This window comes from Melospiza melodia, chromosome W (genome assembly GCF_035770615.1).
Source record: "Melospiza melodia melodia isolate bMelMel2 chromosome W, bMelMel2.pri, whole genome shotgun sequence".
NCBI lineage: Eukaryota > Metazoa > Chordata > Aves > Passeriformes > Passerellidae > Melospiza > Melospiza melodia.
This window is the reverse complement of record NC_086225.1, coordinates 11,005,327-11,149,505: the sequence shown is the minus strand read 5'-3', so window position 1 is coordinate 11,149,505 and position 144,179 is coordinate 11,005,327. Positions and strand designations below refer to the sequence as shown.

General features: G+C 42.2%; 2 pseudogenes; both read left to right on the top strand.

The window, feature by feature from the left end:
- Positions 1–23,122: 23,122 nt before the first annotated feature.
- LOC134431433 (centromere-associated protein E-like) lies at positions 23,123–105,971 on the top strand (annotated as a pseudogene).
- Positions 105,972–110,125: 4,154 nt separating this feature from the next.
- LOC134431492 (dehydrogenase/reductase SDR family member 6-like) lies at positions 110,126–130,958 on the top strand (annotated as a pseudogene).
- The last annotated feature ends 13,221 nt before the right edge of the window (positions 130,959–144,179 follow it).

The window sequence follows — 144,179 nt, the reverse complement described above, 5'->3', positions numbered from 1 at the left end:
TGGGGGCCATTTTGGGCATCACTGCTCTCTGAAAAGCTGACACGTGCTCTGGGTTTCAGAGGAGGGGACACAGGGTTTTGGGAAAGGTTCCACGCAGCCTGGCCAAGGCCTTGTGGACAAGGGAAATCAGGCATTTTAACGTGCTCAGGGAGTCGACTTCCCAGAGTGTGTGCTCTCTTTAAAATACCAAGTTATGGGGTAAGAGGTTTAGAGGTTTTAGAGCTAGGAGAGGGAGAAACAGGGAGAGCAGAGGTACATGGCTTGACATTTGGTGTCGCTGATGGACACGAAAGAACACAAGCACACCACCTCTCTCAAGGTGAAGGAAAAAAGGGAAGTTTTCTTCTCTGACTCCAATATTTATAGTTTTACAAAAGTGACAGTGGATTGGAAGGTGACAGTAACACCTCTGCAATGGCACAGGTCAAACCAACAGTCCATCAACTCTCTCCTCCTCCATAAAGGAATGAAAAACAATGAGTTATTTACAGAAAGTGTGTGAGAAAGTTCACTACAAGAATGTCAACATCAGAAGGCTTAGAAAATCTCAAAAAACCAGGGCGACATCTCACCCTTTTCCGTTTAAAAAAGAAAAAGGAAAATGAACAATGTGAAGAGGAAAATAGGAACAACACTCAGTGTCCACTTGCAGAGGAATCATCGGAGTGATCACTCTCAACGTCTGCATCCGAATCATCACTCAATGATTCCCCTGCTTGATGCCTTTCAGGTTGGTCACGGTTTCCATCCTGCTCATCAGCTGGATTCTGTCTCTGGGGTCGCAGATCAGGGCGAACACATTTGGAAGGTACCCAGCGTACCCCAGTATCTGTGGATAGACAAGCATACCTGCGCCCCGAAGCGATAAGGTCATAGGGGCCTTCCCACTGTTTGGTGACTAAATTCCGCACCCGAACCTTCGCTTGAGGCTGATGTGCCTCGTCCGCAGCCTGCAACCAGAGATGGTGATTCAAAATGACAGGGTTATTTGAGTTCTGCGGCACAGTGAGATGATTGATTGTACACAAAGCTTTTGCCAATCGACTGTGCGGGGTTTCACCCTGCATTCCCCTTTTTTGTTTTTGAAGAACCTGCTTCAGAGTACCATGAGCACGTTCTACAATAGCTTGACCAGTCGGAGAATGAGGGATACCAAACTTGTGCGAGACACCCCACAACTGCAGGAACTGCCGCACCTTTTGTGATGCGTAAGCAGGACCATTGTCGGTTTTCACAGCAGAAGGTATGCCCAGAACGGCAAAGGCCTGCCTCCAGTGGGCAAGGACATCACGGGCCTTCTCCCCAGTGTGAGCCGAAGCCCACATCGCAGAAGAGAACGTGTCCACAGTGACATGCACATACTTGAACCGGCCAAACTCGGCAACCTGGGTGACATCGGTCTGCCAAAGCTCCAAGGCCCTAAGGCCTCTGGGATTTACCCCTGCTGGCAGAGGCGGAGCAAGTGCATGGCAGTTATCACATGACTCGACAATGTCACGAGACTCAGTTGGCGTCAGCTGAAACTGCTTCTGCAAGGTATGTGCGTTCTGGTGGAAAAACCCACGCGATGCCTTGGCCTGTGCGAGTGTATCAGGCTGAGGCGCTACCCATGCTGGGTTGGCCAACTTGTCAGCCCTCGCATTACCTTCCACTATAAAACCAGGCAAATCGGTGTGACTCCTCACATGCAGAACATAAAATGGATGAACTCGGGCCTGAATGGCACACCACAAGGTCTTCAGTAAATGAAACAAGGCAGGATTACTGACCTCCTTCAAAACCGAATGACCCAACCGCTGTGCGATATCAGCCACATAGGCGGAATCCGTGACCAAGTTGAAAGGTTCCTGGGAAAATTTCTCAAATGCCATGACAGCAGCCCTCAGTTCAACCAATTGAGCTGACCCATTCTCATGGCCTTCCAGAACCTGCCACTCAGACCCATCCCTCCAGGTAACAATGGCCTTTCCTGTCCTTCCTGAACCGTCAGTGAAGACGGTGGGTCCTTGCACGGGTTCCTGACTATTCTTGGGCCGCAAAGAAATTTGTGTGGATTTCGTCATATGCAACAGCCTATGGCTGGGCAGATGATAAGTGATCTGCCCTGAAAAATTTTCCAGAGCACTCTACAGAGACACACTGTTTGCAAAGCTCCAGTCAAAATCCTCCCGTTGCACCGGGAGTATGATCTTTGCAGGATCCGCACCCATCAATTGCAAACACCGTTGTCGGCATTTGATTATCAAGCGAGCAATCAGCTCAAGCAATGTAGTTGCCGTCTTCTGCGGCTGATGGGGCAGGAAAACCCATTCCAGAACGTGCAAGGAATCAGACCATTTGTCACTCCATTGGCCAATGATACCTGTGGGATGCGAATCTGGAGTGGTAATGAACACAGTGACATCAACGGAGGGATCAATGCGATAAACCTGACAAGCCGAAACAGCTTGCTGAACCACCTCCAACGCCTTACGCGCCTCAGGGGTTAGTGTGCGAGGCGACTTTAGATCAGAGTCTCCTTTCAACAAATCATACAGAGGAGACAGCTGTGCGTTGGTTAGTCCCAAATAAGGACGTAACCAAGTGATGACACCTATCAATTTCTGAGCATCATTCAGTGTCTTCACAGAATGCACAAATCGCACCTCCTGGTGACAGATTGTCCGTTCCAAAATTTTGACCCCCAAGTACTTCCAGGGTGGTTTTTGTTGAACCTTTTCTGGAGCCACCTGCAGTCCATGAGCATGCAAAGCATCGAGCAACTGAGGCTGAATCCTCAGCAGCTCATCCTGGGTGGACACGGCCACCAAAATGTCGTCCATATAATGATACAGACGCGCATCAGGAAACTGCTTGCGAACTCCAGACAAGGCACGGGCCACATACCACTGGCATATGGCAGGGGAATTGGGCATACCCTGAGGCAATGTCCTCCATTGATATCTCTGTGCGGGCTCAGCCTCGTTAATCGCTGGCACCGAGAAGGCAAACTTCGGTCTGTCATCGGGATGCAAAGGAATCGAAAAGAAACAATCCTTCAGATCCACAATGAGGACCGGCCAGCCTGCAGGAAGCATGGTAGGCGATGGCATGCCCGCCTGCAATGGTCCCATGCTTTCCATCACGGCATTGACCTTCCGGAGGTCTTGCAACAACCTCTATTTCCCAGATTTCTTCTTGATACAGAAGACAGGAGTGTTCCAAGGACTGTTAGAAGGCTCCAGATGACCCTGGTCCAACTGCTCCTGCACCAAATTCCAAAGGGCGACTAATTTATCATCAGGGAGGGACCACTGCTTCTCCCAAACGGGTTTGTCCACCAGCCACCGTATAGGAGGCGTAGGACACTCTGCGCCCTTCACTGCAGTGGCCCCCATTAAAAATGCGTCCTGATACGCACCCCCCAGGCAGACAGAACATCCCTCCCTCAAAGGTTGGCAGGAGTAGAAGTAACATGAGGCCTAACCCAGGCCATCTGTCCCTCCGGGTTGGTGACCAGCACGGGCTGCTGGGCCACGTAGCATTGTGCCGTCCCTCCCAGGCCCGCGACAGATGTCCCCACCGGATCCAGGGGCCACTCCGAGGGCCAGGCGGCAAGGGAGAGAACAGTGATGTCAGCACCGCTGTCGAGAAGCCCACAGAGGTGGATTTCCGACAGTGTCGCACCAGGAACAGACAGGGTACACAGCATCTCGGGCCGGTCCTTGGTCAGGACAGCAGTCCAGTGAACCTGAGGCGGCCCAGTGGATCCAAAGCCACCAGCTCCACGTGACTGGTCAGCTGTCCTGCGAACAGAAGACTTAAAAGGCACAAGTTGAGCAAGCCGTGTCCCTTTTGGGATTGTGACAGGGGGAGTGAGTGCGGAGACCATGGCACAAATCTGCCCTGTAAAATCTGCATCAATGAGCCCCAGGTGCACAATGATGCCCTGAAGGGTGGCACTAGACCTCCCCATAAGGAGAGCACTCATGCCCCCACCCAAGGGACCAAAGGCATCCAGGGGAACCTTGCGTATCTCAGACGAATCTAAGACAACTGTTGCTGCGGTGCAGACGTCCACGCCTGCTGATCCGCGGGTGCTGGCTGCAAGCCGGCAAAGGAGACCTCCATCGGCACCTGGGTCTGGAGGGAAGCTTGTGTCTGAGCGCGCCCCTCCTGCTGCACGCTCCGCCTCACGTTTCCCGAACCTGGCAACGCCTGGCCATTAGCATGAACAGTCGCCTTACAAACGTTAGCCATGTGATTCGGCCTACCACACCGACCGCACAAGAACATGGGGAATTTGACCTTCTGATCCTTCTTCCCCCGCTTCCTGCTAGTCTGTGCATTCGCCTGCTGCGGCCGCCCGCCCTGCAGTGCTGCCCAGACGGGCTGCACAGCGGCAGCCACAGCGGCCAACTTCCGACGTGAGGGAATGACGTTCGCACAGGCTTCTGCCATCTCCCAGATACTAGGATCACCAGGCATAGCCGCTATAACCTTATTACAAGCGTCATTACAATTGCACTTGACAAGGTTTGCAATTGTAACGTCCCTCGCCAGAGGATCAGGCACCTGCCTCTCCACGGATGCAATCAACCTCGCCGCAAATACCATAAAAGGCTCATCATCCCCCTGGACAACAGTTGAAAACGGCTGCTTCGGAGCAGCCATTTCCAGGGTCTGCACAATCGCTCCCATGGCCAGAGTGTTGCATTGCTGAAGCACAAGGGGATCATATCCAACCTGCCCCTGAACATTCTCATAACGCCCTGTCCCCAACAGCATATCAACAACAACTCCACGCCTGGGGTCTTCCGGCGCCAGCGCAGCATTCCGCCTCACCGCTTGGGCTGCCAGACAAGCCCACTTGGTCTCAAAAACACCAAATTGCACAGGGTCAAAAAGAGAATGTGCCACACAACGGACATCGTGAGGTGCCAGCACATCCTGATCAAGCCTCCGAAGAATGTGCATAACCTCAGCAGACCCCAAACCATGCTGAGCAACCGCTTCACGGAGTTCCTTCTCCAGCTTATACACAAGGGGTTCATAAGTGTTATGAGTGACGCCCCTGAGCACAGGGAAAGCCTGGGGACCCCCTGGCAAAGCCACCGCACCTGCCGTGCCCTGATCCTTGGGCCCCCCAGAGACAGGAGGGATTGATTGACTGGGAGCCGGGGCAACACCACTCATCCCTGCGCCCCCTGCAGCACCGGCAGAGCCAAAGGAAACCACCCCCCGACCCTGCAGATGCCGTGAGGAGAGATGTTCATTCATCTCGTCAGTCTTGGTTTTTGCCTCTGGCCAAAAACATTCAGGGTGCCTCGGACGCACAGTCACCTGGCACGCAGGAAGCGTCCAAAGACCTGACGAGAAAGGGCCATGGCCCCGGGCACCCGCCGGCCTCCCGCCGGTCGCGTCAGCAGTTGCACTAAAGGTAAACACCCCAGTCCCCTGCTGCGCTGCAGCTCTGGCTGGAGCCGCCTCGGCGGCCGCAGCTGCCGGCACGGCCTGCACATCTGGCACAGCGCCAGACGCAGCCGGCGCGGGGCCCCCATCCCCCGATACGGGGGCGGGGTGGAATGCCGAGGGAGGCTGTCGTGGGTTGACAGCCTTTATCCCAATATCGTGTGTTGTGTCTGGCAGCTGTGCCTTTTCTCTCTTCCCCCCCCCCGGCCGTCTTGCTGTGGCGGGGCGGGGAAGAGAGGGGGGGAGTGTTTGACCAGGCCTTTTTAGCTTTGGGCTTTTTGCTGCTTGGCTTGGCTAGCCGCTTTGCTTGCTTGCTTTCTGCTTTTTGCGCTGTTTTTTTTTCCTTTTCTTTTGTTCCCTCTTTCTTACCCTCCCCTGAAGATACTGGACCGGTTCCGGACCTGACCTGAGACGTCCAGGACACCTGGAGCTTGCAAGAGAAGCTTGAAGCCCTCACCATACACAGTCTGTTTTCTTTCCTTTTCTTGTGTTGGGGAGTGTTCTTTTGTTACTTGTAAATAAATAGGTTTTGTTTTCCACTTTGCTCCTCCGAGAAATTCCTTCCCGAACCCGGTGTTGGGGGAGGGGTGGTTGGAGGTTTGTTTTGTTTTGGGGGGCTCCCTTTTGGAGATTTCCCCTAATTTGTCCTAAACCAGGACAATATACTTTTGGTGCGTTGGCCGGGAAACGGAGGCCAAAAAAAAAACAGTGGAAAAAAAACCTATAACAATAATATTTTGGTTTTGGCTATTTTGGTGGGCATATTGGTGATTCATAATGTCATTTGGAGTGGAAGCTTGCCGGTATTTCTGGTCCCTAGGGGTTTTTGAAGTTTTAATACTTTTGTGGTCCCTGGGGTTATTTCCTTACCCAAAAATAGCTCTGATGTTGTCCCTAATAAGTAGCTTTTGTAAGCGGGGGGCACTAACCAGAATAGTCATTGTGCTGGTCTTATGTGTGATGATGTGTCGGATAAAAATGCTGGACTTTATTTCAGGAATGTATGGGTTGCTGTTATGGTTGTTTACTCAGTTTGTTTGGGGAGAAGAAGGGGAAGGGGCTTTTCAGCCTTTGTCCTCCTTCTTGTCGTCCAAATTGTTGACATCTCTATTAGAAAATACTGAATTTCCCCTGAGTTTGAAAGAAACCATCTTTCTGGCATTTAATTTATTAAGCCTTTTCTATACTGTCTGGAGTGTGTATAAAATGAAGACTGAGATTTCTAGAGGGGTTAGAGACACTCCTGACTTAGGAGTAAAACAAAGCAGGAAAAATCTTGACTGGAGTGGGAAATGGGAGGACATGGGCCAGACTTTAAAGGAATTTTCCGATCCTATAGACTGGGACTTTCCATCTGATCAAATTCAGGATCCAGTCGAGGTGGCAAAGTATTTGAGGGAGAAGTGCCATGGTAATACTAAGGAGGAAAGGGTTACTGCAGTGAGCTGGGCCTTGGCGTTTGTTTACCGTACTCTGCTAGATACTGTGGAGCAGCAGATAGCAGAAAGGGAACAGGGAGATAAGCTAGTTACTATCCCAGTGACCCAGGCTGCAGCTAACATCCCAGGCTCCAGGCTAGCAGCTGAATCAGACAATAGGCCCCAACCCATGGCTGTTGCAGCTAATACAAGAGGTGGAAAGTGTAAAGGCAAGACCGATCGAAAGGTGGAGGATGATGATGATGATGCAGGAGAAGGACCCTCACCAAAATCAGAGGCCACATCAAGGGGCACAGAATCTGGAGCTAATATTGACTCCTTTTCTCTGAAGGACCTCAGAGGCCTAAGAAAGGATTACAGACGACAACCTGACGAATCTATAATTAGTTGGTTAGTCCGCCTTTGGGATGCTGCAGGGGAGGTTACAATTTTGGATGGTACTGAAGCGAGGCATTTGGGATCCCTGTCACATGATCCTGTCATTGATCAAGGTATGATGAGGGGGGCTAACCCTCACAGCCTCTGGGAACGGGTCCTAAGAAGCGTAGCAGAACGATACCTGTGTACGGATGATCTCTATATGCAGCAGACACGGTGGAAGACCATAGAACAGGCGATCCAACGCCTGAGAGAGATGGCGGTGGCAGAGCTCGTTTTCTCAGATGATACAACAACTAGGAATCCAGACCTGGTACCATGCACACCTATAATGTGGAGGAAACTTGTGCGACTTGGGCCACCTGAATACGCTTCTGCCCTAGCAATAATGAAGCGGGATGATACATATGAGACTGTGCTCGATATGGCAAAGAAGCTTCGAGCGTATGCAGATGCTGTGCATGGCCCAACTCATGCCAGAATTGCAGCAGTGGAAACCCGACTGCAGAAACTAGAGGACAAAATAGAGGAGAATCATAAGAAACTCCGGGAAGAGATTAAGGAGGACCTTATTCAAATCTCAGCTGTACAAATTAGAGGCCCTGGTGTCCAACGCTGGCGCTCCTTTGATGGGGAGAGAAGGTACATCCCACGGGCTGAGTTATGGGCTTTTCTGCGTGAGTCTGGAGAAGACATGAGGAGATGGGACAGAAAACCCACCGCTGCTTTGGCACAACGGGTGCATGATTTGAAGAAAAGAGAAAGTATCACCAAAAGGATAGCAGCTCCGGTCGCTCGTAGCCGAGATGTTAAGTATGCTGATGACGATGACATGTCCGATCCCCTTGAAGGAACTTCTAAGGCATATGCCCAAGGAAAGAAGGACAATCTGGCTTAGAGGGGCCCTGCCTCCAGCCAGGAAGAGGCACGGGAGAACCGGGTTTTCTGGAAGGTGTGGATCAGATGGCCTGGCACATCAGAGCCACAAGACTATGAAGCATTGGTTGACACTGGATCACAGTGTACCTTAATGCCATCGGAACACGTGGGGACAGAACCTGTTTCCATTGCTGGAGTGACAGGGGGATCACAACAGTTGACTTTGTTGGAAGCTGAGGTGAGCTTGACTGGGAAGGAGTGGCAGGAACATCCGATTGTGACTGGTCCAGAGGCTCCGTGTATTTTGGGCATAGACTTCCTCCGGAATGGCTATTACAAAGATCCTAAGGGATTCAGGTGGGCTTTTGGAATAGCTGCAGTGGAGATAGAGGGTATTAAACAATTGAATACCTTGTCTGGACTATCAGAGAACCCATCTGCAGTAGGACTCTTGAAGGTAGAGGAACAACGAGTGCCAATTGCCACCTCAACAGTGCACCGCAGGCAGTACCGGACGAATCGAGATGCCGTGATCCCCATCCACAAAATGATCCGAGAGCTGGAGAGCCAAGGGGTGGTCAGTAAAACCCACTCACCCTTCAACAGCCCTATCTGGCCCGTGCGAAAATCTGACGGAGAATGGAGATTGACTGTGGACTATCGTGCCTTGAATGAAGTGACTCCACCACTGAGTGCGGCTGTACCGGACATACTGGAACTGCAGTACGAGCTGGAGTCCAAGGCAGCAAAGTGGTATGCGACCATCGATATTGCTAACGCGTTTTTCTCCATCCCTCTGGCAGCAGAATGCAGGCCCCAGTTTGCTTTTACATGGAGGGGAGTGCAGTATACCTGGAACCGACTGCCCCAGGGGTGGAAACACAGTCCTACCATCTGTCATGGACTGATCCAGGCTGCACTAGAAGAGGGTGAGGCTCCAGAACATTTACAATATATTGATGATATCATTGTTTGGGGGAACACGGCAATAGAAGTGTTCGAGAAAGGAGAGAAGATAATTCATATTCTCTTGGAAGCCGGATTTGCCATTAAGAAGAGCAAAGTCAAGGGACCTGCCCGAGAAATTCAGTTTTTGGGAGTGAAGTGGCAAGATGGACGGCGTCAGATTCCTGCAGATGTTATTAACAAAATCACTGCTATGTCCCCACCAACTGATAAGAAGGAAACACAAGCTTTCTTAGGTGCTATAGGTTTCTGGAGGATGCACATCCCTGAGTATAGTCAGATTGTGAGACCCCTTTATCTGGTTACCCGCAAGAAGAACAACTTCCATTGGGGCCCTGAGCAGCAGCAAGCTTTCATCCAGATCAAGCAGGAGATCGCTCATGCTGTAGCCCTTGGTCCAGTCAGGACGGGACCAGATGTGAAGAACGTGCTCTACTCTGCAGCCGGGAGCCATGGTCTGTCCTGGAGCCTTTGGCAGAAGGTGCCTGGCGAGACCCGAGGCCGACCATTGGGATTTTGGAGTCGGAGCTACAGGGGGTCTGAAGATAACTATACTCCAACAGAAAAGGAAATCTTGGCCGCCTATGAAGGAGTCCAAGCCGCCTCAGAGGTGATTGGTACAGAGGCACAACTCCTTCTGGCACCCCGACTACCAGTGCTGGGATGGATGTTCAGAGGAAAGGTTCCCTCTACCCACCATGCCACCAATGCTACTTGGAGTAAGTGGATTGCCCTCATTACGCAGCGCGCTCGAATTGGGAAGTTAAATCGCCCTGGGATCCTGGAAATAATTACAAATTGGCCCGAAGGTGAAAGCTTTAGTGTCGCGGATGAGGAACAAGAGCCAGTGACCCGGGTTGAGGAAGCTCCGCCATACAATCAGTTACCAGCAGAAGAAACGCGTTACGCTCTATTCACCGATGCTTCTTGTCGCGTCATAGGGATGAAACGGAGGTGGAAAGCAGCTGTATGGAGTCCCACTCGACGGGTTGCAGAGGCTACTGAAGGAGAAGGCGAATCCAGTCAATTTGCTGAAATCAAAGCTATTCAACTGGCCCTAGGTATTGCAGAGAGAGAGAAGTGGCCAAGGCTCTATTTGTATACCGATTCTTGGATGGTAGCCAACGCTCTATGGGGATGGCTGAAGAGATGGAAAGAGGCGAACTGGCAGCGCAGAGGAAAACCAATTTGGGCTGCGGAAGAGTGGAAAGATATCGCTACTCGGTTAGAGAAGTTACCTGTGAAGGTTCGCCATGTAGATGCCCATGTCCCCAGAAGTAGAGCTAATGAAGAGCAGCAAAACAACCAGCAAGTACATCAGGCTGCAAAGATAGGGGAGTTGAAGATAGATCTCGACTGGGAGCATAAGGGAGAGTTATTCTTAGCACGATGGGCCCATGATGCCTCAGGCCACCAGGGTAGAGATGCCACCTATAAGTGGGCACGAGACCGAGGGGTGGATCTAACCATGGACAGTATCTCTCAGGTTATTCGTGACTGTGAGACGTGTGCTGCCATTAAGCAGGCCAAGCGGGTGAAGCCCCTCTGGTATGGGGGGCGGTGGTCTAAGTACAAATACGGGGAGGCCTGGCAGATTGATTACATCACACTGCCTCAAACCCGCCAGGGCAAGCGCTATGTACTGACCATGGTAGAAGCCACCACGGGATGGTTGGAAACCTACCCTGTGTCTCATGCCACAGCCCGTAACACTATCTTGGGCCTTGAAAAGCAGGTCCTTTGGAGGCACGGTACTCCCGAGAGAATTGAGTCGGATAATGGGACTCATTTTAAAAACAATCTTATTAATACTTGGGCTAGGGAACATGGCATCGAGTGGATATACCATATCCCCTATCATGCACCAGCTGCAGGGAAGGTGGAAAGGTATAATGGATTGTTAAAAACCACCTTAAAAGCATTGGGTGGGGGGTCTTTTAAAAACTGGGAGCAGCATTTAGCAAAGGCTACCTGGTTAGTTAACACTCGAGGTTCCACCAACCGAGCAGGTCCTGCTCAGTCTGAGCTCCTTAATATAGTAGATGGGGATAAAGCCCCAGTGGCCCATGTCAGAGGTTTGTTGGGAAAGACAGTATGGATCAACCCTGCCTCGAGTACAGACAAACCTATCCGTGGGATTGTCTTTGCTCAAGGACCAGGTTATACATGGTGGATAATGCAGAAAGATGGAACAACACGGTGTGTACCTCAGGGAGACCTGATTGTGGGATGAGACTCATATATGAATGTCATTGTTTGTTGAATGTGAGACAGAAGGAAACTGTAAGTGTCAAAGGTCTGAGCAAGTAAGATGAGAGGAATGCGTAAGTGTCAAAGGTGTGAGTACGTGAAATGAAAGTTTTATTGTATATTCACGATATGGGATAAGGGGTGGAGTGTCGTGGGTTGACAGCCTTTATCCCAATATCGTGTGTTGTGTCTGGCAGCTGTGCCTTTTCTCTCTTCCCCCCCCCCGGCCGTCTTGCTGTGGCGGGGCGGGGAAGAGAGGGGGGGAGTGTTTGACCAGGCCTTTTTAGCTTTGGGCTTTTTGCTGCTTGGCTTGGCTAGCCGCTTTGCTTGCTTGCTTTCTGCTTTTTGCGCTGTTTTTTTTTCCTTTTCTTTTGTTCCCTCTTTCTTACCCTCCCCTGAAGATACTGGACCGGTTCCGGACCTGACCTGAGACGTCCAGGACACCTGGAGCTTGCAAGAGAAGCTTGAAGCCCTCACCATACACAGTCTGTTTTCTTTCCTTTTCTTGTGTTGGGGAGTGTTCTTTTGTTACTTGTAAATAAATAGGTTTTGTTTTCCACTTTGCTCCTCCGAGAAATTCCTTCCCGAACCCGGTGTTGGGGGAGGGGTGGTTGGAGGTTTGTTTTGTTTTGGGGGGCTCCCTTTTGGAGATTTCCCCTAATTTGTCCTAAACCAGGACAGAGGCGCAGCCCGCGGAGCCGCGTTACTGCAGGGCGGCACAAGGGAGCCGGGCAGGCCCCCTATGAGAGCCCGCCCCAATCTGCAAGATCCCGTAGCGGGCACGGCCCCCACCGAACGGAGAGGGACGGGCTGCCCGCCCACCGGAGCGGGGCCGGGTGGAGCACCAACCGACGCCCCACCCCCGGCTGCCTTCACCGGCTGCGCAGACACAGAGGCGGGCAACGCCCCGCCCCCAGATACCTTCACCGGCTGCGCAGACCCAGAGGCAGGCAACGTCCCGCCCCCGACTGCCTCCACCGGCTGCGCATGCCCAGCAGGCTGCACAGACGCGGAGGAGGGTGAAATCGCTCCCCCCGCTGAGGAACCCGATTCGGAGGTGGGAGAACCCATCCCCACCTCGCTCAGGGGAAACGATGTGGACACACCGCAGTTCGGACAACAGGTAGTCACTGCAGCAGCCTCAAATCGGGGCGGAGGCTGACCCTTAAAGGCCGGGAAGGCACACAGAGAGGGCAACCCGTCCCCCGCCCCGCCACCCGCATAGGACGAGGCGGGGCGAGGACGGCCCGCCGAATCCAAAGAGCCCCCCGGACTCGGGACCAGCTGGCTGTGAGCCCAATCCACCCCAGGTGGATAATGGCCACTCCCCAGCACACCGTCATGAGGCGGGGAGGGGGGGTCCACATCATACAGGAGCTCAATCTCCTCCTCATCCACATCTGAAATAGAAGGGCTTCCCTGGGAGCTCCGAGGGGTACAAGAACCGGACCCCCGCCAAAGCTCCTCACATTGCCTCCACTGCAGCAGCAGCGGTCCCACATCTACAGAGCAATCATCAAAGAGGGCCTCCATAAGGTGGTCCCCCAAGCGAGACCACTCCTGCCTATCGAACGCCTTCGCAATGTCCGAAAAAAAACCTCGCTCTCGGGCCCACAGAATCAATCTCTCCAAACCATCCCAGGAAACAGACACCTGTTTCCACTCCAGAACCACCCTCCAGAGATCCAAAATGAGGGAATCGTCCCGGAAAGCCACAGAGGTTTCCATTGCCCGAGAACAGCAGGCAAAGCACCAAAAGGAGGAAGGGAAAACCTCACCGCAATCCGCTGTCCGTGTTTCAGCCTAGGCTGCAATACACTTTGGCGGTCACCAGATGTCGCTGACGGACACGAAAGAACACAAGCACACCACCTCTCTCAAGGTGAAGGAAAAAAGGGAAGTTTTCTTCTCTGACTCCAATATTTATAGTTTTACAAAAGTGACAGTGGATTGGAAGGTGACAGTAACACCTCTGCAATGGCACAGGTCAAACCAACAGTCCATCAACTCTCTCCTCCTCCATAAAGGAATGAAAAACAATGAGTTATTTACAGAAAGTGTGTGAGAAAGTTCACTACAAGAATGTCAACATCAGAAGGCTTAGAAAATCTCAAAAAACCAGGGCGACAATTTGGCTTTTTCTCCAATTCATTTGTTTAAGCAAGGTTGTTCAAATTTGTAAACTCCAGAACACAAATTTAGCTGAAGATGTGTTCCCAGACTGTCCTAAGGTTATCAATTCATTCCCTACTTTATCCCAAAATTGAATATTGTGGATTTCTTCAGGAGAAATTCGTGAGAAGTGTAGAAAAAGCCATCTTATAAACTGTTTCAATTTTCCTTTAGAGAACTTGATATTACCACTGACTAAAATCCCAGCAATATGATAATACACTCCTTTTTTTGCTGTGCTTACCTTCGAGCCCATCTTAGATGTAAAAGGCACAGTACAAAGCCCTGCCCGACCGAAAACAAAGCCAAAGTCAGCTACAGATTTCTAAAAAAAAAACTCATGGTTAAAAAGCGATAAGGATCAGACGAAAGCCTTTACAATGCAGCTGATTCTACTGCTTTTAAAACTGCCTCAGCAGCAGCAGGGAGTCGGGACCTGCCCTGCCATGTGGAGAGAAAGACTAAGCCTCCCCCGCCCGAGAATGCAGCCCCCTCGTGCCACGTGGCAAGCCGAAACCAGGGCTGCCCCGTGCCACGTGGAGAGCCCCCCCTCCCCCGCACAGAGAGAGAACAGCGTCCCCTGCACCGAGAGAGCTCCCCCCCCGCAGAGAGAGTCGAGCATGCCGACAGAGCTGAGCTAGGGGGAGGGGCAGACAGAGCCCTCCCGCTCCTCCAAGACGGCGCGCGAATTACAAAAGTAGCAAAAACACGCCGCAGAAAGCTAAAGCCTAGAACACAATCATTTCCGCTCCGTGGGGCTGCGCAGCCTAAAAGCAAAAGCAAAAAAGAAGAGAACTCAAGGAAGAGTCTGTTTTTTGAGCTTCTACTCCCCCTAGGAGCAGAGATACTCACCGAAATCCAAGCTGTTGCTGGCCAGGTCAGGCAGGCTGGTCTCCCTCACCGGAATAGGACCCCACGGGCAGGAGAGGCTGCCCTATTCTTCCTCTGGAAAATTTTGCTCACCAGAAAGGAGCTGTACTTTCCAGAGGCGACGAGCGTTCCACAAAACATCTTGTGGAATATTCCCAAAGTCTCTGTTGAGAGCAATGCAGCCAAAGCTCTTCCGCTGGATGCTCAGCTGCCTAAAGTCTTTTCCAAGGTTTTGAGGTTCCTTCTTGGGGCTGCAGAGTCGCTCAGCCCCACGTTGGGCACCAAAATATTGGAATAAGATCCCAATATTACCAGGTGGAACGTGCCTGGGCTCGTCTGACCCTTGCTGCTGGGCCAAAGGCGGCAGCTGTGGTGTTTCACCTCAGAGACACCTTTGGCTGGCTGGATGTTGCAGCTCGGTACTGGAACAAGTCCAGGCTTGCAGAAACTCAGTTTACCTCTGGTGGAAAGGCTTCAGGGGACAGTGAAGACAAAAAGGAGATGATGCTGATGGAGGGTTATATCCAGAGTTTTATTCCACGGTCACAGAGATCTGAATCTTGGTAACAGCTCCAACAGAATACCAACCGCATGGTCCTGTCTCCTTTTAAGCCCAGAGACAGGGGGAGGGGAAGGGACAAGTAAGCACCAACCAGGTGGGAGGAGGAGGGTCTCAGGGGACAAATGACACTTGGCTACGCCAATGACACTTGGCCTGAGGGGCATCTTTCGAACTTGACCAACCACACAACGGCCTTGCTGGAATGTTAAGATTGACTGACAGAACCTAGCAAGGGGGCGAGGGGGAGGGGGAAGGGAGAGGTCGGCATACTTGAGGGAGGAACTGGGAAAGGATATTGCTTCACACCGCAACAAAACTGCACATAATCATTTCATGCAACTCAAAAGCAGTGAGGTTATCTATTCTCCCTATTCTGCAGGAAAAAATGAAATACAATGTATAGTGTGTAGTGGTTAACAAGTAAAATTTCCCTACAGCATTTCTATCTCAACACAAGAAACAACAATCAAAGATTGGCCGTGGCCCCTGGTGACATAGGAAATATGTTACCATAGGCTTTATTTGGATAGGTAGACTAGCAACCAAGTATTGATTACATTTTTACTTCATCTGTCCTTTTGAAGAATATACAGTTTCAGCAAAATGCCGGTTTATTTCCAAAAGGGAAAGAAGGAGTAAAAGCTACACAAACAAAATTAGGCAGTCACTGGGGAATGACCTTATTAGGTCTTGTGTTCTTTATGACCACACTAGAGAAACACTGAAAACCTATATTCATGGTGCCACAATATCTGTTCATTGCAGCACACTGCTTCAGTGGAATTATTTGCTTACATTTGAGTGAGGGGATGCCTGACTGATCTCTTCCAAGCTGACATTCTACTCTGTCTGTGCTCTCTGGACAGTTCTGCTCACATTCAGCCACAATTGTGCTATGTGTAGCTGTGTGGGTGCAGCTTTCAACTATAGCCTGTGTACTGAATGAGGGTTGTTAGCTCAGGCTCAGAGCCACCCTCATGGAAGGAGATTGTTTTGGACAGCTTGAAGGGCACATGGGGTGAGTTGTTTTGGACAGCTTGAAGGGCACATGGGGTCAGACTATCTCCAGGCAAATAACACCATGGACAGAGTATTATGTTAGATTAAGACCAGAGATCTGGCAGATCTAAACTCTAGTTTTCATATATCTTGCCCCACAGGCAAAACTGCACAAACATCTAGAGTTTATAGATGCAAAGCCTTCCTTAATCTTGGAAAATTACCTGTCACTCTTAGGACAAAACTCATGATGGTCTTAACTTTCTTGCTGGAAATACTAATCAATCCTATGGCTATAACTTATATATTTTTAAATTGCTACCTATCAGTTATTGCTTAGTGCTGCTCTGTGGTATCAGAATTGCAGCCCTACCCTATGAAGAAGATTGTCGGAACCCAGGAAATTCCTCTGGCTGCCCTGGAGGACTCGAGCCCCTGCCCAGGGGGCTCAGGGACCCTGGCACAGAGCCCATGTCCCCTGTGCCTTTGATTTAGCCCTTGGAAAAAACAATTACCAACCTTATATGAAGAATTACAAGCCACGAAAGCTTAAGTAGAATGATAGCGAATTTATCATGGGTGAAAAATTGATTTTTTGGGGTTTTTAGAATGGGGGTTCAGGGGACAAGATGGAGGAATCTGGGCGTGTTCAGCCTTTCTCCTTCTTGGCCTCCATCTTCTGCTGTGATGTTGGCACTTACAGATTGGTTTAGAGTAGAAGCTCACTGTCTAACATAGGTGATAGGTATTGGGAAGTAACTGTAAACACTGTACATGTAGTTTATAGTATAAAAAGATAACACCACCCCGGGGGCAGGCAGAGTGCCTCTGGTTGTCTTGCTGAGCGGACCTCAGCTGGAGAGAAGAAAATATTTTATAGATAAGGAACAATAAACAACATTGAGACCAAGAACTGAAGAGCTCTGACTCCTTCTTCGAGCGCCGGGCTGGGAAAAGAGACTTTCTAACTTTTCTTGGGGTCACTCTGACCAGCGAGAGGCCCCGAGAGAGATACACAACCATATGTATCTCATATTCAAAGAGAGCAGCCAGAAGGACGATAAGCTTATGAGTCCCTGTTTGACTAAACAATCACCATGAGCCACCACCACTAAAAGACTCCTTATGTAGTTTAGGGCAAATTTGAACTTGGAAGGATCTATTACATCAATTTCTCTGAATTATGGAGACAATGCACACAAGCAAAAATTTTGGCATTGGAAAAAAAAACCACAGAGGTTTAATTTAGCAAAAATTTCTAAATCATACAACAATCAAGATAATTAAGGACCTAAAAGACTGCATTAGTGAAGCTCAGGAAAATTTAAGAATTGTTTTCTTTCAGCTGGTATTCTAAGAAATTCCGTGTGTTAGTAAAGAAAGTCAGAATCCATACTATAAAAATAACATATGTAAAAAAAAAAGGCTCAGAACTAGAGTGTGCACAGAAAACTTAAGCTATAGGTGTAAAAAATCACAGCAGTCACCCGATGCTGCTAGTGCCATTTCTCAGTGTGACATTCAGATTAATGTCCCACACATGCAGAGAACTAAGCAAGGCAGTTCAAAATTTTTGTACAAAGCCCAGGCAGTAACTGTGCTTTTTCCTGCCACTGAAGTCCCCCGTGAAGTCTCACAGGGAAAAGTATGAAAGGAAAAAGAAGGTACGTTGAATAGATTTTTTTAATTATAGGGAGAGAGTGCTTTCTTCCATATTGATCTTCTGTCAGTGTTCTTTTATTCTACACCAATTTAGATTCAGAATCAGTTCTTAGCCCTGCCAGAGCTGACTATAAGGGAGACACATTAAATTCATTGCTGAGATTCATAGGCACAGATGGGGCCTGACATTTTAAAAGCAAAACAGAAGTTTAGTGTGTTCAAGTGCAAAGGTTTCAGGACAAGCTTAGACTTCAGCTTACACCCCAAACATCCATGAAAGATACAGCAAAAGCCTCCTCTCCTCTCTTCCCCAGCAGAATTAGGGCTCTAAATTATGCTGGGAGACTATAACCAACACAGCTAAGGACAGAAAATAATCACATAATTCAAACTCAAACCAATTGAAAATATTAGAAGGCAGATAATCTCTAACCAGAGGACAGCTGTGGACCAAAGAAAGGAAGACTAGGAAGGAATCATCAAATGAATTCTCACATCATAATGGTACAAATAAATAACATCTGGTCACCCACATCTGATTTTGGTGGAAGAAAAACATTTTCCTTCCAAATGCTTTCCCCAGAAAGAATAGTGTTCATATCTCTTTTAATGCTTCTGTTATGTTCTGTACAGCATTCAATATTTGTACAGACAAACCAAGGATTCTCAATATTGGATTAAGGGATTATGTGCAGCAGGTTTTGCAACCATTTTCATTTTCTCACTCCTATCATACCAGAATTTGCCAAGCTGATGTGGGCTGGAGGCAAGTTCAATTTTCATCTCTGCTCAGGGGAGTGATTAAATTTAGCTGATGCTGAGAAAAGGAAATTCAGTGTGATGAACATAGCAAGACTTGATTAGCAAGCCTGTGAGACAGGATTAGTACCACAAGCAAAGCAGAGCTACTAAAACACCAGCAGAAAATACAGGGAGTTACACTTAAAAATGGCAGGGCAAAGTAGGAAGGAAATTAATCTAAAAAAAAAAAAAAAAAACAAACAAAAAACAAACAAACAAACAAAAAAAACAAAACAAACAAAAAACCCAAAAAAACCAAAAGAGTAAACCCCAAACACTATCAGCTCAGGACTTAAGCACATTAAACTGAATTCTGGATTTCAATACCAAAGAGCATTCTAGTAAAATTTTAGTTTTGTGAGAATCCCCTTTAATTTTGAGACAGTTTGGAATATAATTTGAGGTTTGGATTGTGCGGCTAATATGCATCTTTTAACAGAACTGAAATGGAAACCTAAGTGAGTTCCACTAGTGTTTGGAGTCGATTCAAATTTTACAGGATTTATTTATTCCTGGCAATAGGACATTAAATAGCTGCCTCTGTTAGGACGAACTATTCAAACATTTGCTTGTAGAAAACTGGAATAACCTTTCCTATAAACTGAAAATTTCCTACCAAATGAAACAGCAGGCATCTCTTCCCTCAGGGAGATCAATGAATGCTTCAAAATTAACCATGGCATGAAAAGGACAATTTCTACTCATAGAGCCAATTGTACACCTTATTTTGGAGTTAGATATTAGTCCAATTTCTTTTTTTTTTTTGTAACTTAGTGTCAACTGAGAGCACCACCTTGTCGAGACTGACCAAAAAATGTATTGACACAGCACAACTATGTTCAAAAACTTTCACTATTTTTACTATTTAGAAAGAATATGGTGTCATCTTAAGAACATAAAGTTATCCCTCTTGTCAGAATGAAGGATTAGAATGTATTTTCCAAGAGTGAAGCAAACTTATGGAAAGAAAGGATTTTTTTTTTAACCCTGCTTTTCCTCAAGAAGGAAAACACAAAGGTGTTTTGGGATTCTCTTAGCTTTCTTCTTTTTTATGAAAACAAGCAGATCTTCTAGAGCCATAGCCTGTTAACTTGAGTAAAAGCTAAGGAATAAAACAGGTCCAAAATTATTTAATTCAGTTTTCACTAACTGTTGATTTTGAATCAGTTCAAAACTTTTAAGTTTTGAATTAGGAAAAGATATAATAGTAATATAAAAATTATTTTACAATATATAATTATATTTTAATTAAGATGAACTACTTATAACAACTATGTCAGATACCAGCATATTAATATCAACAATATAACCCTGTTCATCGCAAACTGCACAGGACCATTTCTATTTAAAAGCAGCTCAATTTGATAAATTACCATCCACAATATGTGTGTGGATTTGTGCGTGCTTTAAAGAAGGATCATATCCACAACTAATTTACTAGTTTACTGGCTTAATAATTTTAATAGTAAAACTGTATTACTGCAAGGCCCACCTGCCCTAAGCAGTTACATTTTGTCTTTTCATTTATTCATTTTAGCAAATTGACTTGGTATGGGAAAAAAAATTATCAGAAAAAAGAGTTCAGTTCAGCTGTAGCTTCTAGATGGTTAATGTTAATATCAGCATATTGATACTATCTGCTCTTCATTTAAGACTCAAGAATTAGGCTTGAAGATGCTCGAAACATTGACCATCAGTCAACCGTAAATCAATTCTTGCTGCCATTCTGAGAACCTTGCACTCAAGATTAAAGCCATTTCACCTGAAACTAACAGACAAGTAACAGAAATTATATATATCAAATATAAAATATCTTCTACAACAAGGGCTGAGTATATTAGAGTCTCTGTACACTAAGTCATATAAAGAGTATTCCTGCCATAATTACACAATCTCAATGCAAGAAAATGCCCCATGCTAACACAGGTGCCAGTTGGCCCAGCCTGTGGCAAAAATGAATTCCTACCTTCTACAGGCAAGATGTGGGCTGGTGTTCCCATCTGCATGCACATTGCCACCAAAAAATAAAGCAAATACACCTGTAATCACAAGACAAAACTACTTAATGACAGAAGTATAAGAGCTCCTTGATTTTGCACGCAGAGCCATCTGAGAAATAATGTTCTTGCAGCTCCCCAAAAGCTACAGAGTTTTCCTTACGGCCCTCTATATGAAGTTCAGAAGTACATCTCTAAAGAAATGTCTCTAATTTATGCAATTCATCTTGTTGGAAAAGAATAAAATATTTCAATAATGAATTCTTTAGTTACAAACAGCACCATCAGTCAGATCTTTCACTCCTTATTTTGTCTCACCAGGGTCTCATCAGACGTCATCTAGATTATATGCCATAAATATATAAATCCTGAGTAATATAAGGAAATCTCCTTCCACTTTTCCCAGGAGGTTGAGTGAACTGTCCACTGGTGAGGTTTTTACAGAATAAACATTTGTGACATCAAAGTAGACAGTGAGAAAATGCTGCCCTGCTGTGCGATAGTAACAAAAAGGTAAAGGACAGAAAACATTCATTTAGTTTCAGATTTGCTTTCAAGTTCCAAAACTCATTCAGTCACAGTAGAATCAGCCCACAATTTTAAATCTAGAACTAAAGCTAATCATCTACAAGGCTTCACTCTCTTTGGGGATTCAAATCTCTCACATAAATAAGGCATACAATTTGCTAGCCCAGCCACTCCTTCACATTAAGCAAATGGGCAGTGTTCAATTTCAGAGAAACACAAAACAGTGATTACAATGAAGTCAAGGGAGGGAACTCTAAGGGTAAACATTCTAATTGGCTGAAAATCTAGACTAAATAAAAAACTAAAATAAAGGCTGACATAAAATGCATCACAAGTAAACATTTTCACACATAGCTATTCCCTGTTATATTTACTCCTGGGTATATTAAACGAAGATTTAATACTTCCAAACAGTTGATTTGTGGGGTTTGAGTTTTGGGAATCAAAAAATTTATTTACTATTCATTTTTTAAAATATTTTCCACTCTTTCCCTAAAGGTATTAGCAAAACAATCTTTCAAGATTTTCCTTTCAAAGGCCCTTCTTCATAGAAGAGATGTAAAAGCTCCATTAGGACAAGTATTTGATACACAGAAACTATTGAGCTATTATTTAACTTAATCTTAAGTGTCAGAAGCCTAAATCAAAAAGGCTTAATAAAGATGATGCGTGCCCCAAGTCTTCTCCCAGGAAGCAGGTGAATCACAGCAGATTCCCTTCACTGCCAGATACATGCACAGAATTATCTGAACACATCTGTTATCAATATATGAATGGCATGACATCTTCTAATGTTAATTCAGACTGATTACTTGTTAAACACATTTAAATTGAGGCATAAGGGAGCTTAACTGATGTTTGCATAAATATATTTAAAATAATGCAGAAAAAGTAATTGTGGCATTTAAAGAGAGATTGGAGGACTGTTTGAACATCAGATCTTGCACGTGTTCAGATGCAACACATGAAATAACCATAAGAAAACCAATGTTTCCTTTTTCTCTTTTACGGTTGTGTACCTACTGATTTAACAGATTTCAAGGTTTGAATAATATAAACTAGACATGGTAGACCCTTTATTGTTTCTGACAAGAAATAAATTATATTCCTTCATCAAGCAATGACTGCTTCTAAACCCTATTACTTCACTCTACAGGCTGCTTACAGAAACAGACGCATTACTAGACAAAACTTATGCTCCTGAAAATACATTACACCTAACCAGAGAAATGTTTTCTATAACTTTTGCATCCTGTGTTCATCATCCTTCCATTGAATCTCAGAACCAGAAGGGATCTAGTCAGCTGAAACTGAAAGACTGCAAACATTCAGTGACAGTCAAACCAGGTGGTCTTTTTCAATTTTTGTAAACTCACCACGATTTTGCCTTGATCCCTTTGGGAAACCTACCAGAAAAGTCTCAGCTTCCTCTCTGGTAACTGTTGTTTATGTAGAAAGCTCTGATTCTGGAAATCCATTTTAGGAACACAGCTATTGGCACTGCAACCCCAACCTCTTTCAGCAATGTCACCTCTACAAGAAAAAAAAACTCTTGCATTTATCTGCTGACTTTTATGCATAGTGTTTCAATGTCTTCTGGAATATTATTAGTCAAATCTGTTTGCCTTTCCTAAGACTTAATCAACTTGTTGATTAGTAAAAACATCCATCGCTTTTGAGGCAAAGTAGAAATTTTCCAAGGTAGAAATCCATTTTGATTTAGGGAAAATGTACATTCTTGAGTTGAGCCTGTGCTTGGAAACCACAGCTATTTAGCCTGACTGCAGAACCTAGGCTCAGTGAAGTTGCTTCAGTGAAGGACAGAGGGTGATAGACAGAGACTGGTGTGAGAGCAAGTCAACCTGACCTAGGAATTCTTTCTGCTAAAGAACCAGCAGAAAATGTCATGTGAAATTCGTAAAAATTAATATGTATGAACCTATTGTGAAATTGTATGCATATGTATCTGAGAGGGGGATAAAAAGGGACCTGAAGTTCCCAGAGGTACGCATGCGTTTTAAGGAGAGGAATCTCCACATGCGTCCGGTGCTGTAATAATAAACATACCGGCTTTACAACTCTCACGAAGTTGTAAAGTTTTTGGCTATCTCCGCAAAACATTTTGGCACCCCAGGTGGGTCATCTCTGTCCCCAGAGGGGCAGAGGGGATGGACGGACCTCCAAGGTGCACCCCTAGGATTTTCCCAGAGGAGCTCCGCTCATCTTGGCTTGCCTCCTGCGAGGACAGACAAGGACCTGTTGGCGTGCGGAGGATACGGTATGTATTGAGGTACCCCCGGGGGAAAAGAGGGATAAGATGGCTGAGTGAGTCACTCAGAGACGTCTGAGTGAGACGTTCTGTACCTGCAGGCAGACCAGTTGATAGAGAGACTGCGAGACGGGGGTTCACTGTTTGATAGAGCGGACCGCTAGCGACCCTGTGGGTGGATTGAGTGAACCTGTGTGTGTGTGTGGTGTCCGGACACTGTATCATTGTATGGATAATGCATTGTGTGGTTAATGTTAATATGTTTGTAATCGTGCAAGTGTGTGGCGTATGAAAGAGAGAGCGAACAAGTGAGTTCACCCATGGCGCGGGGCGGGGAGTTCTACCCTTCTACCCCTGTTTGTAGCGTCTGGGTGAGGCTTGGGGTGCCAGCTGAGGCAGACTGTGGGGGCAGGGAGTGCCCTGTGGAGAAGTGGAACAAGTGGAGAAACGTCAGTGAGGGTATTTATTGTGTTTAAATGTGATTTGTGTAGATTTGGCACATTTTAAATGTGAGTACGAGCTCAGAGAGTTCCTTTGCCCAGATAGTTTGGACTTCATATCTGGAATTTTACTGTGTACTGTTATTTTGATTGTGCCTAGAGAAAGCTGATGTGGCTAAATGCTGAATTATTGTATGCTGTGTTCTGTTGAGAAAAGTGGGCACTTTAAGAGATATGCCCTTTCCCAGTGATTTTTTGTGGTGATTTTCTTCCACTGCATTGTGGTAATTTGATTCTTGGATTGTATAGTGGTGTTCTTCGTGGAGATTTTAGGATTTTGTTTGCAACAAGTGTAGCATTTTACACAGAAGAACTATGGTATGGTGATTTATGTTTAACTGTGGTAAAGCAAATTAAAGGAATTCCAAGAACTCCCCCCCCCCCCCGCCCCCCCACAGCAATTCAAGCCCTGGCTCATGTGAATTTGAGATAAGGGGTGTGTGTCTGTGTGTCTGTGTTTGTGGGCATATCAGAGTTTTAACTGTAACAAGCACAGCCTTTTGCAAGGCAGTAAAGTGAGTGTCAGTAGAAACAATGCTTTAATTAGATTGTGCAAGAAGAGAACTAGAAAAGACTGACATTTTGTAAAACAGAGTTTAGATAGAAGAGATGAATGAGTTTATGGGACTTCAGTAGGTATTATAGTAAGCTTAGACTGAGAACAACCTGCCATAGAGGTTAAGTGATAAACGCCGAAGTGATACACGGGGTAGCCAGCAGGCAATTCCTGGGAGTTTTTTGTGCATTGAGAGGCTGGCACCTTATATGCAATGCAGAGTTTGTGAGAGGCGCTGGTATTGCTGTTCTGTGTCTTAAGTGTAAATTAAAGGTTCCTGATCAAGCCAATTCAGAACCTGAGATCTTAAAGCTTGTGTGGGGAGAATCACATCCGATACCTGCCATCTGGAGATCTGTGTGTGAGGAAAAACTGAGAAAAGACACTGTGAGGCTTGGGGAGAAACAAGATAGCATAAGGGGAAGGAGATAATGAGAACTGACCAGAGCAAAGAAGTTCTTGAACTAGCCCCTTTTGGGAGGGGCTCACTGGGACAAGGCTGCCAGTAGGGGCAGCAGAGAAAATAAAAAGATTTATAATACCTCATTGCAGTTAATGCTGTTTTTAAGACGGGAAGGTAAATGGGATGAGTTTTATTATGATGATATTTTTTTGTTTTAAGAAATCACCAAGAATGGCAAAGGGACCGTGGGATCAGACTGCCCTCGTATCCACTGGTCTTGGCCCTTGAAAAGGAAAACAAGGGAAAGAGAAGGCAAATCAAATGTGTTGTTCTGCAAGCATAATAAGATAACAATATATGAAGTCAGACAAAGATTATCATGCTGAAATGCAAAGCAATTACAGCTGGCAAAATGAGTACATATGATTTCTTAAAGGCTCCTCCTAAGCTAAGGGAGCAAGGATAAAGATGACCTCCCCAAAAGGGAAGAGGACTCAGGCTCCAAAGGTATACCCATTTGAACCCATCCCCCTCCTGGCAGTCCAATTTCATACAGAAATAAGATGTAACAGACACCTCTGCGAGAGGCAGTGAGACCAGAAGAAAGAAAAGAGTAAAATTTTAGTTGATACAGGGGCCATATATTCAGTTTTAAATAAAGCTTTAGTACCTGTAGAGAATGTTTATGTTGTAGTGTGGGGAACAACTGGCCAGTCTGAGAAGACATACTTTTGCAAACCTTTAAAGTAACATGGGTACTTAGAAGCTTTTGTATATGCTCAATTTGCTAAACATTCTCAAATGAAGAGGTTACTCTGGAGGCAAATGATATAAAGATGATAGGCTTAACACTAACAGCCATTGAAATTAGGAAGGACATTAGTAAAGAGTTATTAGAATAAGTAAATCAGTATTTTCAGAAGTATGGGCCTCTGCTGTACCAGGGAGGGTGAAAAATGCCCCCCCATAGTAATCAAGCTTGAAGAAAGAACACAACCAGTGAGAATTGAGCAGTACCCCCTCAAAAAGAAGATAAGGAAGAAATCAGCCCAATAATTGATAGTACTGGATTGAGGGCTGTCGATAAGATAACAAAGAATTTATACCATATGGTAGCAAATCCATATAATTTACTAACTTGTTTAACACCCGAGCTAACCTGGTTTACTGTTTTAGACCTGAGAGATGCCTTCTTTTGCCTCCCTATCCATGAAGCCAGCCAGAAAATTTTTGCATTCAAATGAGAAAGCCCTAGAAGCAGTGCAAAACACAGCTCACATGGTCCACGTGCCTGAAGGCTTCAAAATTCCCCCACTCCGATTGGAGAATAACTTGCAAAGATCCAGAGTCCTGGGAAGCTCCACAAGAAGAAGGGAGGCTGCTGCAGTACGTGGATGATCTTCCAGTAGCCACTCAGACGAAAGAAGCATGTGTGGCCTGGACGGTAAGCCTTTTAAATTTCCTAGGCCTCCAAGGACACAGAGTATCAAAGAAAAAGGCACAGGTAGTGAAACAGAAAGTTATCTACCTGGAGTACAAAGTGAGTGCTGGGCAACGGACTTTAGGGCAGGCTCGCAAAGAAGCCATATGCCAAACCTTGAAACCCCAGAAAATAAAGGAACTCCGAACCTTCTTAGGCATGGCAGGGTGGTGCCAGCTGTAAGTTTATAATTATGGACTGCTCGTCAGACCCCCTCTATGCTCTTACTGCTGATGGAAACAGAGATCTCCAGTAGACAAAGGAAGCCACACGGGCCTTTCACCAGCTAAATAGTGCCCTCATGTCAGCTCCAGCTTTGAGACTTCCAGATGTAAGTAAACCATTCTTTCTATTTTCCCATTAAAGATAAGGAGTTGCCCTAGGAATACTGGCTCAAGACTTGGGTCCATACAAGAGGGCAGCTGCTTACTTCTCCAAGCAACTAGATGCAACAGCCAAAGGATGGCCAGGTTGCCTCAGAGGTGTAGCAGCAGTCGTGCTGAATATTCAAGAAGCACGCAAGTTTACCCTGGGACAAAAATGACTGTGCTAGTGTCCCACAGTGGCTGCAGTACTGGCAGTAAAGGGCAGCCACTGGGTCTCACCACAGAAGTTCCTGAAATACCAGGCCATCATGGTAAAGCAAGATGATATAGAGATAGTAGTGACTAATATTGTCAATCCAGCTTCTTTTCTCAGTGGAATCAGGGAGAAGAAGTACACCACAATTGCCTGGAGGCCATTGAAGCTACCTACTCCAGATGCCCAGACTTGAAAGACACTCCTCTGGACGATGCAGAGACCTGGTTCACTGACAGGAGCAGCTACATTGCCAGTGGAAAGCAACATGCTAAGTACACAGTTATTACCTGCAGAGAGGTAATAGAGTCTAGACCCTTACCAACAAGTACCTCTGCACAGAAGGCCGAGATAAATGCATTGACCCATGCCTTAGAAACAGCAAAAGGAAAAGAAAATAAACATCTATACAGACTCAAATTATGCATTCAGAGGCGTGCATGCACATGGAGCCATCTGGAAGGAGAAGAGAATGCTGACCTCACAAGGGGAGAAGAGACAATCCAGCTGCTAGAAGCAGTTCAGCTGCCTGAAAAAGCATATTAAGGCACACCAGAGAGTGAGCTCAGAATTATAGGAAAGAAATAAGGTGGCAGATGGAGAACCAAAGAAAGCAGCAAAAGGTGAGGTAATTAAGGACAGATTTTCCTCGAAGGTAAGCCAGAATATAATAATACTAATCAAAAGAGACATGCAACCCCAAGAGGTGGGCTACCATTGAAGGAGAGCTAGTAATCCCTTCCCATTTTCATGGTCACTAGTGAAGGAAGAGCACTACAAAACACACTAGGGCCTAACTACTTAAAAGCTTTTATAAAGTGTAGCTCCTTTCCCAAAATGACCAAGGCTGCCTGTGATACAGAGTGCATTGAAATGAAGTGTTGACTTTGAAGTAGTAGTTTCCACAAGATTTCTAGAACACACATCTGATTGAAACAATCGTTGTCAGGAATTTATATGCCACTATTATTCAGGTAAACCGACAGTGTGATCCTTGCCTCCAGACTAACCCCAAAAATACCCCCAGGCCAAAACTCGGTCAGACTGGGAGAGGCCATGGGCCTGGACAGCAGTGGCAAATTGACTTTTCAGAACTCCCAAGGAAAGGGGGGTATCGGTATTGACTGGTATTGACACATACATTTTCAGGGTGGCCAGAAGCATTCTCCACCAGAACTGTAAAAGCTCGAGAGGTAACCAGGATATTATTACAAGAAATAATACCACGCTTCAGAGTTCCAGCCACAATATCCTCAGATAGAGGATCACATTTCATTTCCAAAGTAGTGCAACAGATTAGTAGCTACCTGGGCACAGATTGAGAACTTCACACTCCATACCACCCCAAATCAAGCAGCCAGGTAGAGAAAATCAATCATTTGATTAAGCAGTAGATTGTAAGACTGGGGCAGGAAGTTAATCTACCCTGGCCCCAAGCTTTCCACTGACACTATTGCAAATTCAAACTAAACCTTGGGCTAAAGGAAAGCTGAGTCCTTTTGAAATGCTTTATGGAAGACCATATGGAATACAAAAGAGAATGTCCACCCACATTGGGGAGGTAACTCTGGCCACCTACATGGTGGCTTTAAGCAAACAGCTCAGAGAAATTGAGAAACACGTGGCTGGAACTTGGAGCAGGAAGCTAGATAGACCAGTACATAACATAGAGCCTGGAGATTATATATACACGTTAAGCCTCTTCCAGAAAAGACTTTGGAACCACAGTAAGAGGGACCACTATAAGTACTTCTCATCACCTTCACTGCAATCAACATCAAGGAGCAGAATGCCTGGATCCATCACTCTCGAGTGAAGAAGACTCCAGGAGCCCCTTGGAGAGTGACACCAGGAGACAATGAACTGAAATTAAAACTTACTCGGACAAAATGAGTATATTGCCGTTGGGGGTAGTTCATACTTTGATTTACAGAACTGTTTTGTATGTAATTATAACTGAAGTTTTAGAACTAGAGAGTACCTCTATCCAAAGCAATGCTGAATGGCCTTGGTCCCAGGCTTTTAATCAGTATACTGGATCCATGGGAGAACTTTCTGAGATAAGAGATGTAAACCTATCCACTGTAGTAATCCACGGGAATCAGGTATATGAAGAGCAGGAATGGCAGGAACAGGAACTGTGGACACTTCAAGACATCAGAGGAGAAAAACATCAAAGTAAAGTGCTGGGTCATCAATAGGACGGCTTATGAGACACCAGATGGAATTAGTGTCTCAACCTCTCCTGGTGTATACAAACACCAGGAAGTTTGTGATAGCCTACGTGAATCAGACTGCTGGTGTAATTTCACCTTGATACGACCTGTGGAAGTGACCTGCCTTTGGGCTCGAGATGCTATCAGGTTCTCATTTAAATTTAAAATAGACACTGCACTTTTTACAACAGCAAGACCTTATACAACCCACACTGAGACTCAAATAGTTCAGACCCAACCCAAACTTGAACCTGAAGTGTACGAAATAGGCCCCTACTAGTGAAAAATGTGGGTGAACAACTGTGGAGAGCTTTGTTCAAACATGGCTCATAGAAAGAGGCCATGAAAATATACAGCTGATGGAAAAGTAAAAAGGCTGCTCAAAGCAGCAATTCTCAAGCCTGTTTCTGTAAACAACAGAGTTCTCAGGCACATTTCTGTAAACAGCAGAGTTCTCAGGCTGTTTATTCATAACAGGTAAACATTCTGTCCTTGGCTGGTATGGGAAAGAAAAAGTTGACAAACATGGAGGCCTTGAGAACGTTCATAACAGGGTGAGAAAATAAATCTTGGTTTCAATAACAAACCACAGGTATTGAAATCAAAAGGAGGAGTTAATGTGTAATCTGTAGCCTATGATGAGCTCGGGTTCTGCAATATGTATGAACTTAATTAACAGTTATAAAATGTGCCTGGTGGATCAATAAATCGGAGTTCGATGCTCATCAATCAGATGGTCGTCTCCCTTCACTTCATCAAACAACAACTGTTGTTCAATCCGAAACGGTGTCTCAAACGTGTTGAGTTGCTAATGCAAATTAACATCTCAAAAATCCAACCAGCCTGCTCCTCTTTCCTAAGAACGTCCTTTGAGAGCTAGACAATGTAATTACAAAGATAAGTATACCTCAGACGCAGAATAAAAAAGGATCTAACTGAGATATTAGGGACAAGATCAGGAGTTTTAAATGGAATTGATTCAGAAATACTGATGAATAAGCTGGCCACTGCAGCAGGTGGCCTAACAAAATTGAAGCAGCCTTTACAATCATCTCTATGGGCATTAAGAACTAGCCACTGGCAGATTTCAGAAGTACTGCCAAAGTGGGAAAAGGCCGGGGACCAAGACCACAAGTTAGTAGTAGAAGCATGTCGGTTTCTCAGCTGTTTAGGTGACCTGGAAAGGCCTGGGGTGGCCTAGGACAGCCCGCGCTTCAAAGGACGAGAAGAGACTTCAGATCTTTTCTCGGTCTCGGTGTTTATTAATTGTTTATCTAAAAGATTTTCTCTTGGCCCGACAGAGGTCTGCACAGCAGCCAGCCATGAGCACACTGAGAGCCCCCGGGGTGGTCACCCATCTTTATACTCGAAATTACGTATACAATATTTATCCTTTTTCCCCAATACCTTTTACCCTTATTAACCCGTACACTTCTAGTAATAACCAATCCCAAAGTGCCAACATCACCACAGAAGATGGAGGCCAAGAAGAAGAAGAAGAACAGGACACGCCCCAATTCCTCCATCTTACTTCTTTAGACCCCCCTGTACAGAAATCCTAAACCCTGTGTCTTACACTCTAATTAACTTATCCCTTCACCATTCACCCAGTGAAATCCTCCTATCCTCATACAGGTGTCGTCTCCTGTGTAGGATCAAGGTCCAGCCACCAGACACTTCTGGCAACATTCCAGGACTCCCGAGCCCCCCAAGGGTGGTCTCGGTCACTCTGCACCTCAGTCCTGAGGCGCTGAGATCCCACAGAAGCACTTAGTACAGTTTAAGATAACGTGTCTTTAACTTTCAGTTGTATACAAGCACAGTTATAGATGCAAGCAACAGCAGCTCTGATCATACCGGAAGGGAGTGAAGGTAATTTTCCAACTGAAATTCGGAAAATTGTCTGAGATAATGTTATTGAATTTGAAAGGAAGTTTCAATCCTAGTAGACTATGGTAAATTTCACCTATGGTCCTGCTTCTAATGTGGCCGCCGCCTATGTGCTTACCATATGTAATGCCACTGTTTACGTTATCCACCCCATCATTGCCCTAAGATTAAACCATGAAAAAACAGTGCTCTACCCTTCAGAACATAGAGCGTAGGGATGAAAGGTGAATGAAAAGTGGCAAACAGCAAACTTTGAATCCTGCATTACTAGAGAACAGCTGGGATTCATTTGTGAAAGCAATACTATTAATGCTCAAGATGTGTGTCTAGACACTGAACAGAGTATTTGCCACTTTGAAATTAATCCAGTCACTGACCAGAAAACTCTGCTCGTATATACTGAAAAAAAGATGTGTGCCTGAGAACTGCCTGTGCTGCTTTAAAGATTGATAACAACAATGTTCTTTTGTCTAGCAGAAATCATTCTAATTTTTGTATTTGTAATTTGTTAAGATTATTGGGTGTGTTTTTTCGTACTTGGCCCGAGTGACTTCCCACCAGTTGATTAAAACCAATTACACAATGTATCACAGACTATCATCTACTCCTATTGGAATGGACCTTACATTGGTAAAGCAATTAATTAAGCACCAAGACCTACTAGAGATCTTGTAGAAAAACCCAAAAAAGCAGAGAGAACTGTCCAACATGATACAAAAGGAAATAACTAGATTTCTGCAAAGAATAAAACAAAATGCAGATCATCACTGGTGGGATGTGGTCTTTGGGTGGTCACCAACTGCAAATGGAATCTTTAATAAGTTGTGTCATCCCATTGTAGTTTTGTTAACATTAGTTAGAATAAGTTTAAGATTGTCCATTATCAAACGTACATGGTATAGCACTAAAGTACACTTATCATAGGAATTTGTATGAATTTAAAGAATTTACTTCCTCCTTTTAGGAAAAGGGGGAATGAGGCAAAGTAGAAATTTTCCAAGGTAGAAATCCATTTTGATTTAGGTGAAATGTACCTTCTTGAGTTGAGTCTGTGGTTAGAAACCACAGCTATTTAGCCTGACTGCAGAACCTAGGCTCAGTGAAGTTGCTTCAGTGAAGGACAGAGATAAAGGGGGGGAGACAGAGGGTGATAGAGACAGACAGAGACTGCTGTGAGAGCAAGTCAATCTGACCTAGGAATTCTTTCTGATAAAGAAGAAATAGCGGCAAATGTCACGCGAAAATCGTAAAAATGAATATGTATGAACCTATTGTGAAATTGTATGCATATGTATCTGAGAGGGGGATTAAAAGGGACCTGAAGTTCCCAGAGGTACGCATGTCTTTTAAGGAGAGGAATCTCCGCATGCGTCCGGCGCTGTAATAATAAACATACCGGCTTTACAACTTTCACAAAGTTGTGGAGTTTTTGGCTATCTCCGCAAAACACTTTGCCATTTTAATCTTATCTGCTCATCTCAAAACACTCTTGATCCTTCACTTTAGAATTAAAATAGGTCAAGAAATTTGGAAAGGAAAAAGATAGCAAGACAGTATTAGGAATACCACAGATATCACAAGAGAGATTTTCATCTACCAAAGAGATGCAGTTTTATGGATTGCAATAGAGCTGTTCTGATTCAAAACTGTTGAAAATAGCCTTCTAAGTACAATTGTATCCATTCAGAACTTATTACGACTATTTCTCTTCCTCTCCCTTTGTCCAAAATAAAATGTATAAATTAAATTCAGTTACAAATGGGACTTATTTAAATACAGTATCTTCAAATAATGACACATTTAGTGTTTTTTTTGCTAAGAAGTGCTCTTCTCTTTTCCCCATAATTCAGGCATTAACTTCTCTATAATTAAACTAGAATGAAAATAGGCAAGCTTTCTGAATGATTTTTCTTTTAACACTGGACCAAAAATCTCAAATCGGGACAAAAGGTAATTTTTGACCTTACTGCAGGAAGAGATGAGAGAGGACAAACTCCACAACAGAGTAACTGAGTTCCCCCTAGCAGGAAATTAATAATCAAACTTCCATTCCTCTCCCCACACACCCCAGGTGAATAGAGCTCACAGATCCTGAGTTATGAGCACTCAGACTCACTCAAAGGCAAGTCCCACAGTCAGGCAGAGGAGATGGAATGGAAGATAGTTGTTGGTAAATTAATTTATAGCACATGCTTAGAGGAAATGAACAGCCTATCAGCTGCAGATGGAAGATACACCTGGGTCAAGAGAGGCAGCTTTCAAGAAATGCCTTAGGCCCACAGTGGAAAAGGGGAGCAGGTAAGGCTTGGGGAAGAAATACAACTTCTGGAAGAGGTCCAGGATTTCAGAAACTACAGTTTCCCAAAAATAAGATACATGGCAATTTTGCCATTACTGTGTCCCGATTCCTATTATATTTGGATTTCTGTGTTTCTCATAATGCAGCCAGAAACCTGTAATGATGTTAGGATTGAGAGAGGTAAAATTCAAAGTACTAATACTTGTATTTAGAAGCCTTTTTCTCCCCATTTTTGTTGTACTTCAGTATTAAGCAAATGAAGAGAAAGGCAACATGAACTATACCATTTAAAACTGGACCTGATTTTTTTTTTAGCACAATGTCAAAATAATCCAGTTTCATTATTAATAATAATCCAGTTTGCTTTGTTATCAAAGGTTAACTTTCTGATCACAAAATTATTTAACACAAAGAGTGAAAGGCTGATTAAGAATAAATGGCAAGAGTTGCCCAATTAATAATCACACAAATCAATACAAAATCTATACCTCATTCAAATAAATTCCAAACTCTGGATTACATATTAAAAGAAGCTTTGAGTCTCCAAGACCTCAGGCTGAAGAAGGGCCTTTTAGAAACAGCTTGAGCATTCACAAACCTGGTAATGAAACCACCTAGACACTATTTTCATCCCCACAGAAAGAAGAATACTAATACAATGTGTCTTCAAGTGCTGGATAAGCTAATTCAGTGTCATATGGCGCATAATTAAACCTGTTAACTCAGAATTCCAGAGCCATTATATTCTTTTGAATACAAATAACAAAGTGTGTAAACCTATTCACAAAGGTTTTGATGCTTGTCTCAAAGCAGCGGGTAAAGCATCACCTCACAACACTCAGTAGTATTTTATTAATAATTATCTCAACCCAAAGCACCAATTACCATGAGCTGTCAACAAGAGTGGAAATGCAAGGTAGCAGGCACCTTAAGACTGCCTAAAGGTTTCCTGTTATGATTTATTTTCATCTGTAAATACACCACATTGTAAGTAAGAGGCTTGGTTTTCTTTTTTTAAACTCAAAGCATCATTCTTATTGCTTCACACTTATTTATATCTGTACAAAAAGTTAGGGTTTTTCTTTTAATGCATGAGCTTAATATGTCCTTCTGTGAAATATCATAAATGAAAAAAATGTAATGCAGATTCCTTTCAGACAAGATTTTTGAGCCATAACTGTCTCTCTGAGATAACTAAGGAACTCTACAAGGTAGTTTGGCCCTCTGAATGAAATCATGGTCACTTCAGGAAGAAAACCACTGCAGGACTAACAGACACTGCTTGGATCTAAATTCCTTACAGAGAAGTATAAGCTCTATTGTGAATTATTTTACTGCCTGGACTTTTTGCTCCCCATGTTTTTGCCTCACATGGAAAAACTACTGTTGGCTGTCAAGTATAGCACTCATTGTTTTCATTTTTTCACTGATGGTACTGGAATCTCCTAAGAAACCACTCACACCTGTAGTCCAAGGTCATGGTTTCACTTCATCAAAGATGAAAAGAACAACTTGGAATATTAAGCCAGGAAAAGGATAGCAGACTTTTGGAGTGTACCCAAGTCCCCTCCAACAGATCCAGTTCCCTTATTTAGATGAGAGGAATATGGTCTGAATCTTAGCCTGAAGGGAGCTGAATTCAGGTCTCTCCCCTAGTGAGCTCTACCCAGGCAAACATAAAGGGTTTGTGTCCCAGCACCTGCTCTTCAGAAAACAAGCCCTACTCATTTCTTCGGACAAGAAAGGAAAAAGGCAGAAAGTTGCCTTCTCCTTCAGTAGAACATCAATAAATTTGGAGTCTGAAACAGATAATAGTGACCCCTTTCTGTTATAAGAAAGGTGACTAAAGCCTGAAGAGATGCATAATTTATAGCATACGATGATAATTTCCCAATCATTCACTTAAGCAATCCTTGCTCAATGCATGGATTGTAATGTCTTTTTAAATTCCAAACATTTTACCCCATGCATGTTAACTCCAAGGATCAAAGAGTTCTCAGTCTCACTCCAGACAGCTGTAAGTGAAATGTCAGAGCCCCAAGTTTTACATACTTAATGACACATTTTCCGATGCTCCTACATTTTCTTACCTGGAAAGATGTTTTTTCATATTTTGACAAAGGAATGCAAAAAAAAAAAAAATTATGGTTTAACATGAATGCTTTGAACACTTATCACTGGCAGCTAAAGAAGCTGTTTTCATCAACAAAGCATAGATGGAAACAAGTTTCAAATGCAGGCGAGCAAGATACTGTTTAGAATGGTTCTATAAACATCTTGCATGAAAAACAGACTCTGCAGTACTATCTAAATTCACACTGTACTTTATATGCAAAATGTATTTGTATGTAAAACATGATGGAAAGAAAAGACATTGCAAAGTTGTTAATATAAAGTAAGGAGAAACATCTCTGAGACACTTCATAGGTACTCCTGTTTACTTCCCCTAAATATAGTACTTCGAATGCTGATGCAAATTTTTGTTTTATCTTGTGCTTTTCATTGAGGAGAAAAAAGACATGGTGACTAAACAACTAACTGAAAATAAAAGCTGTATCCAACATAATAAAAAGGAAAACAAAGAAGAAAACAAAAGCAGTTTTCAAGTGAGCATGTTTGTTACTAGGAGAAGATTGTTTACAGGAAGTTCTACAAGTCTGGAAAAAAGGAAAATGGGACAAAATTGTCTGCAACAACGGATACAGATCACAGACATCAAATTTACAAAGAATGAATGTTTGAATTTGTAGAAATTATTTCCAGATAAAATGACTGATCTAATGGCATTTCATGAAAGCTCAAGGATAAAGATGGATTTCTCTTTAATGGAAATCAAAGTCAACTTTATAGGCTTACTTCCCCATTACACTTTGGGTATTATTTCCAATTAAGAATGCAATTGCATTATTAACTCAGTGAATACAATTTAAACACTATTTTGAGTATAGTGCTATCTTCAACCATGTCCATTATTACACATCACACAGTTGAAACACCATAATATAGGACAACTTGATTGGGTGTTGTTGAAAAGTAACATAGCCTGAAAAGTTGAATTGTTTTAAAGTCATATTCAGTAACATGAATTTTGTGACAGGACTGCAATATGAAAATGGATTTTTGAGTAGAATTTCATTCTTTGAGTCTAACATGGCAAGCTCCTACTGCAAAGAATTAGGGTGAGCTTGCATATATGACTAATGCTAGAGAAATACTTAAACCTCTTCTATATATCCCTAACTTCCACAAAACCCCATAGCCATTTGTTTCTAATGGAAACAATTCCATCTACACTTCTGAAGGATTTTAGTTTTAGAATATTTATTTTATAATTATTTGATAAACAGCAATGAATATGCTTCTCTCCTCCTCCTAACGATTTGAAAGGGGAACGTGTCAGGACTGGTTCTCTATTTCTGCATGATTTAGATAGTTTTAGTAAAATACTGCTGAATCATTATACCCTGTTCTACACCAGTGCTGCAGACTAGAGGGCTTACCATAGTAGGGGGGGAAATGAAAGAATCCATTCTCTCTACAATGAAAGTGCTGTGACACACAGTTAGGGAAAACCAAAATAAGGAATTAAGTTTTTAATCATCTTGAAGTACTTGTACTTGCTCAGCTTCATGTAAGAATAAAACCTTTATACATAATCATTGTAAATTGAACACAGTATATAATAAATATAAAAGATGACTCTCAGAAATACAGCAGAAGTTCCAGATCTGCAAAGCAAAAAGTGAACCTCCCTTCCAGTAACTACAATTAATTGACTCTTCACTGAAACAAAATTGCCAAGTATTTCTACAATGAACAAAAGCTCCCCTCCCCTTTGCCCCCAAGAAGGAGAAATTCACATGCACAGCAAGGAGAAAACAAGCCTTCAAGCAGAGGAGGTTATTCGAAGCCAATTCCACCACACTACTGCTGCAGCAAAGGTCCTAAACTCCCATAGTCCGGTTTTGCACTGTTGCAACACAGTGATCTTTAGGATCTATACTGAGGAGCAAACTGGGTGTTCTCAACGTGAACCACAGGTTCAGTTGAGGAGAACAGTGCTACAACACACAATTATGCACAGTCAGAACTTTCTGAGGGAAGACCCCACCCCACCAAGACATTCAGAATTCTCTGCACACCAGTTGACAAAAACATGTAGCAGAAGCTGAGCTGGCCCTATGTGGATCCAAAACAGGCCCATTTGAACCCTGTATCACATCTGTAACATGCTAGCAAGAATCACTCTGCCTTTCTGCCCACCCAGAAAATGTCACACGACTCCAAAATGTGCAGTTGTGATCTAAGAGACTTATAGGAAATGGACAGCTCTGAGCACCAGTACAAAGCACCTCGGCTATCAGCAGTTAAATTCAGCATTTACTTAAACGTTTGATGCACAACTTCCAGACCCTCTTTGCCAGAAAGTTCAACTTTCTCTCTTAAGTATCAAGACTCACCATGCTGATAGTACCAGCAGGTAAGAAATGATACATCAACATCAGTGAAAATTATTATAAATTAGAGATACAGCACCCATGGAGCACAAATCATGCTGTCCCATGCAATTTTTAGCCAGTTACACAGTGACCAAAGCCAGAAAAATACCATCACCTTCAGTAATAGACATCACATACCCAAAGACATGACATTCCAGAGTCTAAAAAACTATCAGCTTCAACTTCCTGCACTTCTCCTAACAAAAATCCTCACCATGTCACTGTAATAACATAGTTTGAACAAAAGCTTACTTCACAACAAAGCTTTAGAACTCAGATTACCAAGTGAAAAAAAAAAAAATTCCCCCTTGAAACTTCACTGGTCCATGCCAATGCTGCCACCACTGCACCACCACCTGTAACTTGTGGTGGTTTTCTGAACTCAGGGAATGTAAAATACAGAATTCACACATCAGGATGCAAAGTCACACTCAACATTAACCACAGGAACTCTCCACCCTAAGTTAGAATTAAACCCAGTTTGTCTCCCAGCATATATCCTCACCTATGTTGAAACATGAAAATGAAATGACAAAGGACCTAATCTCACTTTCACAGAAGTCAGCAGCAAAGCTCCTGCTGACTTCAATAAGAGCAAAAGCCAGCACTAGATATCCAAAAATCATTATTATTTCCTTCAGAGCACCAAATGCATTTCCTATCAGTCCCGTGCAGAAGGATGATGGTCTCTCAGCTTTCCAATAATATTGGAAAGCATCTCAAACTGCCAGTGCTAATCTAATGTCTATGACCACCTGAGGAATACAGTTTGGCTTTAGCATACAGCCCAAAGAAAACAAAAGAATCAATCTCCCTATGAGAGAAGAAAGATGCATACCTGCGGTAATGACTCTGTGAAAACTTTGGAACCAACAGAAAAAAGTCTGCCATATTTTAAGGAGAACTTGTATGAGTATCTCTTCCTCTCTGCACCATAAACATTTAAGATTCAGGGAATAATATTTACTTTTATATATACAAGAACTTCCTTAGATATTTAGCAGGAAATTACTATTAGAAGTGACATACAAAGGAGAACTTTGACTTGATGGAAAACTATGAAAACGAGATTAAAATGTAGTTATGTAGTTAGTAGACTTTTAACAAGAACTAACAAAGGCAGCAAGACAAAATCTGTATTTTTCAAGTACCTTTCCTCTTGAAGTCATTTGGAAGCAGTCAGAAAAAGCAAAAGAATTTAATCCATAAACACAGTGAAAAGGAAAAGCCAAAGATAATCTTCAGACCCTCAGGAACCGGAGTCTTGACCACAACACGCAGTTTGAAACCTATGCCATAGCAAATCCAACAAGACCCTACCAATTCTGCCCTCCTCTTAAGAGAGCTGCCAGCACACCTGCAACTACTTGATGGAACAAGCTCTGAGCAGAAAGCAACAGCAGCTGCTTCCTATTATATAGGCTGGAATTAAGTTAAATTTGTCTTGCCAGCTACACAGGAGAGACCAGCTTCACCTCATTAGTTCTAGGTGCTACTTACTGGTCTGGAGATGAAGGCATTCTTCTAAGAAGGCATACATGGGATCTGAATCTGGGCTTTCCAATTCAATACTTGTTTGCAAAGAAATCAATCAAGCAGAGAAGGATTATCAGATGAAAAGGGAAGCTTTCTTCACTATGCCTGTTATTCCCTTCCCAGTGCAAAATTCACATGTTCAAAATTCACAAATGAACCTGTATAGAAATGTAACAGCTGTCCAGTTCTATGTGCAACATTTTTTTTGATCTCCATTTCAAAGCCAATAACAGGTAGGAGTTCAGTTCAAAAAAAAAAAAAAGAAAAAAAAAGCTACTGAAAAGCAGAATTGATTCCACTGGACAAGAAACAATGGCTACCTGGCCACAGCAGAGACAATACAAACCTCCTTTGGAAAGGGAAAACATTAATACTTTAGTTGCTGTTCTGCTAATTAACCCATGCTACTGACAATGATCAGAGTATGATTATGCTGCAGTATTGCACATATCCATTTCCTACTTTTGTATTCCAACAAAAGACCATCGTAGCACCTTGGTGAAACATCCTTCTGCGCTGATGAGTTACTTGTCCTGAGCCCTTGCACATTTCACATGTCTTAACTTAAACAACTGCAATATAGGTGGCCCCAGTTTTCTTTCTTTGCTGAATAAAATTGAAATGACCAAGCACTTGCCCTTTCTTGAGCAGTTACTTCACTCAACACACAAGCAGAAAGGTAACTTAGTTTATACAGCTTTAACAGAATTGAAATACTAAACAAATTTTCCCTCCAAATGTGAGATACGGAATTTAAATAAAAAGGAATTCACAAGTAATTTGCAAGTACTGTATCGCCCTCTGCAGTCAATGGGCAAGTTCTGCAAAGTGAGCCTGGGCACATTCCTTGCAAAGATCAATTAAAAAGCCTCTACGAGTAGAAACCCAGCAGAACTAACTTTTTTTATCATGTCTTACCTGTTGGAATCATAGGAACACAATGCAGAAACTTTTTAGTTCTTGATATAAATGCTCCACCCGTTAAGGATGTGGAAAAATGTGTTCTGCTACTCCTTCACAATGGGTCAGATTCCTCAATGATACTTCTAGCATTTACTCTCTTGGAACGTGACAGAAGTTTGCCATAGCTATTTCATTTTTTTTTTCTGGTTGCTTGTAATAAATAATATTAGAAATAATATTATTTAAATCCAAAATAAACTAGACTTTTTAAAAGTTACATTAGCTGATCCATCAATGACAGAGAAGTGTATTTTACAGTTCAGGTATTGCACTACTTTATTTGACACAACTTATTCATAGGGCATTCAGCTGAGATTTTTACAGCACTGTATTGGCTTCACCCTTGCTGGATGCCAGGTGACCCCCAAAGTTGATTTTCTATCACTCCCTCTTTTGAACTGGAGAGGGGAGAAGAAACACGACAGGTCAAGATAAAAGCAGGAAGATCATTCATCTATTACTGTCACTGGAAAAACAGACTTGCCTTGGAGAAACAGGCAATCCTTTGCCAACGAAATCATAGTAGGATAATGGGAAATAACACCAATTCTTTAAACAACGTAGTATTTGAATACTGTTGCAAATGAAAGTTAACTCACTTTATGGCCACCTGTTGCCTTAATTCTTCATTTTCTTGACCTGTGACAGGACAAGAGGAAACAGCATGAAGCTGAGTCAGGGGAGGTTTAGGCCAAATACCAAGAAAAGGTTTTCCACCCAGAGGGTGGTTGGACACTGGAACAAGCTCCCTGGGGAAGTGGTAACAGCACTGAATTTGTCTGAGATCACAAAACATTTGGACAATGCTCTGGGACACATGGTGTGACTCTCAGGGTGTCCTGTGCAGGGCCAGGAGTTGAATTAAGTGATCCTCATGGGCCATTTCCAACTCAGCAGATTCTATAATTCTCTTATTAACACTGATTATGCTTTCTATCCAAGCACCTTCATTCCAACTTAACTTATAACTTCGTGGGTTTTTTCCCCTTGGATCCAATAATAGATTTTTTTTTCTCTTAAAATAAAAACCTTTGTACTTTATGAACAGCATATCACCACTAAAGCACACATAAAAACAATGAAGGGAAATTAACAACCTTTCAAAACAAGATTAAACTTTTGAAGAACCACACTTTTGCTCTCAGCAGACAGCTGAAAGACTCATATCACAAACGTTCAAGGGAAAGTATTAACTGCATTTCATGGCTTAACAGAACAGGACTGGTTTGAGTTGGAAGGGACATTAGCCATCACCTACTTCTCACCTGATGCCATAAGCAGGGATGCCATTCACTAGACCAGGTTGGTCAGAACCGCGTACAGACCAGGCCCAAGCACCTTCCTTTCGCCATCACCTCGTAGGTCTCTCTGAAAGTAATGAAGGGCTCAAAAGCCCTCTGGCAAGGGGCGCGGCAGCTGGGGCGGGTCACTGGGCTGCCTTCCCTGCCCGCGGCCGCGTTCCCCCGGTGACGCCCCGCCCGCCGCTGTTGCCGCTGCTGAGGGGCCGCGCGGAGTCCCCGGGCCGGGCCGGGCCGCACCCCGGGCTCCCAGCGAGCCCCCGCCCAGGCCGGCCCGCGGGAAGGGCCGCAGCGAACCCGCCTGTGCTCTGGACACAGCTCCCACACTGCTCACCCGGCTCAGCGCGGCCCCGGGCTGCCGCCCTCCTGAGCCCCTGACGTGGGAACCGGGACCAGCTCCCTGGGAATAGTGGGAGGTAAGGCGAGGGCTGAGGAGAAGCATCTCTCAGCCGCACCAGGACCCGCACCGAGCACAGGAGTGCAGGGGACGTGCCGGCCGGCCCGGGCAGCAGGACAAGCACGGTGTCGGCCCCCGAGCCCCCCCCAGGGCCAGCAGCGCAAGGCGCTGAGCAGCTGCAGGTGCCACCGCCAGCCATGAGCCAGACTCCAGGGCAGCGGAGGCACGGCACAGCATGGATCCGTCGCCAGGATAGACCCTTCACACGAACCACATAGTGCCTACCCAGAAGATGCCTATGAAGGTGGACATGGCCCTTACCAGCCACACGAACCGGGTTATGGTCTTGACCAGCCTGGTTACAGCCTGTATGAGGATGAGATTCCCGATGCCCAAGCCTGGATGCTGACAATCAAGAATGCAAAAGCCTATTTACTGAAGACCAGCACAAAATCTGGCCTGAACTTGTAAGTCTGAAAAAGGATCACAATCAAATAGGGTAGGAAGTATGAGTGGAGAGAAAGGTAAAAGGACAAAGGAAGGTACATATAGAATGGGATAATGTTATATATGCAATATTTCATCACTAGTGATACTTGCATACTAGTGTCCAACATCTTTCAGAAACAAAATCCCTATTGGAATTTTATAGAGAGTTCAAAAACAAGTTTATATGATTGAGAATAAGTTTAAATTCAGATTCAGCTCATAGACAAGAGGGGCATATACTAGAAATGGAGGATGGGAATGCTCTTATGTATAATCAGACTAGTTTTAACCCTAATTTGCCTCAAGGCTCCATGATCCCCTTTCTTCTAACTGTTCCAATGATTTCTTCAAAGATCCAGATAATTAGCCTTTACTTTTTTTACTAAAAGTATAATATTCTAAGACTTTTGTATAGTAAGCCAACAATATTAACATTTATAGGACAGATATGATCATTTTGCTACTATACTAACAAAGATCCTGGATGAACAGCCCGCAAATACAGTAGACATAATTGAGACTATCAGCCAGGATGTGAAGTGGGCGCAGTTTTGGAAAAAATGGACACTCCTCGAGATGAACATATGATCCCTCCAACATTTGAAGCTGCAGAAAAGTGTAAAGCTTTGTTCTTCAAGGAAGCTGGAGAAAAAGAACATGAAGAACTAGATGAAGAGATGGTGAGTTAGTTATTATCAGAGTGAAATGGGTACCAGGGAAGGAGTGGGCAGATGGTGAGAAGGGGAAGGAGAAAGGGAGGAAGTTGTGGTCTCTTCTGTAGTGCTGCCTCTCCTGACCGTACAAATAATTGCAGTCACAGCACCATGTAACCTCTTCACAGCTGAGCTTGCGCCATATCTAGTTCTGAAGAAGAAAACCCATCTGGTTACTTAGTTGAGATATTTTCCTGATGTAAATCTAATATTCTGAACCATTATAATCAGCAATGTTCTAGAGGTGATAAACAGAAAGTAAGGTTTGTAACATCTTCCATATGACAGTTCAGCACAGAATACTGCATCCAAGTTCATTTTCTTTTAATAAAAGGGATGTTTCTTTACCTAAAGTGACCATAATTCTTGATATATTCTTTGACATACATTCTTCTTTGAGATGTATTCTTATTGACATATTCTTTGACAATATTTTGCACAGTTGCTACTGTAAAATAGCAGAATGCAGAATGTTATGATGCTCCCAGCTCCTTGTGCGGTTCCAGTCTGTCCTTCTCCAACTGAAACAAAATATGGTTTTAATGGAGAACTAATACAATTGAAAAGCTGTTGCAGTGTGTTGTAATGTCCTGTTTTAGACTTCCGGGTCACCTCCCAGGTGTGCCTATACCTCTCTTCCTTCCCCCTCGCCCCCTTGCTGAGTGAGTCCTGTCAATCAGGCTTAACATTCCAGGAAGGTCGTCGTGTGGTTGGTCAAGTTCAAAAGATGCCCCTATGCCCAGAGGTCATTGGCCTGTCTGGGTGTCATCCTCCCCTGAGACCCTGCCCCTCCCACCTGGTTGGTAGCTCACCTGCCCCTTCCCTCCCCCTCCCCTGGGAGCTTAAAAAGGTAATCAGACCATGTGCTCGTGATTCTGTTGGAGCTGTTACTGACATTCAGACCTCTGTGACCATGGAATAAAGCTCTGGATATAACCCTCCGGCAGAATCCGTCTCCTTTTCCTCCTCACCATCGCCTGAAGCCTTCCCCTCCTGAGGTAACGGAGTTCCTAAGAAGCCTGGATTTGTTTCAGTGCCCAGCTGCAATCTCCAGCAAGCTAAAGGTATCTCTGGGGTGATACACCACAGTTGCTGCCTTTGGCCTAGCAGCAAGGGTCAGACTGGCTCAGGCACAATCTAACTGGTAATATTGGGATTCATATTCCAATAAAAAGCCACTTCTTAAAACAGGATTTTTGATTATTCAGTTGCTTATATGCAGAAGCATCTGTACCCAAGGAAAAATGAGAAATCCTATAATGAGAAATAAAAGAATATAAATAAGAATTATAATAGCCAAGGGAAATCATTCAACAAGATGTTGATTTTCATATGAAGTTAACCAGTATATATTCAAATGAATTACCATTGCAGAGTACAAATACCAACCACAGAAGAGACAGTCCTTCATCTTTTCCATAGCCTGGTATGTATCTTACATTAACAGTATAAGATGCTGAAAATGGGAAAAAAGGTAGGGTATTTCAGAAAGGAATTCTGAATTTTCCATAATCCTATCAATCTTGCATGGTTATAAGAAAACTGTCATATCCAAAGAAATTCCATATGAAACTAGCACTAATTCTTCCAAATTCCCTACCCTGTCATGTCCAACTTCTAATAACTCTGTGTTATATGATCACGTGCCCCCATAAAATGAGAGATGGGTGGTAGAGCAACTGGAAATACTTAATTATTGGCCTAGTTCTGCTTCCACTGAAGCCAGATGGAGTCTTACAATAGACTTTGATAAGAGAGGGGGCAATAGTTTAAAAACTGCAGGGAGCTGTATGTCACGATCATTAGCTTGTCAGAGTGACCCTGAGAAAAGTTCGAAAGTCTCTTTTCCCAGCCCGGCACTTGAAGAAGGAGTCAGGGCTCTTCATTTCTCGGTCTCAAGGTGGTTTATTTTATCTTACCTATAAAAAATTGTCTCCTGCCCTGACGAGGTCAGCTCAGCAAGACAGTCCGAGGCACTCTGCCTGCCCCCAGGGCGGTGTTATGTCTTTATACTAAAAACTGCGTATACAATGTTTACAATTACTTTCCAATACCTATCACCTATGTTAGACAGTGAGCTTCTACTCTAAACCAATCTGTAAGTGCCAACATCACAGCAGAAGATGGAGGCCAAGAAGAAGAAGGAGAAAGGCTGGATACACCCAGTTCCCTCCTTCTTGCCTCCTGAACCCCCATACCAAAAACCCTAAAATCTACTTTTCCACCCTGTGATAACTTCACTAATATTCTACTTAAACTGTTGTGGCTTGCTGATCTTCATACAAGGTTGGTAACTTGCTCCACGGGTCATAATCAAAAACACATGCATTTTGGGCTCTATGCCAGGGTCTCTGAGACCCCTGGCAGGGGTCTTGGCTGCTCAGGACAGCCAGAGGGATGTCCTGGGTTCTGACAGCTGTATGCCAAGCAACATTCACCCCAGAGAAATGTTGTTGCTCTGGTGCCTAAATACATAAAATCTTGTGTTGTATTATCTACAACACAAGGCAACACAGTTTCACTGTTTGCAGGCATCAAAGGTGTCTTAGCTGACATGCCCTGGCACTGAATCCCTTGTAAATCTCGTGTAAGAATGCTGACTTTCCTTATTTTGCAGCAATTAGGAGTTTAAATTTTGAAATCCTGTGTTCTAAGAGCTGCCATTCATCTTCTCATCTTTACCACTAAAAGACTTTTAATTTTTCTAAATGATAGTAAAAAAAGTAGTGAATGAATGTCTACAAAGGACTTTGAGATAATGAGTGGCACTACAGGAAAGTGAAGTATAATTATCTATCTCTGAATCTTCTTTCCTAGGGAGAGCCTGCTCTACCAAATGTGATGGAAACAGCCTTTTATTTTGAACAGGCTGGAATTGGCCTGAGCAAAGATGAATGCTGTTACATATTCCTTGCCTTTAAAAACCTAATTACTGTTCAGCCAATCCAGACCTGTCGCTTCTGGGGCAAAATTTTGGGCCTGGAAATGAACTATATTATAGCTGAAGTACAGTTACGGGAAGGGGAAGAGGAGGAGGAAAGAGGAGAGGAAGAAGAGGAAACTGTTGCAGAAGAAGAGAAAGAGATGGGTGAGGAAGAAGAGGAGCAGAAAGAAAAAGAACCTGAACCACCAAAGTCCACCTATAAACCCCCACCTGAGATCCCAAAAGAAGCAAATGGAACTGGGACAAATAAATATGTCTACTTTGTCTGTAACGAGCCAGGCAAACCCTGGGTGAAGTTGCCTCCAGTGACACCAGCCCAGATTGTCTGTGCCAGGCAAATCAAGAAGTTCTTCACTGGTCGCTTGGATGCTCCTATTGTGAGCTTCCCTCCTTTTCTTGGAAACGAGGCCAATTACCTGCGCGCACAGATAGCGTGAATCTCAGCAGGAACCCACGTCTCTCCCACTGGATTTTACCAGTTTCCAGAGGATGAAGAAGAAGAAGGAGGAGGAGGAGATACATATGAAGAAAACCCTGAGTTTGAGCCTCCTCCTGTGGCTGAAATGGTGGAGTCCCTGGCCATGTGGGCACACCATGTCAAGGGCATTCTAAAGCAGGTGTGTGCCAGCATAGCTTACATGGGCCTCGGATGCCACTCACACTGCAGTGCTTGTGGGGTAACAGAGCATGAATGACACTCCTCACCTGCACATGCAAACTATTCACCAGAAATGGTATTGGATTGAAAGATTTTTATATAGAAAATACATTTTGGATCATATATAATACCAAAATATCTTACACATAAAACATGTACTTTTATATGTTATATAATACATCAATATCTTGTGTGTATTTACATATACCATCTTTATATATATATGAACCCTCTAGGTTTAGTACTTTTTCTAGTGATGTATTCTTGAGATTGAAACCTGTCTTTAAATAACAGTATGGAGCTAGGCCCTGATAGATAACAATCATTTCTTGCAATCTTCTGTATTAAGTTTTCTGCTTTGAGATCCTTATTTGATTAAAATGTTTAAAATTCTTTTTTCTTGGGTAGGATGCTAAAACCCAGACAGCTTATGGTTGTACGCTAAATGAAACTTACATGGTGTTTTCCTCTGGTTAATTTTTTGTTTTATACTTTCTGCTGTGAAACATTTGAATGAAAAAAAACTTTAAAACATGTTCTATCAGACTAGTGCTAGAAAGAGGTATTACTAATTTGGTTTTTATTGCTGGATGATTTGATGGCCAGTCTACCAATTCAAGAATGCTAGTGTAAAATAACAGCAAATTATAGGAAATAGGATTTAAACTTACTACCAGCAAAACAGTAGTGGTAAAAAATAAAATTAGTATGCAGTAGAATCTTAAGAACATTCTGTTACATTCCTCTGACTGGTAGCCAAATAACAAGGCATATTTTAAAAAGAAGGAATAAGTCCATAGTTTGCAGTAACTAGTAATCTAGCAAGGTTATAAACCAAACTGGCCAGGAACTGAAGAATACAAAATGACAAAAAGCTGATGACAGAGGTATAAGGTTATTCTCAAACAGTAAGCAGGAATGAATGGGGGGAACATTCTGCCAAGAGGATACAATATTTTGTTAACAATATTCCAGTTATGGAATACGTATTTTTCTTCTCCCTATCCCTTAACTGTGTGTGAGTCTGAGCCAATTGTTTTAACTAGTTTTAACTTGCATTCTTTCAATGATTGTTACATGTATTTATTACTTTTCCACATCAATTATAGGGTCGCTGTGTTTGGATTAATCCTGCTCAAAAATCAGAGGAAGATGAAGAAGAAGGTGAAGAGGAGGAAGAGGAGGAGGAAGAAGAGTACCAGGAAGAAACAGGACAACTCCTTCTTACTCTGATCTCTGAAGATGAAGGTATTCTTCATGGAATATGAAGTTTATGATAGAGAGTCACTAGTAATGTTGTCATTTAGCAGTAAATACTTGAAGTTAAACTCTGACACTTCTTGGAGCAATATACTTTGCCTCTGTAGGGTAAACACGTTCTTTTACAAAATCAATCAAAAGCAAAATGGTTAATAGTATTGACATTAAAGCTGAAATAATCAGGTTTACTAGGTAACCATCTTGTTGAGATTAAAAGGAAAAAATAATTTAGACTTGTCATGTTATTGCAAGTTCAAAACAGCTTACTACATGAAATACACTCAGCTATTTTTTATCTCATCTTTTTAGGAAAAAAGAAAAATGTATGTTTATGTCTAAGTAAATAGAATAATTAATATGTACACACATACACTGATATACATTACTTGTATAAGAATTTAGATCTTTTAGCATATCACTGCAGCAAATCACAGGAATAAGGGAGCCTCAATATTAGATTACATCAATATTTGATTATTTTTCTACTTTCCATTCTTTAATCAAGGTGAAATATAGCTATACAATTTATCTGTAAGTGATAAAAAGTCCTTGACAAAAGACCCAGGGGTGAGTGCTACTGAATTTTTCCGTATGTGGGGGGGTCTGTCAGCATTTCTGTGCTACCTACCCACTCATGCAAACCACCTGTTGGAAAAGAGTGCCTACACTTAGTGTTTCTGACTTCTGGCTCTTTCTGTCATGCAACTTAACATAAACCTTACTTGAATTCTGTGCAAGTCTTCTAGCTCAGTTTTAAGTATTTTGTAGAGGCTTGTCAAGTTCATTTATTCATAGACAGTATGTGTTTGGCTGTCTCCAGGCATGAAAAACATCCCTGCTTGGACAGCTCAGGCTTCTACAAACCTGATCCCGGAATATTCTATTGCAGTCCTGCAGTCTAACCGATGGCCTGGAGCTTATGCCTTTGCATCTGGCAGGTGAGAGTCCACCTGACATGGTTACAACACTGACTGTATGTGCTACACACAGGTTCCTCTCTAATGCAGGCAGAGTTACTTTATTATTAATTCATTGACTGAGTTCCAGCTATTCCAGAGACTGATGGAGAAGGCCACTTAAATATGCACAGCAACAGTAAATAGGTATTTAAGACTGAAAACAATTAATTATTGGAAAGGCTGGCATAAAGTTAATGGATGTAAACGCTGAATTAGTATTTGAGCACAGTACTTGATTTAAAACACATACACTTGTGTTTGTGGGACTTTTTACAAAACCAGCTACATTCTGTGGTTCTAATGTTTGTTTGTTTCCACTACACGTGGTTATTACCTCCATGTAGATTTCCACTACACAGTCATTCCACTATGCAGTACTGCAGTGCAGTGCAGTGACACTTCATAATTTTAAATAGAAGATGTATTAATAACCATTAGGGCAGTTAAAAAGAGGTGCTGTGTTTAAAATTCTTCTGCTATAGGATATCTGCACCACAGTGACTTCTTGCACAGCAGAGTAAGGATGCCTGATGGTCTCTCTGCTAATATTTTGCCAGGGGGTGAACATGTGATCTTTCACTTCTCTTTCTCAGGAAAATTGAGAACATCTACTTTGGCTGGAGTCACAAATACAATCCAGAAAGCCACACTCCTGCACTGCCCCCGCCGGCAGAGGCAGAATTCCCCAGTGGGCCAGGAATCACTGAGGCAGCAGACCCCACTGTGGAAGAGGAACTAGTTTTCAAGTCTGCGCAGGAAGAAGCCTTAGCCGAAGCTGAGGGGGGAGAGGGAAATGGGGGCGGGGGGGAGGGGGTGGGAAGGTGGGGAAAGTGTTGCAGGTGTTGCGGGAGAGCGCGGGGGCTGCTCACCCGTCTGCTCCTGACCGCGCTTCCCTCGGCCACCCCCACCTCCCCGCCAGCTCGTGCGAGTGGTGCGCTCCACGCACGGCGTGCATCCCTCGCGGCCAATAGGGAACGGCTGCGGGCGCAGTTCAAACTTCGGCGGCGGTTGGGGCGGGCGCTCCTGGCTCTGTCCCTTGTCCCGGCCCCGCTGCTCCTGTCCCGGGCGGGCCTGGCGGACGAGGGCGCCGTCACGGTGTGCCTGCGAGTGCGGCCGCTCATCGCCAGGTGAGCCGACAGGGGAGGTTCCCTGGGTGCCCCGCAGCTGGGCAGGGAGGCGGACGGAGGGATCCGGGTAGAGGGGGTCGCGGTAAGGGGCCCGCGTTTTGGGAGCAGAATCCTCGCCCAATAAAGGTAACACAGTGTCTCTTCTTTTAGAGAAAATGCCTCAGATAAAGTGTCCCTGCACTAGAGAAGTGAGACTAATACTGTTTCCGACGTGAGTGGTACCAAAACATTTAGTTATGGTAAGAATGTGAAAGCAATTGCTTTACTTAGATGCTTACGTGGAACTTTGCTACTCTTGAACGTGTCGACTGTGGTGAATGCCCTGATCTTCTTGAAATGTCCCCCAACCTTCCCAGCTTCGTAATTCCCAGGGAGTGTCATTGGGGCACGCAGGATTTCTGGTGCAGGCAGCCCTGGGATGTGCTTTTGAGGTCAGCTTCTGATGGACCTTACTTTTGCTGTTCTGGTTCATGCCGTAGTGGCTTTGGAACACCTTTTATTGATGTGAAATCCAGTTACAAATAGACTAAACAAGGGCTAGTCCAGAGCATTTAGGGAGAAGGGTATGGGAGACTACAGTCCCAAAAGTGACTAGTGTGAATGTGGGATCCTCATAACTAGCTGGCTCCCTTTGAGCCTTTCCTTACTGATTCACTCTACTTGTTAATGTGAGCCACTACAAATAATTTTCCCAAAATACAGATTCAGTAAAAGCATGCACCGGGCTAGGAGTTTAGCAATTAACCTTTCTTGTCAGGCTTACCATCCTTGTAGATAAATTAGCCAAAACCTTTTAGAATTAAATGGGTTTAACTGTGTTCATCATTCTTAGTTGTTTTTTTTTACTTGTCTATCATCTGTGCATTGTGTCTTTCCTGATTTTGTATTCAATATTTATTTTAAAACAAAATTTTAAAAGTTTGCATTAGTGCTGCTACAATGATATTTATATTGGAGTTAACCTGCAGATGATTATGCAAATTAACTGGATTTGAAGTCTGCAATACTGAATGACAGCTTGTTTTGACTTGCAATAGAGCAGATTCACGTGCACTTTTTTTTTTGTTTTTGTTTTAAGATCGTCTCTTTCACTCAAGTGACAACACTCAGCAGTTGTATGATGGTGTAGCTGTTCCAATTATACAGTCAGCTGTGCGAGGCTATAATGGTAAGTTTTAAAACTGTGTTTAAAAAACTTTTTAAATGTATTTCAGAGATAGTTGCTAAAACTTAACTATCTTTCTAGGCACAATTTTTGCTTATGGACAGACTGCTTCAGGGAAGACTTACACAATGATGGGGAATGAAGATTCCGTGGGCATTATCCCTAAGGCAATTCAACATGTGTTCAAAATTATTTGTGAGGTGAGCAATTCTATTAAATTGAAGCGACTGAAAGGACTAGGAATATTTGTGATGGTTACATAAAAATTAATTTTAGTATCAAGAGACTTATGAAGGAAATTAACTTATATTGGACTAAATGTTGCAGTTACTTTGCCAGCCTGGCAAAGATGAGCCAGGCTCATCTTCTGTTTTCAAACAAAAAGCTAATGGGATTCTATTAGTTAAAATCAAATCAGAACAAAACTGAGGAGGGTTCTGAGACATGGGGAGTCAAAAAATTAACTTTGAGTAGAACCTGAACTTTCCAAATACATTAAACTGATTACAAATAAAAATAGGTACTTGCTTATTAATGTGGTAGATAAGATAATGTGAAGCTTTATGTTTATTCTACTATTTTACAAGTCTAAAAAATTAATAATTAAATGTTGCTATAGAGCATGACACAGTACAATAATACACAACTCCATCAGAAGGGTGCAAGAGAGATTTATTAAACCAACGTAGCTTTTATAGTTCTTCCAGATATTGACACCCATCTAACACATATACAGTGCCCATTAGCCGTAAAAGAGAAACAAAGTTCCCAGCAGGCGGATAAAATAAACAGGGCAGGAGACTTTTTCTCCTTTTAATGCCTTTATTAAAAGTGATCAGCTCAAGATTGGGCAGCTTGACGGGTCTGCAGTCTCCGTCGTCTTCGCAGGAGGAGGATATGCGCAGCTTTGTCCACTAGGGGCAGAGCTGGGGTCCAGTCCTTGTGGGAGTTGGTTTGGGCGTGACCCAGATGTTGATGACTGCCTCTTTCCTCTCAGTCTCCCGGTTTCGGGATGACTCTCCCACTCAGGGTGAGGGGCAACGAAAGTTTTCAGCATCTCTGCAGGCCCAGCACTCTGCTCCTCACATCTAGATATCACTCTAATTTCCTAACTCTATCTTGGCTCGTTGTTTTGGGGGTCTTTTCAGTAAGTTTGGAGTAGTAGCTTCTCATGGCATGCTGGTCCTGGAGTTAATCTGCATGTTCCCCCTCCCACATTTCCTCACTTTCTGGGGGAGTCCACGCCCTTCACTGTCTGAGAGAAGAGCCATCAACCCAGCCCCAGCTAGGGCCCTCACTGATACAAAAAAGAATCATTTAATGAAAACGACTTGTAATTATCATAACAAACAGGTAGCACTTCAGCACCAACAGTGGTCTGCCTAGTCTTTGTAACCTTTTTCTTCAAAAAAAATTGGCAGTTTTTTTTGTTCATAACAGCAGACAGGGAGCCACGGACAGGGAGCCACGTCACTTTGCGAGCCAGCGAGAGTCCCTATCTCCCAACTTTCTCTCCTTCCTCTGGTCTCCATGGTAGCAACCTTGGTGCTCCTTCAGGAGAGATATAGGGCTTCTCCTTATCTTCAGGAGGCCCTGCTAGCTTACAAGGACAGCACAGAGTCTTTCCCACAACTAAATATTTTTTTTAAGTAGGAAGAATATGACACTATATTTACTTATTTCAGGCTTACAAAAGAATTGCTAATTGCTCAATATTAATAAAAGTAAGGAGAAAGTGTACATTAAAACAGTGATTTCCAAAACATGATTTGCAGAGTGCTTGCTTCTGCCTAGAGGGTTTCAGGTAGTTGTTACCAGTGAAGTGAAATGGTCACTGCTCTTTTAAGGAGGTGCAGAGTACCCTTAGAGGGTTTATAGAAGTAACTAAAGGCAAGAAAATTTTTCTGGAGTCCATTGTGCAGCCTTTCCTCACCCCAACATTCTCTACCAAGGAGGCAGGATAAAAAACAGCAGCAAAGTAAATCCAAGCAAGCAAAGAGAGAAGACAAGGTATACAGAGAGGAAAGAGCCTAAGCAGGAGGAAAATGGTTATGGAAATGGCATTTTAAGTAGGAGAACTATTGTCATGCTTCTGTTGGGCAGTTATCTTAATGTAATAACCTTAGAAGTGGTATACCATTAATGCAGCTGGAAAGAGGTGGGATAGAAGAAAAGTTATTCTGTCTTGTTTTATGCTAATGTATAGCAAGGATGCAGGGAAAAAAAATCTGTGGAACAATATCCAAACCTTTATCTCCAATTTAAGAATATTTGTATTAAAAGGTGTCCATCAGTTAAATTGTTTGATTTATTTTTTCCCTCTCCCTTTCAACATTAGATTCCAGACCGAGAATTCCTGCTAAGGGTTTCATACATGGAAATCTACAATGAGACAATTACCGATTTGCTTTGTGATAATAGGAAAAAGAAGCCTCTGGGAATTTGTGAGGATGTTAATGTAAGTGGATGTTATGTATAAGTACTGTATCTACTTAGAGTAAAAGAAGTTGAAAACAAGCCTTCAGAAGCACCCAGTGGAAAACTTTTCTGGGACAAACTGTGTAATTGTATTTTCAGCATTGGCAGAAGGACACTTGATGTAGTAGAATAACAACAGTGACTTTGGGTTTGCTATTGCTAATTCATCTTTGTAAATCTTCATAAAAGTTGACTTAATCCTCTGTGGGAACTCAGCACAACCCTCTGGATGTTCAGAGTTGCTGAGAACCCTCTCAGGGGGCTCAGAGACCCTGGCATGTTTCCCGGAACACCTGGTGGCTTGATTTTAATCCTGTTAACGAAGTGCCACCTGTGTATGAGGACATGGGAGCCACACCAGTTTGAATGGTACAAAAATAATGTGTTCACAGGGTGAAAATAAAGATTTTAGGATTTTTGGTATAAGGGTTATGGGGGCAAGATGGAGGAACCAGGGCGTGTCCAGTCCTTCTTCTTTCTTCTTTTGAATGGTTGCGAGAACTTTGTCCATCTTCTCATTCTGTTGTTGTGTGGGATCTCAGCACCTCAGGACTGATGTGCCGAGTCACCGAGACCACCCTTGGGGGGCTCGGAGGTCCTGGAATGTTGCCAGAAGTGTCTGGTGGCTGGACTTTGATCCTGCACGGGAGACGACACCTGTATGAGGATGGGAGGATTTCACTGGGGTAAATGGTGAAGGGATAAGTTAATTAGAGTGTGAAACACAGGGTTTAGGATTTCTGTACAGGGGGGTCTAGAGAAGTAAGATGGAGGAATTGGGGCGTGTCCTGTCCTTCTTCTTCTTCGCCTCCATCTTCTGTGGTGATGGTGGCACTTTGGGATTGGTTCTTACTAAAAGTGCACTGGTCAATAAGGGTAAAAGGTATTGGGGAAAATAGGTAAATATTGTATACGTAGTTTTGAGTATAAAGATAAGTGACCGCCCTGGGGGCTCTCAGTGTGCTCATGGCTGGCTTGCTGTGCAGACCTCTGTCGGGCCGAGAGAAAATCTTTTAGATAAAAAACTAATAAACACTGAAGACCGAGAAAAATCCTGAAGCCTCTTTTCGTCCTTTGGAGTGCAGGCTGCCCAAGGCCATCCCAAGCCCTCCCGGGCCATTAAAACAGCCGAGAAAGAGACAAGTGGCGTTCGCTGCGTGGGCTACTCCCCACCACGCGGAGGGGTGTCAACCCTGAAGAGCTGAAGAGCCGAGAGGGCAGCTCCGGTCTTGGACGAATTCCCAGGAGAGCACTGATAACTCCTGAGGAGAGAAGCCAGAAGAAGAAAAAAAAAAGAGAAAAAAAAACGGCCAGGAGAGTCTGCAAAAAACAGCAGCCACTGAGAATTACATCTGTCAGCTTCTGCCGAAGAAAGTTCGTAGCAGAGCAGCCCGGATCGGAACCAGAAAGGCGCCTCTGGATCCATCTCCTGTGACCTGCTGGACAGAGATCGGGAGCCTTCGGACCGCTCTGATGACAGAGATTCGGTGAGAAGGTCCAAAACAAGAACATGGGGGGCACACTCTCCCAGGAACAGCTGGGAATTTTGTCCGCCTTACAAGGCGTGGCTGAATCATACACAGAGGGATCCCAAAGAAGGAGTTAAAACAACTTTTATTGTGGGTGAGGCTCAATTATCCATTTTCAGAAACACGTCTGCTATTCGAAGTAGGTTTTTGGCAGGAAATTAATAGGCATTTATATCTCTTAGCCACAAAAAAAGATGAGACAGCGTTCAAGCTGCTCTCGCCAGCCAGAATAATGCTAGAAGGCATTTCTGTGCAGTCGAAAAGACTGGAAAAGCAACGAGAAGTTGCGAGACCCTTAGAAGAAGGGGGAGGAGAGCAAGGCTCTCGGCAAAAATTAGCTCTGGCCTCAGGTAGCCAGGGGCAAAAGGCTCTCGAGGAACGGGAGCAGGAAATAATATCAAAGCCTCCGATTCCAAGACCCAGAAACCCCAGGACATCCCTAAAGCATCCTGAAACCCCGGAGAGTACAGGGGACTCAGGGTCCGACTCAGACGTGAGATCGGAAGGGGGGATGCAGGGGGGAGAAAAGGGGTCGGGAGGGGCACTTTCTCGCGGCGGGCGCGGCGGCGGCAGAGCAGGGCGGCCAGGCTGCGGCGGTGCAGGCGGGGGGCGCGGGTAAGGAGATAACGGGAGATACGAGTTCCGGTGTGGCTTTTGTCAGCACAACACCAGGAGCGGCGGCTGCTCCAGCTGGCACGGTGCCAGAGACGCGCGCGAGGGGCAGGACTCGCAAAGACCCGGGGGGGGAGTCACAAACCAGCGCAGGAGCGTTAGACACGGGCGGCGAATTGGGGGAAGCTGCACAGCCCCAAAGAGCCACCGTGGAGAGACGCAGGAGGCGCGCGGTTGTGATGTCAGACCCGGTGCGGAGGTCGGGTCGGATCGCGGAGCGAGCCTGGATGCCGGCGGGGGGCGGGCTGCGCACACCGATGAGGGGAGTGGACACAGTGTCAGAGGGGGAGGAGAGTGAGTTGGGGACAGACCGAGGGGAGGAGATTTCGGAGGTGGAACGAGGGGGAGAGAGTGACGTTAGCTCGGGAGAGACAGGGAGTGGCTCAGAAAGCACGCATGCGCGGAGAGCTGAACGCGGGCAGAGGTGGGCCAGGTCCCCTGTGACATCTCAGGCGAGGAGGGGCCGTGCTCGGGATTCTACGTCTCGGGGCTCCACACCTTCTCCAGACTCGGTGCCTTTAATCACAACCCTCAGAGTCCAAGTCTCTTCCCTTCAAGGGAGACGTTCTGGTGTTCGAGCTCCATTTTCAGATGAATTAAAAGCCAGGCAGACTCGGTCTCAAACGAGATCGCAGACACGGCAGTCGGCTGGAAGAGGAGCAGTCGAGTTCATTCCGTCATCCGAGCCACGGAGTCCGGTGACAGCGCCACCTCGTGGGGGGATGACAGAAGTGCACGACATGCCGGATCTGTTCGGTGGAGCCACAGCGCCATCTCGTGGCGAGACTGCAACAATGCAGCAATTTTTTCCAACAATATTTAAAAGGAAGAGTACTTCTAAAAAGACAATGATGACACAACAAAGGGATTATCCGTCAACTACGGGATTTTGCGAAGACGATGAAAGTTCAGATGAAGCACAGCAACAAGGAGATGTCATACGGATCACAGCATCGGAAGGTGTTCCGGCATGGATGCCGTCAGCAGCAGAAGCAGCAAAAAGCTTCTTGCACTCATTTGATACAGCGAAAAAGAGATATCAACAGGATCCTCGAGTTTCCTTTTTAGGTTTAGGAGCGAGGCCAAAAACCTCAAGGCGAAAAATGAGATACAATGAATCACCGATGACATCCACAACACTGTTATTCATGCAAATCCCAATGGAGTCTCAAGAAGAGGAATTTCATGAGCCGGTGAAGACGATGGATTGGAAGCGCATCAGAAAAGCATTGGCAAAAGAAAAGCATTTATTTCTGGGTTCAGGAGATCTGACAATGCCGGTGACATATGATGCCCAGGGACAGAATCCAAGATGGGAAAGGATGGGTCATGAGACACTCAAAGACTTAAAGAAGGCGGCTCAAACTTTTGGGCTGAACTCACAATACTTCAAACAGCTATTAAGAGGGACATTCACCACGTATGACCTCACGCCATATGATATTCGAAGTATTGTGGCAATGATTCTCACTGACACACAGAGTCTCGTCTGGGAAAAAAGGTGAAGAAAATATCTTTCTGAATTGCGGAATAGATATCAAGGTGGGCCAAATGCGAACCTCACAGAAGGGCAGTTAGCAGGGGATCCTCCAGATGACAACCCAGGGGAACAAGCAGTGCGGCTTCCACGAAGAGTGTTAAGCGACATCAAAGAAGCAGCACGAATGGCAATCATGCAGATTACACCAACAGGAGCTCCAGATGTTCCGTTCTCTTGCATCAGGCAAGGTCCCGCAGAACCATTCATGTCGTTCATCAATCGACTCACGCAAGCCGTGGATCGACAGGTGACGATCGAAGAAGCTAAGAGGCCTCTCTTGGAGAGCTTAGCTTTTGGCAATGCCAACCCGGATTGTCAACGGGTCATTAGCGCCATGCCAGGACGGCCATCCTTGGCAGAGATGGTGGAGGCATGCAGCAAGGTGGGGACACCTCATCATGTCGCATCGATTGTGAAGAACGAATTAAGAGAGGAATGGGAAGAACAGATAAAGGGACACTCAGAAAGGCAATCAGAGGTCAAGACATTAGAAAAGATGCTGGAAAAAATACTCCATCAACAGGACGAGAACATCAACAAAGTTCTTGCAACGATGCAGAAGAAGAGCAATCCCCCAGGAGGACAGTGCTACAAATGTGGGGAGTTTGGGCACATGAGAAAGAATTGTCCACGAACACATACACCAATGCCAGCAAAAACAGCGGAAAGGCCAATTTGTGCGCGGTGCGGAAAAGGAAGACACTCTGTGAAAGAATGTTATTCCCAGACAGACATGGAAGGAAATCTGTTACCGTATCCGGGAAACGGGAAAAGGAGCGCGGCCGTAAATCGCCAGCGCGCTCAGACACAAGTACTGGAGGTGGCTCAAGAGCAGACAGGGCAATCATCAGTGAGCGACAAGCAGATGCCCTCAGCAAAACCCTCAGTCGATTCCATAGCGACCCAGACCTCCTCCCACCAGGGGCACAGTGTGCATTGGCAGCTTCAAAACTAGTATGCTTTCTAGATGAAAGTCATGCGGAGATACCAACGGGTATCCACGGGGATTCATACAAAAAACAGGATTTCTTGATAGTTGGGCAAGATAAATGCAGTATTCTTGGACTCATAGTTTATCCAACGGTTGTCTCAGCAGACAAAAATACAGAATTGACAGTTTTGGCAAGAGCACTTCGTCCACCATTGACTGTACTGGAAAATACTGTGGTTGCGAGAGCTTTCGCATTGCCGCCGCACGCAGTTGGAGAGGTCATGTCAATCTTCGATGAAGAAGGTTTCCCTATGAAGGAACATGTTGAAGTACACACAACATTGGTGAAGCACATAGGTCGAGATCGACCCACGCTCACATGCCAATTGACATGTGGAGACAGGACAATAGCAATCAGAGGTATGCTCGACACAGGGGCGGATGTAACGGTAATATCGTACATCTTTTGGCCACGCAGTTGGAGCTTGGTCGCGCCCTTGGGCTCTCTCTCAGGCATAGGGGGAGCATCTCTGTGTCTGCAAAGTGAGAATTCTGTCGTTGTCACGGTACCAGGAGACAAAACGGCGATCATTCGTCCTTTTGTCGTCCAAAAGCCGATCACACTCTGGGGTCGGGACCTTTTGGCACAATGGGGCGCGAAGATCGAAGTGGATTTTTAATAGGGGTCACTGCGGCACTTGCCACATTGAAGTTGACATGGAAAACAGATGATCCAGTTTGGGTGGATCAGTGGCCCCTTGAGAGGAAAAAGTTGAGTGCTTTCAAAGACCTGGTCCAAGAACAATTGCAGAAGGGACACATCAAGCCAACAGACAGCCCTTGGAACTCTCCAGTGTTTGTCATCAAGAAAAAGCTATCGGGCAAATGGAGGTTGTTACATGATCTCAGGAAGATCAACGAAGTCATAGAAGACATGGGACCACTTCAGTTGGGACTTCCATCTGTCTCAATGATTCCCAGAGAATGGCCGCTTGTGGTCATTGACCTCAAGGATTGCTTTTTCAGTATTCCACTCCATCCGGATGATGCTCCGAGATTTGCCTTTTCAGTTCCAGGTATCAACAAGGAAACGCCTCTGCAGCGGTACCATTGGGTCGTTCTTCCACAAGGCCTAAAAAATTCCCAGACGATCTGTTAATGGTACGTGGCACGAGCTTTGGCATCAGCGCGGAAGAAATTTCCAAAGGTGAAGATCATTCATTACATGGATGATTTGCTCATTGCAGCGTCAACACAACAGGAGCTGCAAGAAGCTCGTGACTGTGTGATTGAAGAGGTGCAAAAGGCAGGTCTGGAAATCAACATTTCGAAGATTCAGGAGGTTGCGCTTTGGAAATATCTCGGGTGGAAAATTTCAGAGAGAACAATAAAACCTCAGAAAATGGAGATCAGCACTAAGATTAGCAATTTGCATGATTTACAACAGCTTTTGGGAGAAATCAACTGGATGAGGCCAGTTTTGGGAATCACAAACAGCGACATTCCAGCGTTGCTCGATCTTTTGAGGGGAGACACAGACATTCGATCTCCCAGAACACTCACGCCAGAAGCGAAGAAAGAGTTGGAGAATGTCACGGACGCGATACAGAAAAGGCAGGCACATCGATTTGTTCCAACGTTGCCTTTTCAGTTGGCGGTGCTGGGGAAGAAAACACAGTTCCATGGTTTGATTTTCCAATGGGATGAATCACAAAAGGACTCTTTGGTAATCGTAGAGTGGATTTTCCTACCACACAGGCCCGCAAAAACGATTCTCACAGATTTGGAGATGGCAGCACAAATCATCATAAAGGCGAGAACAAGGTTGCTGACAATGGCAGGACAAGAATTCTCAGTCATCAGGTTACCTCTGAAGCGAGACTATTTCGATTGGGCAATGCAGCAATCAAAAGACTTGTTAATCGCGTTGTTAGCTTTCTCAGGAACTTGCACAGTCCATTTTCCACAGCATAGAATACTGCAATCGCAATTATGTTACAGAGCAAAACCAAGAATAAGTGAAGAACCTTTGGATGGGATCACAGTGTTCACAGATGGCTCAGGGAAGACACACAAGTCAGTGATCACGTGGAGAAACTCAACGACAGGGGATTGGGAATCAGACGTGAGGATGGTTCAGGGCTCTCCACAAATTGTGGAGTTGGCAGCCGTTGTCTGAGCATTTCAGTTGTTCGAACAGCCTCTCAATCTGGTGACAGATTCCGCATATGTTGCGGGTGTGGTCAAGAGATTGGAGGGTTCGCTCTTGAAAGAAGTCAGTAATGAGGTTTTATACTCATATCTGACGAGCTTGAAAATATTGCTAGAAAGCAGGGAAAGAGAATATTTTATCATGCGCATTAGAGCGCACACAACACTTCCGGGGTTTTTAGCGGAAGGGAATGCTCGGGCGGACAGGTTGACAATGCCCATTTCGCAAACACTGCCAGACATTTTTGAGCAGGCAAGATTAAGTCATGCGTTCTTTCATCAGAATGCACAAGCGCTGATGGAGTCCTTTCGTCTCACAAAGAGTCAGGCGAGGGAAATCATTAGTGCTTGTCCAGACTGTCAGCTTGTGCAGCCACCTTCTTCTACCGGAGCAATCAATCCGCGGGGACTGCAAAGTCTTCAATTGTGACAAGCTGATGTCACGAAGTATCCATCCTTTGGGAAGCTCAAAAATGTTCATGTTTCTGTAGATACATTCTGAGGTGCAGTCTTTGCTTCAGCACATGCAGGGGAAACAGCAGACCATGCTTGTCGACATTTTCTGCAAGCATTCGCATCATTAGGTGTGCCTCAGGAGATAAAAACAGACAATGGTCCAACGTATACAGGCAGGGTGCTTGACAAATTCCTGAAAAGATGGGGTGTCAAACATACGTTTGGTATTCCACATTCGCCCACAGGTCAGGCAATCATAGAAAGAACACATCACACCCTGAAATCCCTTCTGGACAGACAAAGAAGGGGTGAGCCAGAGGCAACACCTCACATGAAATTAAATAAGGCATTGTAAGTGTTGAATTTCCTAAATAGTTCATCCTCAGAACCTAATCCACCAATCGTGAGGCACTTTCTAAACAGCACACAGGAAAAGCTAAGGGAAAATCCTTTAGTTTTGGTCAGAAACCCAGAGACAGGACAAATAGAGGGTCCTTTCAAACTAATCACTTGGGGCAAGGGTTTCGCTTGTGTTTCCACAGATCGAGGTCTTAAGTGGGTGTCGGCGCGACACGTGAAGCCATTTCAAATGCGAGAACAAGAGAAAGCTGATCCGAGAAACAAAGAGATGAGTACTCAGACAGAAGTCGAGACTCAGACTGCAAAAAACGACTCAGAAGAGAAATAAAAAGAAACTAAGGACTTTGGGGAATTATCTGTTAGGGTCTTGAATGGAAAACAAAACAATGATTTCACACAAAAGCGAAGTCAGAATTCTTTGACGTCTCTCCCATATGGAGAGGAATTTTAAAGATAGGGTTGTATATCTTAATAATTCTCCTAGTCCTCATACTTGTTGTCCCATGCATCTTTGCATGTTTAAGATGTGCCATGAGTCAGGTAGCAAAAGAGGTCTTTTTAGTGCAAACAGAAGGGGGAGATGTGGGATCTCAGCACCTCAGGACTGATGTGACGAGTCACCGAGACCACCCTTGGGGGCTCGGAGGTCCTGGAATGTTGCCAGAAGCGTCTGGTGGCTGGACTTTGATCCTGCACGGGAGATGACACCTGTATGAGGATGGGAGGATTTCACTGGGAAATGTAGGGGCCTGAGTTAACTTATGTATTGTAAATATATGTATGGCAGTGAAAGATCTTTGTATTGTATTAGTGACCCTGCCCTGATTCTAGTTATTGTAAATGGGCTGCAGCTGTGATGTCCTTGATTGGGCAGCAGCTGTAGCCCATGGAGGTAACTGAGATAAAAGGGGGCGGGGTGGTCAGGGAGAGCCTTGGAGAGGAGCCCTGACCGAGAAGCAACAACACCACTGCTGTGAAGATCTGCCATCAATATGAATACAACAGGGATAAATGGTGAAGGGATAAGTTAATTAGAGTGTGAAACACAGGGTTTAGGATTTCTGTACAGGGAAGTCTGGAGAAGTAAGATGGAGGAATTGGGGCGTGTCCTGTCCTTCTTCTTCTTCTTCTTCTTCTTCGCCTCCATCTTCTGTGGTGATGGTGGCAGTTTGGGATTGGTTCTTACTAAAAGTGCACTGGTCAATAAGGGTAAAAGGTATTGGGGAAAATAGGTAAATATTGTATACGTAGTTTTGAGTATAAAAATAATTGACCGCCCCGGGGGCTCTCAGTGTGCTCATGGCTGGCTTGCTGTGCAGACCTCTGTCGGGCCGAGAGAAAATCTTTTAGATAAAAAACTAATAAACACTGAAGACCGAGAAAAAACCTGAAGCCTCTTTTTGTCCTTTGGAGCGCGGGCTGCCCAAGGCCATCCCGAGCCCTCCCGGGCCATTAAAACAGCCGAGAAAGAGACAGTGTTGAAGCATTTTCTCCAGCATTTTGTCTTCTGACTGTCTTTCCGACAGTCCTCTCCTTTGTTCTTCCCATTCTCCTCGCAGTTCCTCCCTCATGATCAATGCAACGTGCTGAGGTGTTCCCACTCTGCTGCAGACCTCCACCAACTCTGCCAAGGATGGCCGTTGACAATCCGGGTTGGCATTGGCGTAGGCTAGACTTTCCATGAGAGGTCTCTTCACTGCATCATCGGTTATCTGTCGATCCACAGCTTGTGTGAGTCAATCTATGAACGATGAATATGGTTCAGTGGGACCTTGTCTGATGCTTGAGAATGGAATGTCTGGTGCTCCTGCAGGAGCAATCTGCAGAATCGCTTTTTTTGCCGCTTCCTTGATGTCATTCAAAACTCTTCTTGGGAGTCACACTACTTGTTCTGCTGGATTGTCATCTGAAGGATCTCCTGCTAACTGTGCCACCGTGAGGTTTGCGTTTGGTCCACCTTGGTATCTATCCCTCAACTCTTTGAGATACCTTCTCCACCTTGTGTCCCAGATGAGATTTTGTGTGTCAGTGAGAATCATTGACACAAGTCATGGGATGTCATAAGGTGTAAAATCGTATATGTTGAAAGTTCCTTTCAGAAGCTGCTTGAAATATGGTGAATTCAGCTCATTGTCTCTGATGGCCCTCACTAGTTCTTTGATCACATCGTGATCCGTCCTCTCCCACCTTGGATTCTGACCCTGTGCATATGTCACTGGCATTGTGAGATCTCCCAAACCTTGCAATAAATCCTTTTCTTTTGATAATTCTTTTCTGATGCTTTTCCAATCCATTGTTTTCACTGGCTGTTCTTCTTCCTCTTCTGGAAGCTCCATTTGTATTTGCATGCACAGTGGAGTTGTTGAGGTCATTGGTGTCTCTGAGGTCCACATTTTTCGCCTTGATGAAGTCTTTGATCTCGCTCTTAAATTCGAAAAATCCCGAAATTCCTGTGGTTGTGCTCTCTTGACTGTATCAAAAGAATGCAGAAAACTTTTTGCTGCTTCTGCTGCTGAAAACATCCATGACGGAATTCCCCCTGATGCAGTAATTCGTATCATGTCTTCTTGTGGTTGTACTTCATCTGAAGTATCCTGAGCTTCACGAAATTCCGAAGCTGAAGGATAATCCATTTGTTGTGTTGTCGCTGTTCTCTTCAATGTAGCTTTCTTCTTATATGTTTTTGGGGAAAATCGCTGCATTGTTGCAGTCCCGCCACCAGGTGATGATGTGGCTTGGCTGAACAGGTCTAGCATGTCCTGCACCATGGTCGTCCCACCATAAGGTGGCGCTGTCGCTTGCCCAGTTGACCATGGTGACGTCACAAACTCGATCGATTCCTGCTTGGCTGACTGCAGCACCCACGATTTTGATTGAGACTGAGATTGTGCAACTTTTGACTGAGCTAACAGCTGCCATTGGATACGTGAACGTCTCCCCGGGATAGGAGAGGTTTGGATCACAGGGACTGGGGTTGAAGGGACCGGAATCGGAGAAGGAGTGGAGCCCCAGGATGTCGAACCACGAGCACGCCCCCTCCTCACCTGTCACAGGGGAATGGACCCGGCTCTGCCTGCGCTCCGCCCGCGCCTTCCGTGCATACACGCCCTCGGGAACGCCTCCTGTCTTCCCTAGACTGACGTCTCTGTTGTTTTGCAGAGAAAGAGAAAAAGAACTCTACAACTTTGTAAAAGTTGTAAAGCTGGTATGTTTATTATTACAGCGCTGGATGCATGCGGAGACTGTTCTCTTTAAAAGGCATGCGTACTTTTGGGAACCTCTGGTCTTTTTTTATCTTTTTTCAAATACATATGCATACAGTTTTACAGTAGGTTCATACATATTCATTTTTATGAATTTCGCGTGACATTTGCTGCTGGTTCTTTATCAGAAAGAATTCTTAGGTCAAGCTGACTTGCTCTCACAGCAGTTTCTGTCTCTCTTTATCTCTCCCTGTCTCCCCTGTCTCTCCCCCCCCTTATCTCTGTCTTTCATTGATGCAGGTTTCCCTTTAGCCTCAGCCTTGCGGGCAGGCTACACAGGCTTAAAGATGTACCTTTCTCTTAAATCAAAATGGATTTGTACTCTGCGGGATTTTTACTCTGTCTCATTCTCTTTTTTCCTAGGAAATAAGTAAATTCTTTCACCTAATGCAAACTTCTATGACAATAAGTGTCTCTTAATGCTTTACCATGTATGTTTGAAAAGGAAGTTAACACAGCTACTTGTTGTAGTATTCTCTAATTCTAAATTAGTGATATGATGGATAATCTTAAACTTATTCTAACTAATATCAACAAAACTCAAATGGGATGATGTCGCTGTCTCGGCTGTTTTAATGACCTGGAAAGGCTCGGGATGGCCTTGGGCAGCCCGCGCTCCAAAGGACGAAAAGAGTCTTCAGGTTCTTTCTCGGTCTTCAGTGTTTATTAGTTTTTTTATCTAAAAGATTTTCTCTCGGCCTGACAGAGGTCCGCACAGCAAGCCAGCCATGAGCACACTGAGAGCCCCCGGGGCGGTCACTTATCTTTATACTCAAAACTACGTATACAATATTTACCTATTTTTCCCAATACCTTTCACCCTTATTGACCAGTGCACTTTTAGTAAGAACCAATCCCAAAGTGCCACCATCACCACAGAAGATGGAGGTGAAGAAGAAGAAGAAGAAGGACAGGACACGCCCCAATTCCTCCATCTTACTTCTCTAGACCCCCCTGTACAGAAATCCTAAACCCTGTGTCTCACACTCTAATTAACTTATCCCTTCACCATTTACCCCAGTGAAATCCTCCCATCCTCATACAGGTGTCGTCTCCCGTGCAGGATCAAAGTCTAGCCACTAGACACTTCTGGCAAAATTCCAGGACCTCCGAGCCCCCCAAGGGTGGTCTCGGTGACTTGGCACATCAGTCCTGAGGTGCTGAGATCCCACAGGATAACACAACTTATTAAAGATTTTATTTGCAGTTGGTGACTACTCAAAGATCACATCTTACTAGTGGTGATCTACATTTTATTTTATTCTCAGTAGAATTCTGGTTATTTCTTTTTGTATCATGTTGCACAGTAATTAAGGTTTTCTTTCTGCTTTCTTGGATTTCTTTCAAGATCTTCAGTAGGTTTTGGTGCTTAATTAATTGTTTTACCAATGTAAGGTCCATCTTAATAGAGGCAGGTGATAGTCTGTGCTACATTGTATAATTGATTTTAATCAGTGGTGGGATGTCACTGGGGCTGAGTACAAAAAATCACACTCAATAATCTTAACAAAATTACAAATACAGAGATTAGAATGGTTTCTACTAGACAGAATAACATCATTGCTATTAATTTTTACAGCAGCACAAGCAGTTCTCAAGCATACACATCCTTTTCCAGTACATGCAAGCACAGTTTTCTAGTCAGTGACTGGATGAATTTCAAAGTGACAAATACTCTGTTCAGTGTCCAAACACACATCCTGAGCATTAATAGTATTGCTTTCACAAATGAATCCCATCTGTTCTCTAGTAATGCAGGATTCTAAGTTTACTGTTTGCCACTTTTCATTCATCTTTCGTGCCCACACTCTATGTTCTGAAGGATAGAGTATTGCTTTTCATGGTTTAATCCTAGGGCAATGATGGGATGGATAACATAAACAGTGGCATTATGTATGGTAAGCACAAAGGCAGTGGCCACATTAGAAACAGGATCATAGGTGAAATTCACCATAGTCCACCAGGATTGAAACTTCCTTTCAAAATCAATTGCATTATCCCACACAATTTTCTGAATTTCAGCTGGAAAATTACCTTCACCCCCTTCCCGTATGATCAGAGCTGCTGTTGCCTGCATCTATAACTGTGCTTGTATACAACTGAAAGCTAAAGACACATTATCTTGAACTGTATTAAGTGCTTCTACTATTAACTTGTGGTCTTGGTCCCTGGCCGTTTCCCACTTTGGCAGTACTTTTGAAATCTGCCACTGGCTAGTTCCTAATGCTAATAGAGATGACTGTAAAGGCTATTTCAATTTTGTTAGGCTGCCTGCTGCAGTGTCCAGTCTATTCATCAGTATTTCTGAATCAATTCAATTTAAAACTCCTCATCCTGTCCCTAATATGCCAGTTAGATCTTTGTTATGGGGGACAGGAACTGCTTTCTGTCCATGACCATCCCTCCCTGCCAGAGGGATGTGCTGGGCTCACACTGCAAATTCAGACAAACTTCACATGTGTATCTGACAGAGGTTTAGGTCATACTTGAAGCAGATGTTTGTTCTGAAATGCAGAGACCTCAAGGAATCTAACCTCTCCTTCCCCCTCCAAGGCACCTGATTTCCCAGATGTGTGGCAAGCAGGAATGTCTCTCCTGGTCTACAAAACTTCATTATCAACTCCACATGTTTGAGAGACCATTCTGGATGGAATAATAGCTGTTGTTCGCTCACATTCTTTACTACGTAGAGGCCTATTTCATACACTTTAGGTTCAAGTTTGGGTAGAGTCTGAACTGGTATGGCTTGTATAAGGTCCTGCTGTGGTAAAAGTGCAGTGTCCACTTTGAATTCAAAGTAAAGTCTCATAGCAACTCGAGCTCAAAGGCAGGTCACTTCTACAGGCTGCATCAAGGTGAAATTACACCAACAGTCTGATTCACTTAGGCTATCACAGACTTCCTGGTGTTCATATACACCAGGAGAGGTTACCACACTAATTGCATCTGGTCTCTCATAAGCCGTCCTATTGATGACCTGGCACTTTACTTTGATTTCTTCTCCTCTGATTCCTTGAAGTGTCCACAGTTCCTGTTCCTGCCATTCTTGCTCATCATATACCTGATTCTCGTGGATTACTACAGTAGATATGTTTAAATCTTTTGTCTCAGAAGGTTTTCCCATGGATCCAGTATACTGATTAAATGCCTGGGACCAAGGCCATTCAGCATTGCTTTGGATAGAGGTACTCTCTAGTTCTAAAACTTCAGTTATAATTACATACAAAACAATTCTGTAAACTAAAGTATGAACTACTCCCGACCGCAGTATACTCATTTTGCCCGAGTAAGTTTTAGTCTCAGTTCATTGTCTCCTGGTGTCACTCCTGAAGGGGCTTCTGGGCCTTCTTCACCTGACAGTGATGAATCCAGGCATTCTGCTCCTTGATTTTGATTGCAGTGAAGGTGGTGAGAAGTACTTGCAGTGGTCTCTCCCACTGTGGTTCCGAAGTCTTCTCTGTAAGAGACTAAACATATACATCATCCCCAGGCTATCTAACTCCCTGCTCCGAGTTCCAGCCACATGTTTCTCAATTTCTCTGAGCTGTTTGCTTGAAGCCACCATGTAGGTGGACATTCTGGACATTCCCTTTGTATTCTATATGATCTTCTATAAGGCATTCCAAAAGGATTCAGCATTCCTTTAGCTCAAGGTTTAGTTCAAACTTGCAATAGTGCTAGTGGAAGAGCTTGGGCTAGGGTAGATAAACTTCTTGGCCCAGTCTTACAATCTGCTGCTTAATCAAATTATTCATTTTCTCTGCCTGGCTACTTGATTGGGGCGGAATGGAGTGTGAAGCTCTTAATCTATGCCCAGGTGGCCACTAATCTGTTGCACTCCTTTGGAAATGAAATATGATTCTTTATCTGAGGACATCATGGCTGGAAGTCTGAAGCGTGGTATTATTTCTTGTAAAAATAATCTGGTCACTTCTTGAGCTTTGACGGTTCTGGTGGGGAATGTTTCTGGCCACCCTGAAAATGTATCTATTAATACCAGTAAATACTGATACCCCCCTTTCCTTGGGTGTTCTGCAAAGTTAATTTTCCACTGCTGTACAGGCCCATGGCCTCTCCCAGTCTGACCGAGTTTTGGCCTGAGGGTATTTTTGGGGTTAGTCTGGAGGCAAGGATCACACTGTCGGCTTACCTGAGTGATAGTGGCATATAAATTCCTGACAACGATACAACGATTCTTTCAATCAGATGTGTGTTCTAGAAAGCCTGTGGAAATTACTACTTCAAAGTCAACACTTCATTTCAATGCACTCTGTATCACTGGCAGCCTTGGTCATTTTGGGAAAGGAGCTACACTCTATAAAAAGCTTTTAAGTAGTTAGGCTCTAGTGTGTTTTCTAGTGCTCTTCTTTCACTAGTAACCACAAAAATGGGAAGGGATTACTAGCTCTCTTTCAATGGTAGCCCACCCCTTGCAGTTGTACGTCTCTTTTGATTAGTATTATTGTATTATGGCTTACCTTCGAGGAAAATCTGTACCTCACCCTTTGCTGCTTTCTTTGCCTCTCCATCTGCCAGCTCATTCCTTTCCTCCAATTTTAAGCTAACTCTCTGGTGTGCCTTAATATGCTTTTTCAGGTAGCTGAACTGCTTCCAGCAGCTGGATTGTCTCTTCTTTCCCTGTGAGGTCAGCAGTCCCCTCTCCTTCCAGATGGCTCCATGTGCATGTATGACTCCAAATGCATACCTCGAGTCTGTGTATGTTATTCTCCTCCCTTTTGCCCTTTCCAGGGCACGGGTCAGGGCAATTATCTCAGCCTTCTGCGCAGAGGTCCCTGTTGGTAGGGTTCCAGACTCTATTACCTCTCTGCAGGTAGTCACTGTGTATTTTGCAATGTCGCTTCCCATTGGCAACGTAGCTTCTCCCGTCAGTGAACCGGGTCTCTGCATCATCCAGAGGGGTGTCCTTTAAGTCTGGGCGGCTGGAGTAGGTAGCTTCAATGGTCTCCAGGCAATCATGGTGTACTGCTTCTCCTTGATTTCCGCTGAGAAAGGAAGCTGGGTTGACAGTATTAGTCACCAATATCTCTACATCATCTTGCTCTACCATGATGGCCTGGTATTTCAGAAACCTCTGTGGTGAGAGCCAGTGGCCACCCTTGACTTCCAGTACTGCGGACACTGTGTGGGACACTAGCACAGTCATTTTTGTCCTAGGGTAGACTTGGGTGCCTCTTGAATATTCAGCACAACTGCTGCTACAGCTCTGAGGCAACCTGGCCAGCCCTTGGCTGTTGCATCTAGTTGCTTAGAGAAGTAAGCAATTACCCTCTGGTATGGACCCAAGTCCTGAGCCAATATTCCTGGGGCAATTCCTTGCGTGGAAAAATAGAAAGAATGGTTTACTTACATCTGGAAGTTTCAAAGCTGGAGCCGACATGAGGGCACTCTCTAGCTGGTGAAAGGCCCATGTGGCTCCTTTTGTCCACTGGAGATCTCTGTTTCCATTGGCAATAAGAGTATAGAGGGGTCTGGCGAACAGTCCATAATTATAAACCCACAGCTGGCACTACCCTGCCATGCCTTAGAAGGTTCGGAGTTCTTTCATTGTCTGGGGTTTCGGGGTTTGGCATGTGGCTTCCCTTCCTTAAAGTCTGTTGCTCAGCACTTACTTCTGACCCCAGGTACATTACCTTCTTAGATTACTTTCTGTTTCACTACCTGTGCCTTTTTCTTTGAGACTCTGCATCCTTGGAATCCTAGGAAATTCAAAAGGCTTACTGTCCAGGCTTCTCTCACTTCCCTCGTCCGAGTGGCTACTAGAAGATCATCCATGTACTGCAACAGCCTCCTTTCCTCTTGTGGAACTTCCCAGGATTCTGGGTCTTTGTAAACTGTTCTCCAGTTGGAGTGGGGAATTTTGAAGCCTTCAGGCACATGGACTATGTGAGCTTGTGTTTGAATGCAAATTTTTCTGGCTGGCTTCTTGCATGGGCATGCAAAAGAAGGCATCTCTTAGGCCTAAAACAGTGAACCAGGTTAGCTCAGGTGTTAAACAAGCTAGTAAAGTATATGGATTTGCTACCACAGGGTATAAATTCTGTGTTATCTTATTGACAGCCCTTAATCCAGTACTGTCGTGGACATTTTTTCACAGAAATCCTTTCTTTCAGATTTCTGCATTTTCTGGGAAGGAAGGGCCTCAGAAAGAGAATGTAAACAATTGTTATCAGCTGCTGTGGAATGCAATAGGATTGCACCTGTGATTGGTTCATGTTCCCATGTTTATAATTAACGGCCAATCACAGGAGCAAGCTGGGGACAGAGTCCCTGGACACAACTTTGTTATAGATTCTTTCTTTCTATTCTTCTATTCTTAGCTTAGCTTTAGCAGCCTCGGCAATTTCTCTTTTTATTCTATTTAGTATAGTTATAATGTATTATATATCATATATCAATAAATCCAGCCTTCTGATCAAGAAACAAGATTCTCGTCCATCTCTCACCATCCCCAGCGACCCACTCAGGTCGCTGTAATATTTGGTTACCCCTCGTGTCAGAGCAAAAATTAATTTGATAAGACCAGAGGAGCAAATTGCTGCACTGGGTAAAATCCTGTATGTGTAGCTTGTGATGGTTGCTTTGAAGTGACCAAAGAAGTGGATTCAAGCCAGGAGCTGAAGAACTGGAGATCCTGATTTGGACAGAGTTCACAGCCAAGGCTGGCCACAAAGAGAACCTTCTTCTGGAAAACCTTCAGGAAACATGGTAGACAAGAGCAGCATACCTGCAGAGCTGGCCAGAGCAAGCTGGACTTTTTCAAAAGGTACTGTTGACTTTTCTATCCCTGAGGGTTCAGCCGCGAGAAAATTATGGCTGTTTATATGGGGGGCATACCCCTTGAAGAACGTGGTTTGTTTTACTCATTCAGAGGAGAATATTATTGCGCTCTGGAAACACTGGTGTAGAGAAGATGGTTTTTTTCTGTCAGCAACAGATCTCTATGAGTTCTTTCGATGGGCAAAGCTTTTTGGGTTCTTTACTGATGTCCTGTATGCTTTGGATGTTTTCGTCTGGGAGTGCATGGAGTCAATCTTTTATTTCGTCTACAGTCAGGGACGTCTTTTGCCTTCTATCTACCCAGCATTTATAAAGCTCTTCCCAGTTCTGAAACACAGAGCAGCTACTTTTCAATGGATTTCTAACTGCTATGGGCAGGCTCCGTTTCCACCGTCCCCAGGAGAAGACCCCGTGGGGGATGAGTTTGGGCTTCCCGGCCCCCCTGGCTTTGCAGCGGGGGGGGGCTGAAACTTCACCGCGCGAAGAAGTTTTTTTTACTGTCTCCAGAGCCTGCGCAGATGGACTGCTCTCTTCCCCCTCCTTCTCCCCCGCAGGGGGGATGGGAGTGGACAGTGCTGCCACAGCCGGCCTCTCAGACCCCGCCTCGTTCAGACATGGGGGCGGCACCGGTCTCTGAGGCTTCCTCCACGCCCCTGCCAGTGCCGCCTTTCCGAGTGATCCCGTCTCCGCCTCTCCAGGCGGTCCCACCCACGGCTTCACCGGCCTCCCCGCCCCTGCCAGCGCCTGCGTCAGAGACTGCAGAGACAGCACTTCCGGTCCCTGCTGAGTTGCTAGGCAATGACGACGTGTCTCCAGCTTCCGGCTCAGCGGAGGAGAAGATTCCTTCGGCCCCTCCACCGCTTCCATCAGCCTCCTCACCGCCTCAAGCCGAGACAGTTCAGGATGGTGTTGGAGACAGCCCTGAACCCGCGGGAACCTCGGGGCAGCCCGTGGCTGCTCCTACACTCAGCGTGATTCCCTCCCCGGTTCCGGCTTCCCCCCCACTGCTTCCACTGGCCGTCCCAGCGGCTCTGCCGTTGTCGGAGGCTCTGCCCTCCGTTTCGGCGTCAGAGACTGCCCTGGAACCGGCGGCTTGTTCTAGCTCGGACCATCCCGGACTGGCTGCTGTAGCAGCCGCCCCGGTGGGGGGTCTCTCCTTCCGTGGAGCGGGGGCTGCCCGCCAGCTGACTGTTGCGGCAGTCCAGCTGCCTGTTTTTAAGATCAGCATTCTCAGCGGTTTGGGGGGTGGTTTTTCGGGGATTGTCCCATGGAGGCCGCCGCCTCTCTTGTGCCCTAGTGGCATGGGGGGGCAGGTGCATCCAGAGAGTTCTGCCTCTGATCCCCAGCCCGGAGGGGATGGGGATGATGCCACGGGGCGGATGAGAGACAAACCCGACGCATTGCAGAGGGAGAGGGCACAGCTGGAGGAGACCATAGCTGGTTTGCTGTGGGAAACAAACATCTCCAGACCCTAGATGGGATTTCTGGGGAAGGCTTCTATTTCCCTGCTGCTGGCATGCCTCAGTGGTTTTGGGGAAAGGAAGCATCTCACTACCCGTGCTGCCATTGTGCTGGCAGCAGGGTGCAGGCCTGCGGGAATGCAGAGCCTACTTCATGGGTTTGGCCTGGGCCATTTGGCTCAGGAAGTTCCTGGGCCGGGCCCACTGCGTGGCCTCCTTATGTTTCTGGGAATTCTGGTTCCTCCTACCGGTCCGGGTCCCCCTGTTGTGGGCCAGTTTTGGGGTTCCTGGTCCAGCATGGGCCAGGGCCCCCCAGGGCCTTTTCTTCTCTGGCACTGCTCTGCTCGGCTGCTGCTCTTTTGTTTTTCGATCAAAAAAAATAAAAAAAAAAATTAAAATTAAATAAAAAATATTGAAAATAGCGGGCAGCAGCTCTGAAGCACTGAAGGGCCAGAAAAGGACATTCCAAAAATTGTTCGAATTGTTTGAAATTGTTGTAAGACTGTCAATGGTTTTTGATAACTATTGATGGGATTCTTTTGCAGCGAGTTTGTTTTCAGGACCAAAAAGGACTCTCAGATGTCCAAATGAAACAACTTCAGCTGATAGACTGTTCCTGAAACTCAGCTGCTTCGATTTGAATTCTTTGCATTGTTTTTTGCATTTTTGCATAGGATTGTTTCAGGGATTTGTTAGTATTGTATATTTTACAGGTGAAGAAATTTCCTGTTCATTTCACATCAGCATTTTTTCTTTTAGTTTATACAATTTAGAAAGGTGAGATGTCGCAGACATTTTTTCACAGAAATCCTTTCTTTCAGATTTCTGCATTTTCTGGGAAGCAAGGGCCTCAGAAAGAGAATGTAAACAATTGTTATCAGCTGCTGTGGAATGCAATAGGATTGCACCTGTGATTGGTTCATGTTCCCATGTTTATAATTAACGGCCAATCACAGGAGCAAGCTGGGGACAGAGTCCTTGGACACAATTTTGTTATAGATTCTTTCTTTCTATTCTTAGCTTAGCTTTAGCAGCCTCTGCAATTTCTCTTTTTATTCTATTTAGTATAGTTATAATGTATTATATATCATATATCAATAAATCCAGCCTTCTGATCAAGAAACAAGATTCTCGTCCATCTCTCACCCTCAGCGACCCCATACAGGGCACTGTAATACAGTATATCAATTATTTGGCTGATTCCTTCCTTATCTTCCTTTTGAGGGTACTACTCAGTTCTCACTGGTTGTGTTCTTTCCTTAAGCTTGATTACCGTGGGGGGGCATTTTTCACTCTCCCTGTTACAGCAGAGGCCCATACCCTTGAAAACACTTATTTACTTATTCTAATATCTCCTTACTAATGTCTTTCTTAATTTCAGTGTCTGTTAATGTTAAGCCTAACCTTTTTATATCATTTGCCTTCAGAGTAACCTTTCTCATTTGAGAATGTTTAGCAAATTGAGCGAATTGTACAAACTTTAAAGGTTTGCAAAAGTATGCCTTCTCAGACTGGACAGTTGTTCAGTTGTTCCCCACACTGCAACATAAACATTCTCCACAGGTACTAAGGCTTTATTTAAAACTGAATATATGGCACTTGTGTTGACTAAAATTCTTCCCTTTTGGGGAGGTCATCTTTACCCTTCCTCCCTTACCTTGGGAGGAGCCTTTAGGAAATCATATGTACTCATTTTGTGAACTGTGATTGCTTTGCATTTCAGCATGATAATCTTTGTTTTACTTCATACATTGCTATCTTATGCTGTATGCTGAACAACATGTTTGATTTGCTTTCTCTTTTCCTTGTTTTCCTTTTCAAGGGCCAAGACCAGAGGGCGGTCTGATCTCACAGTCTCTTTGCCATTCTGGGTGATTTCTTAAAACAAAAAGACGTTTCAGCATACAAAAAACCCATCCCATTTATCTTCCTATTTTAAAACAGTACTAACAGCAATGAAGTATTATAAATCTTTTTATCTTCTGAGCTGCTCTTACTGGCAACCTCCTCCCAGTGAGCCCCTCCTAAAAGGGGCTAATTTAGGAACCTCTTTGCTCTGGTCAGTTCTCATTATCTCTTTCTCCTTGCCCTATCTCGCTTCCACTCAAACCTTTTTTATAGACCTTCACAGTAGTTTTTCAGTTTTCCTCCTATACACACACAGCTCCAGGTGGCAGGTATCAGATGTGGTTCCCACACACAAGATCTAAGACCTTAGGTTCTGAATCCGCTTGATCAGAAACCTCTAATTTACACTCGGGGCATGTGCCCTGACACTTATTAGAACAGCAAAACAGCAATACCAGCATTTCTCATAAACACCGCACTGCAATAATACCTGCACATCCAGCTTTTGCCCACAGGCCATTCATGTGTTCCCTGGGGAGACAGGGCAGCCAGAGCTCTCCCTGTGCCCAGGGGACAGCCACTGTCACCTCACACAGCGTGCTAGCCTCTTGATGCACCAAAGGCTCCCCGAAATTGCCCGCAAAGGCAGGCTATTCTGTTTATTACAGAGAACTTTAAATCCCTACAGCAGATTGTTTCCAGTCCAGACTTACTGCAGTACCAGATGAAGTCTCATAAATCTCATGTCTCATTAACTAATTCATCATATTCATCTCTTCTGTTTAAACTCTGTTTTATAAAATATCAGTCTTTTCTAGTTCTCTTCTTGCACAATCTAATTAAGCACTGTGTCTACTTACACTTGTTTTACTGCTTTGCAAAAAGGCTGTGCTAGTCACAGCCGAAACTCTGATATGCCCACAGACACACGCACCCCCCCCACCCTTTATCTCAAATTCACTAGAGCCAAGGCTTGAATTGCTGTGAGGGGGAGAATTCTTGGAATTCCTTTAACTCGCTTTATCGTAGTTAAGCATAAATCACCGTACTATAGTTCTCCTGTGTAAAATGCTACTCTTGTTGCAAACAAAATCTTAAAATCTCCACAAACACTACTATACAATCTGAGAATCAAATTACCACAATGCAGTGGAAGAAAATCACCACACAAAATCACTGGGAAAGGGCATATTTCTCAAAGTGCTCACTTTTCTCAACACAACACAGCATACCATAATTCGTCATTTACCCACATCAATTTTTCCTGGACACAATCAAAATAACAGCACACAGTCTAGAGATCAAGTACAAACATCCAAAGCAAAGGAACTCTCTGAGCTCGTACTCACAGTTAAAATGTACCAAATTTACACAAATCACTATATTTAAACACAATAAATACCATCACTGACATTCCTCCACTCGCTTCTCTGCGGGGCATTTCTCTCCCTGCCCCCACAGCCTGCTGAAGCCGGCGCCTCAGGCCTCACACGGCTGCTTCAAACACGGGTAGTACTCACCTCCCCCGCACTGTAGGGCACTGTGGATCTACTCTCTTTTATACACCATACACTTATACTCTTGCACGATTACAAACACAGTGCACTGACCACACAATGCATTAACCATACAGCGACACAGTGTCCGGACATCACACACACACACAAACAAAACACACATGGGTTTAGCAGTTCTGCTCTATCAGAACAATGAACCCCCAATACACACATACACGGGTTCACCCAGCTCACCCCCAGAGCTACTAGCAGTTCCACCCTATCAGAACGATGAACCCCATCTCTAATACAGCTGCTCCATCAGCTGAACCCAGACGTCTCTGAGTGATTTACTCCCTTGCTCTCCTTTCCCCCCCCCGGGGGCCCCTCAGTTGAGGAAGCGAAGGGAGACGACCACATCCTGATTGATCAGTATCGAACTCCGATTTATTGATCCAGCTTACACACTTTTATAGTAGTGTTAACTAAGCTTATACATATTACAAAACCCGAGCTCATAATTGGTTACAGATTACACACCAACCCCTCCTTTGTTGCCAATACCTGTCGTTTTCTTGTTGAGGCTAATACTTGTTTTTCTCATCCTGTTGTTGACTTGTTATTTACCATTCTCAAGGCCTCCATGTTTTCCACCATGTTTTTCTCATCACTTTACTCAAGGACATGGTGTTTACTGTTTAAAGGAAAAAGCCTGAGAACTTGCTGCTTACAGCTGCCTTTTACTTTTTAACCAGCTGTATGTGATCACAGCCTTTCTATAAGCCATGTCTGAACAAAATTCTCCAACACTCAGTACATACCGTATTCTTCTCTGCAGGCCAGCAGGTCGTTGTCTGTCCTCGCAGGTGGCAAGTCGAGACGAGCAGAGCCCCACCAGGAAAAAAATCCTAGGGCGCACCTTGGAGGTCCGTCTATCCCCCCTGCCCCTGCGGGGACAGAGAACTCCTGCCTTGGCTCGCCATAATGTTTTGCGGAGAAAAGAAGAAACCTCACAAATTTATAGAAGTTGTAAAGCCCGGTATGCTTTTATTACAACGCGCGCGTCAGACACATGCAGAGGAAATCCTCCTCAAAAGGCATGTGAGTTTTTCCTTCAACTTTGGCCTCACAGACTTTTCACCTCTCCTAGACACTTCACCTAATTCAGAATGGATCTCTACTCTTTCTCACATGGCTGCCCCTCCCCTACCCAGCAGCAGCAGCTGGATCGGGGAGAGATCTGAACTCTTTCCCTGCTGAAAACTAAGAGAACTTCTCACGGGAGTGCTCTGCTTTTTAACCCTTGTGTTCTCAGAGGTGTATCTAATGTCTTCAGTGGCCACACTAGGTGCCAATATTAAAATCTGAACACTTATTGGTGACTACAGCATATCTCAGAATACCTACTTCTTCTCAAACCACAACACTGAGAAATATACTCCTTAATTCTCTCAGAAAATGTCAAGAAGTGTATTTCACACAGCCCTTCTGTTTTTAGGAAACTTTCTAAATCTATTGTTTGATTCTTGTGCCCTTAGGCAACAACTGCCTTTGACAGTTATGGTCAAAGTCTAAACTTTTCCCATCCCTTGTGTTTAGAGTAAAAAGACATTCAGCTGTTGAATGAATACCATAATAATTGCTGGAAATATTTACTTATGTATTGAAGTGTATTTTGGATTTCAGTAAAATTTATTACTGTGTTTGTTCTGTAGAGGAATATATATGTAGAAGATCTGATTGAAGAAGTGGTGGTTGCCCCAGAACAAGTTATGGAATGGATCAGAAAAGGAGAAAGTAAGTATTTAGACAATGTCAGCTGATAGCTTAAAAAAGTTTTGGTTAATCAGGTATATTTAGAACCATGGAGTATCCCTTTGGCTTTATATTCATAAACCAAAGTTTTTCAGAGAGTTTTAAAATTGTGCTTTTTGCCTGTTTATCAGATTATAAGCAGAAGTATTCTAATGTTGCTTTTTGACAGGAAACCACCATTATGGAGAAACAAAAATGAATGAACACAGCAGCCGTTCTCACACTATCTTCAGAATTGTAAAGCTGTTTCACTACTGGGAGTGGTTTTATTGTTTTCAAAGTAAGAAAAACTTCATTGCACTTCATTGCCTTTCCAGATCGTTGAAAGCCAAGAACGAAGTGACCCTGCAAATGCAAACTGTGATGGAGCAGTCATGGTTTCCCACTTGGTAAATGTCTATTTAATACCTTCTTGGAGTACAGGTTAACTAGAGTATTTGCTGTTACTGCTTGTTTGAGAGACTAATGGTACTTCATAAGGACTTACAAGAGCTCTTTGTTGTTAACTCTGACAGCTTTTGCTTTAGTATAGAGGGAGACTCCATTGGCATTATCTAGAACAGATGTTTCCACCAGAGGGAGTTCCACATGACAATTACTCATGCTGGATTGGGTAGTGTTATGTGTTATGACCTCCTAGGAGCATAAGGGACTATGTCAGAGTGCTCTTGCATTTTGTTAAATAAATCTTCCCTACAATTGTTTCTGACCACTAACAAGTCCAGTGAAATAACCTGTAAAATAGGTAACTTTAAGACTTCCCTTATCCTCAAATTTAGTTCTTGTTAAAAGAACGTATGGCCTACACCTGCAATGGCCAAAAGATTAATTTTTGTTCAGAAGTAACCCTTCTTAGCATCTCCGGTGGATTACTGGTATATGAAATACCCCAAACTTGGGGGAGTACCACTGGACATCTCTAGGGAAATATTTAGGTTTCAGAAGCCTTTTCTACAACCTTTTCTTGATTCTCAGAAAATTATCTGAAATAACTGCAGGAATGGAACCAATGTGAAACTATTTGAGCCTGATAAATCTCGTGAGCACTCTTACTCAGAATTGGAAATAGCATTAAGTTAGTCACATGCATTGTGGAAAGAGCTTTCTGTTCTGGCTTCATGTGAAAAAGCTCTGGGGTCTCAGTGTAAACACTGCTCATGCAGTATCTCAACAAACTAATACCTACTTTCTGTGCTTACCATAACTTAGGGTATCCACTCTTCCTGCTCCACCCCCTTCTGCCCCATCTCAGTTCCAACTGACTTTGGAGTAACCATGAGTAACAGGGGTGAGAGGAGAGGGATTTTGGCCCTCTTGGTCTGTTGCTGTTTGGTGGGGTTAGTATAGGATTTTACTCCTCTGAAGCAAAAATTAATTAAAGTGAGGGCTAATTGCTCATAATGGGATGCCATAATGTTCTAGTTGGCTTTTAACCAGGTTCAGAGTGAGGCTTTTCCTCTGGTAGTTCATTTATTTTCCTTATCTTCACAATGATAGGCAAGGAGGGACGTACAGCCAGCTCAGGACAGGACACTAGATCATCTCACCTAGGCTCTTTCCCATTAAAGATTCCTACAGGTGGATTAGTAGTTAACACTTCTGTATTGAGAAACTGTTTATCTTTTTGTGACCAAGGGTAGAGGTTGTTGCACTGCCAGTTTGAAGCACTATTTGGGGTGGAATAATAGAGTTCATAGAAACTTACTCCACACCCTTATATACCTTTGAGATTATTGGTTGTGTGTAGTAGCTGTGCATTAATTCCAATAATGACAGACCCTTTACTTTTTTTGTTTTTTTGAAGCTTAACTTTAGTTTATTAAATTCTTAGCAGAGATTTAGAACTATGAGGACTTACTGAATTGCCTCAGAACTAACCTGTGAAAAATTTAATGCATTTGCAGAACTTGGTAGATCTGGCAGGCAGTGAAAGAGCTAGTAAAACAGGAACTGAAGGTGAGTGTTAAATGAGGCTCCACTGACAACAACAACTGTTAATTAACCCCTATGAGAAACTATGATAGAAAGGACATTATTTGATTCATGTGCTATTGTGTTATTTACTGTTTATAAATAAGGCCTTTTCCCCTTGGTAGGACAGGATCTACTCAGGAAAATACTGTAAATGCTGTAAAGTGCAAACAGTTAAATAGTAATATGCCTTTTCTAGAATTGCAGGCCCAGCAACAGTCCTGCGCTGAGCTAATACAATAGGGATGATTCCGTGAAGATGCACCTATAATAACAAAATCACAATAAGCTTTTTAGGGACTAGTGTGTCAAGGTCAAGAGGGAATAGATGGCTCACTCTTTAGTTCAGAGGAAGCTCATCTGTTAACAGTGACAGCATGAAGCTGCAAGCTGCACAGAAGTGCCTTCATCAGAAAAAAGTGATCTGAGAGGGACACAAGGAATAGTCTCTCTTACAATAAGTGACTAACCTAAAACTTGTATCTAAGACAGGTTTGTTATATGTGTCAATGTGGGCATTTGCAAAATTTAAACAGGAAGCAAAAATGTAGTTCTTATGGCCTCAGATGCTTACTATGTAAAGGTTCTAAATGTTTATTTTTGATTACTGTTTTATTTCAATGCATTTTGGCTATCATAAAGGATTGGGTACTGCCTGCTACTGGGTCAATAGTGCATTGTGGCACTTAAGGTTTAACTCTTGGACAATCAATCCCTCTGAGCATAACATATCACAAAAGCTTGGCAGCTTGAAAATGTATCTTAGTATTGTTATAAATTTAAAATAGTACTAATAAAATGTGTGGTACCTAGGTGTTAGACTGAAAGAAGGCTGCAATATAAACTGGAGCTTGTTCATTCTGGGTCAAGTTATCAAAAAACTTTGTGATGACCCCTCTGGGTAAGCAACTGTTTGTACACCTGTTATAAGATAAGGCAGTGCTAAACTAAGAAATTAAAATCCTTTCTTTATACTCTTATAGTAGGTAACAGTTTCACAGGTTATGTGAAACAGTAGGTAACTGTTTCACATAACCTATTACCTCTAGAAAATATATTTACCATGTTTATGCAGAAATCTGACTTTTTTTGTTGTTGTTGCCTCTTTTTTATTAGCTTCATAAATTACAGAGACAGCAAGCTGACTCGAATTCTGCAGAACTCCCTTGGAGGAAATGCTAAAACAGTTATTATTTGTACAATTACTCCTGTTTCTTTTGATGAGACACTCAACACTCTTCAGGTAAAGTTTCTCAGCTCTTCTCCAGCACTAGTTATTGTTGACAGGTTTGAGGAGTGGAAATGTATTCTGCTGGATCTTTAATGACTTGGATCTTCTGAAGGGCTTCTGTAAACTCAGAATTTGAAATACTTCTTTGTACACAGCATCTTTTCCTAATCATCTTGTGCTAGGTTGTCTACCTAGAGCTTTTTGGAAGTTGGAACAAAGCTCCTTCTCTCACTTTGCAGGCAGGAGATAACCACTCTTATCTCATTTGCCTTTTCCAAACCTAGTTAGAGAAGTCTTTGCTAGCACAAGATGTTAAGCACTACAAGAATTGAACTGTTAATATACAGTATATATTCTTTAGGTAGGATTGTCTCCCTTTTTTGATGATCTTTTGAGCTTTTTATTAAATAAAAAACTTGAGATACTCTTACTTACATATTATGCTTCATGTTTTAGGTTTATTATCAAGAAAGGAAAACTTCACCTTTTCAAAGCTTAAAATACATTAAAAATAAGCTAATTCAAATATTTTTGTCCTATTATATGTTGCTCTTTATCTAATAAACTCTCCCTTTAGTTCTGTTGGGAAATATGGGACAAAATAAGTCTTTTTAGGTATTTGTTCTTCAACTATTACCCATGAAAGACTTTTCTTCCAGTTTGCCAACATAGCCAAAGGAATGAAGAATACACCAAAAGTCAATGAAGTTCTTGATGATGATGCCCTCCTGAAGAGATACCGCAAAGAAATTCTGGATTTGAAAAAGCAGCTGGAGGAAGTATGTAATAAACTCAAATAAATCAATCCTTAGTACTGATAGCTATTTGGAGACCAGCTGTTTTAAACCAAAAGCAGTTAAATTTGGAGGGGTAGGTGAACTCTTTATAGTGGTATTTGCCATTTTTATTGAGAGAATAAAAAGTGAATAGGTGATGAATACTCTAGAACAACTAATGGTAGTCAACATCTGTGCGCAGCCTAAGGCTGAATGAGATCAACTGACAGAATTGTTAATTGGTTACACCTAATTAGTAGGTTAACATAATTAAGAAATAGAAATTTGTGATGCCTTACAACACACTTTAACTGATCAAAACAATCATAACAAATCATATAATTAATGATCAAAACAAATTATATTACTAATTAATCTAAGAAGTGATTGAATGTCTCCTAAAGATCCCAACTTCATATTATTTCCTCCCTTACTGATGTCTAACTTCAGTTTGAGTTGCAGGAAGTTGCAACTGCATGAATATCACTGGCAAAATTTAGGTGATGTATAGGTGGAAGTTGCATTTAGTAAATGAACAATAGTAACTTCTCACCTGTTGCAGACATCTTTTCATTAAAATCTTTTCTTAGGATTTTTCCTGCTGGAGCTGAGAAGTTTCAGTAACAAATGTAAACAATTGTTATCTGCTGCTGTGGAATGCAACAGGTCTACCTGTGATTGGCCCCTCTTAGATGTTTACAATTAATGGCCAATCAAGGACTGAGCTATCTCGATGTTTACAATTAATGGCCAATCAAGGACTGAGCTATCTCGGACAGAGTCTGAGAGAGCTCCTTTGTTATCATTCTTTTTGATTCTATTCTTAGCTTAGCTAGCCTTCTGAGAACTTTTCTTTCTATTCTTTTTAGTATAGTCATAATCTTATATATATCATAAAATAATAAGTCAAGCCTTCTGATCGTGGAGTCAACATTCTCGCCTCTCTCTTCACCTGCAAACCCTTGTGACCACGGTCACACTCACCAAACAATGTAGGCGTTGATGTTTTTCCTTCTCTAAAAATCTATGGAGCTGTGGAAGAATCTTGCAAGTCTTGTTAGACCACAGATAATAAAGCACAGGAAAATAACAGTGCTGACCGTACTGTTCTAGTGCATTAAATCAAAGAATGCACATTTTTTATTGCAAATTATAGATATCATTAGAGAAAATTTTTAGAAAAATTATTTCTTATTTTTAACAATAATGAATTTGCAAAAAGAATTTGGGAGTATGTTGTGTATCTTCTGTGATAGCAGGTAGTGAGTTCTATTTGGGAGAATGCTCTTTTTATACCTAGAAAAATCTGAGGCTGTATTGTTTCTGGGAGTGTTGACCACTTTTAAATACTAAATCTACAGTCAAAATGTAGACTAAACTGTCATTTTCATTCTTAAAGATTAAAGACTTCTGTCGCAGTGTGTTGCAATTTCCTGTTTTGGCTACTCCAGTCCCCCAGGAGTGCCAACCTGTCCTTTCCCCTCCCCCTTGCCCCCTTCCTAAGTGCTGTCCGTCAAGCTTAACATTCCAGCAAGGGCGTCATGTGATTGGCAGAAGTTCAAAAGATGCTTCTCAGACCTGGGGTCATTGGCCTGTCTATGTGTCATTGTCCCTTGAGACCCTCCCCCTCCCACCTGGATTGGTGGCTCACCTATCCCTTCCCTCTCCCTGCCCCCGGGCTTAAAAGACATGGAGACCATGCGGTCGGTATGCTGTTGGGAGCTGTTACCAAGATTCAGAGCTCTGTAGCCCTGGAATAAAACTCTGGATTAAAACCCTCTGGCAGAATCCTCTTTTTCCTCTTCACCTTTGCCTGAACCCTTTCTACCGGAGGTAAACTGAGTTTCTACCATGCCTGGACTTGTTCTGAATGCCTAGCTGCAACTTCCAGCCAGCCAAAGGTGTCTCTGAGGTGAAATACCACAGCTGCCACCTTTGGTCCAGCAGCAAGGGCCCGACGAGCCCAGGCACGTTCCACCCAGTAATATTGGGATTTTATTCCTATAGACTTCTCTTCCAGACTTAAAGGGATATATGTGTGTAGTTGTTTTTAAGTATCAGTAATTGTGTATCTTCTGTAGGAGTGGTTTCTGCTCTTAAGATGTCAGTGTGATTACTATTCTCTTTTTGGAAGCTGTCTTCAAAATCTCAGATTCATGCAACGGAAAAGGACCAACTGGCCCAGCTGTTGGAAGAAAAAAATTCCCTTCAAAAAGTACAGGAGGACAGAATACGAAACTTAACTGAGGTGCCGGTGACTTCTGCTTCCTTTGCCTCCAAAGAGAATGTTAAAGTAAGCACCTGTTCAGATCTTACCTGATAACTCTGAAATACTTTGCAAAAGGTGATATTACATACATAGGTTTATACTGATAATGGAGAGTAAGTATGATGGGCAATTTTCACTCTTTTTTTCATATTTTTAAAGGGCTAACTTTTAAATTCTGTCAATTCAATGTTGCCTTGTGGTGAACAGACTGCAGGGAATTTTTTACTTTCCAACTAATCTTGAGGAAATGGCAAAATACTGTCTAGTTAACTGGTGATACAGGTACTGATACAGAACTAGCCTGAGGCAACATTTACTCTCTGCCTAGTGGTTTGGTTTTATCACTTTTTCTGTAAATATTTTTTAAAGACCAAGAGAAGAACAGTTACTTGGGCTCCTGGTGAAATAAACCAGGCAAATGTGAGCTTTTTTGAAGACTTCGAAAATGCAATGCTGACTGAAACAAAAAAAATGAAGTTGTTTCTGCCAGCAGTACCAGATGTGGAGGGTTGTAAGTAACTACACGGTCTTTGAGGTCCTTTTCAACCCAGACCATTCTATTTTATTTTCTGTGACATTCCTGATAAATAATTTTGCAAGCATTGCATTACGTTTCCCAAAGGGAATAAGTTGATCCTTTGGTAGCACAAATTAAAAAACAAATTAACTGGACTCCAAGGGTTGATGTACATTTTTCAATGAAAAGTGCTTCTACTACCCCAACTTCACTTGATATTGAGCTTTTAATTCTTTAGACCAAAGGGGAGAGCTGTGAGGTAAATGGCAGGGTCTATGAACACTTGCCATGCAGCCTTCCCACGCACCCTAGTATTTTGGGAAAGTGTTCTTTAACACAGACTATCCATTTCAACCCATGTTCTCCTCCCAAAAATGGAGAGGTGTGTGGGTGTATAATCCCCAAATCCTAAACAAGAATAGGAAGTCATTACTCAAAGATCAGATTGAGATGGAGAAATTCAAGGATTCATAAGGAGTGAACTGAAAATTGGAAAAGAAATTTTCTAAGAAAATTTAACTGAAGACAAGAGGACAATTTAGCAGTCTTGTTGCTGAACTACATCTTACATCCTTATTACCTCTCCTGTCAAACATGTATTTGCTTGTAAGTGGATTGTTCTGGGCTTTTTTTTTTCTGTATGGGGGTGAGATGCTTTTTTTCCTTACATCTTGCAGGTTATTGTTGAGTGGTTCTTTCCTTGACACTCCAACTTCTAGTCTGTACTTAAGCATATATTCTGGATTTGATGTAGACTTCATGGTAATACGGTCAACATAAGTATAGGGATTGGATTTCAGTGGTGTTCCCTTTCATAACAGAACATCCTGAGAGTCAGAAGTCTTACTCAGTGTGCTGTGTTTTTGCCATTAAATGATTTTTTCAAATGTGGTAAAATTATTTTATGAGTAAATTCTTGATGCTCAGTTTAAAATCTACTGGTACTTTCGTTAATGCATCTTTCTTTTCAGCTACCTTAGAGAATTCTGGATATGACAGCCATTGCCTGATGGTTCCTGATCAAATTTCAGAAGCAGAATGGATGGCTGGTCCTAACATGAATTGGGTAACATCATAATCTGTTTTGTCTTTTTGGTACTTCACATATGCATAACATGCTTCTCAGTAAGATCAGCCTTACTCTTCTGCAGAACACCAGTGTTCTGTGTCTGCAGAATTATTGAAGCTGGCGAGAAAGTCTCTTGGAATCTCTGTGAAGCTGTGGTATGGTTCTGTGCTTCTGTGGGTTTGTGGCAAATGATCCAGTCAACTTTGATCTTTAAACAGGATTAGCTGTGTGAAAAGATAAGCAACAAGAAATATAATACTCCACTTGCTTGATCTTGTAGATCTGCTGAGAGTGTTTCTTTTTCTAGACCCAGAAAGACTTTGAAGAATCTGTGCAACTCTGCGAAGCATTAGCACTAGAAAAGGTAGGTCTGTTCTGAATTTTCTAGAAATAAGGCTGATAGTGCAGCAACAGTTTCTAAAGTTTCTTGTGCCACTTCTTCAGGATATTGCTGTAAACGAGGTCAACATCCTGCAAGCTAACTTTGATAATCTAGTGCTGGAAAATGAGCAGTTGAAGTCAGAAATAAATTAACTGAAAGAGAGACTGAAGGAAAAAACAGAAATAGGTGAATTTGAAGGAAAAAACAGAAATAGGTGAATTTGAAGCACTGGAAAAGCAAACACAAAAAGATCATGAGGTGTAAGATGCATTGAAGTAGTGAGAGATTATTCCTCTCTGCCCAAATGCTTTCTGGAGTTTATTCAATGTACATGTCCTTCAATGCTGATTCACAAACAGATGGTGTTATAAGCTGCATTCAGCAACAGAATGAATGAAGGAATGCAGGATTTAAACTGGATTTACTTAGAGCATATAATTCAGACAAATTTTTGGAGAGTTGCATACTGCAGCCTGATTAAACATGTATTTATATGTATATATATGTATATGTTATTTCTATAAATGTGTGATCTGAATTTCACTCTAGACTTCTGTGTGGCAGTTATTTTGCTGCTTAAATACATTTTAGAATTGTTTTGAAGTTCTAGTTGCTAAACCATGTTTCTTGTGTGAAACATCTTGTCCCACATTCCAAGATGGCTCATTTTGGTAATCCATGAACTACAGGAGCATTAACTTTTAACATATTATTTAGCTTAGTCATGAAATTATTTTAAAATAATAGTAAGAATAGTAATAGTAAAATCAAAACATTGTGTTTTGTGCCAGGAAGTCACAAAAGCTGTGAAGTTATCCACTGGATAACTTAGAATATAGGAAATGCTGACTTTCAGTTCTCTTCATTCTTTGTGTGGTTACTGGACATGTTCCTTGTTTATCCAAATGTTTATGCTCTGATTCTATAGTCTAAAATGCTTACTACTTGTATTAGGTTCTACCTGCCTAAAGGCTGGAGTGTGAAATAAGTTATGGCAAAAAGAGCCCCAAACAAAATCAGTAACTTGAGATCTTGAGACTTGGATGTATTGTTCCATTTCTTTCCTGATCCCTTTGCTGGACATTACTTGTGCACATTAGTCTGTGTAATATCTTCTGATCATGACACTAATGTTGAAGTTTGTTACATCCTTTTGCATTTTTATTTCAGGTTACAATTTAACAATGTCACTGCTTATTTGCATTGTGTTCCCTACAATGATTTATAGATCTTAAAGAAATTTGCTGTATAAAATATTACCATTTAGCCTGTATTTAAGATTCTATTTAGAAGACCCTTTGTGTGCTAGACTGAATGTGCTATCTTCCTTAGCTAATCTTTAACAAATCCTAAGTTAGTTTTCCCTGCAAAGTTTTTGGGTATCTAATAACAGATGTAATGTCTAAAATAGTTTCCATTGCAAGAATTGCTTTTTAAATTATTTGTTTGCAGATATCTGAAGACAGTCCATAAAATGTAAGCATTTATTGATACCCATGTAGTAGATTACTTATAGCAATACCGAAAGGTCACATACTTCACCAAATACATTAGATTAAATATATCAGTTTATCAGTTCATACAGGTAAACTACATAGGAATACTCACAGGAGGGTGCTTGTTTTAAAGCTTTTCACTATTATTAAATTTGCAGATTGTGTTTTCTTACCTTTGCTTGTGACTATACATAAGTACTTGTAGATGAGTGCTTATTGTGAAACTTTTCTAACAAAGACCAATAGAAAGTAATGGAAAAAGCTCCTATCTGGTCTTCTACTTGTGACTTCTTTCAGAGAATGCCACTAAATGTGTTCATGGCTTGTTTTAGTTTCATTTTGGCACCTTCCTATTCCTGTCAGTGACTAGATTAAATCATAAATATCTGCCCTGTGTCATAAAACACTGCTTAACATGACTAGAATTTGATGTGTTTTATCTGTACAATTTCTGCATTAATTTCTTTGATCACATTGCTCTTGCTTGTCAAACTATTGCAGATTAAATGGTACTTGAATCCTTTCTAATTACTGGGGAGCTAAAACACAGAGCTTTGCACCTCACATATCCATTTTGAAAGAATAAGTAGCATCTTGCTTTGTAGCTGTTTAAGTAGATATGTGAGTATATACTAATAAAAAAGAAAACACAAGATAGACCTGGCTTGTTTTCATGGTGTTGGCAACTAAAGTTACTGGTGTTGGGTGCTTTCTAACATCCTCTGCAATTTTGCTTTAATTTGCTACACAGATTCAACTAATGCATGAAATTACCAACTTAAAGAATCTAGTTTCAAATGCTGAAGTGTACAATGAGGAACCCGAGGTGAGCCTCTCCATGAATTTACAGATAGTAAGACTTTTGAGAAATGTGCTTGGTTTGTTTAGCTTGAAATACCATATCTGCTGAGGCCAAGCTAGACATAATTGTGCTCAGGTTAATCTTACCAGCTATGAGGGGGATATGGCTAAGAACCATGAATGCTTTCTGTGTAGGTTTTGATAAATTCTGATCTGCAAACCTAAACTGAACACTCCAATCTTCTTTCCCCCTTTTTTCCCTCCAACTTTTAGGCAGAAATAAATTCCAAACTGGAACAGCTGAAAGAGAACAAAATAAAAATATTACAGAATCATGTGGAAGAACTACAAAAAGCAGAAGTGGAAAAAAAAGGAGACATCTTTTGCACTGGTAAACTTGAATTTTCTACAGGGTTGAGAGATGACTTTGTTCTTCTGGGTTGGATTAAATTTAGGTATAGCCTTGGTATGATGAACATCTGCTTCCCTACAGGTCTTGGGAAATTTTGTTTTACAAAGTTTAAAATGTTAATTACTACGTAACATACAGGGAAGTCAAACTATGAGAAATGCTGCTGTTCATCCCGTCTCTCAAACAACCTGCTACTCTTCCTCTTAAAGTAAACTTACTGAGTTTTCTAAGCCTGAACTTACATTTTAACCACATTAAAATGAACACATTTACTTTATTATGGCTCTATTGGTTTTGCTTCTTGGAGTGTTGTCTTCTTCAGGGAGATTGTGATAAACTAACTGAAGAAATTCAGCAGCTGAATAAATCCCTCTTAGACAGTGAAGCCATAGCCTTGGATGCCAAAAAGGAATGTGCTTTTCTCAGAAGTCAAAATTTGGAGTTGAAGGAGAAGATGCTAAGTACTTGTTGAACTGCATTTATAGCTGTACCAGATGTTGTTAAGGGCCTGTCAGCTTCCAGGCTTGTGAAGGAGGCCATCAGTGTGGTGGAACACTCATCATTAGCTTTCTCCAAATACTCTAATACTTTTATTATGCAATTTGTGCAAAATGGGTCTTCAGGAAAGAGATAAAAAGAAAGTAAAGGCTTTTTCCACAGGAGTTGGTGGTTAGTTTTAGGTTTACCGGGAGGGAGAGAGAGACATCAAAGAAGCAGTCTTTAGTGCGTTATTAGGGCATAAGACTTCAGACCTAATTTTACCAGAGAACAATGGAGAATAAGAGACGTGGACTAAGAAGTGGGATGGAGCTTACTTTGAGCTTTCCAAGACTAAAGACAAAATAGTAGCAGCAGTTATGGCCCTGAACTCTAGGGCATGTTTTGTTAGAGGACTCTGACAGGAATGCAGTTAAGTTGTGCCTTAGTCTGCCATATTTATCAAGGTCAAAGCTGGTCAGAGTGACAACAGAAAATGTACCAGATGCATTATTTAAATGTCAAGTACATAGACTTTTACTCTGTGTGTGACTTGCATGTTGTATTGTTTTCCTGAAGAATGAGCTCTTAAGTAACCACAACCAAATGCAAAAGGATGTCCAGTTATATCAAAGCCAAATAGAAGCGGAAAAAGCCAGTTACCGAAAAATGCAAGCTGACTTGCAGAGAGAGCTGCAATCTTTATTTCAAGAAAACACAAGACTAACTTCACTGATGGAGGGTAAAGTTCCAAAAGGTACTGTTCCAGGTGGTGCCTTTTCCTTGCTCCCTCTCTTCTCCCTTTGCCCTGTAATGGTGGGAGGATAGGCAAGGCTTTGGCTCTTGTCTTCCTCAATATATGGAGACTTGGGTCAGTATAAAGTAACCAGAGTATCTGGTATTGCTGGCATGGAGTAACTACTTGAGCACTTCCTTGAACATTCTGGAAAATTGCAGCTTGCAAAATATTTTGTACAGTCAAGTTAATGAAGATTGTTAGAGAGAATCTAAAATAAATTGGATATCAACCTAAGAAGTGCTCACAGATTTCTGACCAGGAGCTTAGTCTTTTAATTGTTAGAAACAGTAAAATGTACTTTTCTGGAATTAAAACAATATGACATCCAGAATGAAATATAAGTATTCTGCTTAATTTAAAATATGCTTTTTCCTCTTGCAATTGTTTATTTGTTTAAAATTCATTTTCTAGATTTGCTTTCTCATGTGGAGCTGGAAAAAAGGCAGCTGACTTAAAAGGAGAACTAGAAAATGCTTTGAAAGAGAATGCACTTCTACAGAAGCAAGTAAATGAGCTATCAGAATTTCAATCTCTACCAAATACAGTTGAGATGCAAAAGAAAGAGGTAAAAAAAAAATCTAACCTTTTTTCTCGGTTTTGTATTGTTCTTCATTGGTAATGTACTAATGGAGGCCTATTGGATATGAAGCTTTAAAGCCAAAAGTTGTCATGAGTCAACCTAAGATTTTATAGTTAAGTTTGTTAAATTGTTGCTTCTCAGATATTTAATATTTGTACCAAGGAATAAGTTTGTTTAGTTTAATTTGTTTAGTCACTGACTACTATAATTATGCATTATTTTCTAGTCCAACCTTTGCATGTCTATTTGCTGTGGTCACCGCTGAAAACTGAATGTGTAAATATAATGGTGTTTGATCCTGGGCACTATTTTAGAAATTATTTTTTTGTGTAACTGAGCAAAGAGAAAATATCAAGATCTCTTAGCAGAAATTCTGCTTGAGAAGTTAGAGATTTACCTTGCAAATTCTGGGAAACTTGTCAGGAAACTTTTTTAGTTCCTAACAGGTAAGGGGTTTGAAGCCCTAAAGCAGATAGCCTTCCAGAAGTAATGAGTTAAAACATGGAATGTGAGGCATGTAAAGCAGGGCCTAGCACTAGAACACACGGAGAAAGCACAGCACTAGGAAAACAGAGCAATAAATTAGATAAGAGGTAGAGCATCATGACAGGGGAAGAGATAAGTATAGGAGAAACTAATGGGCTAAGCAGGTTTAGAGCCAGCAATGTCGAAATGACCCTAAGGGTTTTGCCAAGCCACGGGATCTAAGCCAAGTACACCGGGAATTGACCAGATTAGGAAAGGAGTTCAAAAGTTTAAAGAGGAAGACTCATCGGAAAGACCCCGTCTATGATGAAGGCAACAGGAACGACCACCTGAAAATCCCCCAAAAGAGATGCCTCCACCTACGCTCCGCCCACGCTCCGCCTACACCACGCCTCATATGAATATGCATGATTATGTATCTGATCTGATGTAATCCTATACCCAAAAATGTATATAAGGCTTGCTTTTGCTATGTGAACTCAGAAATCCATTTTGTGATTTCTCCGACGCGTCGCTAATAAAAATACCTCCTGCTTAATTGACTTAAGCTGAGTCTGATTAGGCAGTCACTCTGCCTGTTTGGGGCAAAATTTGGCATCAGGTTAGTAGATTAAGTATGCTGTAAAGATTTTAAAGGGTTTGTGGGCAAACACTTTCTAGCTTTCTTTGTTCTGAGCACCACTTGCACAGTGAAAATTATTCAGGGCAAGTAATCTACAAACTCATTAATGCTTTGTCTACTTCCACTAATCAACAAAATGTAATTAAATGTTAACAACTTTCTCTCTATTGATGCCTTCAGGTTTTAGCATTTATATTGTTCAGATTCTGTACTGAATTAGTGTGTAACTCTGAACTCTATATGAAACACCAGTTAGCTTTCTTCACATTTTGGTCAGACTGAACAATCCTTCTGGGCTTGGGAACCAAGGTCACACCATTTACCTCAGGCTCTAGAAAATATAAACAAAAGTTAATCAGGGAGGGGGGAAAAGCAAACCGGGAGGAATGTGGCTTTTACTTGAAGCTATAGTTGGACAATTAACTTCTGATATGCAAAGAGACCAAATTTCTGTCTGTCTGAGAAAACTTGTGACTGTTGTCCATCTTGGATGTAGCTTCTGCATGTCTTATGCACTGCCCAAGGTGTTTCCTTCAGAGGCCTTAGAGAATAAAGTAGGTATTTATTAAACTCTGTCTAGCCTCTGTTCTAGGTAGCCAGTCCAAGGCATCAGTATCATCAAGAAAGTATTGATAAATGTAAAAATTCCATTTAGGAATCCAGTCTTAGCTCAAACATAGGAAATAGGAAGTACTGAAGAACATCTAAGAGTTAGAAGAGAGCTTTCAGGACTTTGGAATCCTTGTTTACTGATATTTAGCAACAACATCCTCAACTTGTCTCAGCCTCGTAACCCATTGGATTGGTTATTCTTTGGAATGAATGTGAATTTATCTGATGAGTGCCTATTCAATACAATAATCAGTATTTGAACATATATTCCAACTTCTTTAATGGCACTGTCTCGACAGTATGAACTTAACTGTTTTTTGGATCCTTGTGCTTTGCACGCTCTCTGAATAACACGTTTGGTTTGGAAGATGTTCTTTGGTTGTCCTGGTTTAAGGTTAAGAACACTGTAGGAGAATGAATCAAACAAAACTTTGGTATTTAATTTTATATTGAATTGATAAAATGCCGTCTTTGTGTATTTTTTTCATAGATCTCTGAAATGACAGAAGAAATGAAAATCATCACATCTGATAGAGACCTGCTTGCTGAGGAAAAATCAGAAAGTAATAGATGTAGAGAAAGTGATCACCTTCAGGTGCAAAAAGAACAAATCATTTTCCTTGCACAAGAGAACCGTTCTTTGCAGGAGAAGCTGGACAGTTTACTTTTGAAAACAGAGGAGTTTGGGGAAGGAACTTGGGTAATTATGCTAAAGCTGTAATAGGAAGCTTGCTTATTTAAACTTTTGCTTGAGTGAAAAAATTTGTAAAAACTGCCAGACCATTAAAGATCAAATTTATTGTTTACTTGAGATATAACACCTCATATATTTATGAATGGACATCTGGTACCAGGATGTGACAAATGTTCTGTTAGTGAAATATTGATTTGATATAGGATGGTGATATTCTGCATTGACCTGCATATGGATATAGTTCTTATAATCAAGTAAACTGAAGCTAAAATTTGCTCATCTGTAGAGAGTAATTCTTCTTTTTTAAAGCATAGCTAAAACTGACTCTGTTCTTTTTCAATGGAAGGGACATAGCAACCAACACTTTCTATAACTGCATGTGCTGATTGTACCTTTGTGTGTGGGGGTGTGTGTGTATATATATATATATATATATATATATATATATATAAAATGTAAACTTCAAAAGAAAAGTATTGTATGTGCATTTATTTTAATATTGAAGAGGCCATGGGCAAATTTCAAGTCAATAATTTTCTGGGCCCGCCTAGCATTTTATACTGTTGAGACTAGAAATAGTGAAAAGGGCTCTAGTTTTAAGATGGCAGAGGTTTGTGCTTGGGCTTTTTTGTTGCTGATATTCTCTCTATGCTTAAACTATGACCATGAAATACTACTTCTGATAACTTCTTTTAGAAGTTTTTGCTTCAAGTTTTATTTTCACATGTCTCTTATTTCAATAAACTTAAATTGAATATGGACTTTGGTCAAATTTTAATACTCTAAAAAAAATACAAATCTGTCTAAAGCAGTGTTGCTGTCTGTTGTACATAATCAAACTGTCAAAGGTGTCAGATAAGTTCTTTCTAAAGCTGCATTCTGAATATGTTTATTTGAATCTCTTACAAAATAGATACCACAGGTTCAAGGACAATCTATGGAGCAAGAGTTATTGCTTCTGAGAGAAGAGCTGAACCAGGCACAACAGAAATTGCGTGAAATGGAGGAAGCAAAGGCCAGTGAATATCAAGGGGAATCTGAAAAAATGGAGAGAACAGATGTTATTCCAAAACCACATGACTCCCAGGAAGTCAGCATCCAGACAGAAAGAGATGATGATGAATTTAAAATGCAACTGGAAAATCTCCAGAATGAGAGAGACCAGCTAAGAGAAACGCTACAGGAGACAATTAGCAAGGCAATAAAACTAGTTCTCTTCCCATAGGAGAGCAGCTCTAGAAGATTTCTTAGATTTTTGGAAGAGTGGTTTGGGTGTTAATGTACTTTAATTGTGTCCAAAGAAGTCAGAGATGCAGGAGGAGTTGAGATGTACTCGTGAATCTCTTGGACAACATCAGGAGATGATTATGGAGCTGAAAGGAAGTATTTCAGAGAAAGAAAATCAGCTCTTGAAGGTGCAAGAGACATTGAAGGAAAAAACTGATGAGCTGCAGCAGAAGGTCAGAAGCAGTTTTGTCGAGACAATTACAAGTTCTGCAGGGTTTGGTGGTCCATGTCTACTGCAAACTCCAGTTTGTAGGGCTCCAGTAGATGTACTAAAGAAACCCATTATTAATAACTAAATATGTCTTGGTGCTGGATGAATGAGTATTATTTAAAATCAACAATGCACTTTAACTTCTCTCTCTTTTCCCAGTCTTAAATTTTATACATTCCGAGTATGTCATTTAGCTATCTAATTCTGAAGATCCTTGAGCAACTTTAGGAGAGCTTAGCTCGTGCTTTAATTTATTACACTATTATAAATTGGTTCTCTACTTTTTTTTTTTCATGTCTGAAGCCAGTGTGGATGATAGGCTTCATTTCAGCATATTGTCGTGTCTCCTATGCATACAGCAACCAAGGCATTTTTATGGATTCAGAATGTCTTGCGTGTATTCCCACATTTTAATTTTGCCTTCCACTGAGACAGTAGCACTGACATTTGACTGGCTCTTAAGCAAAATTCTGGCTTACTACAGCAGGAAACCACTGGGGGTGTTATTTTCCTTAAAAGAATCCTTTTACAACCACCCATATGTACAGACAGTGCTTCTGAATGATGATCCAACAACACTCTTCAATCTAAACTTCATTGCTGGGACAAGAAACCTTAGGAACCTATAATGTTACTGGTTGTTTTTTCTCCAAAGCATCAAGTTATTTTTGCCCATGCAAGAGGTGATAACAAATACCAATCCTGCTTTGGATTTGTTCTTTTCAGCTCACTGAAGTCACTGAAAACCTGACTCGTGTCTCAGCTGAGTATGGTGACCTCCTGGCAAAAAAGCAACAAATGGAAAGGGCAAGGAGTGAGCAGCTTGAGAGAATCACTTCACTTAACAAGGAGAAGGATGAGCTTCAGCACATGGTAGAGACTTCTAGAGAAAGGGAAGAACATTTCTTCAAGGTTCAAAGGCGGGCAGAGACTTTGATGGACAGCCTAACAAGCAAGGTGAGGAGTTTTGGTGTTTAGTCACTATTTTGTGTTCTGATGTTTTATTACTCATATGCTAAAAATTTACACAAACTTTTTGATTTTTATTCTCAGCCCATCAGCCATTATGGTTGGCAAACATACATGAACCATGGGCAAAGGATTTTGTCTACGTTTCTTTATTGATGTTTAGTAATAACATTGTCTACTGATCTTGGCCTTGTAACCCGTTGGATTGGTCCAGTTTTAGAATGAATGTGAGTTTATCATATATGTGCATTTTTAATATAATAATCAGTAACTAAACATGTCTTCCACCTTTTTAAAAGGCCCTGTGTAGACAAGTATGGACTTAACTCTTTTTTGAATTCTTGGTGCTTTGCACACTTTCTGAATACCAGACAATGTTTGAAAGTCTTGCACTTCGTTCTGGCCTACTCATCCTTTTCATAGTGTTTACTTTGCATCTTTTCACCTGTCAAATCTTTCCTTTGTAGATCAAAGAGTATAATTGAGGATTGCTTCAGTTTAGCAAATATTACTCTCCAGTAGCGGAAATATAAAGATATTGTCCATCTTTTGTGCTCATCTTCTATTTATTTTAACTTTCTTGTGATATAGACATAGGTTGATTGCCTTTTCCTTTGATTCTGCTTGCTTTACAGAAAACCAAAGTTGACTGATATAAAGTTTTTGGGTGTCATGCTGTTCTTCCTTGTAAATTCTTTTTCTATGCTATTAGAACACCAGAATTATTTTTCAACTTTTCGTTCTGCTAGTGTGAATTTTAGTAATTAAGAATTGTGACTTTTGTATTTGACACAACTGGTTTGACTACTTCATAGGCTGTATAAAGACCACAACCACCAAATTGTGATTTGCATTTTTCTCCACTGTTCATTGTAGATTCAACAGTTAACTGAGACATTAAATATTGTCTCATGTGAGAAGGACCAGTTATTAACTGAAAGAACTAGTCACTCTTTACAACTTAAAGAACAAATCTCATCAGTTAACTGTGATAAAGATGAGCTACAAAAACTTCTTCAGGATGTCAGGTCTGAGCGGGACCAGCTGAAGACAGAATTGCAAAGAAATTCTGAGATGGTGAGTGTTGAAATTTGCATACCTGAGTTATGAATAACTTTTAATCTCAACTGGTACTTAAATATGTGTTTTTATTTTAGTGTTGTTGAAACAAAGGCAAAATGGAAGATGCTTTAGAACAACTGAAGCAGAGAAACCTGAACAATATGTCCATTCAGGTAAACCCTGTGGATATTGCAGAGCAGGTGACCAATGACAGCTTGACAGAAAAATCCTTGAAAATTAAGGTAAGCTTATTTTTCTGTTTGTTTTAAGGATGCACATAGAAACTTAATGACACTTGTCATGAAGCATAAGCCTTTTGTGCATTATCTATAAAACGGTTTGCATATCTTGCTAAGATGCTGCATACCATGGGATCAGTTGATTTGCTGTTCTTGTTCAGTGATTGCACATCAACTTAATGCTCACAGAATATCTCACTTGCTTTCATTACTGTCCAGCCACCCCCATGAAAATAGCTAGTCATGCAGGGTCATAGAATCATTTAGGTTGGAAGAGACCTCTTAGATTATAGATTTCAACCCTTAAACTAGCACTGCCATGATCACTGCTAAACCGTGTCCCTAAGTGCCAGATGTACACATCTTTGAAGTAGCTCCAGGGATGGTGATTCCACCACTTCCCTGGGCAGCCTGTTACGGTACTTGGCAGCCTTTTCAATTCAGAAATTTTTCCTAATAACCAGTCTAAACCTCCCTTAGTGCAACTTATCACATATTACTGGAGAGAAGAGGCCGACCCCCACCTGGCTACACCCTCCTGTCAGGCAGTTGTAGAGAGGCAAAGTTGTCTTCTGTTGTAAAACCAGTACATACTGTAGGGGTTAGTCCCAGAGCCAGGTAATTTATTTTGTGAATGAATTAATATGTTTCTCTTGCATTTAGGAGCTTCTTGGGAAATTCCCAAGTATGGGGAAGAGATATGAATGTCTCTCTCTACGGTGTCTCTTAAGCTAAAGAGTGAACTGAACAGTCAGAAAGCACTGATAGCTGTGATACTGCCTCAGCTTACACTGGAGCAGACTAAACAAGTCAAAACACTTCAAACTAAAAATGAGGAAATTAACACCCATCTCCAGAAGTTATTGACCAAATTGAAGGTACCAACTTATAATGCTGAATATGTGGATGCTTCGTATTGCTTGGATTTGGGTTTGGGGTTTTTTTTTAATAAGCTCTCAATGGTAACAGCTAGGATTTTACGTACTCTAGCTTTGGGTTTTGAGAATCCATACATTGGAGAAAATAAGTTGAAAGTAATTGCTTTACAATCTTAGAAAATGTAAATCAAACTTAGTTTTTAATTGAAGCTCAGCTGCTTTGCACAGAATTATTTCATTAATACTATTGCATTTTAATTGGAAAATGAAATTTCCTTTCTGTACTCTATAGATCAAATAATAGATGACTATTTCTCTGTGGGGGAAAGAGACATGCAAGATGGCTTAGAGATGCATGCTTACTCTACAAAACTGCTGCCGTAGTTTGATTTTACAGCCTTCCCCAGTTTGGAATCAGTTTCTCCATTGGGCTAAAATTATTAGCAAAACGGTTAAGGGTAGTTGGGAAAGAATTCCTGTTAGCATATGCAGAAGTACAGTAAATGACAGAGTTTTTTCTGTTTCTTTATTTACCATGAAATATTTTTTGTTTGGAGCATGGGAACATGCACAGGCCTGGAGAGAGGGGGTGAGGTTCTTGAGAGTCGGTGATGTCTACAAATATCCATCAACTTGGAAACTGAACTAATATTCCAAAGAGTCTCATTTTATAACTTAACACAGCCATTTTAGGTTTAATTTTTTCCATAGTTGGCTTTTAACTTTCATGGTAAAATATATTTAAGATTCAACTAGTGAGCTCTGGTAGAATAAAGCTTTAAATCAGCATAGTGATATTATTCTCGTAGATCATCTGCACCTTTCACAACTCCAGGAGAAAAAAATATAACAAAGAACACTTTACTTTGTTTTTCAAAGTTTAGATTTGTGTAAGACTGTCTACAGACTTTTAGACTTCTTGGCTTTTTTTGGAGTCTACAGAAAATAGCATACTGGCAAAGTGCTGTCTCAGCTAAAAGTTTTACATGCCATTACTATAATGCACATGTGAACCTGATTTTCTTAGTCATGTGTTAGTTATACTGGACATTTAGAGGCTCAGAGAGTAAATAGATTGATTAATAAAATACTGTATTTTAGCTGGATGTAGGATACCATTTTAAAACAGGCTCGCTGATACATCCCATGCTTCTGCAACAGCTTCTGTTCAGCTCTGTTTGCACAAAGAGAAGAGAATATCACACTACTGTTCACAAGTATGAAATGGAATTGCTTGAGCAAAAGAGAAAACAAGATCAGCTACAGTCCCAGATTCAATGTCTCAGGAAGGTTAATTTGAAGCAGAATGAAGTATCATCTGAAGAGTTAAGGAGCTGTGAAGGGCTACAAAGTTTCTACTTGGATGCAGAGGTAATATTTGGGGAAAAAAATAGACAATAAAAACCCATTCCAAGGCATGGGGTCATGTGGTGATGGAAATCTAATGGCCTTGGGTTTATCTGTTAAAACTTCTCTTAAGGGGGGGTGAAAGAATAGAGATATTTTTTATGCTACTAGTTCTATAATAAGAGGGCTTTGCTTCGTAAAGCAGCTGAAAATAAAATTACTAGGTTAGAAAACAGTTGAGACTGTTATTTACTTATTTGCCCTCTACAATACATACTATTCAATACCAAGATGACTTGTTCTAAAACAATGGAATAAACTTTTGCTAATAAGCACTTTTTTTCCCCCTTTCCACCTGCCCCAGGAACATGGATTGTCTTCTTGCTTTCCCAATAGGGTGTAATTTTAAGTCTAGCAAAACTTCTTTTATATGATAATTAGGTGCTAAAACAGACTTCCTGCTATACTGATAGCTGAGAGGACAGAAGATATATTTAGACATGTGATAGTCAAACCAGTACTTAAATTATCTTTTTTTTTTTTCTTAGAGCATTCTCAAAGATGTAACAGAAATGGAAAATGAACTTCTCTGCATTGAAGCAGAGTTAGAGCAGGAAGAAAGTCCTAGAAAAGAAACAATACAGTTCTGGGAAGCTTGTTCAGGAACTCACTGGGATGCAGAGGAACTGAAAGAAGAACTAAAGAAAGATAATGAGAGACTCCTGCAAGACTTTAAATTCTGGACTCCTAAAGTAAAGGTAAAATTAAATGCATTTTGTGTAAGTACTCTGCAAATGCCTATGACTGAAAACAAAACACAAAAAAGGCTCTTGAATGCTCATTCATTTATTATCAGCACTTACTCATACTTCAACTGTAAAATGTAGGAATACTTAAAAGATTTTAAAAGATTTTTTAAACTTGAAAAGTTGCTTTCTAAAAGACTTTCTAGGTAATAAATGGGAGGTGGGTTGTTTATTTGGGGTTTCATTAGTCTGAATTCTGGAAAATGTTGCTTTTCTTGCAAACTTTATCAAAACTACTATAGCCATTTTTGAAACTCAGACTTATACTCCTTTCTTTCTCATGGTTACTGCTTGCCTCTTTTTGGAAATCTGGACAGCATTTTTCAGGGTTTAGTGCATCATGAACAGGATTTCACAAGATTTCATCTTTCTGATTAAATCTTAAGTTTAGCCTATTTTTAAAAGTTTCTTCTGTAGAGTCAACAGTCAGTCTTGACATTTCCAGGATTTTGCAGTGTTGGCAAGGTTTTCAGAAGAATTCCCTACCCTAATATTATGTGGATCAAAGCTTTTAACAAACAAACAAAAATCTAGTAAACATTGTCATTTCCTGACAAATGTGAAGTTTTTATTTATATGACATGTTAAACACGTGGGTTTCTAGAACAGTCCAATGTGTAGGTTTAATTTCCTTTAGTCAATGAATGCATTCTAGTAAGAAAATCTGTGCATAATTATAGTTTTTTGTGGCTGACTTTCAAGAAGTCTTCCCAATATAGTTCCTTTTGGTTCTCTAATATTAGAGTTTGAGATAATGCAGAAATACGGGTAAACCTGCAATACACTATCATCTTCTCTTGTGCCCCTTCCTGCCTCCCTTTCTTCTGTAAATGAAACTGTTCTTTGAGTGATAATGATACTATTTCTGACAGCAAGCTTTGTCAAATGGGGCACTGAAACAGGAATGTGATAATAATGCAGGCTAAGGTACTTCCTGTTTCTTCACTTGCCATATTTCTAGCAATTAAAAAAATTATTCTCTGTGATGCTACTGATTTTCAGATACTCCTTGAACTATCTTCAGAGCTGGATGCCAGAACTGCTGATTATAGTAAAAATGCTGATGTTGAATTAAAACAGAGAAAAGAGAAAAATTAAGAGTTGCTTCAGGATCTAAACACTAAAAGAAAAACTGGCCCCTGGTGGCTCTGCCAGTCTGGCATTAGAAGAAGAAAATTATAGGCTTCATAATAAATTAAAGGCTGCAGAACAAGATAAAAAGGTACCAATACTTGCTTCTAAGGAAAGCTTCTTTGATGCTTGCTTTCTAAGGGAGAGTACTCCAAACTGAAAATAAGGATTGATGGCAACTGTAAATCTATGCCACCACAATACAAATAGAATGCACTTTATTTCAGTAGCTCTTTTACTTCCAAAGTGGAATTCTGAGCTCTTGCCTGTAACATGATTATTTTAATGGCCTGATTTCTGTACACAAATAGATGTACAGTTTAGAAATTCATATGAAGCTTTTATTTGCTTTTGAAGTATTGACTTTATTAGGGTGATACTCTTGATGCTTCCTGTAAGTATATGGTATTCACTATACATGAAGCCGGAGAAGAATTCTCTATTTAATCACAAGAATTGAGAATTCATTTTCTCTCCTTTTTATGCCATGGTTACCCTTCTCCAAAGCACTTTTTCTTTTCTTAGACTTGAGTGTTCTAGACTATTAAAAGGTGACACAAAACAGTGACTTGGACATGAAGAGCTGCCATAGAGTCTGTAGTGTTGGGATTTTTTAATGTGGTTTGGGTTTTTGCTAGTTCTTGCTAAGAATATGACCATATTCTGTTACTGTCTTTTGACATAACCGCTCATAACTGATTGGTTGATGTATCTCAATAGGCTATGGAAGTAAAAATTCAAAAGTTAGAAAATGTAATAAATGAAGTGGGAGAAAGTGTCAGAGAGAGATGACAGGATAAGCACGTTACAAGCACAAATAAGAATAAGAACGGAGACAAGTGAGCTCACCCAACTGCAAGCCAAACTGAAGGAGACTGATAATTGCCTCAGGACTGCCTTAACAGAGAAACAGAGTCTTCAGGTATGAGCAAAATACTTCACTCTTCTATTTCTCCTCTGATTAAAGACACAAAGCATGCTTGACAACAGTTGTAGGTGAAACACAGCTCTCCATATCTCCAGTAAATGTGTTTGTTCTGCATGGTATTCCTAGAGTAAATTCCACTTGCTTGTTTAGCAGCCAGTTTCACATTCTACCAGTGCAACCATCAGTGGCAACATTTAGAATCCATATTACAATACTAGAAACTAAATACGTCACTTCTATGTGATGCATTTCTGAAACACTTGAAACATCTTAAAACTGTTAAGCTGAAGCATGAGCTACTTACTCAACATTTGCATGCTAATTTAGAATTCCCAGATTTATATCTGCACGGAAGTCAGCAAAACTTCCTAAAATATGCTTGTATGTAATACACCAGTGTAGGATACCAACTGCTACTATAGTGCTAGTTGGTGATGTGAGCCACCTTAGTGGAAAATAACTTTCTGCTCCTGGTCTTGTCCTGCAAAATCTAGCAGATCATAGTAAAGATACAATGTAAACATCCCTTAATTTCATTGCTAAGTTAAAAGCCCTAATTTGTACTAAATATTTTATTTTCAGGCAAAATTAGATAAAGGTGCTGAGCTGTACAAAGAAGAAATTGATAATCTCAAAACACAATTGGTAAAATGTGATCTGGAAAGAATGAAACAATCCAGCTCCTTTGAAGTGATGTGGGGGAACTCTGGATAGCTGACCAAGAATTGGAAAAGTACAGGGCCATGGCTAATCTGAGTCCTTGCAGCTACAAAAACACTGTGTCCTTGAAGCATAGCTGTATTATGATAGCAAAATGCTGTAATTGAGAAAGAGACATGAGAAAAAAAGAGGTGTAACTCCTAAGGAATGAGGAAGAGGTGATATCTATAGTATAACCAATAGACTGCTTAGCTTACAGAATATATATGAGCTTATTACTTGTTGTGCATAAATGTCTGATGCTCTAATTAATAAACGAAGCTTGCTGATTCTCATATTGAGTGTCCCAATCTTCCCTCGCCGTGACAAAGTAAGTTCAAATTTTATCTTACAATTCTCAACTACTTAATTCTTAGCTTCTACTTTGTTCTTTTCCCACATAAGAAGTAAGCATTCAACTTGAGGTGTTGTAAGTTTTTATGGGGGTTAGAGAAAGTAAAATCTATATGCACCTTGGGTTGCTTACAAAACTTCTTCCCTATACACCCACCAAAATTTCACAATCAACTGTGTTCAGCCATAAATGGAATAACTGTTCTCACAAAAGAAGGCAAGGGGAAAGCAATAACTGAAAGCACTCTCTACTTCACTAGAGAGAAGGGATACACCAGAAATAATTAATCCAACTTTTGGGTGCACTTTATCCAAAATCTAACTGACAACCAGGTTTATGTAGTTTTTCTTGTATAACATGGGTGTGTCTTATATTTGATAGCTCATTGGAATTCAACTGAAACTGTAATAACTATAAAACTGAGGTTTTCTGATTTTTTTCTCCCCTCCCTTCCTGCTTCATATAGACTTGCTAATTATAAAGCCCTTGCAGAACACCGAGAGCAACAGTTAAGAAAGCTAAATGAAGAACTGAGGAGAGCACACCAAGAGCAAGATGTTACTGGTAAATTCAAGAGAAATAGAAGGGACTCCTTCATATTAAACTCTGAATTTTGAGGCTAAATGTTTGAAGACCAGATTGAGATGCAGGCCTTGTACTCAAAGGGTATGAGGAGAACTGGGTGCGTTGGAAGATGAGATGGAAAGTAGATTACAGCAGCTGCATATGAACTGCATTAGAATCACAGCAGCTCTTGTGTTTTTCTCCAGACACGTTTGCCCTTGTGGAGGGATAAGCTGCAGTGGTGGTAGCTCATGTTGCCACTTTCTCCTTGACATATGAATACCTAGTTCTAATCAAAGCTATGACATACCTAGAACAATAACTAGTTTTCCTCTAAATGGCCCAGTGAGGAATCTGTCATGTTTCTTAATATCTCCCTGGCAGTGTGAATAGTGGGAGGTGTATTTTGTGTAGAAAAAAGAGTAACTGTTGTAATGGCACTTGTAACACAGTGCAGTTTCACACATAAAACCACAAGAAGGAATAGGCTAAAAAATGTATTGGTTTGATTTTAAGCACTCTCCAAATTATGCACACACATGTATAAATCTGTTTTCTAGTGCTGAAAGAAGCAGATCCTCAGCAATCCCAAATACCCCTTACTTGTGGTGGTGGCAGTGGTATTGTGCAGAACACACAAATACTTGTTCTAAAATCTGAACAAGCCAAGCTACAGAAAGAGAACTTGCAGCTGAAGAAACAAAATGACCTTCTACTGAGGTAAGTGGACAGCTGACTAGCAGCATGTCAAATCATTTATGTACATTTATGTATTTATGTTAGTGTTTGTTTCTGGGAGACCTATGGAAGTGAGTAACCATTCATTTTAGACTTCACATCATAAACTTTTATTTAAAGCTAGTGTTTTATGGCTTATAAAGCCATAAAGGCCTTTTGAACTTTAAATTGCTTACTTTCTTAAGAATCTTTTAAATGAGGGAAGCTACACTTGAATTGTACATTGGAAGGAATTTCAGTTTAAAAAAATCCTCTGAAACTACACAACTATTGTACTGCCATGTCTGTCACACATCATCTGAAAATACAGGAACTCTCTGTTCTTCAGGAATTTTTTCTTAAAGAAATTGCTTTAAATTTTTCTTAATTGAATGCTGGGGTTCTTTTCTTTGCAGTGATGAACTTCAACTGAAAGAGGAACTCAGGAAATTGAAAGAAAGAGCACTAAAATGAAGAGAACGATCCTCAAGAGAAACTACTCCAGAGACAATACCAAAGTCTCCTAAGAAGGCAGTGTTATATTTCTTTAAAGAGCAAATGCCTTCACCCTGCAAGGAAACAGTGACTCGGGACCTACCAAAACCTCTGCCTCTGACTTGTCCAATAAATTCCTTTGATAATTCCAACTTGAGTGTGCTAACAGGTATGTAACACAGTGGTAGTGTCCTATAAGATTTGAAGATGCAAAATGTAAGGGATGGCCTGAGATCTGAAACTTGCATGCTAACAGTTTTCCTGAATGGTTTGTCATATGACTGTTGAAAAGCTGACCATCTGAGCTGTGAAGCTTCTGTATGCTCTACAGAATCAAAGTACCAAAATGAATCCTTCATCTGCTGAAGAATATACAAACCTTTTTTTTTTCCTTTTCTGCAATGACAGTGTTGATGAGTGACTTTTAGAAGTGAATCAGCAAAATATTGTTATTAGACAGCTGGTGCTCTAAAATGTTTTGCTTTTTAACTTTACATTGGTTAAGCACAGATTTCTGGTAAAACTATATAAAGTTAACTGGTTAGCTTTTTTCTGAATTTTTTGAAGATGGTAGACTTTAGCCTCTGATGTTGCATTTGCTACTCTGCCTGGCCCCAGCTGCAATAATAGCTGTTTTGATGAGAACTTCTGTTCCTCAGCCTCACTTCAGATTTCTTATATCTGGCCTGCTGACTTTTAGTGACCTTCTGCCCTCATGCTTCTCACAGCTTTCAGAAGGCCCCAGCAGACACGTTGAAGAGTAGCCAGTTTTTGAGGTATCAGTAGCAGGCTTCCAGAAAGAACATGAATCATTGCTGGCTTTGTGATGGCCCGACTTGGTAACAGCACAGCTCTCCTCAAAACATAAAGCTCCTCAGAGGGAAGCTTTCATAGCTGACAGACAAAACACTAATCAAGATTAAATCACTGTATTCCTGCTGCTTGTCTAACTGAGAAAGGCTGTAATGTTCTTGTCTTCTGTACGGATACACGACCTGAGGGCACAGAGTCCACCAAAGAACATCTTAGGCACTTGTCTGGGACTTTAGACAAAGCCCCTGACTGCAGCACCCAGTAGAGATGCTCTGTTGTAAGTTGCCCTAACAGTGCCTACAGCCGGGATCTGCATATACAAAAGAAAATTGCTTCTGGTTAAAAACCATCAGCCTCTTCCATCTTTGCTGTCTTGGAGTTTCTACTTCCCACAACTGGGAAAGCTGGAATATGAGGACAAAGATGGGAAAACCAGATGTTGCCCCACAACCTGCTAATCTGCTGATGTTCTACTTTGGTGTTTCGGTGTGGATTTTTTTGATGGCAAAGAGAAGCTAATGTATTGAAGAAAAAAAAATGGAAAAAGGAATGTATCACAAACTAATCTACTGTGAAACTTCTCAGTCTCAAACTTTTCGTTCTGTCATTCCTAAAACAGCCCTTTTCTGAGGTGTTGATATTTCTATCTTGACAGTGCTGTTGACTTGGCAAGAAATATTCTTTTTGTTTCTTAGCCTGTGGTTTTTATACCATACTTTCTTTAGGCCAACAAAAACTGCACTTTCACCGCAATCTTGACTTCTTTGGTCACTGCAACCGAAGTTACTGATATTGTGTTTGTAGAGCACACAATCAAGGGTTCCTCTTAAACTCCTTAAAAGTTTCTGCAGCTCAGCCAATTATGGTACTGTGAGTAACTTTGAATTTCGCATAATTTTTCAATATACCTGTCTGAAGTTGTGTATTGGACTTTTTTTTAAACAGTAAGCAATGGACTTCACACTCTTCTGCTTCTCTAGTGAAGGGAAAACAAACCAGATCATTGGGGCAAGATGGACTCTTATTAACCTACTTATCTGTATTGTGACACCTACATTTTGTATGTTTTATATAAGAAACTTTAACTTGACAATGAAATTTATTGTGTTAAATATGTAAAAATGGTTTTGCTGTTCACTTGTGCTATGATCCAGGGATGCTGACTGCAACCATCAATGTCTAAATGTTAACAAATTGCTGTCTTTTATGCTGATTTCATCACTTCCATCATTATTATTCTTCTTGTCTCCATCCTCTATAACCTTCTGCAGCAATTGTGCAGAAATTTACAATTGTCAGAGTTTTATTTAATTCTTTGGGTCTATCAGAAAATGATTGAAGTCTAAAATATAGATCCTTCTCTCTTTCCTGCCCTCCATTACCAACTAGACAGGAATTGGGTGCTCAGAACCTGTGATCAACTCTATTAAGGATGAAATCATCACCATGAGATGAGAAAGTCATACCTAAGAAAGATACCTGCATCCAAAGCACCATCTTTATTTTATAGGAATAAATCTCTGTGATGCTAGGTCCTGTTTGGGTCACCCAAACTGACAAGCAGATGGCTACACTGACATGTTCCTGAGCATTCAGCAGTTACTGGAACTGGGGGAGGCACACAAGGATTATAAACTGATGGTGGTACTTCTTTAGTAAAGAATCAACCTTCTATTTACTTTGAATGGCTGAAAACTGTCAACTACTGTACCTACTAAGAAGTTGAAAGGATTATCTCAATCTCTGGCCTGGAATGTATTTTGGGAAGCTTTTAAAGGCATGATGAGCCAAAAATACACAAGTTCTAAATACCATTATAGAGTTGGGCACTTTGGGCACTGCAATGTCTTCTTTCTGATCACAGCCACAGGTATTTATTTTCTGACAGGGAAAAATGCAAAGTGCTGGTGTGTCTGTGGTTCTGTGGTGGATTTTTTTTTTTTTTTTTTTTTTTTTTTTTTTTTTTGAGATTGGGTTTGTTTTGGGGTTTTTTTGTATGGTTTGGTTTGTTACTTTTTTTATTTCCCACTATGATGAACAAGATTTCCTTTGGCTACCAGCATTTTGGTGTTCTAACAAATAAATTAGACTGATTTTTTTTCTTCCTGAATCGGGAAAAGTCTATATATAGATCTACCTCTTCTATATACAATTTCCATTGTTTTTTTGTTAATTATTACTTGCTTGGAACAACTAGGTTTGGTTTTCTGATGATTGATCTAAAAAAAGGAGAAACTTAGTGCAACAGGTGGCTGAATTCAGGTGGCAAAGCTTAGGGGCAGAAGGATAAATGCTTTTAGCAAATTAAGCATTTATTACATGTTTTACAGCATTACAGGTTTTGTTTACTGGGGAGCTGATTTAGAAGGCCTTAAAAGCTATCATAGTTTAGCAGAAAGACAGAATAAACTGAACTTTTGTGTATGTGTGTCCCAGCTTATCCACAGAAGTGGCTTTTCTGAGAACTAACTGATATTTAGGCAGGACACCAAATTCCTTAATAGTACTGTCAGGTAGCTTTAAGTCTAGTGTGAGCTTTTAGCTAAATTAGTTTGTCCTAGAATTTTTCAGTTTAATGATATTAATTCTGCTTTAACATAAGCAAGTTAAACCACTAGATACAAAAGATATGTTGGTTAATCTCCAGTTTAACAACAATAAAAAAATAATCACATAAGTTTTGTCCGGGTGTGGAATTTGATAATTTACATTGCAAAAAGACATTGCTTGGAAAAACAGCTTTGTGGCCTTTTGGTGGGAATCCTACTGATCTCTTGAATTCCCATTGTAAGAGAGTCAGCCAATGCTGGTGATACTTTTGTGTCCTTTCCTGTGCAGGAGAAAAATCACCCTTTTTTAAAATCCTGAATTTCACTAGATGGCAGCATCTCAATGTTTCAACAGGAAATTATGTTCATCTAAAGAAACTATCAGTTGGACTACAAATCCCAACAAGCACAGGAAAAAAACAACTGTAGGACTTCCTTTTGTACAAGGGTCAGTAAATATAACAAAGCTGTTTGAGATCTCTCTGTGACTGTATTAATATTTATTTTTAAAGGCTTCATAGAATCAGTATGGCAAATGTTCATAAAAAATGATTGTTGGATTGAAAAAAGTATTTATAATGCATTTTGCTTCCCACGTGTTAAGGCGATTTGGGGAAGTACTTGAACTGATCCAGGTGGCTTTTGGAAAGAAAAAAAATTTCCATTACGTTGCTTCAGAAGTCTAATTTGTTGAATCTGTAGCCTTCAGGAAAACAGTTTTGCTGCAACTTTTGTCAGGAAAAACATCTAACAAAACAGAAGTTCTGATCAAAATAAGAGAAAATAATAATTTATTCCAAAAGTAGGATACTAAATTTGACTCAGTAATCTGAGTCACAGCATGGATTTGAGCATCTCTAGAGGACAGCATTGGCTGCTAACATAGGGAAGGTTATGGCACCTTTATTTTAATTTCCCAGTGAAGTACTTGGTGTGTTGGATTTACATGTATATTTAAGGACTTTGTTCTTATGGCACCTTTCTACACCCATATCTACATAGACAAAGTTGCTTGGAGGAGTATGAGAGTGCAGGAGTTTTGCTTATGGGGAACCCAATTAGCAAACTCCAGATACTTCACTGTGACTAGAACACATGAACCTCATTACTTAGGAAGTTCTTTGAGATTTAGTATTTGTTTTCACTTGTTTGCCTGCATTTTTGTATGCTGTATTTTATTAAACCTAACACAGCACTCGAACAGGGCTATATTTTGCCTTTTGGCTGCTCCATCCAGACTAAGGTAGCAGCACCTAGAGGTTCCCTACTGCGCCAGGGACACTCAGTGTTCCCTGAGAACAGGGAATGAGAGGCAAGACTGGGAGCTTCATTCCCCCACACTTTCCTGCTTCACTGGGGCTGGGAGCCTCCTGTGCTGGAAGATTACTAAGACAACTGAGGGCAGATACCAAGGCCAGGGCATTGTGTAGAATGTATTGCAGTCTAGGACATGGAAAAGTTTGTAGAGAAACAGAACACAGACCTGCTTTCTGAGAATACCACAGATAGTGAAAACACTAGATTATGAATTATTGTACTGCTGTTTCATCCTGGCTTTTTTTTTTTTTTTTTTTTTTTTGCCTGTTTAAGAAAAAATAAAATCCAATTTCTGTTATAATGAAGCTTAACTTCTGAGCTCAAATGCCTTTTGACTTCTTGAGACCTTTTATGTACAACTGAAAAAAAAGAAAAAGATGGGACAGCCCTGCCTCTCAGAACTCTGGAAAACTGAGGGTCACAGGACAATTGTGATGGCAGAGGTACACCCTGGATCGTGTCTAGTTTTGAGAATGTATTTGCATCTGCTTCCTGGGGGTGGTGTTGGCTTATGTTTGTTACATTTCTGTGCCATCCCGTCGAGGTCAGCACCATGGGGCAGTTGGATGGGAAGATCATCCTGTTGTCAGCAGCAGCACAGGGCATTGGCTGAGCAGCTGCTACTGTAAGTAGGAAAATGTTTGTTCTGCTGGGCCTGTGCAAGGTCTCTCATTCTAGCTTGTCCAGTGACACCTGCACCAAACTAGTTCTTGAATTAATAACCATAGATGAAGCCAGAACTACCCAGTGAAAAAATCAGGGAATATGTAGCCACTATGCTGTATCACGCAGGCTTTGTGCTGTTTCAATTTATGAAAATCTTCAACTCTGAGTGGAGATGTTAGACAAGGATAAGAACCAGATTTGAGGACAGCTGCTGTTGCAAGGCTTGCAAGGGTCTTTCAGGGTGAGAGAGATAGACGAGAATCTTGATCTCATGATGAGAAGGCTGGATTTATTAATTTATAAGTTACATTAAGACTATACTAAAAGGAATAAAGATAAAAGTTCAGAAGCTGCTAAGCTAAGAATAGAAAAGGAATGAATCAACAAAGTTCTGTGTCCAGGCAGAAAGCAAGAACAACTCTCCTGTGAGTGGTCAGTAAATCCAAACACTCACAGAAGACCAATCACAGGTGCACCTGTTGCATTCCACAGCAGCAGACAACCATTGTTTACATTCTTTCTCTGGGGCCTCAGCTTCCCAGGAGATGGAAAATCGTAAAGAAAGGATTTTCCACAAAAGATGTCTGTGACAAGCTGCATCTGCTTTTCTAACAATATATGGTTGGTACTGCCTGTACCTTTTATTCAATATCTCTGTTGCTTTGTTCTGGAAGAAAATAGAGGTGATAGAGGGAATATTTCCTGGTATAAGGCTGGATACTGTGAGGATCCCCTACAGTAAAGCCAAGGTATTTTACCTGTGTTCATGACTGACAAAACCAAGTTCACATGATGCTAACACATTGTTCACAATGAGCAACTGTAAGAAACCCTTTACAGATTTTATTTGATTACTGTTAAACAGAATTTAAGGTACGTGTTAACTTTCCAGTTAGCTTATAACTCCTTTTGACCAGTTCTTCTCCTGCTACTTCCCTTTTCCATGGCAAATAAAAAACCCAGTAGAATTATCTTGTTATCTCTGTAATGTAATTAACAGCTCAGGAGAAGCTCCTGTAGCATTTTTGCCAGACTGGTTAGTTTCTCATGTGTGTCGCTGAGAACACAGAAGACTGCTGATCTTGGCTCTTACATGAATCACTCAGCCCAAGGAGCAGGTAATCCTCCTGATGGTTTCACTTTGTAAATACCCAACCAACCATGGAAGGCTGGTATGGTTAATGTCACTATCCTCTTAAGCTGCACTTGGGACACCTATTTTGAAGATAAGGGGCTACAGTCCAAGATGTCAGAATACTTTTGACAGACTTTACTTCACGAGCTGTTGATTTATCAGTAATCACAATAAAAAGAAAGAGGCTTTTGAGGAGTCCATCAAGAATGAAGCAATGTCTCTGGTTAAATATCCTAAGTCATGCTGCTTTTAATATTGTTCTATTCCAATTACTTGGATACAAAGGATTTTTTAAAAAAAATTCTGGTTTATGACTTCTGCCTTTACCTCTTAAATTTCATAACTTTAAATTTAAATCTAACAGTAGATTTAAATTAGTTAAATTTAGGTCTTAACAATACAGGCAATTCTAGCCCTATTGCTTACTAGTGCAGCTAATAAGGGCAACAATAATATCCATTATCTTAGTCTGGTTACTGTTCTTATACTTTATTTATGGATTCCTTCCTTTAGGGAAAACACCTTAAATTTGTCTTATCACACAAAGTTAAATAGTTGTCTGCAACTCCCTGATATACTCAGAATGAAAACTGAGAGATCAGCTGCCTTCAGCTTGGCTTGGCTTCTATTTCAAGCCAAAAAGCACCTGAAAAGAAAACAGATTTTATTTCTGCTATGAGCTGGAATATCTAAATATAAACTACTTCTGTGTTCTCCAGGCTTTTGCTAAAGAAGGAGCCAAAGTCATTGCTACAGACATCAATGAGTCTAAACTGCAAGAACTGGGGAAATATCCAGGTAAATGGCCCTACAACAGGCATTAGTTCAGCTCTTATAAGTTTTGTGTAGGCTGTCTGAGATACATTTTGAGGATAGGAAGGCTTGAAGAAGACAGAAAAAAAGAAAATTCTAGACCAGTTCTTTTGATGTTTGCATTGCTTTATGCTGTGGTGTGAAAGAACAGAGATTTGCCATGTAAAATATTGCAACATCAGCGTATCAGAGTATTATTCCAGACATGTGTAATAACTGATTTTCTTGTGTCACAGAAGAAGTTGATGTTTGCTAGAACAGCATCCATTTCAGTTACCTTTTGGCTTCACTAGGCTAATTATCAAGTGTATCACTCTGGAAGGCATGGAATGCTTTTTTCTCTGATCAAGAGAACATCCCACTATACAAAAAGGTAGACCTAGTGTCTTGCATTTCTATGGTCCATACTTGGCTTGTCCTTTTAATGCATTCCTTACTGTGCTGTAGAATCCATATGTCTTTAGAAATTTAATTCTGGTGACACTAGATACGCCTATTCTGTTGGTACAAATGTTCAGGCCTGAAGGTTGTTTTTGTACTGCCACCACAGGAACACGCTTCAAGAAGCAGGTTCTGCACAGGTGTGTTTCTAATCACAAGTGGGATGTTACGTTAAAACGTAACTTTTCAATATTGAAATAAAAATAAGTCTTGGATATAGTTTACAGCTGACAATGCTTCTAACTTGATTTGAGAGAATAAAGTGGATTTAAGGAATTCTTACTAAAATCTGTCAGTAAAATACACAAAGCCACAGCTGGCACAACTTTTAGCATGAATATCAGACTCTGCCAACTGGAGCTCACAACAAGAAATCCCTTTGTAATTGTTTGGGAACTTGAGGGCTTTTCAGGTTCCTTCTGAGGGTATTTGGGGAAATGTTACATTTTCTTCCTCTGCTAGTATGCTCAAAGGGAAAGAAATAACTTTCCGTATACTCAGAGCCATTTCCATCCTTTAGATATATGATTAGTCAATCTGTAATTCATCCAGACTTGGCGCTTTGAGGTTTTTGAATTTTATCCAGGAAAGGTAATTCCAATGTGATGTTAATCACCAGCCTGTAGTCTGATCGAATACACAAATCTCTTCAAAAGTGTCTCTACATTTAACTAAGGCACAGAAAGCCTTTTCATGGTCTTGCTGCTTTGGTTTAAAAAAAACCCAGGGTTTTATGCATTTCAAATCAAATTCTCCTTTGACAATACTCAGATGCTTTACAGACAGCTTTACAGTGTTTCATGGAATCATATCTGCTGGGTTAGACTTTGGAATGAGACAGAGTAAAGATCCATTCTGAATTAGGTGAAGTGTCTAAGAAAGGTGAAAAGTCTGTGAGGCCAAAGCTGAAGGAAAAGCTCGCATGCCGAGACAGCAAGGAGACAGAGAAAGAAAAACAGAAAAGACCACAAGGTTGATTTGCCCCCAACTTAGAAATTCCTTTGATAAAGAAGAACTGGTGCTAAATGTCACGCGGAATGAATATGTATGAACTTATTGTGAAACTGTATGCATATGCATTTGGAAGAAAGATAAAAGAAGACCCGAGGTCTTCAGAGGTACCCATGCCTTGTTGGGGGACTTGTGTCCGGCACGTGTCGTAATAAAAGCATACCGGGCTTTACAACTTTTACGAAGTTGTGAGGTTTCTTCTTTTCTCGGCAAAACAGGGAGGCCATGTAGTTCCATCTAGTGCTCAAAGTGGCACTGGTTAGAGTAGGTTGCTCAGGGCTATGTTTAAGTTCTGAACATCTCTAAGGATGGAATTTCCTCTGCAGGACCCTGCTCCAGTGTGACTGCCCTCATGATTTTAATAGTTTATGCAAAATCATTTTTCTTTATTAATTAAATTATATAAAGCTCATTCATAATATCATCAGCTACACATGAGAATGTGGCATGTAGTGGGACTGTAAGACATATGTAACTAATTCCATGATCTTCTATGATAATGAGTGTGAAAGTTCATTATGATTATACAGGTTCTATAATACTTCTGTGTGAGAGTATAGTGGAATTCAAATTAATTTCTAATGTTTTTATAGTAAATTAGGCTAGTTCATCTGCTTGCCATGCTGTATAACAATTAAAACAGTTGATCATTTTAATTCTCTCCTGAAATTTTAAATAGCATGATATGCTGTCCCAGATTAACTGCTGCACTAACTTAATCATTGAGTGAATTGAATTGTAAGTGCTATCCTCAGCACATCAGAAAAATACTCAGCTAATTCTCAATCAAATATATTGAAACAAATGCTGTGTTTTTTCTAGGCATTCAAATACGGGTTCTGGATGTCACCAAAAAGGAGCAGATTGAAAATCTGGCCAAGGAGATTGAAAAGATTGATGTCCTCTGTAACATTGCAGGGTAACCAGAATGTCTTTGCTACTACTGTTTTTCCAGTTTTCCCTGTCCTCCAAAACTACTTTCTATTACATCAATGCATTTTATTTGTTATATTTTAATGGATTTTATACTCTTAATAGAAACTTCCATATGTTTCCATCAAAACTGAACTTTTTTTGCACAGCCACATAACCCAGGCCAAGATAGAACAGCTCTGGAACTTATGTTTTCCTCACACTACGGGTGACCTGTACTGATGGCTTTGGCCCTTCTAGCACAACAGTGAACAAAGCCTGACAGTCTGCTAGTGTTTGGTTTTTTTTCTTGGTTCTTCTATTGCCAATCATTTTGTTGTACATATTGAATCTCGTTTGTATCCTTGATATTTACCAGAAGAAATACACTGTTGCTTGCATTCTTCAAAGGAGCTCTTATCCCCCTCTTTTAAAAGTTGGAAAAGTTAATTGCTACAAAACAGCAGTGGAAAAAGAGCCACAGAAATGTAAGCCACAGACAGTAATCCACTTCATGCACTCATTCTAGGTTTGTTCATCATGGAACCATTCTGGAGTGTGAGGAGCAAGACTGGGACTTCATGATGAACCTCAATGTTCGCAGCATGTACCTGATGATCAAGACATTCCTTCCCAAGGCAAGGCTTGGCTGCCCATGAATTTTAGTCTCTCCTGCATTGTTTAAAGTGTGACAGATCAGAGTTGCTGCCACTGTGACAATGTACAAAATACAAGCATGCCACTTTGGATAGGGGATCCCTTAGATCACAGTGATCCTACTATTAAACATTCTCTTCATTGCATAATATTTCAAGTAGACAATTTTCTAAAGGATATGGTAGAGAGGATTTATTTGGGGAGCTGGCCTATGTAAACTACCTAAAATACTTCAGAGTTTATGCAGAGCAGTGATGGAGTCATTGCAATACAATGCTAATGTATTATACGACAGCACACAGTTGCACAATACCACTGCTACAAAGTATTAATAAATCATCTATATTAATATGAATTTTATACAGCTCTGGAGACTATCTTGTGAAAAAATTCAGGGATGCTGATACTAACATGCTGATTAGAGAAGAACAGTTCAATGAATGTAGCAGCTTGAAGATGCTTCTTGGTTTTACATAATCACTAGGTTTGGGTCTACAAAACCTTGTGGACTGAATAAGGTGTTTGCATTCCCATAAATGCAAAGGCCAGATTTGAAAGCTGTGACCATGACTGGATGGCAACTATTCTTTTCAGTATTGTTCCAGTACTTTTTGCTTGGTTCATTTGGTTTTTAGTTTGTTTGGGGGTGTGTTTTTTCTTAGCTGAACTTAATTTTCAAAGTTTGGGGTTTTTTGAGAACTTCAGGCATATCAGATTTTAGGATGCCTAAAAAGGTCATAACTTAAAGAAAATTAGCTACAATTCATAGATGCTAGAGTGTTGTGCTTTAGTCTTCTCCAAAACAAGAAGAGTTTGAGTGGGATCAGTGAGTTGCTGCATTGGTAGATGGTATGGGCAGATGTCTGTGTGGTGTAACTTACTGTTGTGACAGAGGGCAATGACTGAGAGGTGGCAACCTAGGAAAAAATCCTTTCCTGGCATAGTTTTCAATCCTGACATGGCTCAGGGAAACTGAGGGAGAATTTCAGGCTCTGCTTTACTGCTTCAGTCAATGGCACCAACCCACGCCAACTGAGCTTTGTTGCCCTGTGTATGAAATGCACGTAGAGCTGTTCTGTGAGTTGCTGTGGGCTATTTTGCTGAACCTTCAGATGACAAAATGGTTTGCATTTGAGTGACATAAGTGCTCTTTTTGCAGATGCCTAAACAGAAATCTGGAAATATTATAAATATGTCTTCTGTGGCATCCAGCATCAAAGGTCAGTAGCTTGCTAGAGTTCCTTATATAAATCTTTAGGGTGATGGATATACAATATAAATATTGTGCAACCTTGAATTTAGAGGACATTCTAAATTCAAAGCTATTTCTAAATCCTGGGGAGGGACCAGTTAGGGGAAAAAAAAGTGAACGCATTCAACTCAAATATAAATGCAAGGACACAGATGGAAAATTGTAGAAACTCCAAGATCCTTACCTCTGAGCTTTTTTAATATTTTGTTAATGTTTGTAATGTTTTGTACCTAAAAAGGTATATTACTTCCAGTGATATCTTGGTACATATGTTCTTCAGAGATATAATGAAGAGATTACAATTCATAAGAGCTATAATTATGCTTTCAAAAGAAGCCTGATCATGACTAACAGATGGATTTCTGCTATTCCTAAATCTTTGCTGCTTGTTACATTTTCTAGACTAGTCCCCAGGCTTACACTATTGAAAGATGGTGTGCTTTCCTCTGGTGTGTACCTGAGTAGAATTCTAGCAGTTGGCATTCCAGTTACCCTGCCCTTATGAAGGGTTACAGGAAATGCTGAAGTCCAGAAACAGGTGCATATTGAACAGTCTTGGCTTTTCCTTCTTTTCTTTTTAACTCTATTTCTGTGCTGCCTTGACATGGACCTTCTGTTAGGAGTTGTGAACAGGTGTGTCTACAGTACCTCAAAGGCAGCAGTTACTGGGCTAACAAAGGCTGTGGCTGCTGATTTGATTGAGCAAGGCATCAGATGCAACTGAATGTGTCCTGGTAAGTGTTCTTACATTATCCTGTGATCTAGGAGCAGGTGCTAGAAGGCCAGATTGAGTCTGGATTTTTAAACAAAAAATAGACTTGGAAGTGGTAACTGAAGTTACCAGCAGTTTACCAGAACACAGCATGCTTGAAAGTCTTAATATATAAAAGTTGTTATTCTGTGGTTAAACTGGATGTTTAGTCTGATTAACCTAGTATCTGCACTTTACACATATATTACACAGTAATTGAATGGTTTTTTTCAAAGATGCAGTCTCAGAAGTTAGATGTTACAGGGCTTGCAAGGGTCTTCAGGGTGAAGAGAGAGACGAGAATGTTGACCTCATGTTCAGAAGGCTTGATTTATTAGGTTATGATATATATTACATTATAACTACACTAAAAAGAAATAGAAGGAAAGTTCTCAGAAGCTAGCTAAGCTAAGAATAGAAAAGGAATGAATAACAAAGTTCTGTGTCCAGGCAGAAAGCAAGAACAGCTCTGCCGTGAGTGGTCAGTAAATCCAAACATCCACCTGAGACCAATCACGAATCCACCTGTTGCATTCCACAGCAGCAGATAACCATTGTTTACATTTTGTTGCTGAGGCCACAGCTTCTCAGAAGGGGGAAAAATCCCAAAGAAAGGATTTTTATGAACAGATGTCAGTGACATTTCACCCTTTAAATTTTAATAAATTAAAAAGAAAAATGATTGTAATTTTCTCTGCTGTGCACATGCAGAGGAAAGAACAAACACTTGGCAGGTTATCTGTTGCCAATCAAAACTTTACTCAAGTGCTGGTGTGGAATGAACAGGGAATTTCTTCACCTGTAGAACATACAATTTTATCAAATCACTAAAACAATCTTGCAATATAAGAAAATGCAAAAACAATGCAAAGCAAGTCCAAGTCCAAACAGCTGAGTTTCAGGAAAAAGTCCAGGGACTGAAGATCTTCCTCTTTGACCTATCTGAAAGTCCTTTTTGGTCCTGAAACAGGCTTCAGAGCTGCTGCCAGCTATTTCAACTCTTTTTTTATTTAATTTATTTTTTTTTTTTTTTTGTGATTGAAAAGAGCAGCAGCAGCAGAGCAGCCAGAGAAAGGCCCTGGGGGGCCCTGGCCCATGGACTGACCAAGAACCCCAGATCTGGCCCACAAAAAGGCAGGCCAGGACTGGTAGGGGGAAGCAAAACCCCCAAACCCATCAGGAGGCTGGACGGTGGCCCTGGCCCAGGGACCTGCGCCCAACAGCCCAGGCCCAACCCACAAGGCAGGCTCTGCCTTGCCACAGGCCTGCACCCTGCTGCCAGTACAATGGCAGAACAGGTGGTGAGACGCTTATTTTCCCCAAAATCACCAAGGCATGCCAGCAGCAGAGGAATAGAAGCAGCCCCAAGGACCCTCATCTCGGGTCTAGGAATGTTCGTTCCCCACAGCAAGCAAGCCATGATCGCTTCCCGCTGTGCCCTCTGCCTCTGCAATGCAAATGCAACAGGTGCGTCTCCCATCTGCCTCACGGCACCACCCCCTCTGGGCTGGGGACCAAAGGCAGAACTCTCGGGACCCACCTGCCCCTCGCCGCTGGGACGTGCAAGGGGCAGCAGAGCATGGCAACCTCCAAGGGGCAGCAACTGACCAAACACCCCCCAACCCGCCAAGAATGCTGATTTTGAATGCCAGCAGATGGGCTGCACTGACAGCCAGGTGGCGAGCACCGCCTCCTCCACAGGAGAGACTGGCTTCCGGGGCCACTGCTACAAGGGCAAATGGCCCAGGACGGTCCCAGCTCGAACAAGCCGCTGGTTCCAGGGCAGCCTCTGACGCAGACACGGAGGACAAAGTCTCCGACGGCGGCATAACTGCCGGGGTGTCCGGTGGAGGCGGTGGGGGGGTCGAGGGGGCTGGCGGAGGGGCCGAGGACGGAGAGAATGCCTCCCCCGCTGAGCTGGAAGCAGCAGCTGCATCCTCGTCGCCTAGCAACAGTGGCTCAGCTGCGGGAAATGGTGTTTCTGAGCTCGCAGGCGGGGAAGCTGCACCCACAGGCTCTGCCGGAGGGACGGCCACGGGAGAGGCCGTGTGGGAAAGCGCCCGCACCCGCGGGGTGGGTTGAGGCGGTGCTCTTGGTGCTCGCAGGGCTGGCCGGGGCGGCAGGACAGCCAGGGGGGGTGGCACCGAGTCGCTGTTATCGCCGAGGGCATCTCCTAGCAACACGGGCGCAGGCGCAGGGAGCGGTGTTTCTGAGCTCTCAGGCGCAGGCATGGAAGCCGGTGAAGGTGCGGGTGGGACCGCTTGGGGAGGCGGCCATGGGCCAGGTCTGGGAGGCAGCCTCGCAGGCCTGGCAGGAGGGGGGGCCTCGGAGACCGGTGCTGCCCCCATCTCTGAGCGGGGTGGTGCTCGCGGCACTGGCAGGGGCGGCGCAGCCCACTCCCATCCCCCCAGAGAGAGAAAAGGGGGGAAAGGGATGGCTCCATCTGAGCATGCTCCAAAAATGCAGAGAAAAAAACTTCTCCAGCTCCTGGCAAAACTTCGCCCCCCCACCGGGATGCAGGGGGGCTGGAAAGCAGCAAATCATCCCCCAAAGGGTCTTCTCCCGCTGAATTCGGGGGAAATGGAGCTTGCCCCTTGCAGTTAGCAATCCAGGGAAAACCAGCTGTTTTCTGTTTCAAAACTGGAAGGAGCATTCTGAATGCTGGATAGATCCCGGGGTAACCAAACCCACGGTCCAAAATGAAATGGAGAATGGAATCCATGCACTCCCATACGAAAACATCAAGGGCATATAGCACATTCATAAAGAACCCAAAAAGCTTTGCCCATCAAAAAAACTCATAGAAATCTGTCTCCAACAAAAGAATTCCGTCCTCTTCAATCCATTTTTGCCAGAGGGCAATAAGTTTCTCCTCTGAAGGAGAGAAAAGAACCTCATCCTCTATGGGAGAAATCCTCCACATCAGCAGCCACAAACTACGAAGGGCCGCATTTTCAGGAAGGAAAAAGCCAACAGTACCTTGAGAAAGAGTCCAGCACGCTCTGGCCAGCTCCAAGGTGCTGCTGCACTGTCCGAACATCTTCCTGGAGGCTTTTCAGAAGGTTCTCTTTGTGGTCAGCCTTGCTGTGAACTCTGTCCAAATCAGGATCTTCAGTTCTTCAGCTCCTGGCTAGAATCCACTTCTGTGGTCACTTGTGAAGCAACCATCAATGCTACACATTCGGGTTTTACCCAGTGCAGCAATTACTCCTCTGGGGGTCACCAGTTGTAGGTTTGTCCTCCTCAGTCGGGGTTCACCAATTGTTACAGGGCTTGCAAGGGTCTTCAGGGTGAAGAGAGAGACGAGAATATTGACCTCATGTTCAGAAGGCTTGATTTATTAGGTTATGATATATATTATATTATGACTATACTAAAAAGAATAGAAGAGAAAGGTTCTCAGAAGCTAGCTAAGCTAAGAATAGAAAAGGAATGAATAACAAAGTTCTATGTCCAGGCAGAAAGCAAGAACAGCTCTGCCGTGAGTGGTCAGTAAATCCAAACATCCACCCGAGACCAATCACGAATCCACCTGTTGCATTCCACAGCAGCAGATAACCATTGTTTACATTTTGTTGCTGAGGCCACAGCTTCTCAGAAGGGGGAAAAATCCTAAAGAAAGGATTTTTATGAAAAGATGTCTGTGACAGTTAGAAGCAGGCAAGAGGTAGCTAACAGTCTGACCATTGTTTAACCATGCAAAAAGTATTGAATCTAATTCTCACAACTCTTGCCTTCTACGGAAATTTAAAATTCTGTGCTCTATTGGTGGCTTTGCAGTCTTTCTCCTGAATTATATTGCAAAGTTACACATAGGTGTTAAGACATACAAATAGAACAAATAAACTTTTGTTGTGATTGCTGATACAGTTGATTTTTAACACTGAATTTAAAATTTTGCTTAGGAACTGTTGACACACTATCTTTACAGGAAAGAATCCAAGCCCGGCCTAACCCAGAACAGGTGAGAAAGCAATTTATTAGCTTGGTCACATGTATATATGTTTAACTCTCTTTTAAAAAGAATATATAGCTACACTTCTGCCCATATTCAACAATATCCTCAATTTCAGAGTACTGTGGATAACTTAACATTGCTGTCTCCTTTGAAAGTGTGGTCAGCTTGAACTCGAGACAGAAACCTTACAGCCAGACCAGAACTGAAGCCTCAGAAGGATAATATTGGTTAGTGAATGCACAGGGGTTCTCATCCATGGAAGCAACTCCAGGTGTTGGTTACAGTATCCAGTGCAAAAGCAGAGGACATTTTCTATTGTGGCATGTGTCAGCCACAAGGAAGGCTGACACAAAACAGTAAATACAGAAAATGCAAAAACAGTACAGACAGAGCATTCTGGCCTATGCATTTCCACATTATTTGGGATGCTTAACCATCCATATTAGATAATGGCAAGTTCATATTTGAAGGACATGGGAATATCTACCACCAAAGGAAGGATTTTGTTGGCTTTATTCTAGAATGAGAGGTTTACCTACTTTATAAAAGTCACCCTAATTTTTTCAACCTGAAATTCACATCCTTGTTGATTTTATGTTTTTCCAGCTTTAATTCCCTACTTAGTGCACTAAAGGAAGTTATGACTAATGTTTTGCGGAGAAAAGAAGAAACTTCACAACTTTATAAAAGTTGTAAAGCTTGGTATGCTTTTATTACGACGCAAGTCCCCCAACAAGGCATGGGTACCTCTGAAGACCTCAGGTCGTCTTTTATCCCCCTCCCAAATGCATATGCATACAGTTTCACAATAAGTTCATACATATTCATTCCACGTGACATTTAGCACTAGTTCTTCATCAGAGGAATTCCTAGGTCTGGGGCAGATCGACCTTGCGGTAATTTCTGTTTTTCTTTCTCTGTCTCCTTGCTGTCTCTGGAATGCGGCCTTTCCTTCAGCTTTGGCCCTACAGACCTCTCACCTCTCCCAGGCACTTCACCTAATTCAGAATGGATCCCCACTCCGTCTCATTCCCCCCTTTCCTAGGAAATAAGTAAATTCTTTTACTTAATGAAAACTTTCACAACAGTAAGTGTCTTTTAGTGCTTCACCGTGTGCTTTTGACAAAGATGTTAGTACAGCTATTTGTTGTAGCGTTCTCTAGTACTAAATTAACAATGTAATAGATAGTCCTAAACTTAACTAATATTAGTAAGACTACAATGGGGTCACACAACTTATCAAAGATTCTATTCGCAGTTGGTGACTACCCAAAGATCACATCTAATAATCTTAACAAAATTACATATACAGAGATTAGAATGGTTTCTACTAGACAGAATAACATCATTGCTATCAATTTGTACAGCAGCACAAGCAGTTCTCAAGCATACTCTCTTTTCCAGTATATACGAGCACAGTTTTCTGGTCAGTGACTGGATGGACTTCGAAGTGACAAATACTCTGTTCAGTGTCTAAACACACATCTTGAGCATTAATAGTATTGCTTTCGCAAATGAATCCTATCTGTTCTCTAGTAATGCAGGATTCTAAGTTTACTGTCTGCCACTTTCTATTCATCTTTCGTGCCCACACTCCATGTTTTGAAGGATAGAGTATTGTTTTTTCATGGTTTGATCTTAGAGCAATGATGGGATGGACAACATAAACAGTGGCATTATGTATGGTAAGCACAAAGGCAGTTGCCACATTAGAAACAGGATCATAGGTGAAATTCACCATAGTCTGCCAGGTTTGAAAGTTCCTTTCAAAATCAATTACATTATCCAACACAATTTCTTGAATTTCAGCTGGAAAATTACCTTCACCCCTTTCCCATATGATCAGAGCTGCTGTTGCTTGTATCCATAACTGTGCTTGTATACAACTGAAAGCTAAAGACACATTATCTTGTACTATACTTAGTGCTTCTACTATCAACTTGTGGTCTTGGTCCCCAGCCTTTTCATACTTCCTTACTTTGGCAGTACTTTTGAAATCTGTCACTGGCTAGTTCCTAATGCCAATAGAGATTACTATAAAGGCTGCTTCAATTTTGTTAGGCTACCTGCTGCAGTGGCTAGTTTATTCACTAGTATTTCTGAATCAATTCCATTTAAAACTCTTAATCTTGTCCCTAATATGCCAGTTAGATGTTTGTTATGGGGAACAGGAACTGCTTTCTGTTTATGACCATCCCTCCCTGCCAGAGGGATGTGCTGGGCTCACACTGCAAATTCAGACACACTTTACAAGTGTATCTGACAGAGGTTTAGGTCATATTTGAGGCAGATGTTTGTTCTGAAATGTAGAGTCCTCAGGAATCTCCTTCCCCCTCCAGAGCACCTGATTTCCCAGATGTGTGGCAAGCAGGAATGTCTCTCCTGGTCTACGAAACCTCACCCACCCATTAATTCTTGCTACAGTCTTATGATTTGCTGCTTAATGAAATGATTGGGGGTGGTATGGGGTGTGAAGTTCGTGATCTATGCTCAGATGGCTACTAATCTGTTGCACTATTTTGGAAATGAAATGTGATTCTTTATTTGAGGATATTGTGGCTGGAAGTCTGAAGCGTGGTATTATTCTTTATAAAAATAATCTGGTCACTTCTTGAGCTTTGACAGTTTTGGTGGGGAATGTTTCTGGCTACTTTGAAAATGTATTTATTAATACTAGTAAATACTGATACTCCCCTTTCGTTGGGAGTTTTGAAAAGTTAATTTGCTACTGCTGTACAGGCTCATGGCTTCTCTCAGTCTGACTGAGTTTTGGCTGGAGGCGTATTTTGGGGTTAGTCTGGAGGCAAGGATTTCATTGTCGGCTTACTTGAGTGATAGTGGCATATAAATTCTTGACAACGATATAACGATTGTTTTAATCAGATGTGTGTTCTAGAAAGCTTGTGGAAATTATTGCTTCAAAGTCAACACTTCATTTCAATGCACTCTGTATCACTCGCAGCTTTGGTCATTTTGAGAAAGGAGCTACACTTTATAAAAGGCTTTTCAGTAGTTAGGCTTTAGTGTGTTTTTTAGTGCCCTTCTTTCACTAGTAACTACGAAAATGGGAAGGGATTCCTAGCTCTCTTTCAATGGTAGCTCACCTCTTGCAGTTGTACGTCTCTTTTGGTTAGTATTATTGTATTATGGCTTACTTTCGAGGAAAATCTGTACTTCACTTTTTGCTGCTTTTTTTGCTTCTCTATCTGCTAGCTCATTTCTTTCTTCTAATTTTAAGCTCACTCTCTAGTGTGCTTTAATATGCTTTTTCAGGTAGTTGAATTGCTTCTAGCAGCTGGATTGTCTCTTCTTTCTCTGTGAGGTCAGCAGTCTTCTCTCTTTCTAGATGGCTCTATGTGCATGTGTGACTCTAAATGCATTCTTTGGGTCTGTGTAGATGGTTATTCTCTTCTCTTTTGCCCTTTCTAGGGCACGGGTCAGGGCAATTATTTCAGCTTTCTGCGCAGAGGTACTTGTTGGTAAGGGTCTAGACTCGATTACTTCTCTGCAGGTAGTCACCGTGAACTTTGCAATGTCGCTTTTTTGTCAGTGAACTAGGTCTCTTCATTGTCTGGAGGAGCGTCCCTTAAGTCTGGGCGGCGGGAGTACGTAGTTTCGGTGGTCTCTAGGCAACTATGGTGTCTACTGGGAAAAGAAGCTGGGTTGACAATATTAGTCACTATTATCTCTACATCGTCTTGCTCTACTATGATGGCCTGGCATTTCAGAAATTTCTGTGGTGAGAGCCAGTGGCCACCCTTTACTTCTAGTGCTGCGGACACTGTGTGGGACACTAGCACAGTCATTTTTGTCTCAGGGTAAACTTGCGTGCTTCTTGAATATTTAGCATGACTGCTGCTACAGCTCTGAGGCAACTTGGCCATTTTTTGGCTGTTGCATCTAGTTGCTTAGAGAAGTAAGCAACTGCTTTTCAGTAAGGGTCTAAGTCTTGAGCTAGTATTCTCTGGGCAATTCTTTGCGTGGGAAAAATAGAAAGAATGGTTTACTTACATTTGGAAGTTTCAAAGTTGGAGCTGACATGAGGGCACTCTCTAGCTGGCGAAAGGCTTATGTGGTGTCTTGTGTCTACTGGAGATCTCTGTTTCTATTGGCAATAAGAGCATAGAGGGGTCTGGCGAGCAGTTCATAATTATCTTACTCTTGGTAGATTACTTTCTGTTTTACTACTTGTGCCTTTTCTTTGAGACTCTGCGTCTTTGGAGTTTTAGGAAATTCAAAAGGCTTACTGTTCAGGCTTCTCTTGCTTCTCTCATCTGAGTGGCTATTAGAAGATCGTCTACGTACTGCAACAGCCTCCTTTCCTCTTGTGGAGCTTCTTGGGACTCTGGGTCTTTGCAAGCTGTTCTCCAATCAGAGTGGGGAATCTTGAAGCTTTCAGGCACATGGACTATGTGAGCTTGTGTTTGAATGCAAAAATTTTCTGGCTGGCTTCGTGGATAGGGAGGCAAAAGAAGGCATCTCTTAGGCCTAAAATAGTGAACTAGGTTAGCTCAGGTGTTAAACAAGTTAGTAAGGTATATGGATTTGCTACTACAGGGTATAAATTTTGTGTTATCTTATTGACAGCTCTTAGTCTAGTACTATCAATTATTGGGCTGATTCTTTCTTTATCTTTTTTTTGAGGGTACTACTCAGTTCTCACTAGTTGTGTTCTTTCTTTAAACTTGATGCTCATGGGGGAGCATCTTTCACTCTCTTTGGTACAGCAGAGGCTCATACTCTTGAAAACACTTGTTTACTTATTCTAATATCTCTTTACTAATGTCTTTCTTAATTTCAGTGTCTGTTAATGTTAATTTTAACATCTTTATATCATTTGCCTCTAGAGTAACTTTTCTCATTTGAGAATGTTTAGCAAATTGAGCGAATTGTACAAAAGCTTTTAGGTACACATAGTACACATATTACTTTAAAGGTTTGCACAAGGATGCCAGGATGCCTTCTCAGACTGGCCAGATGTTCAGTTGTTCTCCACACTGCAACATAAACATTATCTACAGGTACTAAAGCTTTATTTAAAACTGAATATATGGCTTTTGTGTCAACAAAATTCTTCTCTTTTGGGGAGGTCATCTTTACTCTTCCTCCCTTACCTTGGGAGGAGCTTTTAGCAAATCATATGTACTCATTTTGTGAACTGTGATTGCTTTGCATTTCAGCACGATAACTCTTGCTTGATTTCATACGTTGCTATTTTATGCTGCATGCTGAACAACATGTTTGATTTGCTTTCTCTTTGTCTTGTTTTCTCTTTTTAAGAAATCTGGGTGATTTCTTAAAACACAAAGACATTTCAGCATACAAAACTCTATCTCATTTATCTTCTTATTTTAAAACAGTACTAACAGCAATGAAGTATTATAAATCTTTTTATTTTCTGAGCTGCTCCTACTGGCAGCCTTCTCCCAGTGAGCCACTCCCAAAAGGGGCTAATTTAGGAACCTCTTTGCTCTGGTCAGTTCTCATTATTTATTTTTCTTTGCCCTATCTCGCTTCTACTCAAACTTTTTTACAGACCTTCACAGTAGTTTCTCAACTTTCCTCCTATACACACAGCTCCAGGTGGCAGGTATTAGATGTGGTTCTCACACACAAGTTCTAAGACCTTAGGTTCTGAATCTGCTTGACCAGAAACTTCTAATTTACATGTGCCCTGACACTTATTAGAACAGCAAAACCAGTGTTTCTCATAAACACCGCACTGCAATAATAACTGCACATCTAGCTTTTGCTCACAGGCCATTTTTGTGTTCTCTGGGGAGACGGGGCAGCCAGAGCTGTCCCTGTGCCCAGGGGACAGCCACTGTCACCTCACACAGCATGCTAATCAAAAACGTGACATAGACACTATATTCTGAGCAAACAAAATATCAGTCTTTTCTAGTTCTCTTCTTGCACAATCTAATTAAGCCCTGTGTCTACTTACACTTGTTTTACTGCTTTGCAAAAAGGCTGTGCTAGTCACAGCTGAAGCTCTGATATGCCCACAGACACCGACACATGCACCCGCACCCCCCCTTTATCTCAAATTCCCTAGAGCTAAGGCTTGAATTGCTGTGAAGGGGGGAATTCTTAGAATTCTTTTAACTCTATCGTAGTTAAGCATAAATCACTGTACTATAGTTCTCTTATGTAAAATGCTACTCTTGTTGCAACAAAATCTTAAAATCTCTACAAATACTACTATACAATGAGAATCAAATTACCACAATGCAGCGGAAGAAAATCACTACACAAATTCACTGGGAAAGGGCATATCTCTCAAAGTGCTCGCTTTTCTCAACACAACATAGCATACCATAATTCAGCATTTACTCACATCAATTTTCTTGGACACAATCAAAATCAAACATCCAAGGCAAAGGAACTCTCTGAGCTCATACTCACGGTTAAAATGTACCAGATCTACACAAATCACTACATTTAAACATGATAAATACTATCACTGACATTCTTCCACTCGCTTCTCTGCGGGGCACTTCTGTCCCTGCCGCCGCAGCCTGCTGCAGCCGGCGCCTCAGGCCTCACTCAGCTGCTTCAAACACGGGTAGTACTGACCCCCCCGCACTGTAGATTTATTCCTTTTATACACCATACACTTATATACTTGCACGATTAGAAACACAGCTCACCGACCACACAATGCACACATTAACCATACAGCAACACAATGTCCGGACATCACACACACACAAACAAAGCACACACGGGCTCAACAGTTCTGCTCTATCAGAACTATGGACCCCCAACACACATGCACGGGTTCACCCGGCTCACCCCCAGAGCCTCTAGCGGTTCTGCTCTATCAGAACTATGAACCCCCAACACACATACACGGGTTCACCCGGCTCACCCCCAGAGCCGCTTGCGGTCTGCTCTATCAGAACGATGAACCCCGTCTCTAATACAGCTGCTCTATCAGCTGAACCCAGCGATTTACTCCCTTGCTCTCCTTTCCCTCCCCCGGGGGCCCCTCAGTACATACCGTATCTTCCTCCGCAGGCCAGCAGGTCCTTGTCTGTCCTCGCAGGTGGCAAGTTGAGACGAGCGGAGCCCCACCAGGAAAAAATCCTAGGGCGCGCCTTGGAGGTCCGTCTATCCCCCCTGCCCCTGCGGGGACAGAGAACTGGCTTGGCTCGCCATAATGTTTTGCAGAGAAAAGAAGAAACTTCACAACTTTATAAAAGTTGTAAAGCTTAGTATGCTTTTATAACGACACGCGCCGGACGCAAGTCCCCCAACAAAGCATGCGTACCTCTGAAGACCTCAGGTCGTCTTTTATCCCCCTCCCAAATGCATATTCATACAGTTTCACAATAAGTTCATACATATTCATTCCACGTGACATTTAGCACTAGTTCCTCTTTATCAGAAGAATTCCTAAGTCTGGGGCAGATCGACCTTGCAGTAATTTCTGTTTTTCTTTCTCTGTCTCCTTGCTGTCTCTAGAATGCGGCCTTTCCTTCAGCTTTGGCCCTACAGACCTCTCACCTCTCCCAGGCACTTCACCTAATTCAGAATGGATCCCCACTCCGTCTCACTAGAGACCTGTTTCAAATATTGTTTCATACATGTCAATAGGTTAAAATAATTGCTGGTTTATATTTTTGATATACCAAATGCTTTTGTATATCCAGGCATTGAAGGACTTTCTGGCCAGACAGAAGACTGGCAGGATGGATACTGCAGAAGAAGTGGCCCATCTCTTTGTGTACCTGGCCTCTGATGAAGTAAGTATAGACAATGAAATGTCCTGTCACAGAATCCCATGCTGCTTTGCTGCTTCAGAGTACAGAGGGTATTTGTTTCAGGACAATCTCCATTCTCTTTGAACTGGATTATTACAAAAATTAAAACCAAACTGTGGTGTTGCAAGGTCCCTAGGACGAGGTGAGAGATGAGAATTTGACTCTATGTTTTCAGAAGGTTGATTTATTATTTTATGATATTATATTATATTATATTAAAAGAAATTATATACTAAAATATACTAAAGAAAGAAAAAGGAGACATTAGACGGTTAGAAAATAATGAATAGTAAAAACCTGTGACTGACCAGAGTCCCAACACAGTTGGACTGGGATTGGTCATTAAGTCAACACAATTCACATGGAACCAATCAAAGATGCACCTGTTAGTAAACAACTTCTAGACTACATTCTAAAGCAATCAGGTAATTATTGTTTATATTTCTTTTCTGAGGCTTCTCAGCTTCTTAAGAGAAAAATCCTGACAAAGGGATTTTTCAGAAAATATCATAGTGACACCAAACTATGTTCTTTTACTGAGTTCATCCTGCAATACAAAAGGTGTTCTGAATGTTGACAGTGATTGCAAGGCGTTATGTATTTGGTGCCATACTCTGGTGGTTTCATGTCACCTGAGCAAATTGACTGACCCCAGGTCATCCTGAATGATGAACAAAATGAGCTTGTCAGCTTTACCAAGCTTGCACCATAGCTAGGTCATGTTTTAAGGAGGTAGAATTAGTAGAGCTGCTGGAGATTTTAGCTAATGCTCAAGGTGAATCTGCCATCCCAGCATAAGGAAAACAACAGACCCACTGTGGATGTTACACACCAGACTTTTGATGACCACTGCAAACAGCACCAACACTAATGAGCACACACCAATGTTATTTGAGCTGCTATAAATTTACCGAGACTAAAAACTGGACTGGATTTGTCTGGACATGTCCAGCAGTCCTAATGTCCATGTCAAAATACTTCAGTGGATTTAGTTCAGTATTAATGTTGCTATCTATCAGTAGTCTGTTTCTCAATTTCATCTTGGGTTTTAGTATTTCCATAATGCTAATAATTTTTCCAGTCTGCTCACAGGGTTTTCAATGGTGTGTAAACAGAATTCCATTTTTTCAATGTATTCAGCATGTTTCAGCAGTTGACATAAGGAAGAATGTCAACAGCTCAGTTGCTTACCCCACTATACATATAATCTAAGTTTTTAGTTAGGTCCCATTATAATTATTGGCTGACCTGGTCAAATTATGCTCAGCTGAACAGACCTAATAACATCACAGTGTGAGGTATTTACTCCTGCAGGTAAGATATCTTGCAGGTAAGATATCTAAAGTCTAGCTTTTTAAAACTTGTACTCTCAGGATGCGTTCTTATCTTAATGCCTCTAGTAATACTTTTGCCACTCTTCCTTGAATTAAGTAAAAGGCTTCAATTTCTATTTGTTTCTATTTAGGTATTATATTACTTACTCAGGTATTTTTGTAAAACAAAAAAGTGTATAAAAAGAAAGCATATTTTTTAATTTAAAGGAAGTGTTTCCCTGTAATTAATAGCCATGAAAAATTACTTGAAATCATTGTATATTTTATGTAATTTCAGTCTGCCTTTGTGACTGGTAATGAACTAATCATCAATGGAGGATGGAGCTTGTGATTGACTCTACCTGCAAATGGAAATTCATGCTATGATGGGCAAAAAATGAGGATGGTGTTTCTTGAAAAGATTGAGATCATGCATGTGATGTCTTTCCAAACAAATTTGCTATTTCTTGATTGATCTTACTGATTAACTTTTCCTTAAATAGAGAAATAGTGGAGTAAAACATACTTCATGTGGCTTCAATTTCTGGCAGCTCCAAAAACATGAAAGAACAGCAGTTTAATGTTCAAGATTTCAGGAGGCCAAAAATATTATTCAAGTTACAAAATCTGAGTTGTGTTTTAAGCAAAATCTGAGTGAAAGGAATTAACTATTATATTTAGTCTCATCTTACTAGGTATTTGGAAATTAAATACTCACAGGTATTTGGAAATTAAATAATCACAATTAAATACTCACAGGAACAACTATGCAAGGGCAATACTCTAGCAGGTATGGATGGGGGTATATGTGAGAGGAGTATTCTTAAATATATGGGTGGATTTTCATGAATATGCTTGACTTGAAGCACAAAAGCAAAAGGAGTGGATTTTACCACTCTAGATAGAGCCAATATATTTGTCTCCAAAATAATGTGCTAATATTGGACAAATTCTGTAAAATCTGTTGCTAGATGCTACACTTTGGTGCTCTATGCCTTATTTTCAAGTGCCAATACAGCTCACACTAAAGCACAAGGCAAAATTTCTCTGAAAAGGACTGTTACTACAAGAGTATGTGCTGATGTTTTTATTGTGATAGCACATGGTAGCTTTGATTCATGAAATAGAAACCTATTATTGTCAAGTTTCATACTCTGGGAAAAAACATAGGTCCTGACCCAGAGATCTAAGGCAATGAATAACCAGAATTCACAAAGCATTTGTTTTGCTAATATACTGCTTAAAATCAACATGAATTACATGGTCTGACTGTCATGGTTACCTTTAACATTTATCTAGTTCATAAATGAAACTCTATGTAATTTAATACATATCTTCATATATATTATATACATATATATGTGAGGGAACAATTAAGGACTAAATGCTACTTAATATGATTCATCAGTAATCAAAGCGCAGGAAAAATGTACAATGTTGTCTGTGTGTTTCTGTAACAACAACTGCCATGTTTATAAAATTATTGCTTAAGCTTTTCAATATCAGCTGAAACATTAGTATAAATTACTTGATTTCAAAGATAATGAAACACATCTAGTTAAAATCTGGCCTCATTTTAAAATGATTGTATGTAAATCTAGATTTTACTAATGAGAAAAATATTGCGAATGTTGGCTTCATTGGGCTCATTATGGGCTTAACGTTTACCTTTAATCATGGTTGGAGCATTCTGACCTTGTGTAGTTTGTTTATGGGGTTTTAGAGAATCTAATATTTCAATCAAGTGACTTTGGCAGCCAAGCAGATCAAGTTGGGGCACAAATCCAAAATGGCTCCAAAAATGCTCACTGACATAAATGCAAAATATTAAAAATTGAGGCTGGCAGGACACAATTTCAATAGTTTTAGAGTTTAATATGAAGTCCTAAGCCCTTTTGTCCTAAGCCCTTTTGTAGTAGGTGCATAAGGCTTACCTTGAAAAGAGAATTTCCCCATTGCAGTAACACAGGGAACATGTACTGTGTGTTCTGAAAATATAATTAAGAATATGAGAGAAAATTCATTATACTTATTGCACATTGACCATCCTTACTTAACGTTTCTAAACTTGCTTAGAATTGTAGTATAGGGTTGCTGCTCAAAAATGGCTGCTGCTGCTGTTGTCAAAGCACTTGTGCAAGAAAGTAAGTACCACTTGCCTTTAAATTGAACTAAAAGGCACAAAAGGGTTTTTTTAGTGGTTGGCCAAAAATCTGGTGGACCAGAAAAGTAAAAATCAGCAGAGCTTGCTGCCTCTTGCCTTATTAGCAGTGCTTTTCATGGAGGTATTAACAGTTGCAACTCTGAAATGTGTTCCAATGTCATGAGGTTTTTCAGCAGACTTGCAGGAATTATTAAAGGAAAATGCTTCTTAATGCTCTCGTGACCTAATTCCCTGGTCTATTTTTAATGGAACTGGGTAATTCTCTTTGTTTTCCTTCTACCCCAGTGATAATATAAAGAGGCTTTTTGACTTTTCAGATTCTAGGTCAAAATTTTCTCTTGTGGGGGAGGGAGGAATAGACTTCCCTGATTCTGAGTCTTTCTGGAAAATTTAATCTGATCAAAAAATGCTTTCATTTTCTCTTGAATTTGTAGTCAGCTTAATTCTGTGTGATGATACCAACATGTGGCATTTGACTCTGCTTTCACATGGACTCAGGGCAGCTTGCAAATTTAGAGTTGAGAAAAAGAGAAGGTCTGAGAGAACATCTCATTACCTCATGTGCACTTACAAATGACATGGACGAACTTGCTTTAAGAAGTCGAAATTCCGGGATGGGAGCAACTTGTGTTTGTTTGGGGTGGTTTTGGGGATTGGTTGGTTGGGTTGTTTTTTTTTTTGATTCTCCTGCCTGCCCCAGTGCATTTTGTCTGTGTGCACCCAGAGCAGAATCAGCAACAGCTCCTTACCCTTTCCTTGCACCTAATCTCCAACTTCTCCAGTGCTGTAGTCTGGGTTAAAGGATGGTGTGTAGCTTCCCTATGCATCCTCCCACAGCCATGGGAAAGGCAGCACAGAAAACCTTTTTTGTGGGCAGCAGATGCAATGAATCTCATGGGGGACTGGCTATGAAAGAGACAAAAATCTTCCTCCTGGGTGCCCTGACGGGTATCCAGAGCCTTGGATGGGCTCAGGACCGGTCCCGTCGCTCTCACCAACCTGACAGCTCGGACCACGGCCCGTCTCCTGCCGCCTTTCCCGCGGTGACCCATTCTGCAAGGCCTGCGGGAAGCCCTTGGGGGCATCCCCAGCTGCAGCGGCTGGCCTGTCGGAGCTGTGGCTGTGGAGGAGGGCCTGTTGTGCCAGCAGCAGCAGCAGTGAGGGAGGAGGAGGAGGAGCCGGAGCCGAGCAGCAGGGCTGTCCCCGCTCGGGCCGCCCCGGCAGAGGCTGAGGGGAAGCGGGTCCCTGGCTGAGGCCCCGCCGTGCCGCAGGTGAGTGCTGTGAATTCTGTGCCCCCCTGGTCTCGCTGCAGCCCATCCCCTGCAGCAGGAGGGGTGACCGGGGGTGGGAGCGGAGAGCGGGCTTGGCCGGCAGGAGGCTGCTCCCGGGTCTACTTGGTGCCTTTTTGTGGATAATGATGGTTTGGGTGTTTTAATCATTGTTTATTCTGAGTGCCGGTTGCTGCGGTGAGGTTTGTGGTATTTTGTGTGCGTGGCTTTCTCTACCTGCTGTGTACAAAGCAGAGTGCTGAGTCATCCAGGCAGCAGAGCTCATGCTGTAGGTGTGCATGTGCTGTCCCTGTCAGTGAGCTCTCCCTCACTACCCATTCAAAAACAACTGGAGCAAACCTTTCTGCTTTCAAAACTAGAAAAGTGTATTTTACAGGGAGGTACTAAAATAGGTCTGTTACTGGCTGGTTTCCATGGGATTTGCCTTAACCCTGAGATATAAATTCCTCTCAATGATTTCTCAATCAGTGATTTTTGTTGGCATAGAAGGTGGAATTGAAAAACCAAAACAACCCCCCTACCCCCAAAAAACCCAAAACCTGTGAGCTTCCCAAAGACCCGTGCTGACATAAGTACAGTAACTACTCACTTTGGTCCCACTGATCCAAAGGACAGTTCTTGGAAGTAGGTTCTTGATCCTGCCAAGAGGGTGAAGACCTGCCACAAACCAGATAAGGACAGCACTGTCAGATTTGTCATTCACTCCCTGAAACCATTCCTGTTAAACAGAACATTCAATGAAATAAACAAGGCCAGGAGACGACTTCTCCTTTTTAATGCCTTTATTAAAAGTGATCAGCTCAGGATCGGGCAGCTCGGCGGTCTGTAGCGTCCGTCGTCTCTCCCAAGGCGAGTCAGAGGATATGCACAGCTTTGTCCACAAGGGGCAGAGCTGGGGAATCAGATCCTCGTGGGAGCCTATAGGGCCTGCTGATCCCTTCAGATGGTGCCCCTCCCACTCAAGTCAGCTTGGTCTCACCGCCGGGGTCAACTCTCATGGTCAGGGCGAGAGGGTCCGAAGGTGTTCCGCGTCTCTGCAGGCTCAGCACTCGGCTCCTCACGTCCAGACATCACTCCAGTCTCTCAACTCTTAGGTGGCTCGTTGTTTTTGGGGTTTCTCCATGAGTTTGGAGATGGGGGTCTCACAAAGCATTCTGGTCTTGGGAGTCACTTTGCATAACCCCCCCCCACCTTCTCAGGTGTCTTCCCTATTCTGAGAAAGGTAAAGCTTAGCCTCGGGAAGGTCCCCACCCGTTACAGTCTCAGGAGAAGGGCCATTAACTCGCCCCAGCCAGGGCTTTTACTAATACAAAAACAACCATTAACGAACACGACCCGTGAGTACCATAACACAGGCAGCAGCCCAGCAGTAGTGGTAACTTTTTTCTCACAGAAAAAAATCAACTGAATTTTTGTTTATAACAGTCCCCCCTCTTTTTCTTTGATCGAGCTTAAATTTTTAAGCTTGCATCAACTCACAATTTTTTTGTTTTGAATCTACTATAAATCTCTTGTGCACTTTGGTAATCATGGTTACTTAACCTTGTTACTTTCTTTGGTTTCTTCAGGTTGGTCTGCACGGCAAGTACTATTCTACTAAAACAGATAAATAAGCATAGTAAAAAGAGCAATCCTCCAAGTACACACACAGTGAGAAAAACTACCTTTTCCCATACATCCTTTTTGAAAATCTCCAGGTTCTCTCACCCACTGGGATCAAGTGTAGGAGTTTGATCTTCATTATTTACACATGCTAACCTTTTTATTTCGTTTGAAATGTTCTTAATAATTGAATTCTTTATCTTTAATACTGCCTGGAGCCAGATAACTTTGTTTAACATAGATATTGGGATCCGAATTTGGCTTTTACAATTTTGGATTTTCTCAATTTCTATTTCACTGTGCCTGTTCTGTTTAATTTCTCCCAAATTATTATATATAGGAACTCCCAAACTTGATCCAGTTTCTTCGGGTAATAAGAAAATTGGTTTTATCACTCTAGCGGTGCAGCTGCCAGACGAGATCAAATCTAGGGGTTTAAGGCTCTCCTGAAATGTGTTCTAAAGGGGTTTATCTCTTTTCCAGTACACTCATATAAATACTCGTAACAAACAATTTTTCTTACCATTTTCACCATTTCTTTGCTTTTTACTAGATTTGCTGAGCTTGTTTCAGCAGCATCCCATTCAAAGCACAACCAGGCTTCCCCTATAGGGCACTCTCCTAGGAGTGGCTGCCTAAAAGTGGCAGTATTGTATACTATCCAATACACTCTTTTATTTTTCTGATAAAGGACCAATTGGGAGAGGTTAACACCATCAGGGTTAGAACTGATGTGGACTCTCGACAAGGAGCTCACTTCCTCCTCATAGAGGGGTTGGTAGCACTCACTGCACGGCTCAGCTGGGCTCCCCTGAGCACCACCAGCAACCAGAGCCATCAGTACTACCCTTCCCAAGAGTCCGGTATGGGTCATCTCACACAGCCTGCCCACCCGGCCTTGCCTCTTGGGGAATTTTACTGAGGAAAAGCTTCCAAGCTCTTTAGAGTCCCTTCTACCCGCTTCTCTGGTTAAACCTCTCTTGGTCTGTTCCCTACCAATTTTGGTTTCCCCTCCCAGGGGAGTGTTCTGTAGAGGATTAACCTGGAGTCTTTAGAAATAAATTGGGGAACTTAACCAGAATTACTTATTTACAGTCTTAAACTTTTTACCAACATAGTTTACACAGAACAGTCTTAAAACATTTTAAGCAATATTAGAACTCTTAATACCGATTTTTTCCCACACAGTTCAGTCTTTTTGACTCTTCCTTCTGAGAGTCAACTTTAAATCACAGTATACTCAGGTGAGTTAACTTGTGAAGCAGATGAATCTTGTCCAGCGCCGGGGGGTGAGAGTGATGTGGACTCTGGTCCAATGCCAGAGGGGTAAAAACTGGGACTCTGGCCCAATGCCAGAAGGAGAAAGGGGTGGAGTCCGGTCCAATGCCAGAGGAAGAATGGGGTGCAGTCCGGTCCAATGCCAGAATGCCAGAGGGAAAAAAAAACTTGATGTTGAATCCTGGTCCAATGCCAGGGGGTGAGAGTGATGTGAGTCCAACCTTTTCCTTTTGGTCTGCACCGTCGAATTAGTAATGAAGACTACCTGAAATGGGCTTTTAAACACAGGCATTAATGGTCTGCAATTTAATGATTTTATCAAAACTCAGTTTCTATGTTAAATGTTATTGGTTAATTTCTCTTTTTTCCATAGCTTGCATGTTTCTGTCATCAACTTCTACATATTCTGTATTTTGCAAGGAGTTGTATTTCTCAGCTAACTTAACTCCCAAAGTATTTTCATTCCCCTATTTTTCTGTGTATTTAATTCACTGGTTTTCTGTTCTATTTTTCAAGATCTTACCTATTTATCTCTTGCTTCTGTTTCTCACTTTCACTTACAGCTTAAATACTTCTTTCAACCTCTTACACTTAAATTTTTTTTTCTTTTTTTTTTCTTACACCATTCTTCTACACAATACACTTCCCTCTAAGGAGATGTGGTAAAACTTATAATGCACAATCTACATTACCTCTATTCTAATTTGTCTATATTCATTCTCACACATTCCTTCACACCCTCAAGACACAAACTGGATCATTATTGCTAGAAAATCACTGTGGCTCCCCTCACCTTGGGGTTGGCCCACAGGTCTCAGTATCCCTGGGCCTCTTGGAAGGGCCCTGGCTCTGGTTGCCTCTGGTGCACATTCACCTGTGAGGCTGTCTGCGTGTCACTCACGCTCTTACAGCTACGGCTCCCTCACACATCTGGGGAGCGCTAGTCTGGTTTTCAGGTCACACACACTCTTTGGTCACAGCCCCCACCCGCCCGGGGGACACAAGCCTGGTTTGCAGGTCACACATACACACACTGCCACTGCCCCCTTCCCACCTGCCCAGGAAGTTGAGGCTGACTTTGCTTGTGACTCACTCTCACACACACAACAAGACAACAATAAGGTACCTTTTACTTTCACATCACTTATTACAAGTTAAGTATTACTGGCCAGTTTTGGTGCTATTGGATATCCTTTCTACCTAGCTGTTTTTTCTAACTTCAGATGTTTTTCACTATACTATACTATACTATACTATACTATACTATACTATACTATACTATACTATACTATACTTTTTAGTACTTTGTTGAGACAGGACTTATCTGCTCCTGTATCTATTCTAATTCTTCATTTAGGGGTCCCACTTTAAAGTTTACCAAGGGCTCTTCTAGATGTTGCATCGGGTCCCCTATAGTGTAAAGTCCCTGACCATCTAATCGTCACCTCTAAGGATCTTCCCTAAATTATCTTGTTCCCTGGCTATTGCTGCATCGAGACTGAGCTTTCTACAAAATGTCCTAACGTGTCCTGCCTTTTCACGGTAATAGCAATGTCGTTCTCTCAAAGGGCCCTGAGGTGTCTCAATCCCTCTTGTCCCTGACAGTACTGGCCTATCCTTGCCTCCTCCTGGTGGTGGACCCGCCCACCCTGCACTTTCTCTAGCTACAGCAACCATGATCCTAGCCTTGGCCTTTGCTTTTTCTTCCTCCCTCCTTAAATACACCTTCAGTTCCTCTCTTAGTAACTCATTAATGTCCTTCTCTTACCAGTCTTCCATCTTTTCCAGTTTTCTCCTTATATCAGGCCAAGATTTGGTAACAAATTGGACTTTTAGTAGCATTTGACCTTCCGGGGTGTCTGGGTCTATTCTAGAGTACAACTGGAAATTCCGCCTTAGGCGATTAAGCCAGGCAGCAGGAGCTTCATCCTTCTCCTGTGTACCCTCAAATGCCAATTGGGTATTAGTTCCTTTGGGAACTGACTCTTTGATCCCCCGTATTATCAAAGACCTATATTCCCTCATGGCCTTCCTCCCCTCCTCCTGGTTAGGGTTCCAGCCGGGATCCGTTAGTGGCAATTTTTTTTCACCTGATGGCACCTGGGGTCCTGGATGGTTATCTTTCTCCCATATTCTTATGCCAGCCGCCCTAATCATCTGAACCTCTTCTGGGGAAAATAATATACTCAGGATGGAATTCATCTCCCCCCAAGTGTAGATATTTGGACCTAGAAATTGATCCACTTGGTTGGCTATGCCCACTGGGTCCTCAACTAAATGCCCCAACTCTTTCTTGAATCCTCTCACCTCAGAAGCAGTTAGGGGAGCATTCACAAAGCCAACACCTCCCGCTACTCCTCCCATAGGAACCTCTCTGAGGGGAAAGAGTCTCTCTGCCTTGGAGGTCTTGGATCTGGTGCTACAGTAAGGCCCATCTTCAGATGCCAAACTACTTTGAGGGATATCTGGGTTACCCTGAACTTTCTGCCCATCAGCAGGTATATTTGCTGATAGCTGTTTACTGGGCGAGGAGACATTTGTGTCCCAACTAGGAGGAGGTAAAGGGACAGCAATAGGAGGGGGAGAAGAGCCTGAGTAGTTATTAAGCGGAGCTGGAGAAGGGGTGGAGAATGCAGCAGGTGGAGTATGCACTCGTGGTGGTGCAGAAGGGACTGGAGGAGATACTGGGTTTATCATAGCAGAAGCTGAAGAGGTAGAAGGAGGAGTTTGAGCAGGTGGTAATGAGATGGCAGCCGGGGGAGGAACCGGACCTGCCATTTGAGGTTCTTGAAGAAGAAGATTATAAAGTGGAGGGGCAGAAGGAGGCAAATAATCCAGGGGGTCCCATCTTTTACTAGTCCTATCATCCCCTCCTTCATTCCCCTCTTTCTTCCTCTGTACCTTACAAATTCGCACCCCTTCATCCTCAACAGCGCTCTTTACCCAGCAAGCTACATACAATAATTGCTCAGGATCAGTATCCCCTTGAGCTGTCAGATAATTATTTAATTGTTGGCACATCCACTTATCCTTTGTCCCACACCAAGGCCATCCTCCTTGCACCTCTAATTCTGGCCACACTTCCATACAATAATGGATTATTTTCACTTTATCTAATCCCTCCGTGGCCTCTATAGAATCCCATTTTACTAACAGTTCTCCTAAGGGACTATTGGGATGTATATACCTCAGTCTCTTGCCGGTCTTTTTACTATTACAACATCCCATTTTTCAGGTCTCAATAAAAAAAGTCCCAAAGGTGCCTCTACTGACTGGGAATTTCAAAAAAACCTTGTTTGAGGAGCTTCAGCCTCCTCCACTCAACTTCAAATTTCTGCCTGATGCTCAGGACTTTATACTGAAACAACTGCCCAATCTCTTGATTGCCCAACTTCCCAACGTCAGGTCTTACATCTATCGGGACTTGAACTCACAAAGCCTCAGCCTTAAGAAACCGGGTCGTGCCTGACACCCTCAGTCAGGAAAAACAACTGCCTGATTTTTAGTTTGCCTAACCCGCCAATTTTTAGGCTTCACCGTATCAGGACTTAAAAGCAAACCACAGCCTCCTTCGCTGGGGTTTGTGCCTGACTCCCTTTGTCAGGACTTACTTTGCCTGCAGGGCTTGTGAAACACCCGAATCCTTCTCGGGACTGACAAATCTTACTCGAATCCTTCTCGAGACTTACAAAAGTGCCTGACCTCCCTTTGTTAGGACTTTGGGGTGCGTGCCACTCATACACAGTAATTCACTCCGCACGCCCGGAGTGGGGGGGGCCCTTTATTCCCCCTTGGGAGACGACTTCACTCACGCTAATTCCACTCGCGTCCCCCTGTTCCTGGCCGGTTTTCTCACGAAAAGCCAGAACCGCAGTACTGAGGGGTCCCTCTCACTTCGAAGGTCCGGCTGCCGGCCCTCGTCTCACTCACACACACATGCGCACGTCTCCCACTCCCGCCACCAGATTTCTCACCAGTCCGGTGCTCCGGTGCTCCTCTGTGTCGCTGTCCTGAGCCGGTCCCTCTTGGTCCTGGTAGCCAGCTGTCCTCTGAAGATCCAAGATGGCCAGTCCTGAGTCCTCTTGCGGCGTGGCTATCCCGGACGAGTCCCCAGCTGAAATAAACAAGGCCAGGAGACTTCTTCTCCTTTTTAATGCCTTTATTAAAAGTGATCAGCTCAGGATTGGGCGGCTCGACGGGTCTGCAGCGTCTGTCGTCTCTCCCAAGGTGATTCAGAGGAGGAGGATATGCACAGCTTTGTCCGCAAGGGGCAGAGCTGGGGATCAGATCCTCGTGGGAGCCTTTAGGGCCTGCTAATCCCTTCAGATGGTGCCCCTCCCACTCAGTCAGCTTGGTCTCACCGCCGGGGTCAACTCTCATGGTCAGGGCGAGAGGGTCCGAAGGTGTTCCGCGTCTCTGCAGGCTCAGCACTCGGCTCCTCATGTCCAGACATCACTCCAGTCTCTCAGCTCTTAGGTGGCTCGTTGTTTTTGGGGTTTCTCCATGAGTTTGGAGATGGGGGTCTCACAAAGCATTCTGGTCTTGGGAGTCACTTTGCATAACCCCCCCCACCTTCTCAGGTGTCTTCCCTATTCTGAGAAAGGTAAAGCTTAGCCTCGGGAAGGTCCCCACCCGTTACAGTCTCAGGAGAAGGGCCATTAACTCGCCCCAGCCAGGGCTTTTACTAATACAAAAACAACCATTAACGACAACGACCCGTGATTACCATAACACAGGCAGCAGCCCAGCAGTAGTGGTAACTTTTTTCTCACAGAAAAAAATCAACTGAATTTTTGTTTATAACATTCAATATCCCTGCTTAGTCCATCTTGCCTGTCCTACACACTGCTCTGAACAGCATTTTCAGGAGCTGAAGCTGTGGTGAGGTGTACTTGCCCTTCTCAGAAGTATTAATTAATTAACTCTTAGAAGTATTAATTAATTTTGTGTCAACAGCTATGTGACTGATCTGGGATGTTGCCTGTGCAGAGCTGGATGGTGAACAATATCCTTCTGTCCTTTGCTTGCACACAAACCAAGCGCAAAATTAAGTACATAAATCCACCCTGGGAAAGCGGTCAGTGAAGGGAAGGAGGGAGGCACTGGTAGGCTGCTGGTACTTTCTGTTCCAGTTAGGAGGATTGGCATTTGTGGATTCTCAGTCCCAATGAAAGGATAAAAAATACCAAATCAAAAGTATCACCGATGTCATTAAAAAGCCTCAAATCCTAAAACCACAACTATCTGGTTCTGCAAGTATTAATTAAAAATACAGAAAAGTATTGAAAATTGAGTAAATAAGCACTTTACCTTTAAATAGGAAAGGGAGAAAAAGCAAAACTATTAACTTATAACACACTTGTGAAAAACGCCAATCACTTGTTTTTAAAATTTCTAAAACTTTAATAGTAATAAAATGGTTTAAAAAATAGTAACACAATTAGAGTAATAACAATTTGGACAAATTGAATTAGGACAATATGAGACAATAAAAACAAAGTGTTACGGACGTCCGGGTACCTTTTTCTGGGTATCACGAGCCCGAAAAACGACACCCGTTAACAAAGGATTAACCCTTAAAAGCAATAGCCTGTTGCATATTCATACACTTCATACATGATGCATAAATTCCATTCAAATACAGGATTCACTCTGGTCATCGTCAACTTCTTCCTCCAAATCCTAACAGCACCTTCAAGGTGGGAAGAAGTTAGTTTCTTCTGATAAGAAGGCAATAAATTATTTTTCTCTGAAAGATTTAGGTGTCCTGTGGCTGCTATCTCGCTGCAAGTCCTTTCTTTTAAACAAAGCATCTTACATAGCATAGTTTCTATTTTAACATTTTTTATAACCTAAAACTATATTTAACATAGTACTTAAGAGAATTAATACAGCATTACTTTCTAACACAACACATATAATATTCATTTTAATATTTGCGAAAAGCCAATCATAAAATACATGTATTTTTCACACACTGACAGTGTTTGCCTATAGCTCTGTATTCTGCTGTGCCTTGGTCATGCCTCAGGCCAGTTTCATATCAGAACAGCTCAAACAAACCTCATAGGTGTTAGAATGGCCCTTGTTTTTATGGTATCAGCCCTTCCCAAATATCAAATATTTCATTTTAAACTTGAGGCTTGATAATTTTGCGAATCAGCTCTGACTTCCTTCCAACTGTCTAGCAAGGAAGGAGTTTCTTGGCTCAGAAGTTCTGGCTTAACTTCACTGGTGTTTTATGTGGCCAGAGGAATGTAAAAGACTTGAAAGAGATTTAGCTGATGGAGAATATATGCCAGCCTTTGCTGTAAGAGAGAACACTATCAAGTCTTGTCCCCAGATATATGCCTGCCCCCCTTGATGACTCACACTTGTAAAACTACAGTAAATACGTGCACCAAAAAATATCAGACATACAAAACAGTGCATTGCCATATCACTTGTTAGAATCTATGGGACAAGTAGTGGACCAGTTAGAGTTGAGCAAATACAATGGTAACTATCCACAAATGACTTGGATCTGAGAAGTACCTCCATGGGATATAATCAGTGAAAAAATACCCATGTTTAATCAGGCAGCAAGCTGTGAAAAGTCCTGATCTTTATTCCACCAGGCATCTTCACTTTCTTAGATACTCAGTCAATGTGCTTGTAACTAGTAGCAGCTACAGAAAACACGTTAAAATTGTTTTGAAAATCAACCTGGATCAGTCAGGCTTAAGTTAGGGGAAAAGTGTCCCTTCCTGAAGCTTTAGAAACCTCTTAGAGTTTTAGAAACTATAGTTGTTCTAACTTCATTAAATGGTCACTTGCACTGACATGTACACAGGACCTGTGACACTTTCAGAATGGTCCTAATGGTTCTGCTAAGTGGACAGCAAATAACCTTTAATATGTGCTGAAAGAAGGCAGAAATAGATAAAGATTACAGCTGTGGTTTTAAGAAGGAATGAAGAGGTTAGCACCGTTAATTGTGATTCTGAAACTCTTTTGGTTTTGTGGGTTTTTACTGGGGGCTTTTGTGCTTGAATTTCTAAGCTTAATACAGTTCTTTCGTTAGTTTCTGTCTCTTGTTCTTAGGTACAGCATACAGAGGGACAAAAACCATTAAACTTGAAATTGGACTGAGAGGAAAAGACATCACTGAGAAGTCATGCATTTGGAAAACAGTGTTTATTTGCTTCTCTTTAACTTTTCCACCTTTCTCTCTTTGTTTAGGTTTGCAACAATGCTAAGGGAAGATGTAAATGACAGTGAAGATTCTGAACCATCAGTGTGTGAGAGAAATGGCATGATTCCCATGCATGAGCAAAGTGAGGTAATTAACTAGGATCCCAAAGTATCAATCCAGTCAGAGAGAACCCTCCTTTTCTTTTTTCCTTTTTTAAGAATAAAATTCTTAATGTAAAAGGTATTTTAAGCATATAGTATTGAGTGTATCTCATATAGATGTCTGTATGGCACATCTTTATGCACATGGTGATCACAGCATCATGGGATGAACAAGTAACTCCATGCTGAAAGCTCATGAGATTTGTGTTCCAGTCATGACTCTGAATAAGGAATATATATGTATATAGAGAGAGAGGGAAG